Source organism: Stegodyphus dumicola, chromosome 8 (assembly GCF_044657685.1).
Source record: "Stegodyphus dumicola isolate Sdum_Otavi_A_Nest chromosome 8, ASM4465768v1".
NCBI classification, from domain to species: domain Eukaryota; kingdom Metazoa; phylum Arthropoda; class Arachnida; order Araneae; family Eresidae; genus Stegodyphus; species Stegodyphus dumicola.
The window spans coordinates 110,829,848-110,974,026 of record NC_140775.1 but is presented as its reverse complement, the minus strand read 5'-3'; the positions used below and the strand labels follow the sequence as shown (position 1 = coordinate 110,974,026).

General features: G+C 33.9%; 1 protein-coding gene across 2 annotated transcripts; it reads right to left on the bottom strand.

Moving 5' to 3' along the window:
- Positions 1–35,449: 35,449 nt before the first annotated feature.
- cm (AP-3 complex subunit carmine) lies at positions 35,450–129,295 on the bottom strand. 2 transcript variants are annotated; one of them, XM_085822274.1, is made up of 12 exons: positions 129,156–129,295; positions 127,845–128,029; positions 119,862–119,974; positions 91,487–91,608; positions 81,574–81,733; positions 72,889–73,002; positions 71,075–71,148; positions 70,770–70,875; positions 65,873–66,031; positions 55,225–55,275; positions 42,196–42,264; positions 35,450–35,681 (listed from the first exon to the last, which is right to left on the bottom strand). In XM_085822274.1, exons 1-12 carry the CDS (start codon positions 129,188–129,190, stop codon positions 35,616–35,618), a joined length of 1,254 nt encoding a protein of 417 aa, XP_085678400.1. In that variant the 5' UTR covers positions 129,191–129,295; the 3' UTR covers positions 35,450–35,615. The 2 variants fall into 2 exon arrangements, with proteins under 2 accessions (XP_085678400.1, XP_085678401.1); XM_085822275.1 differs by lacking the exons at positions 119,862–119,974; positions 127,845–128,029; positions 129,156–129,295 and adding an exon at positions 111,455–112,343.
- Between the last annotated feature and the right edge of the window lie 14,884 nt (positions 129,296–144,179).

Here is a 144,179-nt window from a genome sequence, read left to right as displayed (position 1 = left end):
AACGACCTTGTTGAAAACTTTTAGCTCTAGAATCTAACGCGAGGCCAATCTTTTACAAACATTTCTCACTAGAAACTAGAAATTAAAAAAAAAATTGTTTTTACATTATCAGCTCCATGGGCAATTACTTTTCATCTGTACTGCATCTAAACAGGAGCTTTTAGTTGAAATCTGGTTCCTTCCAGAGATCTGGAAGGAAAACTAGTTTAATGAAATGTTACACAATTAAATGGCAAGTCACATGAATATTTATATTTCTCCTAACATTCTTATTTCATTCATGACTTTTATTTAATTATCTCTCCCCGTGCTCTCTGACATGTGTTGTAAAAGAAAACACCGAACACGAATGTGTTTGTGTACCAGTGTTCAACACTGCCGCCTGCAATCAAAACACTAACGTGTTAAAATTCAACATAACAAGACCTCGTAACACACCCTATCTTCATCTATTCTGAAAGTGGCTAACTCTGAAGTGTAGCGTCAGAGAGCCTAACTACATTCATTCAACCTTTAACACATATTCACAATACTTCTCTCTCTCTCTCTCTCTTTTTTTTTTTTTTTTTTTTTCAGTCACACGAATAAGTTTAAAATTTTTGGCATTACTTTCACTTTTACCATATCACAGTATTTCTTAACATTTAAAATAACAGTTCACATTGTATATAAGGATATATTAACATGCCGTTAATTTTACGCAATTTAAAACATACATTAGTAGTACATTGTTAACTTCTATTCTTTTCCAAGCAAGTGCCAATTCTTCTACATTGAAATATTACATTTCAAAAATCTTTCAGACTAAAACTTCTTTCTTGCCAGAAAGTTTTAAATAAAATTTATACAATAACTTTTACAATATTCAAGTATTTACACATTCCTATTATACATCAACTTTAGTTTTACTCGCGAGTAATTGAAAAACATAATTCCAAAATAGGTAACAACTCATTTCTCGCCTTTTTGGCGATAAAGATAGACCTCACATGAAGTAAAACGTCTTGAATTCTGCCACTTGCAGTAAGAATGAAAGATTAACTTAAGTTTGCAAAGTAACATAAAATTTTACTTATCTTTGTGATATTCGGACATTCTTTTCTCTGCCCAGTCCTGGAAGGTAGCGAAGATTCTAGTTTGATTTATCTTCCTTCTTGTGCGGGCTCGCCCTTCAGGCCTTCCTCTATAAGCTTTCTTTTTTTTCCAGTTCGGTCACCCTTGAATACCTTCTTTTTCGCCTCTGCCTGTGGTCTTGGCCGTTTGATGGCAGCTGGTCTTGGCGGAACCGGGAAACTTCTTTCGTGTTCCTGCTTGGACCTCGTTGCTAACAGTTCATATTTTCCTTGTATCTTTTCCTCCGCCGCTGGTGGTCCTTCCGTAATTCGGCGACATTTGCTGCGTAGAGTCCTGTCCGATGAGTAGATTTTCCGTTTGGGACCCGGGTTATATTTGCCGTTATTTCTCCTGGCTCTCTTTGCATTCGTCGTACTTCTCCCTTCTTCATTCTGGGGGTGGTCGTGCGCTCTCTTTTGTGGTCGATGGAACGGCTTCTTTTTCTTGTTATCTTCAATTTTCCAACGGGGAAACTTTCTTTTCAATTGCTCCTGCCTCCTAATGGCTTGTCCTTGTGCTTGTCGTTGTTCCACCTCTGGAGCTTGTGCCTGCAGTGCCTGCCGTGCCGGATCCTGCAAAAGATCTTTAAATATTTGCATTTTATTACGGTCGTAGTATGGTTTTATTTGATCAGTGTTTGCGGAGCATGTTTCACCATTCCTGGCTTTTAACACCACTACAGCGTGAGTTATTTTTTCTATGACATATGGTACTTCAAATCGTGGAAAAAAATTTGGCGGTTTTATCTTCTGGTGCTGAAGAAAGTGAATGCTTAATTTTAAATACTTCATCTCCTACTTTATAAGTTACTCCCCGTCGTTTCATATCATAATAGAGCTTCTGTTTTCTTTGTGCTACTTCAGTGTTCTTTTTTGCTTCTTTAATTAGTTTTTCTATATCACCCATTTTAAAGTCTGGGGCTCTTTGTTGCACATAAAATAATTTATCTAACGGCGTTATAATCTTTCTGCCTAAAAATAACTCAGCAGGACTTTTGCCCGTTGTATCATGTTTTGCGGTCCTAAGGGCGAAAGCAAATTCATTGACATAGTTATCCCAGCTTTTATGAAAATTTTTAACATAACTACGGATAATTTTCACTATATTTCTATTGACCCGTTCCGCTATATTTGATTGCGGCCGATACGGGACCATTTTTAAATGACGTATGCCCAGTTTTTGGCACATGTCTTCGAATATATTACTTACAAATTGAGGACCATTATCCGATATAACTTTTAGGGGGGCCCCGTATTTTAAAATATATTTATTTAAATTAGAATCAGTAACTAATTTCGCGGAGGCTCGTTTTAAGGGAACAATTTCGGTCCACTTACTAAAATGATCAACCATAACAAGGAGATACCGACTTTTATTTAACTGACTTTTTGGGAAAGGGCCCAATAAATCTGCAGCGGCAGCGCCAAACAGGCGATACGGACTTAAAAACTGTACAGAAAAGCGCCAATTGGCGAAACAGTAAACCCGTTTGGTAAACCTACAGGCTGACGGAGAGAGAAGTTTTTTCCCCGGCAGTCAAGTGGAACTACTTCAACAAAAGTGTGCGTCTCTGTTTTCGCCGAGATATGTAAACTGGTGTACTCGCATCTGTACTGTGCTCTGAATTTCTTAAGCCGTTATAATGTACCCGGCAACTGTTACTTTTCCTTATTAAATTTGATTATTAATTGTAACATGTCTATCTTAACTAAGATTTCGGCTTTCCTAGTTAATATTAGGGATATTTTCGTATGCACGTGTTACCCACACGTACATCATTGGTGACCCTGTCCTTCGCTCCTTCTGTTTCGATCCCTAATGACTATCTGTCTCAATCTTTGTTAAAAAACTAAAAATATGCCTTAATTTGATGCCAATGCTCTTCCTTATGACTGATAAAGGCTCAACCCTATTTATTTCCTCCTCATTTTATCGTACGGATTACACGTGGTTTATCACACTTAAGGAGGATTTACAGGTATGTGGTCAAATTTTTTTAATTATCTGTGATTGGTCTTAATTATATTTTTGTGATATGTTTTGCTCTAAAATTATAGTTTTAATTTAATTATTGATTGTTTAAAATTGATCTTTGGGTAATATTCGTGCTCACACTTTTATTGAGATATTGAATGTCTTCATTATTTTATTCTAAATTGATACTGTTTTGATAAGGTATAGTGCAAAACATTAAGTTTACGATTTACGATATATTTATAATTGGCAACCATGCCAGGATCGGAAGGCCAAACCAACGAGGAATCGAATATGGCGGTTCAGGAGCCACAAATCTCACACGTGGCAGTTAAAATTCCCCCTTTATGGAAAAAAAATGTTAAACTTTGGTTTATTCAAGTTGAAAGTAACTTTGCTTTAGCGAAGATTAGTAGTGATAGTACAAAATACAACCACGTGGTTTCTTCGATAGACCCTGAAACTCTTTCCGCAGTATCAGATATTTTATTTAATCCCCCAGCGACGGCTAAATATGATGCCCTTAAAGCTAGGTTAATAGTAGAATTCTCAGATTCGGAAAGCGAGCAAATACGCAGACTTATTTCTGAATTGCATTTAGGGGACGACAAACCATCTCACTTATTGAGAAAAATGAGAGAATTAGGTGGAAACTGTATAACTGACGAATTTTTAAAATCATTATGGCTGCAAAGGTTACCTTCCGAGGTGCATGCCATTTTATCAATAAGTTCGGAATCCTTAGACAATTTAGCAAAAATGGCTGATAAGATAGCTGAAGTGCGCACGCCAACGAACAACAGCGTGTTCGCGGTCCAGGCAGCTTCGGCGAGTTCCCCCAGAAACCCTAACGATTCTGGTGCCCCCCTCGAGGAGCTTACTGCCTTAAGGAGTGAAATCTCTGCCCTAAGTAAACAAGTCGAGCGACTCTCCCGCGGAAAAACGAGGAATAATTTCCCCCGGGATCAACATAACACAGCACGTAGTTTTTCGCGTGGGCATTCCCGAGAGCGTGTGAACAATTATTGTTATTTTCATTCGCGATTCGGTAATAATGCACGAAAATGTCGAGCACCTTGTTCCTTTTCTCAGAACACTACGGCCCAGGAAAACTAGCAGTAGCGGCTGTCGATCGAAATTCATCGGCAGTCGCGCATCCATGTCGTTTACATGTATACGATAACAGACTAAATTTAAACTTTTTGATTGATTCGGGCTCGGATGTTTCATGTGTGACACCGACTTCTAAGTTTAAGAAAATGCATCCTGATTCGCTTCAATTATTTGCCGCGAATAATTCCAGAATTTCTACGTATGGAACGAAATTGTTAACTGTGAATTTAGGACTTAGACGAAACTTTTCGTGGAAGTTTTTAATCGCCGATGTACCAGTGCCTATAATAGGAGCCGACTTTTTAAGGCATTTTGATTTTTTAATCGATTTAAAACGAGGTAGGCTTATCGATAATACTACGAAACTAACTCGTATTGGTTCTCTTTCCGATTCTAAAAATTATTTTTCGGTAAAGTTAATATCTGGTGATTCACCATATCACAGAATCTTGAAAGATTTTCCGGAAGTACTGAAGTTAAAATCCGATTCGGGTAGAGTAAAGCATAGTACGGTTCATTACATCGAAACAAACGGTCCTCCTGTGCACAGTAAACCGCGTAGGTTAAGCCCTAAGTTATACGAAGCAGTAAAAAAAGAATTTCAATTTATGATAGATCAAGGTATTTGTAGACCATCAAAATCAGCATGGTCATCACCTCTTCATGTAGTTTCTAAAAGTTCGGGCGACATACGGCCAGTAGGAGACTACCGAAAACTAAACGCGTGCACCGAACCCGACAGATACCCTATCCCGCATTTACAAGACTTTAATAATACGCTTAGCGGAAAGACAATTTTTTCAAAAATTGATATCGTTCGGGCATATCATCATATACCAGTCCATCCAGATCATATACCGAAAACTGCAGTTTGCACCCCATTTGGTCTTTTCGAATTTCCGTTTTTAAATTTCGGACTGTGCGGAGCAGCTCAAACCTTTCAAAGGTTTATGAACGAAATTCTTGGAGATCTAAAATTCGCCTACGTCTACTTAGATGATATTTTGATATTTAGTGATACGGAAGATGAGCATAAATCTCACCTACGTACTGTTTTTGAAAGATTAACTTCATATGGATTGACAATTAACGCTTCGAAATGTGTTTTCGGCGTTCCGGAAATATCTTTTTTAGGCCATATAATCAATAAAGATGGTACCAAGCCTCTGACGAACAAAGTGGAACCGATACTTAACTACCCACTTCCTAAAACGGTAAAAGATTTGCAGAGATTTTTAGGATTTTTAAATTTTTACCGTCGATTTTTACCCAACGTAGCCCAGAATCAAATACATTTAACTTCGTATTTAAAAGGGGCTAAGAAAAATGATAAGACAATCCTGAATTTGTCTGAGGAAGCGCGGAGTGAATTTCAAAAGTGCAAACAGCTAATCGCTAATGCTGTTCTTTTGGCACACCCGAAGAAAGATGCCCAGTTGGTTTTACAGGTTGATGCGTCAGACTTCGCAATCGGTGGAACGCTATCACAAATAGTTGATAGAAATTTACAGCCTCTCGCATTTTTCTCACGAAAGCTTTCGCAGGCGGAAAGGAACTATAGTGCGTATGATCGAGAGCTATTGGCAGCTTATGCTGCTATTAGGCATTTTAAGCATATGTTGGAAGCACGGAACTTTTCTTTAATCACCGATCACAAACCGCTCACGTATTCATTCCGACAGCGTTTGGATAAGTGTTCACCTCGTCAGGCTAGGCAGTTAGACTTTATCTCCCAATTCACCACTGAAATTCGCCATATAAAAGGTTCGGAGAATATCGCTGCCGACGTACTTTCGCGTATAGAAGCAATAAGCATGCCTAACGCTATCGACTATGAGGAAATCGCTAAAATGCAAGAAATCGACCCAGAATTACAAACATTGCTTAAAGAGTCAAAAGTTCTACATCTCAAAAAACTTACCTTACCGAATTGTAGCTTACCGATATATTGTGATGTGTCAACAGGTAACGCCCGCCCTTACATTCCTCCGGCATTCCGTGAGAAAGTTTTTGCCACCTTGCACAATTTGTCTCACCCCGGCATTCGCGCATCAACAAAGTTAGTATGTTCACGGTTTGTTTGGTCTTCCATCCGCAAAGATTGCGCGAAATGGGCACGGCAGTGCATACCGTGCCAGAAAGCAAAAGTAAGCAGGCATACTAGAACCCCGTTAATGAAGTTTCCAGACCAATCACAGAGGTTTGATCACGTCCACCTTGACCTTGTTGGTCCCCTACCTCCTTCTCAAAATAATTATTACTGTGTAACTATGATAGATAGATTTACTAGATGGCCCGAAGCAGTACCCATACCAGACATAACAGCACGCACAGTAGCACAGGCTTTCTATGACCACTGGATTACTCGATTTGGTTGTCCGACTGTTATTACTACCGACCAAGGGCGACAGTTTGAAAGCGGCTTATTTCGAGCCCTTTCCCAATTATTGGGAATCAAGAGGATCAGGACGTCTCCGTACCACCCACAGGCGAATGGACTGATCGAGGAATTCCACCGTCCTTTGAAAGCTGCCTTAAAAGCGCACGATACCAGTGACTGGGTGGCTGCCCTTCCAACGCTGCTGATGGGTTTCCGGGCCGCTCTCAAAGAGGACATAGGAGCAACCACTTCTGAACTGGTGTATGGAAAGACTATCCGTCTCCCAGGAGAATTTTTCAATCCGACACCTCCGGATGCGTTCCCCAAACAGTTTGTGGAGGATTTAAAATCTCACTTTGCCAGTGTCCGCCCGACCACGACTTTTAGCCACGGCCAGCGAACATGTTTCATTCATCCACGCCTTCACAAGTCCACATATGTGTTTGTTCGACACGACGGAGTTAGAAAACCACTTCAAACTCCTTATGATGGACCATTTAAGGTGCTAGAAAGACGAGATAAAACGTTTGATCTCGAAATAAAAGGGACTAAGCAAACGATCTCCATAGATAGACTGAAACCCGCTTTTGTAACCATGGACTCTTCTCAAGTTGCTTCCAAGAGTGTGAAAAAAACTTCGGACAATTGTATCACCCGTTCTGGACGATTAATCCGACCCCCGCATCGGTATGTCACATTTCGTTGACACTGCGGAGGGAGTATGCAGCGGCAGCGCCAAACAGGCGATACGGACTTAAAAACTGTACAGAAAAGCGCCAATTGGCGAAACAGTAAACCCGTTTGGCAAACCTACAGGCTGACGGAGAGAGAAGTGTTTTCCCCGGCAGTCAAGTGGAACTACTTCAACAAAAGTGTGCGTCTCTGTTTTCGCCGAGATATGTAAACTGGTGTACTCGCATCTGTACTGTGCTCTGAATTTCTTAAGCCGTTATAATGTACCCGGCAACTGTTACTTTTCCTTATTAAATTTGATTATTAATTGTAACATGTCTATCTTAACTAAGATTTCGGCTTTCCTAGTTAATGTTAGGGATATTTTCGTATGCACGTGTTACCCACACGTACATCAAATCGATGCCAATTATTTCATTTGGAAATTCGGATTTAATACTATTTAGAAACCCGGCCGGGCGGAAATTAATATAATTAACTGCTTGACATGTTGTGCAGGACTGGACATACGCCCTTGTTAACTTTTGCAGTTCAGCAAAATAGACTGCCTTCACGTACGCGTTGGATAGTTTTTCGATACCAGCATGAGAAGCTAATGGGCTGTCGTGTAACTCCTGCAGGATATTTAATCTAAGGCTAGCTGGGATAACAGGTCGAAATTCGTTCTTGGAATTTGTAGTTTTTGTATAAAATAATAGACCATCTATTAGTTCGTAATGGGCCGCCCTATTTCTTATCGCCACAATATCTTGGTGGCTAAAATTTTCAGAAACTTTAAATACTCATAAATGTTTCCAAACTCAGGATCCTTACCCAGTTCGGTTATTACAGTTTCTCGGGAATTTATTGAACATGCTGTGAGCATTGCCACCTTTACAGTATTACCTTCTTCATCTATTTTTATTCTGGATAGGGCATCTGCTACGATATTTTCCTTTCCGGGGGTATGCTTGATTACCAGATTATATTCTTGTAGCTTCAGTGCCCATCTTATTAACCTTGGGGATAAGTTTTTCCCTGAGTACAATCTAGTTACCGCCGCATGATCAGAATACACTGTTATTGGCGCTCTTTCAAAATAGACTCGGAACTTTTGCACTGCTAACAGAACTGCAAGTGCCTCTCTCTCAGTCGCGGAATAATTTCTTTGTGTTTGATTTAAAGTTCGACTAAAAAATGCCACGGGCTGCTGATTTTGCGAAAGTACCGCTCCTACCGCATAATCCGAAGCATCCGCTGAAATTTCTAAATTATCATCCTTTTCAGGAAATCTCAACACAGGGGCTTGCGTTAATGCTTGTTTTAATTTTTCGAAAGCACTATTGGCTTCGGCCGTCCACGAGAATCTTGTCTTTTTCCTTTTTAATTTTAACAATGTTTCAGCAATAGCTGCAAAATCTTTTATAAAGGACCTATAATATGAACAAAGTCCTAGAAAAGAAGAGAGCTTCTTCGCCGTATTTGGCGGCGGATACTTTTCCACAGCGATTATTTTTTATTCGTCTGTCTCGATTCCTTTCTGAGATATTTTGTAACCTAAATATTTTAATTCAGGGGCTGCAAATTTGCACTTTTCGACATTAACTTTTAGACCGGCCTCATTTAATAATGAAAACACCTGTCTTAAATCCTGTACATGTTGGTCCAGATTATCACTAGTAATAATGATATCGTCTAAATAGATAAATGTGGACTTTCCAAGAACAGGCCTTAGCACAATGTCCATACATCGCTGAAATGTTGCCGATGTCCCTGAAAGGCCAAACAGCACACGCAGGAATGCATAAGTGCCAGACTTAGTTATAAAAGCAGTCTTAGACAAGTCCTCCGGTCTAACCCCTATTTGAAATTAACCAGTCGTTAAGTCAAAAGTCGTCATATATTTGGTAGACGTTATGTTCCTTAGAATTTCTTCAATAATAGGTAACGGATATACCGGATATTTAGTTATGGAGTTTAATTTACGATAGTCAATCGCGAAACGCCACCTTTTTGGATGTGCTAATGAATAGTCATTGTTTTTCTTACATAAAACCACCGTGCTAGCATAACTACTTGAGATGGGCGTTATGATCATTTTACGTAGCATATCGCTAATGTGCCATTCTATAATTTTTTCTTTATTCTTATCATACCGGTATGCTTTGTGGCGAATTGGCATTGAATCTCCGGTGTCAATACTAACTTGAGTAACTTGAGTTAACTTGAGTTAACTCAACTTGAGTTAGTAACTTGAGTAAAGCCTGGAATATCACTAAATAACGAAGCAAATTCACTTACCACTTGTCGGATTCTTTGTTGCTCTTCCTTAGGCAGGTGGTCAAGGTTTAACATTGGCGATTCCGTTTTTTCTTCTCGAACTGGTTTCATCGTCAGCTTAAGGGACGCTTCATTAAAATCCAGCGTTGCTTCTGCCTCTGAAAGAAAATATATCCCTAAGATAATATGTGCTTGCAGATTCTTTACTATAAAAAACATAACCGTTACTTGTTCGTCCTTGATACGGACGTATAGCGGTAATTTACCTATGCACTTGCATCTTTCTCCTTGCGCAGCTAACACTGTCGTATTATCCGAATTATATATGCGGTATTTCCGAAAATACTTCCTAAAAAAATCTTCTGCCACACAGGAACACTGCGCGCCTGTATCTAGGAGTGCGGTAGCTGGGATATTATTCACCAACACTTCAATCTTCGGAAGAGTCAAATTTTTCACCATTACTGTATTTAACTTGAAGGAAGAGGGGTTTTCTTGGCCTTCGGATTTCCGCACCCTCCCGTCAGCAGAAATCCGTGTTAGTTTAAATTATTTTTCATTTCCGTGCTTTCCTTCTTTTTCCACTGGCCTTGAGACTTTTGTCCTGGATTGCTATTGAACTGTCGACGTTCGCCGGCTGTTTTCGGATGCTCGGGTTTCCTTGCACACTGATTCGCTTTGCTTCCGTAGCCGTGTGCTTGACTTTGCTGTGGTCTTGGTTCACCAAATTGGTTTCGTTGTTGATATTGGCGTCTTCTTTCAATGTCCGCCGTTCTTCGACTTTCAAACTGGATTGCTAGCTCAAATAACTTTTCCAGTGTAGTCGGATTCCTTAATTCAATAAAGCCTTGTACTTGGGGCAGTAACCTCGGCAAAATCACTTGAATTATCTCAGGATCCGGACAGTTTCCATACAAGAGTTTGAAGACGTGAATTTTTCTTAAAATAAAGCTTGAGAGATTTTCGATTCTTTGTTGATATATACTAAAAAGTTCCTTTTCTAATTTCGCACGATCCCTTACAACAGGGAAGGCTTTTACTAGGGCAGTCTTGAAATTTTCGTAAGATTAGGTGGGACTTCTCGCTTGACCCAAGAGACTTCTGCCTATACATTTGAACCAATTAAGCGCTTGGCCCCTCAAAGCGCTGGTAGCTAAGGTAAATTTTTGAAATTCGTGCACGGGGTAGAGCATGAAGTGGTCATGCAATTTTTCCAAAAAACTGGTTACCGGTGAGTTTCCATTAAATGTTGCTTCTGGTTTCATCGCTGCGCGCATGGTCTGGACGATGTAACCAAATCCTTCAAGGGCGGCAGCTGGCATTTCTGGATTCTGAGCCGCTTCTGCAGGCAGCACAGGTTCTTCTTGAAACTCGGCCATGGTTATTCTTCTTCGTCGGGCGCCACTATTAGGTTCAGTGTTTCTCCTTACTTGCTTGGGGGAACATTCAAGAACCTGACTCGGAACAGGGAGCTTACTAAAGCTATGTTCAATAAATGTGGGAAGTAGACAAGACTTTGAAACCTTTGAAACCAAATCTAACTGCGAGAGAAAGAGCTACAATGCTCAAAATTCATTCTAACCCGGATATTATCATTTCAAAGGCCGACAAAGGTGGCCAGATAGTCGTCATGGATAAGAGCACTTACATCGATGGTGTCACTAAACTCTTAAACGAAGGACCATATAATCCGATCCCTAAAGATCCTTTCCCTTCGGACTTGTCAAAAATAAAAACTGCGATCAAATTTTCACAAATCATTTCAAGCAACTTAAAACATTCGCTTATCCCATATGTTGCGAATTTTGCCAGATTATATGCTCTTCCCAAAATTCATAAAAGTGGTATTCCTTTCCGCCCTATTGTATCAAATTTAGGTACTGCCTCGTATCGATTAGCTAAATATTTTGTTTCTAGATTTTCCACTCTATTAGACAATAACATTTACACCATAAAAAATTCAATAGAGTTTGTAAAAAAGGTTAAAAACATTTCTTCTAGTAATTTACTCATGGTTTCTTTTGATTTAAAATCATTATTCACCAATGTCCCAGTGGAGAGTGCATTAAGATGTCTGGAAACCAGACTTCGCGAATTTCATTTCTCTTGCATCGAAATTGATGAGCTAATTTCTCTCACTCAACTCTGTTTAAACAAACACATTTTGTTTTCCAAAATAAATATTACAAGCAAACTGGGGGATTAGCCATGGGAAGCCCCCTCAGTCTCATCCTGGCTGATATCTACATGCATTATTATGAATCAAAATTGTTTGAAACTTTAAACTTCCCGGCATGGTTCCGCTACGTAGACGATACTTTTATCCTGTTTGAAGGTAATAAAGATGATTTAAATAAAGTTCTTTCAACAATGAATTCTATACATCCTGCTATTCAATTCACTTTTGAACTTGAGACTTGCAATTTTCTTCCGTTTCTCGACATTCTGGTCACACGTAACATATCCAACTTCAATACTACGGGTTACCGTAAACCTTCATCGGTTTGCCTTCCAGCACACTTTAAATCATGTTATCCGACTAAACAAAAGTTAGCTTCCTTTTATTCCTATGTTTTCCGTGTTCTTCAAGTTTGCTCCTCCAAACTAGCTTTTGATGAAGAACTAAATTATTTAAAAGCAATAGCTGTTGACAGGGGCTTTTCACCCAACATTATTAATCAAGCAGTTAAAAAATTCTCATCTCAACACACTAAAAGGCACACTCTTGTTTTAGGAGATTATAAAAATTCTGTTGTCATTCCCTTCTTTCCATCAATTAGCTATAAAGTTGCACATATTTTGCAGAAATTTAACTTTTGGGTTGTTTATTCTTCAATCAATAAAATTCGGACTTCTATACTCAAGGACCCCATTCCGGATGTGAATTCCTGGGGTATTTATAGGATTCCTTGCCAGTGTGGTTTAATTTACATTGGCCAAACTAAGAGAGCCTTAAAATTTCGCGTCAAGGAACATGAGGCATATGTTAGAAAAAAGGAAACACAGAAGTCTTCTGTTGCTCAACATTGTTGGTCCGAAAATCACACTTTCAACTTTTCTGCTGCTAAAATTATTCAAAAAACATCTTCCATTGGAGAACTGGATTTTCTAGAGACATTTCACATTCATAAAAATCTTTCTGTTCTAGTTAACGCTCCTAATTCCAATCCAAATTTGCTTTCGGCTTTTAGAGAAATTATGTTTTAGTTCTGGTTTCGCCAACAGATGGCGCCACTTGCTTATTCTTGTCCAGGCTTTCTTATCTTATCTAATCATTATTTCCTATCTTGTTCATTTGCGGTTTTGCAGCTGAAGATGGTGGTTCGGTAAAACCATCGAAACTAGTCCTGTGAAAATTTTGTAAATATAACGCTGATTTTTGTTGTTTGACTTCTGAATTAGCTAATATAGTAGGTTAATTAGAATTAAAACTTACTATTTACTTGCTTTAAGTATTGTTTAAATATTTTTTATGTAGTATTTAAGTATTTTCTAGATATGAAATTATATTTTAAGTATATATTTGTTTTTTTTTAATTATGAATTAGTTCTTTTTCTTTTCTTATTGGTTTATATAAATTATGTCTAGTTCCTTTTTATTGATATGCATATTCGTGTCGGGGAGGTTTCTGTAGACAAGGGTTTCTAAAATGCATTGGTTTCTAAATTAATTTTTCTGAAAAATTAATTTTTTAAAAAAGTTTAATTTAATACTTGTCTTTACAGTGCTTATTTCTCAAAAAACTTCATTGGTATTTTCCTTTTAGAACTTTAATTTTTAATTGCTAATTTCTAAAGGTACCACTTTATTGATATTTCTTTTTGCACATTCTTTACTTTTTACTTCTGGTTTTGAATTTTACCCTTGCCTGCATGAATGAAGAAACATGAACTGAATGTTTGGAGAGTTAGGTTTGGAGGCAACTTTACCTTCATAAGTCTGTCTCCTGCCTGCTCAACAGTCGTTCACTTATGCATTAAAAAAAATTTTTTTTTTAGATTAATTTTAATTTGCTAAATTGGTGAATTTATTTTCATGGTTTGGTTTTGCACTTGATTTGCTTATGCTATCTGAATTTAAATGATATTGTAGATTAGTTCGAAAATTAAATCTTTTATATGTTTGCACATTTTTTAATTATTTTATCTTTAATTTTGCTTTTTTACGTATATACATGTTTGTTAAAATTTAAATTTGTTTAAATTTAAATTTCATTCCTTGCAGCAATGGCGCAAAGAAATTATTAATTTTGTATTTAAATTAAATTTATTTTAATTCAATTTATTCTTATATATAAAATACATTTTTATTTTATTTTATTTTTATTTATTTATTAGTCCAAAGGGATTTGAATCCCGAAGAACTATTAGTTTCGTTTTGGCATTTTGCGTCGGACGGATAAATGTCGGTTCACTTTTCAAACTGTTGCCATAAAATGTTAGAGTCCTGCATTATATTTGAAGAAATTAAATAATGAAAATCTGCGTAAATGTATGTATATTTCTCACATTGTCATAGAATAACGGTACATAGAGTCATCGAATTTTGAATAACGTAATCCTCCAACGAATATGAGCATGTGGAAGACCAAATTTGAAATTTGAAATTTGTTTTATGATCGACTTCCTATTTTTTAAAACTTTGACGAATTTTTGATTAACAAACTCAAGGATTTCAAAGCGAGCAATCCAGCGCGTGAGTCTCTGTATCGGAAATTCTAAAGATATGCTCGTTTTTAAACTATTTTGCGATATTATATTTTATGTTTTTTGAGTTGCTTTCATGTTACTTTTTTTTGCTTATTTCACTATTTGTAAGATATTGAAAAGTTCTGCATGATTTTTTTTCGTCAACGGAAAGTTGGTTAATTTTTTTATTAGGATAATTAATATTTGTATTAAGGGATATAGCTTATTTCATTGTAATTTTTTCTCTTGAAAATATAAGATAAAATATCATTAATTATACTTTGTTTTTCAGAATTTTTGTTTTTTTTTTAGTCCAAAGGGATTTGAATCCCGAAGGACTATTAGTTTCGTTTTGGCATTTTGCGTCGGACTCATAAATGTCGGTTCACTTTTCAAACTGTTGCCACAAAATGTTAGAGTCCTGCATTATATTTGAAGAAATTAAATAATGAAAAATCTGCATAAATGTATGTATATTTCTCGTATTGTGATAAAACAACGGTACATAGAGTCATCGAATTTTGAATAACGTAATCCTCCAACGAATATGAGCACGTGGAAGACCAAATTTGAAATTTGTTTTATGATCGATTTCCTATTTTTTAAAACTTTGACGAATTTTTGATTAACAAACTCAAGGATTTCAAAGCGAGCAATTGCAACGTTATGCAGAAAAAACATTTTTATCTCCTGCGCGTGAGTTTTTGTATCGGAAATTCTAAAGATATGCTCATTTTAAAACTATTTTGCGATATTCCTGTTGAATTGAATTTTATGGTTTAAATACGAAGAACATGATGTTTAACAAATAAAGATAACGCACAAAACGTTAAAAAAACGTAATTTAATTTGGACGTAATTTAAAATCTGAAACATTTGAGATTTTTTATTTATTTTATTTTATTTTATTTATTTATTTATTTATTTATTTTATTTATTTATTTATTTTATTCTTTTATGTTATTTTTTGCTCATTTCACTGTTTTTAAGATACTGAAAAGTTTTGAGTGATTTTTTTAGGAAACAAAGTTCTTAACCTCCTTTATACCATTTGAGTTCTTAAGATTTTGCGAAGGGAAGTTGGTTAATTTATTTATTAGGATAATTAATATTTTTAATATGGGATATTGCTTATTTCATTGTAATTTTGTTATACGTAATAACTTTTTTATGAAGTTGTTCTGCAGAGCAAAATTCTACGCAGTTTTTTAATTTAACGTTTGGTGTTTACTTCAGCCATTTTCCCGGTACATTTAAAAGCCAGACGATATAAAATAACTCACTATACCTAATATTTGAAGACTTTTTTAAAATTCGTTTTAGTTATACTTAATTTCAATGCATTCAATGAAGTGCTGATCTAATATATAATGAGATTATTAAAAAATATGAGCATAATTTGAACGCATTCTTTTTTATGATTAATTTCTATAAATTACTCCATGTAAATATCAGTTCAGCATTCAGGATTTTACGTATAATGGTTCAAAATTGGTAACTGAGGCAGTTTTAAAAATATCCTTAACGCTCTCTGAAAAAACATCGAATGATCTTTCCACGTTCTCGCATAATCCTTAGCTGAATATTTATTAATAGTATTAGTCAAATAATTAATCATTTGAATTATATTTAGCGGAGAGCCAAACACTGCTCTTAAGAAATTTTTCGTTGAATGCACTAACTCCTTATGGTTTCCAGACTCTGCAGATGGGTATTGAAAGCGTTCAACGTTTTGTTATCTTGATTGGCTAATGAAAGCTTTCAACGTTTTGTCCTCCTAAATTAGACTTAGACTCTATAATTGACCGAGCTATTGCGAAGAGCAATGTTGCCGGTTCCAAAATTAAAGCCCAAGCGCACTTGACATAAATAAATCCGGACGTGGAGAAAATCTCAGATGAGAAAACGGAGATAAGGGGAAGAAGAGAAGTACCAAAAGGAGCAAGACAATCCAATCGGACAAGTTCGCAAAAGGTGACGAGCGATCATAGCTTTCAAGGAGGACCCAAGACAATGGAAATCAATGACAAAAATACGAGAAGATACACTACAGCAATAGTTCCAATGACAAATTCAAATACAATTAAACAACATCAATCAGTAGTGCTAAATACAACACAATACAAAACAACTATACAACACAATTTAAATACAATTATTCAACGAAGCAACAGAAGAACTTAAATCAAAATCAGATGCATTGGAAGTGTAAATAGCTAACAATTGAGGATCTAAGTGAAAAAGTTGTCGTCTCCTCCCATGAAGGTGTGGGCTGCAAGTGGTCTGACGCTTCTATCTTCGAAGAGAATTTCATAATTAAAAACTTGGGAGTAATTAACAAAGTCACATTGCACAGCTTTGTTGAAGAATTTTTCATTAGATATTCTGATGTAATCTGGAATCGTCTCAAGTTTTAAGTCTCTGTGTAAAAGTTTATTGCGGATAAGATAGTGAGAATCAGTAATAATGCGCAGAAATTTATTTTGCACTACTTGTAATTGATGCAGTTGAGTTTGAGTGATCGTGTTCCAAGCAGGAGCAGCATAACAAAGTATCGGTCGAATGCAAGTGGTATATATATGTTTTTTGGTACGCAAGCTAAGATTTGAATATTTTCCAATGACCGGGAGAAATCTGCATATTATGCCCATGGCTTTGCTCTTGATACTATTAATGTGATTAGACCATGTGAGCCTTTGGTTCAAAATAATTCCTAAGTATTTGGCCTTTGTGACCAGAGGAACAGCTTCCTGAAAAAGGTAGAGGTCTTTAAAAGCAATGTTTTTCTTAGTTTTGCTAAGAATTAAAAGTTGTGACTTGCTAGCATTGATTTTTACTCGCCAATTTGTGCACCAGTCTTCTACGGCATAGAGGTAATTTTGCATTTTGTCTATTGCATGATTAGCTTGGATGGATTTAATTGCAATCGCTATATCGTCGGCATAACATGCTAACAGAGAGTAATTATCCAAACCAGGGTGAGGAAAATCTGATATGTAGAAAAGATATAGTACTGGACCGAGAATACTTCCTTGTGGGACGCTGGATCTTATAGGTCTTGAATTGGAATTTTCATTTCCTTGAGCGACGAAGAAAGTGCGGTTTTGCAAAAAGGAGAAGATCAGAAGAATGAACTCTCTAGGAAGTCCCAAGTTGATAAGCTTGAAGACGAGCCCCTCATGCCAGACGCGGTCAAAGGCTTTTGCCACGTCCAGCATAAGGAGCGCAACACTTTGCTTGTTATAGAATGCAGATCCCACAAATTCTACAATTCTTACTAGTTGTCGAGTAGTACTGAGGTTTTTTCTGAATCCGTACTGATCATTAGGTAGCAGGTGAAGAAAAGGTTCCAATCTAGTGAGAATAAGTCTTTCATAAATTTTACCAAGGCTGGATAACAAACTGATAGGACGATAGCCATCAGGCTTGGTCACATCTTTACACGGTTTGGGAAGAAGAAAGATCTTGGCTTGCTTCCAAGGATCAGGGAAATAGTTGAGAGCAAGACAAGCGTTGAGAATACTAGAAAATTTACTGATAAGTTTTCTAGGTAAGTTACGAAGCATTTTATTTGTAATTTGATCACTTCCAGGAGCTTTTTTGATGTTGAGATATTTAATAATATTAGTAATTTCCATAGGAGAAGTAAGCCTTGGGATGTTATGAGACGAAGAAGAATGAAGCCAGGAATACACATAGTTTTCGAGAACATCTTTAAAGGTCTGATTCATAGGCTCCGTATTAGGAGTAAACTGCTTTTCCAGGTATTCAGCGAAAATATCGACTTTATCTTTGAGTAGGCAATTTTAGTATCCGTATGAATAGGTCTATTATTAATACTACTTCTTTTAAGATTTTGAAGATACTTCCACAGAGAACCATCATTAATATTAAGTTTAGATATAAAATCTTCTCTTGTTTCCTTTTTAAAATCAGTGATAAGTTTCTTGATTCTTCTATTAAAAATATTGATTTCTCTTTTAAGGGCAGGGTCCCAGTTACGGTGCCAAAGCTTCAGCAATCGGTTTCTTTCTTTGATAATGTCTCTGATACTGCGAGGAAGTCGAATATTATTGTTAGTTAATTGAATGGTAACTGTAGCATCTCTGAAAGCTTTCAGTATACTGTCAGTGAAGATATGAATGGCAAGATCGATATCCTGTTTGGTAGAAAGTGAAGTGAAAATAGGAGGATGTTTGATTAAGATATTGTGAAAAGTAATCCAGTCAGTATTATTTCTGGTAATAGGAGGGTCTTCTTTAGAAACACCAAGAGAAGCAATGACAGGTACATGATCAGATGTAAGTTCTGCCTTGACTTCCAAGGAAATAGGGATAGAAGTATTTGTAAGGATAATATCCAAGATGTCCGAGAGATTTGGAGAGGCAGAACGATAAGTGGCTTCAGAAGGTACATGTAATGCGACAGGATGATTGCAGATAAAATTATGCATAATACGTCCATTGGTGTTAGAACGACGACATCCCCGTTCGAGGTGCTTAGCATTCATGTCTCCGGCAATAATAACTTGCTGATCTTCAGGAAGTAAGTTTTTTAACATATTTTCAGAAAGTCGGTTTCGTGGTGGATTATAAATAGCCGTAAAATGGATGGTACCAAATTGTGGGAGTATAACAGCAACAGTCACACTTTCGAATCCAGAAGCAGAGTTTGTCGAGACAAGACAGGATTGCAGAGAGTTTTTAACAAAAATTGCAGCTCCTCCTCTTCTTTGTGAAAGTCTATCACCTCTGTAGGTGCGATAATTAGCAATATACAGTCTATCGGCAGGAACAACATGCGTTTCAGAGATCATGCCAATATCTATGTTATATTCTATAAAAAAGTCCGAAAGTTCATCAATTTTGTTAACAATGCCAGCAGCATTCCAATAGCAAAGTTTAAGCGAATCTGACTTATTGAATATGCTGGTCAGAATTAGTTTCATCTGATACTGTATTAGTGGCATTTTGACGGATGTTTTGCGCAAGGAGTTGTATTCCTGAGTTTTTCAGGTAGGTGACTAGAGTATTAAGGTCATCAAATATCTTTTTTGCTTCTACAATAAGATTTGGAGAAGGATTGTTATTAGCTTTGATGGCTTCAGCAAAAGACTTATTGATAATAAACCTATCAGCATATGATTTGATTTGTTCTTTTTTAGCTTGCTTCGGAAACTTTTCACAACCTTTAAATGAAGCTGTGTGGTCTAGACCACAATTTGCACATTTAGCAGGTGCATTCTTGTCTTTTTGACAGGTTCTTGAGTCATGGTTATCACCACATTTAACACATCTAAAGTCATTGTGGCAAGCAGCTTGTGAATGGTGAAATCCTTGACATCGTAAGCACTGGACTGGGCCAGAGCGTCCTTTATATGGTTCGACTTTGATATGTAATCCACAAATTTTGGTTTCTTTAGAAATTTCTTTAGATTTTTCATTTTTCTTCAGAGTGATAAGAAAAAGTGGAAATTTTTTAACTTCTCCTTTAAATCTACGAGAGAGTTGACTGACACTTATAACTTCGTAATTTTTGCTTAAAAGTTCTTCTTTGATTTCATCAGGATCTGTGTCCATTGTAAGATGACGGAAGACCACTTTATGATTCTTCTCATCAGGCAAGAGAAAGGAGTGATATTTAATTTCCTTTTTGTTCAGAACACTTGTCATTTCTCTATGAATGTTGACATGTGAGACTTTAATTTTAAAGCCTTCTTTTTTAATGTAACCTGTGTAATCAGATTTGTCTGATAATTTATGTTCTGCAAATAACGCTTTTAGTTCTTTCCAATCAAATTTTTTATCATTTATATAAATGGCAGGTGGCGCTTTGCCTTTTTTGTTTTGATCGTTTTGTATTTCTTCATTTATTTGAGATTCATTTGGAACAACAGGACAAGTGTCCATTGATTCTTGACTATTAATGGAAGGAGTAACAACTGGTTTGAGCTGAGAAGGATTAATGGGACGAAAATGACCCTTTTTCCTTTTACCCACACTACGATCTCCTTTGGGTTTTTGTTCAGTTTCGTTACCTGAACTATCCGTTTCTTGTTCGAAAGGAATTTCAGTTGAATTGTCTTTATTTGGCTTATTAGGTGAGCCTTTCATACGTTTTCTTTTGACAATTTTCCATTCACTTTCTGTAGGTGTAGAAGGAGTTTCTTCTTGATGTTCTAATGACTCTTCAATTTCTTTGTGAGCAGTAATTAAGGCATCATACACTTTTTGAAGTAGATCAAATTCTTTGTCTTCTTTGATAGAAAGATTTCCATTTTGTTTCTTAACTCTCAGCTCCTCAACGGTAGCCGCAAAAACTTTCAAAAATGGTTCCATCATTCATAAGCAAATTAATGGAGTCCGGCGCTCCGGAACCAGACCCACACGAAGGTGTTCTGAATGAGCCGGCGGGACTTCACAAGGCCCTTGTCTTCAGCACTGATAGTCAAAGCTAAAGAGTAACAATCCAAAACAGTAAAAAATCGAAGGATCGAAATCCAACAATTCAGTGATGAACGATCAGTGGCACAAGATAAGCAACCACAAAGCGAAAACGCAGACGATCTCCAACACCGAGGCGGGAAAACACGTCATCCAAGTACGGGTAGAACACGCAGGTCCCTCCTAAATTGCTTTTTGCAGGGGGTTATATACATTTGAAACCTGTTCAACTCTGCAGATAATCTACAACACAGGCGTGAAAAAAATCGCCAAATTTCCTACTTGGCGAAAGATGCAATGACGTTACCGAAACCTTTAGGTATGTGCACATTTTGTGCTGTAGAAATAACATTTTGATGCATGAAACGTGTCACGGTGAATCTGTAAATATTACTTCGTTTCCTAAGATAAAAATATTAACCATTTTAATGCAGAAAAAAAATATTACGAATAGACAGACATTTGTCAACAAACCGCCTTGACGCGCAGTATCAACACCTTCTTAAACAAGAAGTTGTTGGCAGTATCATAGCTAGGGTAGGGCATCTGTCCCCAGGCGCAGCTTTCAGAGGGCGCCAAATTGATGTTACGAAATTTTAGAATGAAATGTTTTCCTTTTTTAGCACAGAGAAAGGGGCGCAAAATCTTCAGTTTTCCCCGGACGCTGAAAACCCTAGCTACGCCTCTGCCTTAAAGTACAGGCCAAAATGTTGATAAACTTGCGAAAGCTGATATTTCTTTTATTTTCCTTGTATTCTTTATACCTTTTCTTTTTTATAAATCATTAATATATAAAAATATAAGAATATTTTATGTTGCTTTCTGTAATATTTGGCAAAACTATTTCCTTTAAGATAAAGCTGATTTTTAGTTTAAAAAAAATATTAGCAAAATAAATTAGCAAAGACGATTGCGAGTAAAGTAATAGCCTACGGAGTAATATAACCTACTACTGCTAAGAATATATAGTGAATTAGAGTTTCAGAAAGCAATGCTTCCTTTTACTGAGCATCTGGGGAAGACCATAACACAGGCGTGAAGTAAAACAAAATGAGTAGTGTGGACAAAATAAGACGAAAATATTAAGTGCCACCATCAGTCGACGAATAAGGTGATCAAGGAAGTTAATTTACGGAGTGCACTAGGCTAGGCCTTTAACTCCACATCATTAAAGATAAAATAATTTATATCTAAAGAGGGGTTCATCAAATACGGTAAAAATTTTGAAAGCCGAAAATCAAGTAAAAGCTTTTCAGATAATGTCTTCCGCATGAGGAAAAAGGTAAAAACTCATGAAGGTCTTTAAATTAAATTTCGTGTCGAAAAATTAAAGGCTAGAAATCAACTTTGATAGGGGCAATCAACGTTAAAAAATTTTGAATAGAAATTAAAAGGTGCAAGAGATTTCCTTTATTCTTGATATCAACAATAAAATAAAATATCCTAAGCCACAAGCAGACCGGAAAAACGACGAATACGGTGAGTTTCTGTTAAAGATGGAGAATGACAGAAAGATATTTGTGTTTTTCTTTGGGAAATAGAGAACATCTAAGAGAGTTGATGCAGTTGTTAGGATGAGTGAGAACTGAATAGAAAAAATTTCTGGCAAGTTTTTTAATAAAATTTTGAATTATGTCTACTTTGAGATCACGGTGGATATACAAATTTGGAATGAACCATGGCGATCTGATTACCTCTCCCAATTGCTTTGTTTTGAATAACCTATTATTGGTTGGTTGAAGGTGAGTTTGGGAAAGGTGGCAAATACACATTTGAAAATTTCGGAACTCTGATAAAAGGCTGTCTTCGATTTGTCATTTAAATTATAAAATAAAGAGGGTGCACTTTAACTGTTTAAGAAATTATTTATAAGGCTAGAACACGGTGTATAAAGACCTCCGTAGGCTAGAATATTATATATTACAGAGCGCTGCAATACCAAAAGCTTAGAATTCTAACCTCCTTGTGCAATTAACATAGTTTTCTTTTTACGCGCGGGGAGGTCACGTGATCGTCACTTCATCCGTAAGCCGACGTCACAACGAAGCTCCGCCCAGCATCATCAACAACTTCGGTCGATGTAAACATGTTCCCTACTTTGATTCGGAAATCTGAAATAAGTCTTTGTGGATATCTGTGAATATGTATGTTTGAACGATTTCGAGCATTATACAACTGAATAGCTTGGTTATATTTCTCTGTATAAGAAAGTGAAAGAATAAATAGTGATAATTTTTTAGATTGGTCTTACATAGAAAATGTAGTGCACGTAAAAATATCTTCAACACGATATTCTAGTATCAGATATTTTTAATCTTATTTTTACATGATACGATTGCTTTGTCAAGTTCACTGATTAAGCCAAATTTAGTCTATAAATTTCTCTTTCAGAGAATATTTAGAATAAAACTGGGATTATGGTAACCTCACAGTATGATTAATAATTTAATTCAGAATGGAACTCTGTTTGAATAAAAAAAAATATAAACAGTGTTATCTGTTATTTTGTAATCAGAACTCAAAAATAGATTCTAAGTTTTTGAAAATGCCAATCAACTGCATTTCCATATACACTGATGTGCAAAACTTAAGCAACAGGTGCTCTTTTTGACATAAATCCACGAGATATCATCTGAGAGACATGAAATTCAGAAATGAGCAACAGCATTTTGTATTTAAACGATGACAAAAGCATAATTGCTCAAAAATGAATACAATGCATACAGTATGGAATTAAACAAAAACAGGCTTTATTGAACTCATAGTATCGTTACACATGATTGTCTGCATAAGAGAAAGAACAACAAGCAGATGTTCCTTAGTATGGGACATGCCCTCCCCTTACTGCAATGGTTGCTTCTCACCGTCTCCTCATAATCAGCACCAGATTGTTGGTCCAATTGCATCTCGGAACAGACGCATGTAGAGAAGGATCACCTCCTGACAATAGCGATCTCCGGTTACAGAACTTCTGTCGAAAAGGTGGAGCTCTGTCCGCCCGTTCAGCATAATGCCTCTCCAGACGAGATCTCCAGGACACCGTAATAGTCTCTTTCCTTGATGTTACTGAGATTAAACCGTGTCCTTACCTCTCTCCTAATAAGTTGGCGTTGACAATCGCTTAAGGCACTAAAACGACTCTCATCCGTAAGGAGGACACGACTCCATTGATGAGATGCCCAGTTTTTGCGCTCCTTGCACCACTCTAAACGGTGGCGCCGATGACCAACTTTCAAAGGGATGCAGCGTTCAGGACGGCAGGCGAATAGGCCATCTTTGTGAAGGTGTCTGGACACAGTAAACCACGACAATTGTCGCCGGTTGCTGAGCTGTGGAGCTTGCTGACTGGTTTTGGGCTCTTTTCGCCTGTAGGACGATATATCGGTTATCTGCTGCAGTTGTTGTCCTGGAACGGCCACCATCAACCTTTCTAATAGCTGTACCTATGACTATGTTGTTTGACTTCTAAATTAGCTGTACCTATGGTTTGGAAGGCTTCCAAGCCCGCGAAACGCCACTTTTGTTGACTTCGAAATCTTCAGCCACACTGGTCACACTACGCCCCTCCTCTAGCTTTCCGATCATTCTTTCACTCGTGAAGTCATCCAGATGATTTCTTCTAGCCATATTTCACGAAAGATTTCATCTGTACTTGCAGCGAATGTCTTTAATTGCGTCTTCGTCCTTCCTTTTATGGTAGTCTCGAGCGGAGCGCACGCGTTTTGCGTACGATCACGTAGTCTGTGACGTTTTTTTTTTTGGACATTTGCATATGCATGACTTTTCTACTGAATTGCGTGTTCATTGTACCGATAGCAAGAACCCCTCTTCTGCAACTGCATGGTTATCTGATTAAAATTTGCATTGTTGCTTAAGTTTTGCACACCAGTGTATTTGCTATTTTTTTCTCCTGTCATATCATTCTTCATCATGGGCAAACTTGTGAATAAAATTTATATAGTTGCTACTAAAACATCGGTGTGTTTTATTGGATTTATGATGCTTGCATAATAAAGATATTTGTTATGCCACCATTCATACTTGTGAATAAATATATCTCATATAACAGTTTATAATGATATCAACACAATTAGAAACTGAATTTCTTTGCTTCAGGCAAACTGAGATTTGTGTTTGCTCACTTTCAAAATCAATTTAGTTTTATCCAAAATCTAGGCTCCTATTTTTTTTTAACCTAATTTTAAATAGTTTCCTTGCCAAATCAATAAAGTGGGGAAAAATATATATATTTAAAAACTGTAAAAATTTACTCGTATATATAAATACGAGTATATACAGACAGTTCTCTCTCTATATATAGACAGTTTTTATTCTTTGACTTTGCAAATCTAATAGATACATAAATCAGAAATTACAGAAAAAATTACAGTTTTCTATTGCTAGCTGAAATTAGGTGCATTTGAGTAAAAGTTTTATTATATAATGCAATTAAAATATAAAATGAGCAAAATTTCAGGCACACATCTTGTAAATACTATTTGCATCATTATCATATTTTTCAAACAAGAAGCTCACATATGTTAAAAAAAATCATGCACAATGTTCTTATTAAAAATTTTATGCTCATTTTTTCTCTAATAAGTATGTTTTTAAAATGTTTGTGTACTTTTATCATGCATCTTAATACAAGTGAAACTGAAAAAAATGAATAAATATCAGATTTTATATGTGGCGCTCAACACACTTTTGTTCTGCAGTGTTGCCTCTGCGATAATTTTATGGAACACTGCATTTTTGAATGTTAAAAAAAAAAAAAAAATGGATATCAGTTGTATAGGCTGCATCTTTATGAAAGACAAATTAAATGCAGATTCTGCCAAATTGGGAAATAATAGGTAGCAGTACCAGGAATCCATTTTTTTCCTACACATATCAACCATTCAACTTACTTTCTGTGTTTTCAGCATTCATCTTAACCACCTGTAGTTCTGTCACTGAACTTGATTTAGTACTAAACTATTATTTAAATTCTCAGGTATGCATAGATGGAATTAGTTTCATTAGTTAGAAAGATTATTAGTAAGTAAGTTGCTTGCTTGCAATGGTATATTGCTAAAGATATATAAGCATGCAGGAAAAGAATTGTTTTAAAGGACATAAATTATATCTTAATAGACAACTCAACAAAATCAACAAACCAATCAATAATATAATTAGCTATTTCAGAATTTTCAGCAGCAATACATTTTCTTTTCTTTTTTTTTTTCTTTTTAATTTTTCAAAGCTACAAAACAGAAAATAAATACATGACTGTTTCAAAATTTAAATACTCAAAAAAAGTATAGAGAAAAAAAATATTATCTTAATAATGAATATTTATAAGGAATAACGTTTAACATTTATAAGAACTGTTCAAATAAACTATCACTAACAGCAACACATGCATCACAACCACAATGAGGTAACTGGCATATACTTTGAAAGATGGTTGGCACGCACTTCTACAGCAATGGTGCTAATTTGGTGCCAAGGTCGGACTAGGGTATCAAACATTTATAGATCTATCACAAATTCTGCAAAAACGTGCCTTGTGGTATATAAAAAATTTCTTCAAAGTTTGTACATGCCAGACAGGTATTATATTTCCTTTTCTGATCTAGTTTTGACTAGCCTATATCAAATAATATAACAAAACAGTTTGCATCATACAGGCAATCAGTCTCTTCAAAATTTGTTGCACTAGGCATGAACTATCTTCTCTGTAAATACTTCCGTTTGATAGTTCATAACTTAAAGTAAACTTGGAAAGATTTGTTACCAGATTTAAATTGATGACCCGGAAAAACCCTTAATCCAGAATCGCCGAAGTCCCGACGAGTCCAGATTATGGACTTTGTACTGTACAGATTTATGCATTCTCTACAAACCAATCATTACCTATGTATTTAACTTGCCGAAATGTTCTTTCATATGAAGCCTTCTAGGCTATAAAATTATTTGAATAAAATGCATGCTAATAAAAATTCCAGAGTTTTATCCCATTTTGAAGGGCTGGCAAAGAAATACTTCTGTACAACTAATAGACAAAGTAGTATATTACATTACCTAGTAACCTAGTAAATGGGAAGAGTGGTCAAAAAAGGTTGGAAAACTCTAATCTATATGAATTAATAATATATTTTTAGAAAAAAGAATTTTAGTTTATAAACAGATAAAATAATTCTATGATATAACAAAATTTAATTTTTTATTATGAGCTACTGTTGGAACTTTTTTCCCACCCAGTATACATTAATATTAATTTGCCCTCCTGCACAAGTTTTTATCAGATCCTAAATATCATTTCATGCTTGATTGAAAGATACATTAAGCATGTCATTTTCATTGAATATAAGTGGTATGGTTTATCTAGGTGTATTTTATATAGGGATGGTCAGTCTACTTAATAACAAAATTTAATTTTATTTAAGAGTAACATTAAGAAAACCATTATAGAAGCCATGGCTCTCAGGAATGTCAACTCACAGACAATAAAAATAAACTATTACATTTATAGGATAACACCATGTGATTTTCTTTTGGAATGTTACCAAGAAATTCAAGAAGAATATAATACCTAGTGTTTAATCCATACAGATTCGGCCATCCTACTGGCCTCGGGATTTCTTCACAATATTAAAAAATTTCTTAGTTTTCATCACATACTATACAAATTATAAATTCAATAATCACAATTAAACAAACAAACCAGAAAAATCAAATGAAACATTCTGATAAATATTAATTCAAAATATCTTGCAGAACATAGTAATGCAGTCAAAGTCCAAGATCTAGACTATCGGTGATTCCAGATGTGGGATTTTCCAAATATCAGATCATCAGATTAAATCTAATAAGATGACATGTAGAAATTATAAAATTAAAAATATGAAATAGTGATTTATGACATAATGGAGCATTTATGACCTCAAGGGAATTTTTTTTTTAAAAAAGGGATCAATATTTATTTATTTGCTCTATTTAACATTTCTTTCAATGTAAGTTGCTTATTTTTTTTTTTTTTTTTTTTTTTTGTGTGTGTGTGTGTGTGTGTGTGTGTTTGTGTGCTAATATAGCGCCTCTTTAATTCTACAGATAAACATAAATTTTTGTTTGGTTATAGAGTTACATTGTTCAAGTCTGTTATCAATTGCCATGTCAAGAATTATCACTAAATTGTTAATCAAGATTTTTTTTCCTTAACAACCTCACTTTCTTCACTATCAGCAGCAATATTTTCTGGATTTAGATACTACAAATACTACTACAAATTCTACTAGGATACTACAAATAATGCCTTCCTTTGATTGATTGGGACATTGTCATCATAATGAAAAATCATCTTCATTTATTACCATGTTTCCACATTTCTTCACAAATTCAAAAATTTCGCTTTTTGTTTGCAATATTTGAAGAGTTTCAAATTTTATTTCAAACTCACTTAGTTTATTTCTATTAAACTGAGTATCCGCTATACAATATTGACAGTATATCATGAAATTGGCGACTAAAGACATGTTAGTTTAGTCATATATTATACTAATACCTATTTCCAGCACATATTTAAGGTTTATCTCAGTCCCAATTAAATAAATCCCCACATATACTTAATGCTAACTAGGACCAGTGCAAGGCTTTTTGGGACCCGGTGAAGTCTCTGCAGTCCAAAATTCGGTTGTCAAGTGTCTCCTTAAATTATAAAGTTTTTTTACCTCTTAAGTTTTGCTCCTAATGCCTTACTTAAATTCTAAAGATTTTGCCATTTCTTAATTATGTTGCTCAATGCTTCTTTAAATTATAAAAATTTTGTCATCCCTAAATTCTGCCACCCGGTATGGCCACATGAGATCTGGCTCTTGTCTTGGACTTAATAACAAATCAGTTACTCTCAATTCAAATAGCATTAAATAGAACCCTTTGGTTTACGAGTATGATTTACAAAATTTATCTTTTGCCCTTTTTTTTTAACAGAAGAAAATTTCTGTTAAATTTTTCTTCAACACTTCACAGCAAAAAGTATGTTATTACCACCACGCATAATTTCAATATAAAATATTACCACGCTCTCTAGTATTGAATTACTAATATTCAAAATAAAAATTAAGTTTAGACATTATTGCATGAGTCATTTTTCAAGCTGCAATCTGTTGATTGTCATGCAATGATGAAAACCAAAAATAATAAATAATGATTCACTAGGCTGGCATCAGTGCCAAAGTGAAATCAATAATTGGGACTCTCCACATGTTTTTTACGAAAAAATATCAAATGTACAAGCGTAAAGCATAAAAAAGATTTCTAAAAAAAGTTGCTGATGATCCGGAGGTTCAGATTTCAGATCATTCCAGACACTGGATGCTCAGATTTCAGACTATGTACTACATCAGTTAAAAAACATTTTATAATGTTGTTTTGAAAAAGCATTTCATCTTGTCAGCAGAAGAAGCCATGGTAATAGATCTTAAATGCTTTTCTAACTTTGTATCTGTCTTTAGAAGTCTTTCATTATTTGGTTACTTGGTATGGTCCCAAAACTTAGGTATCAATTTCAAATTAGTACTTAACCAAATCCTTTGAATAGCCACAAGATCACTAACTTTGCATTGAGGTATTGTTTTTTTTTGGGGGGGGGGGTCATATGTCTTTTTATTTTTAGCTTAAAATTTCTAAATATTCTCCTTTGCATCTAGTCTAATTTTTTTTTGGCTCTTGAAACTCCTCCTACATTTTCTCAAACAGTAGATCATGGAGAGTAATATCCTCTTCCCTTTATCTCTCATTCTCACACCGATCAAAAACTCAAATACTGTCCACGCTGTACTTTGGTTCATTGTACTGATGAGAATTCTTTGTAGTCTATTAGTTGTACTAATACCTGGGTGATTTGCACATTTAGGAAGTTAGTCAATGACTTAGTCATCCTCAAAATGCAGATTTATCATGTGCTGTAGAACAGATTAATGTTTCTTTATATACAAATCCTATGTAAGCAAAGCCTTTAGAATGCCCAGTATATATACTGTAAAGCTGCGTTCACACTGGTCCGTTAAGGCGAAAAGCGGCAACGCGGGAAAAACGCTTTCTGTGTACATCAGTTCACACCAGCGTGGCAACTTTCGCTTTAAAAGTTGTCATATGCTCGGACTAGATGGCGCTTCATATCGGAAACTTAAGAGAAAACATGAAATTTTTGTGTGGTATTTTGACTCTTTACGATTACATTTAAAAATTAAAATAATTTAATTTCTGCTTGATTAAAACATATTTTATTTCTTGCTTTGTGTAAAAGAAGCAGAATGCAGTGGTTTATATTAATATGTGAGAGCTAACTGCAGCAAAGAGATGCAAATAATTTAATTGAAGAAATGCGCTTGAACGAAATGAAATTTCTTTTAATTACTTTCGCATAGCACCTCATCAATTCGATGAATTTCTAGCCCTCATTGAACTATTTATTCAAAGGCAGAACACTAGTTTTTGTCAGAATATCGCAGAAAAGAATCGTCTGGAGTATAGGAATAGGATACTCCAGAAAAGGATCGTTGTACACATCTAATGCTGTATATGTCTAATTTAATTTATTTATGAATTTTTTGAATGATAATTAAAAAATCTTAATTACATGATTCTATTTTGAAAAGTAAATTTTTCATGAGGGTAGAATACACTAAATGTTTTTGCATAATGAATGAACTTCCCTCAATTGGTTTAAATAATGCAATAAAAAGTATATTTTGTTTAAATATATGTAGGATTTACAGCATTACTAAATTAAATATCACACTTAAAAAGAAGCAGTTATTTTTAAGTTAATAAACAACAGCAATTAAAAAAAAATGTTTTAGTTTCTGCCTTATGTACATACATTTTACCTTAAACGTAACAGTAATTAATTCATATATTAATGAACAGTCACTATCTAAAGGTTTATTTTATAGGGTCACTTTTATCTAAAACTTACTGAAGTAACTGCATTTTATATAATACTTCTTTTTCAGCATTAAAAATTTAACTCCACAATTAGCAAGTTCTTTAAATTAATGAAAAATGATAATCAGGTTTAAATCTTTCGAAAAGTGGTCATGCATGTTAAGAAAAACAAACATGAAGCCATTAAAATGCATAGAAGTATTCCATAAAATCAGCTACATAATAGCAAGGTTCTTTTCTGTAAATAACAGTTTTCTTAATTTTTTTAAGAAAAAAATTTAAACTCGTTTAAAATTCAGAACTCAGTAAATATTTTAATTAGATGAAACAACAACCTTTATACTAATACCACTATCGCTTTTGCTAGTCTCATGTCAGCCGAATTAGAATCAGATCATAGTAGTCAGATGATCTTATGAATTAGACCAAAGGCTCGTTGTCAAAAGATATTGTCCCCCCCCCCCAATAAAAAAGGCATGGAACATTAAAAAAAAAAAAAAAAAAAAAAAAAAAAACCGTGCATTTGTTCCATCATCAGAGGTAGGAAAAAGCAAAGCCCGAATGCGCAATACCCCTAGTAAAAACCTGAAGTCAGCCCTAGTAAAACCTGAATTTCCTACTTGAGCATGTTACCTCCGTGCTAAGGTATCTTGTGAGTAAGCATGGTTTTCACACTTCACCTTCAGGAAACTGAAGAAGCATCTGGGCTACTCTGTAACTCGTGATAATATTTTCTGTAAATATTTTTTCAAAATACCAACTCCATTACAACACCACTCCTGGTGATGCTTGAATTCAAAATCTTTAACTGAAGAAGCCAATGTTTTATCCACTAGGCAATAAGAGCAACCTTAAATTGAAGTAAATATATTTTAAGAAAAATTTAAAATCTGGGATTTCAAAATCCATCACTATTTTCTTGCAACAACCTATTGCTTTAGATGATTATTCTGTAAAAATTATCAATTCCTTTAAATAATTTATGAAGTTATTTATTCTATTAACATATGTATTTTTTTTTTTATTATTATCTGAAACTTTTACTAAAATTAGTCCATTTGAATCTTTCTTTTTTCCATCAAGAAGAATTTTTAAAAGTGCAATCATTTAAAAACCATGGTATAAACTGGATACTTGAAACAGGATGCCTGAAACTGACGCGTCAAGCATAAAAAAGGTTGAAGTTAAAACTCGCGTCGTCTCCGGCCATCCGGCAAATGCCACTTCTGAACTCACTTCTGATTGGTTAACACTTTACGTGTGAATGCACCTTAACTCAATTTATTGATCCACAGCCATAAAAATGCTGCTTAAGTTCTTCAGCCATAGCAAAATAATCCACATTTCCTACATATATAGATTGGGAACCGATTCTTGGTCTTCATAATTTAAAGACAAAAGTCCAGCAGACTGAACAGTACCTTCCCTTTCAGATATTCTGTAATTTTCAGCAATCAAAGCAGTATTCCCATTTTCTCAGGATCCCTGTGAAAGATAAATTTTTACTGACTGATATCATTTATGCTAAAGTTAATTTGATTTATGATAAACCTGGTAACTATTGCAGTCCCTAAAATTACACTTAGCATTGAATGTATTATGTCATCTTCCTGCCATGTGAATAATCTTGGGGATTATGGTAGTTACTTCTGCTATAGTACTCATAACTGTTCTTAGAAGAATCACAATTTTTGGTTTTTTGATCATACATTATATGAATCTGCTCTGATCCCGTGCTATTTTTCATATCATCCAAAATAACATCTTTAAATTCAGCACAATTTTCTTCTGCAGTCTCCCAATTACAAAAGTCAAATCATATTTCCAAAAATTTAATGAAGCTCGGTGAAGAATATCAACCCTAATTGCTGCTTGATAGCTCAACTAAGCAGTGCTGTAACATTTCTCTTCACAAAGCAAATACAAATCCATCTATTTCCACTTCATGTTCAAACATCTCCAACATCTGACGATCCAATTCCAGATAAAAGCATTAGTTTCTCTGACAGCTTTGGCAAATCTAGTACAGTCAAAAGTCGTTAATTCGGACACCCATAATCCGGACCTCAAAGCTAAAAACTTTCTGCGCATGCGCCGCATTGACGCATGCGCATAGGCGTTTAAGCGTGTGCGTAAGACCTTTACGACTGCGCATTTGCATGTGCACAAGCGCAGAATATGTTTTCGCTGCGCGTTTAATGTATAACGGACGGTATAAGCTAAAATTATCTAATTGTCTATTTCAGTTAATGTTGATGATTGTGTTGTCCCTTAATCTTCGAATTGGATCCGGCTTATTATTTTTTGCAGACTGTAAGAGCAATTTTATAAAAGTAAGCTTGAAATTTCGATTATGTCAAATAGAATTTCTGATGCTGGAGCTCCCAAAGGATCTATGAAAACGAAAGTATGTTTCGATGTCCATCAAACAAAAAGTGGAATTTGCTCCAAAAAATGGATAAAGGCATATCCTTTGTTTATCTAACCGTTCCGAAATCTGTTTATAATTTTCACGCTGCTGACGTGGCGGCCCGCAATGAACTGGAAGTTGATCTGTCAACACTACCGTTATCTTCAGGGCAGATGTCTTATAATTCCTTATTAAATGTAGTATTTCATCTCGATGTACTTCGTCTTTGATAGGATTTAAATCAAATTCCTCGTCATTATAAATATCACGAATATAAATCAAATAGTTTTCTGGTTGCAATTTTCTAATGCATAATGTATGCTTTACGCATGCGTGTGTTGAAAGAAATGTTTAATAAAGTAAACAAATAAATATTAAGCTTTTTTTTTTTTTTTTTTTTTTTTTTTTTTTTTTTTTTTTTTTGTAAATTTTGATACCTTTTAGATCATAATTGCTCATTATTTTATAAATTACGGTTTCATATTTTTAATTTTATAATTTCTGCATGCCATCTTACCAGATTTAAACTGATGATCTATAATCCGGAATCATCGAAGTCCCGATGAGTCCGGATTAAAGACTTTTGACTGTATTTAACTGCATGCAGCTTCATACATGAGACATACTGAAATACCTGTGTCGACTATCACTAACACAACAATCAGACTGTTAAAAGTCGTGTCTTTGATTTGACACCAATGATTCTCTTCATTGGTGTTTACTGTGGGATCACCTCTCTTCCCAGTCAATCTGACGAAATAAGACTTGAAATGTGCACTCGCTCCACAGTCATAACATTTTAATAAACTTTAACTTTTCAATTTGTTGGTTTAAGGATTTCCATGGCCAACATCCATATTACTTATTTCTCTATTTCTATTCAGCTTATCTTGAAAATCTGAATAAAAAGATCTTGACATGATTTGGTGGACTTTTTTTCATTTTCAAAATCATCAAGCTTTTCAACCAGTTCTTTAAAGGAGAAATAGTACTGCTCCATTCATTCAGTCTCTGAAATTTTGGTTCAGTTCATTTTTAAATTTGATCTGTGATAATTAAATCTGTTAATTGATTGAACATTGTTAATTTTTAGTTCTCATGTCCATCTTTCAAGGTGTATGAGTAATTAAAATTCTGACTGGTGCCTTTTGGTGTGAGGCGTATATTAGCCAAAATCAGCTTTTTTTTCTTGTGGATTTATTTAACCTTTTTAACATACTCATAATTTTCAAGCTTATCCTTTGATTCATGAGTGGTTAGTTAATGTATTCATACGGAAGAAGTCTAAAACATGGATGACTCATTCTTTCTTTGGTTTTCTAGTATAGTCCATCCGAATTTCCCATTACATCTGGCTTCAATTCATTTCTTACATTCCAATTCAATTTTCAGTTTTTCAAGCTCCAGTTTCATTTCATCTTTTCTTCTGCTTTTTGATTGCAATTGCTTCTTCCTGTTTTTTTTTCTTCGATTGCTTCTTTTCTTACACTGATAATTGTGTTTAAATGTTCTCTGCAAAATTCTTAATCATAACATTTGCTATCAAAATTAGCATTCCTGAAATCTACAACTTTGAAATCTAGTTGCATATCTAAAATCATCAGCTTAAGTTTTTTAATGATTCTTAAGACCTTTTGCTAAATACGATATTTCAGACTAAAGTTATTTTACATAAATTAACTTTCATATCAGAAACCAGATTTAAATTAACTAGCTATCAGGAAAGAACATAATATAAAAATCATCTGAATAGCTTATTTTCATTTCATATTCTAACATAAGATTCAAAACATCTGAATAGCTTACTTTTGTTTTCTATTTTATATTCAGCTGAACACCCAAAAATATATGTGGTATGGTGTTTTTAGGGGTATTTAAACAGTCATGAATCAGTCTTCTTAATAACAACAGTTATTTTTACACAAGAGAAATATAATTTTAACATAGTCTTACAGAAGAAAACACATTTACCAGAGACATGATAAAAACAAACCAACTGTATGTCTAGAACTACACCATGATTTTGTTTTGGAACACTGCTAAGAAATTCAAGAGGAATATGAAAGCTAGTGTTTAAACCCTACATACATTTCAAGTTAAAGAAAATTGCAGTTATGTTCAGGGCTGAATTAACAGTTAAGCAATATACATACATGCTTAACCCATCAAGGTAAAGGGGCACCACAAGAAGGTCCTTAGGAAAGGGAATACCAAAAAATTTTACATTCCCGATTTTACCATGGAATGCATGCAGCTAAACCTAAACCAAAAACAAAGGGAGAGAAGGAATGAAAGAAAAGCTTGCGTAAATATATGTGAGGGCAGCAAAATCTTTTAGGTGCTTAGGGCCTGTAAGAGTCTTAATCCGGCCATGGTTTTGTTATATACAGCTACAATTTAGGAAATCTGAACTATGCAAGGTAATATATACTTTGAATAAAATGATTATTCTTTAATATAAAAATAATTTATTGCTTTTCTTATAATAAACAAAATTCTTTGAACAAATATGAGTCATGATTATAAGCATATATATACAGAAATCAATAAAAGTATGCAAAATTAACAGTTAATCCTTTAGTTAATGTAATAAGAAATCTCTTTAGCAGTTTCATATCCTAACTTGGAATCTTCCAGCTTTGGTAACATATTTTACACCTTTGAAAGGTTTATATTTCTACAGAAGAGGAAGAAAAGCATTTCATTAGAACCATATCCCATGAATAAAATACTTTAATTTTCATCAAAATACTTTCATAGCATAATAAAAAAATAACTTAAATATATTTCCTTGATATTGTAATATCTTGTTATTTAATAAATAAGTATAATTATTGTTGAAGTGGCAATGACATATTTGTATCAAACCGTTACTCAGCAACGAGAGATATTGTTTTAAAAAGATTTAGTATTCTGAAGATTTTACAGCTAGGAGTAGTATTAAAATTTTGCCACTTAAGAATTGTATAAAATTTGTCTATCACCGAGAACTAGAAATAAAATTTATGTTCTACTAAGAAGATTGTCTGTTTTGTAAATTACTGCAAAATACATTACAGTCTTAATAAACTGGAGGTTCCACCGAGATCCTGGAAATTAGGAGTGCAATTATCAATTTCGGTGGTGCTGGTCTCCTAATCTCAGAAATTTACTGAACTTTTTAGAACAAGTTTGCTAATACCAATTGCCAAGTTTGTTTATTTCAAGGAGAAATGGATGTAAGAAGTCTGCCGTTTTAAAGCCAGACTTGAAGCGGATCATTTTTGAATGATAAAAGATAACCTTTGGGTTATCTTTTGTGCTTCTATAACTTGCGTCCGAGCAAAAATCTGTCAAAACAGGATACTGCTGATCTCTGAAGATAAGATTAACTTTTGGTTTTCTTAAAAAAGCTTTTATTGAATTTTAATACTTTTACTTTGTTTCAGAATTATACTTTATCGTGTAAGATTTTGTTTAAAATAACTGACACTAAAAATATTCAGCTTAAATTTATAATTGATATTTGTGGTAAAGAAGTATTTTAAAATTATTATTTATGCTTTACTTTTATTTGTATTGAATTTTTATGTTGATAATTGATATGTGTAAGCTATCCCGGCGTTTATAAAAAAAAAAAAAAAAAAAAAAAAAAAAAACTGCTAGCTGAATTTTGAATTTGTTGCCAAGCAGGTGCGTGAAAAATAAGTAGCAACGTCAAACTGACGTAGTGTGATTTGATTATACTGCAGAATTGGCAAGAGTTTTTTTTCTTAGTTCTCGCCATCCAGGCGTGTGGTAGATAGTAACGTTATCCCAACGTATTACAGATTGTATATTCTAAAAGTTGAATTGCCAAACTGGCAAAAATTGTTTTTGTTATCGCCAACCAGGCGTGGAGATAGATAGTAAAGTCATCAAACTGACGTGGCTAAAATTCCATTGTATTGCCTAACTGGCAAAAGTGTTTATATAGTTATAGATAACGAAGCTCGTGAATAGTGAGTTAAAACGTCAACCCGACGTAGTATTATAGTATTTTGTGCCAACCTGGCAAAGTTGTTTAAATAATTCTCTCCAGTTGGTTGGTGTGAATTTCGTATTTGAGAAATTAAGTCTCTCCAAAAATTATATATTTTTAATACAAGTACGAGCTTTTAGATTGTATTTCAAAAGGAAGCTTATTTAAGGTAACTTGTGTCAACATGTCATTCTTAGCTAGGAGTAAAAAACAGGATTTAAAAGTACTAGCAGAAGAGTTAGGTTTAACCGTGAAACCTGAATTTAAGATTGCTCAATTGCATAAACTGATTACTGAAAGTCCCGATTATGATGAGGAATTTACTCGAGAACTACTGGCTGCAATTAGAGAAGAAAGGGAAAGAAAAGAAGAACACGAAAGAGAAGAAAGAGAAAAAGAACGCGAAAGAGAAGAAAGAGAAAGAAGAGAAGAACACGAAAGGGAAGAGAGACAAAAAGAATGCGAAAGACAAGAAAGAGAAAGGGAACGCGAAAGAGAAGAAAGAAAAGAGCGAATTAGAGCCTTTGAGCTACAGAAACTTCAGCTGGAAGCAATGGCTGCCACAGCACAGCCGGTAGAAACTACGCAGTTACCTGAGCAGCCTTTAAAAATCAGAATTCACGATGTCATGCCACGTTTCAACCCTAAAGAAGATGAAATAAGTTTATTCCTGGTGAATTGAGCGTCAAGCTAAAATAATGAATATACCTGCTGAAAATCAAGTGACTCAACTTATTTCATTGCTACCTCCTGACATTGTTCAGCTTATTGCTAGAGAACCAGAAGCGGACGCGAAAAAGTATGAATATGTAAAATCTTTACTGTTACAACGATTTAAATTAAGTGCGGAAAAATTTCGACAACTATTTAATAAACTCCAAAAATCTACTGAAAGTACTTGGTATGATTTCTACTATGAATTAAAAAATTATTTAGAAGGATGGCTTAACGGATTAAACATTAAAACTTTTGAACAGCTAAAAGATCTCCAGCTGGTTGATCAAATAAAAAAGCGTACTTCTCCTGATTTCAAAGAACATTTTATGGATCAATGGACAACCATCATTTCACCTACTGAAATGGTTAAGAAAATTGAAGATTTTGAAGATGTGAGAAAAACAATAAAACCGAAATTTTCTGCCAATCAGACTGAGAAAATTAACAAAGGATCATTTAAACCGCGTTATAATAATTTTATGAAAAAAATAGAGCATCCGCCTCATTTTAAGCATTCTGATAGATGGGATGATTCAAAATACAAGAAAAGATCATCAGCAAAGGAATCAGTTCCAAAACAAAAACCAAGAAAATTTATATGACAAAAGGTATCGACCACGTTGTTTCGAGTGTGGATCATACGAACATTTTAAGCCTCAGTGTCCTTGCTTAAAACCAAATGAAAAGATAAATTGCGTATCTTCGAATGATGATTTGTTAGAGACATATACAATTAACGGTTTAGTTAATGGGCACGAAATGCCTATTCTTCGAGACACAGGAGCCACTGTTGATGTTATTTCTCGGAAATACATAGATAACGCAAAAATGACTGGAGAACATGTCTGGGTACAATATCTTTTAAATGACCATTTAGTGTGTCTACCGTTAGCGGAAGTTGAAATTAATTGCGAACTTGGTCATATAAAGACAAAGGCAGCTGTTGTTACAAATGATCTAGGCAGATATGTATTGGGTAACAAAACTGCCCAATTGTTCAAAAGTAAATCATTCTTAAATTTAGAAAAAATAAATGCAGTTTTGACACGATCTCAAGTAAAAAGATCTCATGAAGATGATCGAAGCAGAGAAATTGAAATGGAGAAACTAGAAGAACTGAAGTTTATTGAAACTGACGAAGATATTTTACCTCAAGCTGATGAGGAAGACAAGGAACTTAAGAAAGTGATTAATGTTAATTCAAAGGAATTAATTGAATCTCAGCATCAAAGCAGAGATCTAGCGTCATTGCTTAACGAAGCTAAAAATGAAAATTCCAGCAAGACTAATGGTTTCAAAGTAAAAGAAAATGGATTGTTGGTGAAAAGGAAAATAGATAAAAATGGAAATGAAAGGGAATTAATTGTTATTCCTGAAAAATATAGGGATCAAATAAAGTCATTATGTCATGATAGCACATCAGGACATTTAGGCGTCGTCAAAACTAAAGATAGATTAACAAGATACTTTTACTGGCCTAATTGCTATAAAGAAATAGAAGAGTATGTTAAAACTTGCGATCCATGTCAAAGAGTGGGAAAATCTAATGATAAAGCCAAAGCACCTTTGACTTTAGTACCAATTATTGCAGAAGTATTTTCAAAAATTAACTTTGACGCATGCGGTCCTTTACCAATAACACCGAATGGCAATAGATATTTAATTACAGCTATTTGTTTAGCTTCAAAATATCCGGATGCTGTACCTGTTCCTAATATTGGCACAACGTCAGTAACTGAAGCCATGTTACAAATATTTAGTAGAATGGGTTTCCCGAAAGAAATACAAACTGATCAAGGTACCTCCTTTATGAGCAATCTAGCCATAGAATTTGTAGAAAAATTTCGAATAAAAGTAACTAGAAGCTCAGTACACCATCCGCAGAGCAACCCTGTTGAAAGATTTCACCGAACAATCAAACGAATTTTAAAAGTTTTATGTATCGAAGTTATTTATCCCTGAGTTTATTTATCCCTGAGTGGGAGAAGCAAGTTCCCGCAGCTCTATTTGCTTTAAGAACAATAACGCATGAGAGTACGGGATTTACACCTGCAGAATTAGTATATGGTCGAAATCTTAGATCGCCTGTAACATTATTATATGAACAATGGATGAGTTCTGAAGACGAAGGAAATAATGTTGTTGAATACGTTTTTCAATTGATAAATCGGTTAAAAAGATGCAAAGAGCTGGCTACAGATAAAATGCTGGAAATGCAAACGAAAAGAAAGGTGTGGTACGATTGTAAAGCTATAAAAAGAGAATTCTCTGAAGGGGATTTAGTATTAGTTGTAACAACGAATAAACCAAACAGACTAGCAGTTGAATGGAAAGGTCCTGGGAAAATTGAGAAGAAATTATTCGAAACTAATTATGTTGTGAGTTTCGAAGAAAAAAATGACTTTAACCAAGTCTACCATGTTAACATGCTAAAACCCTATCATAGACGAGCAGAATCGGTTAACCTTATGATTACAGAAGATCAATCTGAAATTGATGATATGGAGGAAAATTTCCCAACAATTGACTCTAAACCAACATTGTTCGATTTTGAGGACATCAAAGAAAACAGCTCCTTAAGTGACAAGCTAAATGAACAACAGATTCAAGAATTGCATGATATGCTGTTGAAGTTTTCAAAAATCTTTTCTAATAAACATGGAAAAACTCATTTAATAATGCATGATATTCAATTAACAGAAAACACCCCAATCCACTGTAAACCATACAGAATGTCTCCTAGACAACGGATATATTAAAAACAGAAATCGATAAAATGCTTCAGCATAAAATAATTGAAATAGGAGATTCAGATTACACTTCTCCTATGATTTTAGTAGAAGTAGCAGGGAGGGATCCAAGACCTTGTATCGACTATAGAAAATTGAATAAATTGACTAAAACACAATTCTTCCCCTTGCCTAACATCGAACAACAAGTAGAAACGGTAGCAGGCGCAAAATATATAACTCTTTTGGATTTAACAAAGGGATACTGGCAAATACCTTTAACACCTAATGCTCAAAGATTAGCCACTTTTGTTACAAGTTTTGGCACATTTAGACCTCTACGGATGCCTTTCGGACTTAAAAATGCACCATTTTCATTTAGTAAAATGATGGCCGAAATCCTTCACGGTTGTGAAAACTTTGCTGTTCCATATTTAGATGACGTGGCAATCTTTTCAAACACCTGGGAAGAACATCTAAGTCACCTGAAAGCCGTTTTGTCCAAAATAAAGGACGCTGGTTTAACTATTAAACCAATAAAATGTAAATTTGCTCAAGATAGAGTAAAATATCTAGGACATATTGTAGGTCGTGGTATAAGAATGCCAAGTGAAGTGAAAGTAAAAGCTGTTCTTGATTTTCCAGTGCCATCCACAAAAAGTCAAGTCAGATCATTTTTAGGATTAGCGGGATATTATAATCATTACATTCCCATGTTCTCATCTATAGCAACACCTTTAAACCTTTAACAGAAATTTTGAAAATAAACTTAAAGAAACGGAAAATAAATTGGACAGAAGAGTGCACAAAAGCATTTGAAGAGCTAAAGGAGAAACTGTCTCAAAGGCCTATACTACATGCACCTGATTTCAATAAGGAGTTTATTTTGCAAACTGATGCTTCAAACTCTGGTATGGGTGCCATTTTAGCTCAAAAAGATAAACGAGACAATGAACATCCAGTATTAAACCTCAGTAAGAAGTTTACAGAAACTGAGAAAAAGTACTCTACCACAGAATAGGAATGCGCCGCCATAATATTTGCTGTAAAGAAACTTCGATGTTATTTAGACGGGAATGTTAAATTCCTCATCATGACCGATCATAATCCTTTAGTTTGGCTCAAAAATAATGTGAGTCTAAATCCACGACTTATGAGATGGGCACTGGTACTACAAGCCTACAATTACACGATCGTTCATCGAAGTGGTAAAAACCATAAAAATGTAGACGCATTAAGTCGTACTCCCTGGCCTGATTAAATAATTTGTTTCTCTATGTAGATAAAAAAAATATTTTGTTCCTTCCTCTCTTCCTCAGTGTATCTTATTATGTTATATCTTGTATTTCAATTCTGTGTTGTGCTGATATTATTGTTTTAAAAAGTGTAAACTTTAATTTATAAAAATATAAATTAAAGTTTATCTGGAGGGGGGAGAGGTTGTAATATCTTGTTATTTAATAAATAAGTATGATTATTGTTGAAGTGGCAACGACATATTTGTATCAAACCGTTACTCAGCAACGAGAGATATTGTTTTAAAAAGATTTAGTATTGTGAAGATTTTACAGCTAGGAGTAGTATTAAAATTTTGCCACTTAAGAATTGTATAAAATTTGTCTATCACCGAGAACTAGAAATAAAATTTATGTTCTACTAAGAAGATTGTCTGTTTTGTAAATTACTGCAAAATACATTACAATATTCAAAACTCAAAGAAATATTAAATTTATGAAAATTCTTACCTCTCCATACATATCTAGACGATTAACTTTCAAACCAGACACAGCAAGCTGATTAATTGTAAATTTAATCTGAAAGTTAAAAGAAAAATTTATGCATATACATAAAGAGTGCATGCACACACGTACACATGTATAGTGATTATTTTTGTTACATGCAAACAGTAACATATTCACCAAGCTAAAACATTAAGAAATTAAATTGACAGCCAAAGAATTAAATCAAAAAGCTTTGCTTTATAAAGGTTTATATCAGATTTTAATGAAAGTTTCCTACCACCGCAAATATTGTCTGCGTAAACAGTTTGCGTTGGTGTGTTTAATCATATTTTGTTAAATGATTTTTGACATTTGAAAGAAAAAGACTCGCTTTGGAATACTGTGTTGTGAAATTTGTTAAAAAAATATTATTAAATACAAGGTGTCTGAAATGGGACTACCATGCTTCCAGATTAGAACCATCATTTACTTCCAGTTCTGTTACAAAAAGTCAGCTACAGAATGTCACCAAATCATGTGTACATATTTAGGTACTAATGTTGCATCATATGATAATGTGAAGGTTTGGTACCAAAAGTTCAAAAACAAACGTATGGCACTCAAGTAGCAGAGTGCTCTGGCTCGCCTACTGATGTCGATGAGGTCTGCCTGTGAGAACTTGTATGTAACCAATTAAGAGTTTGCTAAGGAGTTAGACGTTAGTACCATGTCCATTAGTCATGCTATGCATGGTGTAAACTTGACGTACAAGTTCAATCCCTGGGTGCCATATAAGCTGTCTCAAGCAGATAAGGACAGACGTGTTCAGGCCTGCACTAATCTGCTTGAATATCGATGCAAGGCCAAAATTCTGGACTGGATCGTCACTTGTGATAAAAAGGAGATTTACTTCAACAACACAGGCCAAAAAGGGGGTTGGTCTATTCCCGGCAAGGCTGTTCGCAGCATTGGAAAGCACAATTTGACTAACAAAATGATCATGCTTTGTACCTAGTGGGATTGCTGTGGTATTATCCTCAAAGATTATCTGGATTGGGTGGTGATTACTACCTGCACTTAAAGTAGTGCTTTCACTTTTTTTTTAAACTTTATTAATAATACATTTTGGTGGGAAAACGTTCATTACAACTAGATATAAAGGTACAGAGAAATACAATACTAAAAGGGGGGGGGAAACAAGATGTAAAGACTAAGATCTCTAAAATGTTTCTACCAGCTTGACAAAACAACATTAATAATTTTCAAAGTAATAATATTAATAATTGATAATATGATATGTTCATTTGAAATTTTGCTGTTGGCCTATTAATTAGCAAATAAAATAGAGGTAGTAATATGCCTAATACTTTATAGATTCAGTGTGTGTTACATACACCAGTTACTGAATTTTATCAAACTATTGGTGCTTGTTGGAGAGAATGACAAATATCTTTATGAAAATACTTACAGGAATGGGTCTTAATAGAAATGGTACTTCCAACTTCCTAAGAAACAATATTTGACATGTTCACTCCATACCATCAGGAATTATTGGTTGCTTTTATTGTAAAAAGCAAAGATAGTTCAAATTCATTACTCAAATCTCTGAGAATTTAATATTTTAGAATCATTTCTGACATATGGCTCTTACACATTATTTAATTTACAATTAATTTTATTTTGAATAATTTTTTATTGCTCTCTATATATTATTTTAGTGACCGGTAAATCATAAGTTGTAAATTATTACAGAAAATGGAAGTTGCATATTTTATGCATGAAGTTAATAAGTGGAATAAAATTTAAAATCAGAAGGCGGCTTCATTTAGAAATGAGATCTCCTTTCCATTCATTTAAAGTACACGGAAATTTTTTCGTGTGTGGATGTACAGCTATTCTATATCATTTACATGGCAGATACATTCTAATGGTGGATGGGATTGTGTAAAAAACAATTCCTGATATCAAAAAATAAAATTTGTTATTATTTATTGTATCTTTTTAAATGACATTGCTTTCATCATTTGAGATATGCACAGGCCGTGTAATATTTTGTTTTACATTTTTGGGTTTACTGGATTTAAAAAAAAAAAAAATATTGATGGCAGTGACTTTTTTTTTGGGGGGGGGTGTATATGTGTTAGTTCCTTGTATAGGTCCTGGTAATGAGCCATGGAAACAGTCAAATCATGTTGAAATGGTAAAGCTCATTCTAAGTAATAATCTTGTGTTGTAAAATTGTTTCCAAGTCAAGCAAGCCTTCAAGGATTAAATCTGCTGTTATTGGACTTCCTTTCTCATCGTCATACTTTCTTTGAGGCTGGTGAGATCCTATAAAACAGTAATGAGCAGTTTTTGTTTAGTTTTGTTATTATTTTGTACTGTGTAACTCTGAAATCCTGTAAAAAGAAAATGCAGTGTAATTAACTTATTGTGTATAGTATTTTGCCTTTTAAATCATAAGAATAATTTCTAAATTATTCCAGACTAAAACATGATTTTTAATTTCTTCTAACTATTTATTCAACTTAATTACTATAGAAAAAAACAGCTATATATTTTACACTGAAAAAAATTCAGCTGGTCAATATTTTCCTTCTTAGTCTATAAAAAATGGACAATTACAAATGAGACTTAAATTTGTTTTTCAACAGAAAATATTAAAAAGATACATATCTTTGGTAACTATGCACAGTCCTGCACCACGATCACTTAATATTCTTCTCTGCAACCTCAAAAATGTTCATAATGAGTTATGAAAAGCACTTTCCTTAACTCTTTACAGAACTGAAAGGAAGTCTGCTTATGTAACTGTGAGATGTGGCCATCCAAGATGGATTAAGCCACAAAAATAAATTTGAGCTGTTAGACAGGTAACTGTAGCAGCTATAGGTCCTCAGAAATTACACGGTTAATGAAATATATGTGGCATGTTGGGAAACATCTATGTGCTATCTCCCCCCCCCAAAATAGCATAATTTCTCATTAATTCTAACAAAAATCACAATGATGAGATAGCAAAATAAACAAAACTATATTAAGATGTGCCTGATGGATGCAGTTTTCTAGCAAATTGTGTGATACACATTTAATTATGTGAAAAATTTACTTTACTCCACTACATTCAGGGCCAAGATTAGAAATTTTGACATCTAACTATGAATTCTAAAATAGCACCTTTCATGAGACCTATTAACGTGCACTTTTTCGGCTAGTTATAAAAGATTTTTTTTTTTTTAAATGAAAGGAAACCTTTATTTGAGACAAAATGATGAAATTTTCATTTTCTAAACTTAGATTTATAAGAGTAGTTTTTGAAAAATATTTAATTTGGTCTATACAAAATTTTCCTTTGTTCATCATATGTTATTGCAATTTGTTTATATGATAGGGATGACTCCCTTTTTATTTAAGTATACTGAATTAATTTTGATTTGAAAATAATTGTTTAATATCCACCTCACCATAAGGTAAAATCAATAACATTTTTAATGGAATTGATAAATTAGAAAATGTGAAGAAACACAGTCACTAAGAAAATGTCATAAGGACTTTTAGCTTTTTCCTTTACCATAGCAACAGATATTTCTATAAGCATATGTCTTGTCAAAGATTTTCATACGTTCACCTTTTGGGGAAGGGCAGCTTTGAACATGTTTTCAAATTGTAAAATTATATTTGTTCATATAATTTTCATATTTTGCTACATGCTGAAGAATTACTAGTTCTACACATGACATGTGCTATAGCTGCAGTTTTTTAAAATAAGAAAGAGAATTTCATGAAAATAGTTTCAGCACTTTAGGCCAAGGAATAATTAAATGGATAAACCAATTTTTATCTAGCTTCCATAATTGAAAAAATCAGTTAGCAAAAGTTTCTGTACTAGATGTATATTACATGGCATTTTAAAACATTTTAAAATTAATTATAATATACATTATATCAATTAAGTATATTCTTAAAAATAAAACAAGATTAAATTATTAAAAAGTACAGACATTCATAATCCGGACCTCAACGCTACAAAGCTTTCTGTGCATACGCATAATGCGTTTACGCATGCGCATTTAATGTATAATGGACGGTATAAGCTAAGCTAAAATTATCTAATTATCTATTTCAGTTAATGTTGCAGATTGCGTTGTTCCTTAATCTTCTAACTGAACCCGGCTTATTATTTTTTGCAGACTGTAAGAGCAATTTTATAAAAGTAAGCTTGAACTTTCGATTATGTCAAATAGAATTTCCGATGCTGGAGCTCCCAAAGGATCTAGAAAACGAAAGTATGTTTCGATGTCCATCAAACAAAAAGTGGAATTGCTACAAAAAATGGATAAAGGCATATCCTTTGTTTATCTAACCGTTCCGAAATCTGTTTATCAATTTCACGCTGCTCTGCGCGGGGGGGGGGGGACGTCGCGGCACGCAGTGAACTGGAAGTTGATCTGTCAGCACTATCGTTACCTTCAGGGCAGATGTTTTTATTTTATTCGGCTTATAATTCCCTACTAAATGTAGTATTTCATCTTGATGTACTCCGTCTTTGATATGATTTAAATCAAATTCCTCGTCAATATAAATATCACGAATACAAATCAAATAGTTTTCTTTCAATCAAATAGTTTCTAATTTCGACTATGCGTAATGTATGCTTTACACATGTGTGCATTTAAAGAAATTTTTAATAAAGTAAGCAAATAAATATTAAGCTTTTTTTTTTTTGTAAATTTTGATACGCTTTAGATCATAATTGCTCTTTATTTCAAGAATTACGGTTTCATATTTTAAATTTTATATTTTCTGCATGCCATCTTACCAGATTTAAACTGATGATCTATAATCTGGGAAAACCCCTAATCCGGAATCGCCAAAGTCCCGACGAGTTAAAGACTTTTGACTTTACATTTATTACTTTAAGGTTTAAGCTATCATAGTTATATTTATTTCAAAAGATAATTTAAAGATCTTACTGAATATCAAATGACGACAAAGCTCAACTCAATAGCAATAATGCTGATAATGTAATGCAGTGCCTCTAATACATACCCTGGCAGCATAACATAATGTTCATGTAATAGCCCACAAATTTAGAGACTTTAATTTCAAATTTATCTTCAGGTTTTGTGATGATTTGTCATGCTTTCTATCTAAAACTGTCTTATCTTTAGTCTTATCCTTGAATTTAAATTCAAGATTTATGTTTTGATTCCTTCTATTTTTTAAATGTTAATGCATATTTGTATTTTGCTTTAACCCTGTGCTCTAATAAAATATTTCAAACTTTTCTCTATAGATTAGAAAAGATGTTTCATTTATACTTTAGTAGAAAGCCCGGCGGCCATATGAAATGACCACTGTTCTAGATATTACAAATTGTAATTAAAATGATTTGTGCAAAGGTGTCTGCTAATTTAAACTGAATTACTCAGGGCAGGCAGCGAAGACGCCCCTTTGCTTACTGCCCCATGAGGTTTCCCCCTTCTATTTGCTTAATTGCTTAAAATAGAGTGCAACAAAGGAAACTACTGGCGGTACATTTCTTAAGAGCCACCGCTAGCTCAATAAATAAAGGTGATTTAAATAATAAAATGTTAATTCACATGTCAAAGATCTCTTTTTACACAACATTTCTTGTGTAGATAGATCTTTCCATCATTTTTAGGCTCGCCTTGCAGAGGACCCTCAATTATTTTTAATAATTTTATGTCCGTTCTTTCACGAACTCTTGAACAGGCAACATAAAGTTGACCGTGTCCAAATGCAGGTTCAGGTAAAAAAATGCCAACACGCTTAAGCGTTTGGCCCTGAGACTTATTGATGGTCATAGCAAAAGCAAATTTTACAGGAAATTGTCTACGTCTCAATTGAAATGGCAACCCTGTGCCGTCGCAACTTCACCCCATTGGCTAGTACAGTTACACAAGCAACTTATAAACTATTGGCGACAAACAGACACTTAAGCTGCATATATATATATGGGGTGAAGTAACATTATCTCCTTCGAAATGGCTGGCTCCCAGGTTTAGCGAAGCACACCGTTGGATTCTGCAGGTCCGTGGCACGCCATTTTGACCATTCGCGTCTTCGTAGGTCTATAATTAGCTAAGATATTAATTAAAAAATAATTTTCCCCTATGTTTTCTGTACATTTTCCGCTTTCTTTCTTTGGTTTTTCCTATTACAGGGGTTTTGCTATGTGCCAAATTCTTTTTTCTTGAATATCTACGGAATGGCGTCGAGTTGAAATTTGAGATGCGTATTTTCGGATTCAAAAAAATTCTCTGAATCCATCGATACCATTCTCATCTTCGTATGACTTTAATCAGCCGAGATATTACTTAAAAACTGCGGAAACGTTAATTATCGGGCTCATTTTTCCGAGTGGCAACTATAAACTATCGCCGACAAACACTTAAGCCGCTTATATATATAAAGATATTGAAGCTATTTGAAGACAATATTAATCCTGATAAAAAGCATCATGCCAAGCTGCAATTTTCTGTTAAAAAACAATTACAATTCATAATTTTGCACAATTTCTTTTTGCTAACATTATAAATGAACACGCTGCTTCAGTTTTTTTATTTGATTATTTAACCCTTCACGACGGGCACCTCTGTTATCATGGCATTCTCTTGGGACGACACATTAACTGGATGCGTCGTCCTGTGGGGATGGGCAATTTATGCCGCTAAGCCTAACTTTGGAAAAAAAATTCGTATAAATGAAATTTGTCATCCAATTTTTTCAATTTTGGGTACATTATGAGAAGAACATTCAGGTAGTTGTCAGAATTAATTTTAAGCCCTTATTATCATATTTTCCTTAAAAATTTTATAAAATACTCATTCTAGAATAATATAATTTTCCCCTTATACCACAAATAAATATATATGTAAAAATATCCAAACAATCGCAGATTTTATTTAACACAACACACAATTAAAATTAAAAAATATTCAAACTGTCTTTCATAAAAATTCAACGAGCAAACAACGAAAAGTAAGCAATGTTTCAAAATGGGACAGTTTGTGTGTGATATTCTTTGAAACATGGGTGTACACAAAGTCCAACGTTGCATTAGTCACAGAAATATAATATCTGCTGCTATTTTACTCAGCAAATTTGACTCATTTAGCATTTGTATATGTTCTAAAATCAGATAGTGCTTTCGTTTTGTCATAAAAAAAAAAAAAAAAAAAAAAAACTTTCGCTAAGCGATACAAAATACTCGTCTCAATTCCGGAAAACTCAAAGAGTAATAAAAAAGGTCTCTAATGATAGAACATCTACTCCACTATAACCGATAAAAAAATAAAATAAGAAAAATTAATAAATTAAATTAAAAGTATTCCAGAGCATCGAGAACATGTTCATTTGTTTATATAAAATGACCCAGTAAGAGCCATTACATTACTCAACACTAACGAATTAGGGATTGTGTATATTCTAGGTTTAGATACTGCTGTCGATTAAAAATATTCATCTTAAAGCACGAAAAATCTAAGAGCAATAAAAAAAAATCTCTTATGATAGAACGGCTATCCCATTATATCGCAAAAATAAAAATAAAAAGTACCTCAATGCAGCGAGAGCACGTGCATTTGTTTATATCAAATGATGCAGTTAAAGAGACATTACATTGCTCAACACCCATCCACAAATCTCACTCTCATTCCGAAACAAAATACCAAAAATAAAAATCATTGCATAGGAATGAAGGTAAACATACTAAACTTTCAATATATTTCCCCATAAGAGGCATACAGTTACATCTAGCGGCAACAAAAAATATTAATTAAAAGTTCTATCTAAAAAATCAAATGTGGTACGCCCGGCCGATAGAATGAATTACATGGCAATTCAAATATGACACACCCGGCCGTGAGGTAATGTTCGCTGCTGATGCACATATGACACGCCCGTACTGAACGGGTTAAGGAGTACCTAGTTTAAGGAGTAATAGCTGCTTCAGTATTAAATTGGATATATACTTCAAAAGAATTGTCTTATAAAGAAAAGAATAATACTGTCTGCATTGACTTTCAGTGTATTATAAAAGTGTGAGAAGTATGTGTCATGAAATTATCTCCGATTTGTAATTTAGTATGAACTTGTAGAGACAGTAGACATTTTTTTTTTTTTTTTGGAAGCAGGAGCGATGAAAAAATGCAACCCCTTCACCATGAATTGAACCGCGGACCTCTCAATTGCGCGCTGAGCATGCAGGTAGAGATATTAGTTATTTTATTTATTTATTTATTTATTTATTTGAAGCAGGAAAGATGAAAAAATGCAACGCCTTCGCCGGGAATCGAACCACGAACCTCTCAATTATGCACTGAGTGTGCAGACCAGCACACCAAGAAGGCAGGAGAAATACCTTATAAACTTCTGAAATTAATTTCCCCTATTTCACATTTTCTTAGCTACTGCATCTTTCACTGCTTATATAATGAGACAGAATGTCAGATTTTTTTTAAAACATTTTTTCAAGGAGAGAAACGTGATGATCAAAGGGTGCTATATCTGGGAAGTATGGTGGATGTGGCAGCATTTCCCAGCAATTTCTCTGCAATTTTTTGACGAGCTGCCAAAGCAGCATGTGGTCTGGCATTATCATGATCCAATATGATGTGCTTCCTATTGAACATCGCTGGTCTCTGCTTTTGTTTAAATCATCCATTTGCTGAGAATATTTTTCTGAATTGAGCTTTTTGTTAGGTTTCAACAGCTTGTGATGTATTGGCCTTTGGAAGATCCACCATATATACAGCATTCTCTTATTCAAGCTCAAGCTTTGTTTAGTGGTAGAAGAAGCAAGTTGTCTGGGCTCACAGTATGCTCTTTTCCCAATGGTGTTTTTATATAGGTAATCCACTTTTCATCACAAATTATCATCCAGTCCAAAAAAAGTTCATTTTAGTCCTGAGCAAGCAGAGGAGTGAACATGATGACTCAATCATCAAGGGCATATTAAGCCAGCTGAAGGCCTTGTGTGGTAAAATGTTTGAAGCCCCTAAGAAAATATTTGCTTACCTACATTACTGAAATACAGCCTGTCCTAAAATGTAATACATAATTAAATACACATACTTGATATTATACATATTTTAACAAAATTATTATTTAATATTTTTATTTTAATATTTCTATATTACTTCCTCAGCATATTAGGTTAAAAATTCATAAAAATTAAAATTATATCAAGAAATTAAATATTGTATAGGAAAAGAAAGTTAAACATAAAACTGCTAAATCATTTTATGGAAAATTTTAAAATTAAAATAAGTGATTATAAAATTAGATGGCTATCAAGTAGCAGGTTTAATAACTTTTTTCCTTTACATCTTTTCAGCAAATTCATCAACTATTTTAGATTTATAGATGTTGTTTAAGACTTTCTGTTCCATACACATCACAGACATACAGATTAATTGTTCCTCTGACATCATATTTTTATAAGCAGTTTTTTTACCCTTTTTATGACACAGAAAGATTTTTCTCCAAATGCATTGGAAACTGGAATAGTAAAAAAAGTTACTTAAATAATTTTTACATTACAAAAAGTTGATGACATTTCTCTTGGAATGTGATAGTGTGTCAGAAATAAATCTGTCTTCACTTTCTAAAAAACAATAAAAACTGTTCCACTTCATTATCAAAATAAAAAATATCTCCATAATTTTTAATAAATCTGTTTATCATTTTTACATGGACTTTTTTAAATTCAACTAATTTAAATTAAAGAATATTTTCAAGTTTTCAATATTGTTTTTATATGCAGCATGATTACAATTAAAGTTTCAAAATGCTGTAAAAAAGGAACCACTGATCAGAATGACGTCGAATTTGAACGGAATAATATTATCGAAGTAGGGAGAAAACATAATGGCAGAAGAAAAATAGATAGTTAAAAATTTTAGCAATACATGGCACTGAAAGCATCAGAATATGTAAATGAAAATACCTGTCATGCGCACAACTTATTTCAGTTGTTATAAAAGTGTCGGGCACATGGCTTTACCTCATTTCACTTCTAAGAAGTTCACCAAGACTATCTCAATAAAAGGTCGCGCTTTGCTTCTAAAGCTTTTTTATAAGAATGATGACTGTGCATCAGTAGCTCTGCAGAAGTTCCAGACACTCAAGGGTATGAAAAAGGTGGTCTGATGACGGCCATGGGTCTGGAGAAAATGATTCAGAAATCTGAAAAGACAGGTTCTTTTGATGTGCAATCTGGTAGAGGGAGGATAAAAATTGATTCGACGCCAGTTTAAGTAATGGCCATAGCAGTGTGGGAGGAGTCAAGCAGAGGTGTGAAACCATGCAGTGCACAGAGAATTGCCCGAACACTGTGCATGCCTCTGAGCATGGGGTGTAAAATTCTATGAAAAATCTTGCACTGCTATCTATACAAAATTACTCATGTACAGAAGTTGCTTCCTGTTGGCCTGCCAGCAAGAGAAACTTTTGCTCTACAATTCCTTGCTCACATAGATATGGTCAATGAATGGCTGTGTGGACAGACAAAGCCTATTTCTATCTCCAAGGCTTTGTCAATACAAAGTATTGTCGAATGTGGGCAAGAGAAAATCCATTTGCAAATCAACCAGTACCATTTCATTCTGCAAAGGTTAATGTGTGGTGTGGGTTTACTGCATCCTTTATCATACAGGCCATATTTTTTCGGTCCTGTTACCTGTACTGTCACTAGTAAGGGCTATGAGGATCTTTTGCGCTACCCCATCATTTCAACTCTTCGACAGAGGGGATGTGCTGATAAGATCATTTTTATGCAAGAGGGTGCTCCTTCACACATTACAAATCCAGCGAAGCAGCTGCTGAAATGGCATTTTGGAAATGCTAGGATTATCAGCCGTCATTTCCTTTAGCTTGGCTGCCCAATCACCTGATCTTAACCTGTGTGACTTTTGGCTGTGGAGCTATCCAAAAGATGTTGTGTTCAGTGCTCCAACTGCATACATAGCTAAATTGAAGGCATACACTGCACAACACATTCTGAATGTGACCCCGGAGACACTTCAATCAGTTGTGGAACATACCGTTTATCAATATCAACTTGCTGCAGAAAATGGTGGACAGCATATTGAACATGTTTTGCGCCAGTCTCATGAAAATTAAAAACCGATTTGGCTGCTGCTTTTTATGTGGTTTTCCCCAGGACAATTAAAAACTAATTTTTTCCATCTTATGTGATATGACTTTGCTGCGGTGGATGGGCTTATGTAACTAACAGTATCACACCTGTACAGCCATACACACTGAATAATACAGTTGGTTTAATGTGTAACCTACATCTTAGCCATTGCTTTACAATTCATCTGTTGTTTGCAGTCGAACCCTTTTAAGTTATGATGCTTACAGCTCCATCTATTGCTAGAATTTTGAACTATTTATTTTTCTTCTGCATACATTTCTTCCCGTTTTTGATAATATTTCATTCAAATTTGATGTTATTCTGATCAGTTTTTTTTTACAGTGTTTTGAAACTTAAACTTTAATTATAATCGCTCATCACTTCATTTCTATGAGCAAATTCTGATACTGTCACAAATATTAAAAGAATTAAAAGATAATTTTCATACCTTGAAAGCAATTTAGATCCTCCCCTAGTACAATCAAAATATTTTTTTGCTTTTTTTATGGCCCATGATTCTGTTCTTCAAATGTCATGAATACCACTGCAGTTGCTTCTTTTTCGATGTAAACAGTTCATAACAGAATCATGCTATAAAATTTTCTAAAGTTTCTAATAAATCAGATCTTTTAAATAGGGCATATTCAGCTGTTTGTAGGGATTTGCTAGTAATATTCATTCACATGTCAGGTAAGGCTTCTTCTATACGGCTGCACCAACTTTCAAAGTCAGTACAGCTTTTGCCAACTATCTAGTATCAGATAACTTTTTATTGTTTGTTGTTGTGAATTGTTTTCATTCTTTTTCAGCTTCCGGCTCAAAATCTGCCAGCGATGAAGGGGACAGGGAAAAAAGCAAATAACTTTTGCACAGGCAATAAAATATTGAATGTTTCTGCAACATAACCATGCATTAACTTTAAAGAATGATTGGCACAAGAGATGTATTTAGATTGCACTTGGACTAAATCCTAAGTATTTTCCAGATTGGTTTCCTACACTGTAATATGTTTACCCTCTACAAAGTTTTAATATCTATATCTAATTTTTCTAAAGATAACAATACCTGTTGTACCAAATATGGCACCACATGTTCTTCAATCAGAATAAGTCTTAGAAACTTTTCTTTTACATACATTATCATTTGACAATACTTACTTTATAACTAACAGAAATTACCAATGTATGAAATGTCAGGTGTAGAGATAAGGCTTTAGTAAGTTGATGATTTAAGTTCTGTTATATATGTTATTATATATTCGTTAATGATGCTGATGAATTCTCACAAATACAATGTGACAAATAACTTTATTTTCCTCATCTTCAATTACCATATTTTTAATTCAGTTTAAAAAAACTGTCATATTCACTGAGCTATTCCAAGCTTCCTTGCTCGAATTCAAATTTTCATCAAGATATCTAAATACTAACCCTACTCGAATTAATAACTTCATAAAGGTTGATATACTTATTTTCGACAGTTCTTTCTAAAATTTTTTTTTCACATTCTACCTGTTGCAAGGGAAGAATTGTGTTCATTCATAATTAATGTAACTTACTCATGTTATAAGTTCAGGAAATTTGGATATACTTGTTCAAAATCAATTCTTAACATAGCATTTGAAACAACAATCGCAGGTTTTGCTGCTATATTTCAAAGTAGTAAAAATAGAATTATAATGGTCAAAATGTTAATATGAATATGTGTCTTTTATTTCTTTACTTTACTCTTTTACTTTATTAAAAATTTATTTCCACATATACAGATAATCATAAAATAATGCTAGCTTTTTTATATTATTTAAACTAGCAGGAGACACTGAAAAAACATAAAAATATGCAGTTTTAATTTAATTTTCAATTCTTACCACAAGAAAAGTTAATACTTACAGCAATAGTGGGATTGCATTCTGGAGCACAAAATCCACTTTGTAAAGCTATCTGCAATTAAAATAATGTAATTAATTGCTATGATGCTCCAATTTTTAAATACTAGCTTATAAAATGTTATACAGTCAAAAGTCGTTAATCCGGACTCGTCGGGACTTCGGCGATTCCGGATTATCCATTTTTCCGGATTATAGATCATCAGTTTAAATCTGGTAAGATGGCATGCAGAAATTATAAAATTAAAAATATGAAACGTTAATTTATGAAATAAAGAACAATTATGATCTAAAGGGTATCAAAATTTACAAAAAGAAAAAGCTTAATATTTACTTGTTTACTTTATTAAACATTTCTTTTAATGTAAGTTGTTTAAGTTGCTTCCTTTCATGTGATAATACTTTCTCTTTAATTCTATTAAATAGATGTAATTTCTTGTTTAGTTACAAAGTTCCACTGTTCAAGTCCTATAACTGCTGTGTCGAGAAAACCGACTAATTTGCCAATCGAAATGTTTTCGTTTTCAATAACCTCTGTGTCACTTTCTTCACAATCGGAAGCGAATTATAATGATGAGGAACTTGATTTAAATCATATCAAAGACGGAGCACATCGAGATGAAATACTACATTTACTAAGGAATTATAAGCCAAATGAAATAAAAACATCTGCCCTGAAGATAAGGATAGTGCTAACAGATCGACTTCCCATTCATTGCGCGCCCATTCATTGCGAAATTACGGTAATTGTATCATTTGGGTATGTGACACCCAGGCCCTCATTTCCTTAGTTAGTCAGCATGGCATGCCATCTAAGTTATGATAAAGAAATGGTTGAGAAAGATGCATTTGCTCATTGACAAAAACATGATAGAAATGATAATTCAATGTACAAATATTTATTTTGATTCCATTCAGGAGTGGTTTGTACATGAACGTGATGCAAAGAAAATGGATGAATGTGAAATCAAAGCACTTTTGGGACTTATATACATATATATATGTATATCACAATTTCTCTCTTATCAGAAAGCCTACACTGTAGGTGAATATGTAGCAATTGCTGAAAAATTAGAACCATTAAGGGGACAATGTTCATTTAGGCAATACATGCCAAAAAAACTTTGCCCGCTAGTGGCATAAAAATATTTGCACTGATTGATTCCAGAGTGTTTTATACATGGAAAATGGAAATATATGTCGGCCAGCAGCCAAAGGGGCCATTCCAGTTTGACAAGAATGCAAGCACTATTATAAAGCATTTGATGGAATCATTGTACAAGTCTTGGATGGAATTTGACTGTAGATAATTGGTATATGGGATACCAGATATTTCAGGACCTACTAAGGAAGAAAATAACTATAGTCAGAACTGTGAGAAAGCATGAGAAAGGAATTCTGCCAGATTTTCTAATGAAGAAATGAGAAGCATATTCTTCAATTTTTGGTTTCCAGAAAGAAACAACGATTGTTTCTTATGCACCAAGGAAAAATAGAAGTGTTGTCCTACTATCAACTATGCACAACGATAATAAAATTGACGAAACCACTGCAGTACTGAAAAAGCCGGAGATTATTTCCCTTTATAATCTAGCCAAAAGAGCAGTAGATGTTGTAGATGAAATGGGAGCAGCATATTCTACAGCTAGAGTATCCAGGCAGGTGATACTATGGTGGCCTATGGTGATTTTTTTCTCGATTTTAAATGTTGCAGCAATTAATGCACGGATAATCTTATTTTCTACAAAAGAACCAACTCAGTTTAGAAACAGGCGTTCTTTTGTCAAATCATTGGATTGAAGTTAGTAGAAGATTACTAAAATTAATGGCGGCAGCAAATCATGCTCCCTTTGAAACTAATAATAATAATAATAATTTCAGGAGATTGCAACATAGAACCACCCTCTAAAAAGATGAAAAACATTTACAGAACATGTGCTGAGTGCTCTAAAAACAAGAACAGAAAGACACGGTTTTTGTGCGACAAATGTAATATCAATATTTGTATGAAGCATATGTGTTTAGTCTACCAGAGATGTGCAAAATAACTGTAAGTTAAGCACTTCATTTATTATATTCTTTAAAATATTCTAAAGTTCACGGTGTTTAAGTTAATCCATATTTATATCATTAATGCAATTTAAATCATGTTAATTGCTTTCGGGTATGACATACCATGCGCGTCTTCTCATGTTTGTAAATTTGCCACACATGCTCGCAGGTTAAAATCCATGCAAAAATTATAGCTCAAGATGATATCATAGTAGTAAGAACAGAATCTTTACTTCTCTGATCCATAAGTGAAAACAGAAAGTTCCATATGCCATAATGGAATATCCTAAGAATTGTAACAACTAGACTTGGCCCTCGTCAACCTATCAATGGCTATTACCCCAGGGAGAATTGCAAACATAAGTGATAAGACGAAAGTCATTAGGAAAGGCAAAGTGGTTGCAGCATGAACTCAAGTAACCTGCATTAAACGAACCAGTAGTCTTCAAAAGTGTGTGCCTTCAGAGAGTCTAACATTGTGATTATAGCAAAATGCACAACTAAAAGATGAACAGAGATATGCTGCAAAATATGTCATTCAATAATTTAAAGATGTTTTCTCCTGCTCATCTTCTGATAGGCCAAACCAGTTTGGCACAGCATAGAAATGATACCAGGGGCCATTCACTAGTAAAGCAACATCCGAGAAGTCTACCAACTGCTACACGGAAAGAGGTAGGAAAACTTCTAAAGGACATGCAAGAAAGTGAAGTTATTAAGCCTTCAACATGTCCTTGAGCCTTTCTCATTGTCCTGGTCAGAAAGAAAGATGGTTCAACTAAATTTCGCTTTGGATATTGCTGGTTGAATGCCATCATGAAGTAATACAGCTATCCACTTTCTAAAATTGATGACATTCTGGACACTCTTTCTGGAAGTAAGCAGTTTTCAATGCTTGGTTAAAACAGTTGATATTGGCAGGTAAAGATAAATCTTGATGACTGAGGAAGATGGTACTTACTACCGGACAAAGATTTTGGCAGTTCAAAGTGATACCATGTGGATTACAAAATGTACCAGCAACATTCAAATACCTCATGACATACTCATTACCAGCAAAAAATATATATCTGGATATGATATTTATTTGGATTACATAGTCATCGTCAGAAAAGTTTTCAAGAGCATTTAGAAAATCTTAGAAGGCTGCTTCAGAAATTATACAAAGCCAATTTAAAGTTAAGTCCTGCCACATGTAAATTGTTCAGAGAGAGAGTGACTTAACTTGGACATGTCATCTCTGCTGAAAGAGTATGTATAGATAGAGAAAAAATGTTGGCAGTTAACGCTTGGAGATGCCTTGAAAATGTCCATCAGCTAAGAAGTTTCCTGAGGATTTTTACCTTACTATAGGAGATTTGTGAAAGTCTTTTCTTCCATCACAAGACTCCTTCACAAACTGACAGAGTGCAAGCAAAAGTTCTTGCGAACAAAAGAATGTGAGGATGCATTTAACAAACTGATGGAGGCTTTAATATCTGCAAAAATCCTGACATATCCTCAGCTTGACAAACCATTTATTCTTGAAAAAGATGCAAGCAATGAGAGTGTCGGTGCTCTTTTGTCACAAGAAATAAATGGTCAACAACGTGTCACAGTGCACACGAGTAACAGTCTATTTAACTGAAGAAGGCTTCTGCAAGAATTCCATGTACACTCAGCTTGACAATCTATTTATTCTAGACAAAGACGCAAGCAATGAGAATGCCAATGCATTTTTATCACAAGAAATAAACTGCCAAGAACAAGTTGTAGTGTACTGGTGCAAGAGTGTATTTAAACCAAGAAGAATTACTGCATGATCAGAAAAGAGTTACTTACCATAGTTAAAGCTGTAGAACATTTCCATCATTACTTCTGCGTCAGAAAATTCTTGCTCTGCACAGCACTGACCCGATTATTGAATTTCAAAAATTCTAAAAACCAGAGAGTCAGATGGATACAGAGACTCCAAGAATATGATAAAACTATTCGTCGTATAAAAGATTGTAACATAAAAGTGCCCATGCCCTATTTAGAAGACGAGTAAGATGCCGATATTATTCCAGGGTTGAAACGAAATACCAGCCTTTTAATCTGTCAAACATTAAGTTACAACTTCAATCCAATCTGACCTAGACCCATGGAATGATGAAGAAGCCAAGAAAAAGAATTGGAAGACAGAGACATTAAACACACAACTGACTTAATAATACAGTCTTCAAAAAGGAAACCTATCTGACAGAACATTTCAATCTATAGTTCTATGACAAAACAATATTAGGCTCTCTGGGATTCCATACCTGAAGAGATGTCTTATTTCAGAAGTTTGAATCGGATGACAAAAAGGCATTCCGAAGGCAGATGATACTTCCAAGATATTGGCTACCAGATGTTCTCAAAGAACTACATAACAGTCCAACAGGAGGCCATTTTGGAATAACGAAGACGTTGCACAGAGTTTGAGAGCACTTCTACTGTACTAAGGACTGATGTACAAAAGTGGTGCCACTCTTTAAATTTCTTTGTGGGTTAGAATGGACCGAAGATATGCATTCAAGGTAAGTTACAATGTTAGAATGCAGAAACGCCTTTTGAATGCATTGCCATTGACATCATGAGATCTTTGCAATGAACTGCTGAAGGAAACAAATACATTCTGGTTATCATTGATTACTTTGCAAAATGGGCTGAAGCATATTCTATTCCTGATGAAGAGCAGAGGCAATAATACAGCAGTGAATTTCCAAGTTTGGAAAGCTTCTTCAGTTATGTTCTGACTACAGAATTTTATCTTGGCTGTAATTAAAGAACTCTATTAAGTACTCTGATAGACAAAACTCAAATAACATCTTTACATCCATAAGACGACATGGTAATGAGGATTAATTATACAATCATTAATAATCTTTTGCTGATAGTTTCTAGATCTCAACAAAATTGGAAACAGAAGTTACCTCTGTTCTTACTGGCATACCGCAGTGCCGTCCGCAAGACTACTGACTGTTTTCCATCACACATGCTCTTTAGTTGTGGCCTTCATCACCTTTGTGATGTGTTTTTTGGTCTCCTTCTGGATGTGCGTAAATCGCTTGAAAAGTACATTCAGGATCTCCAGGCATGGTTTGAATTGATGCACAATTTTGCTTGAGAGCGAGTTAACTCAGTGATGGATAAGACGAAGACCCGATAAGACATGAGAGCTACAGGACATTGCTTTAATGAAGGTAACTAACTACGTGTACTTATGAAATCGAATTTGACGGAAAAACCTTTTTTCCAGTCACCCTGGGATGGTCCTTACACAGTCCTAAGCAGGCTAAATGATATCATAGTTTGGATCAATAAGTCATTAAATTCTAAGCTCAAGTCATTCATTACGACAGACTAGCCGCTTATTTTGGCCATAGTACATAGTCCTCAGAGTGTTAATAACATAAACTGTTTTACTAAGACCATGGTTCTATGTGTATATAAATTTATAAATTCAAGAATTTATTCACTGATTTAATTTTTGATTTGCTGTATACTACTTATTGAAATTATTATTTTAGTACTGCATTGATTTTCCTTAGTTATGAGTATGGCTTCCAGGGATTTTATTGCCAGTGACATGTACTCCTTAGGGAAAGGTAATTTCCAGTAATTTTGAGAAATGGAAATAACTGGATATTTCTTGGTGGCCAGAAGAAAACTATATAAGACTGAAGAGAACATCAGTTCTCAGTTTTTCAGTTCATAGCAGACTTTGGAGTATTGAGAGATTTCCATATGAGCTTCATTCTTTAGATGTACTTTCTGTTGTTGTGTTTAACATTAGTAGTAACTTAGTAGTTTGAAGTGCTAATTGCTGATTGTGCTCTGTTTACATAGAGAAGAGCTGTATGAGTACTTTTGTGGAAAGTTCTTGAACTGTAATGTGTTTCTTTTGAGGAAAAAAAATTCTATCAAGTTATCAGGAGTTCTGTGCACATTTAACTCATTATGAACCTATACCTATGCCACAATATATTTATACATGTAAAATCCATTACAAACCCTCTTCTACCACTACAATATTCTCTCTACATTTTAGATTATGTCTTTAAATAGTCTTCATATGCAGATATTTGCATCTGCTCAAAATAGTTGAAATGATTAGCCAGAACATAAAGCATTTGGAAATGTTACCAATTATTACCATGTTCGAATTAGGTACCCAATGGCAGAATTTTCAAACCAATGTAAAGCTGTATACCTTTCTGCTAAGCATTTGTCAAAAGTATCAGCCTGCTATCACCTCCTAAAATCCACATCATGGATGGAATATAGCATAATCCTGTCTTTGATGCTTGTTGATCCCCAATATTAAATTCCAGTGAAGCAGTGTTTTTTACTTTTCACACAACATGATGCTTGCTAGCTGACACCAATCACATTTACTTAGAATCCTTTCAGAACCACATTTTTGTCATCAAGTTCAAAACCTTGTAGAAATTTTGTAGTCACAATACATTCTTGAAATGATTATATGTGAAAATACAGATTTTGCCTCTACTTCTGATATGTTATGACTTATCTTGTACGCTCTAAATATTAAAATGGAATGAAAATATCTTAAACCACAAAAATTTGCCATTCTGAGGATGGAAATAGCTCTAGAAACTTCAGCACATGTCTATAATTATACATATGCTCTGGTCATGGAAGAAACAAGATATATATAGGTGGCATTGCCATGTAATACATGGGTTTACTGAATAAGAACAAAGTATTCAGAATTTTACTAATTTTTCTGGCACTTCAGTTTATATAAGTAATTATGCATCAACTAACACACTAAGGAGATGAAGAATGAATTTCACAATTATGGCATATATCTTTCTTCTTCATACCTACTATAAGTAATGTTGGATGTCTGTTGTGAAAAAAAAGGAAAGGGACAGTTCTGTATCTCCTGTTCTACTGGGCCAATTGACGAAATTCAAATTGTGTTTTTCATGTCTCGAAAGTGCGGCTTAGGCAATCGGCAATTGACACAAAATCGGACTTTTTCTGAAATGATATGCCACTTTTATTCAATATTTCAATTCTACAACTCAAACAATGCCAAATTTTGTAAAAATTGTACGACTAGTTTTTAAAATATTAGCTCCTCAATGTTAACTGAATTTGATATATATTTATAAATATCACTTTATTAAACTTACTATATTCCTTCTTCCACAATTCGAAATTTAGGCTTAATCGAAATATAATTCGCACATTTTTATATGATTTACTTTTAAAATTTGTATTTTTAAATATTTTTATTAAATTCTTAGAAAAACTTTTTGTATTATAACCTAAAAAATTTTGCTTAGAGTAGATTGAAAGGTGCTCCTTAGAGTGCTGCCAAGTTGTTGTTTTATTTATCGCCAAGTTGTTATTTCATTTATTGCAAAGTTATTGTTTATGAAATGATATCCCAATTTGTTTTCCATATTTCGATTCCACGACTCAAATTATGCCTAAATATTAAATTTTGTAAAATTTCATGTGAAATTTATTGGTGATTTGGTGTGAAATAATTTTAACAAAGTGCTTAAGCTATATTTGGCGTTATTATTGCTAAAAAAAAAAAAGATGCCAAATTTCAAAATGCTCCAATATGTAAATTCTTGTATATCTTAGAAAATTATGAATAAAAAACTCTAATTTTTTGCTGGTGTGTCTAGAAATAAATCTACTTTAAGATGATGTTAAAAATTTTATAGATTATAATACAAAATATTTTTCAAAAAATTTATAAAAAAATTTAAAAATACAAATTTTAAAAATAAATCATAAAAATGTTCAAATTATATTTGGATTAAGCCTAAATGTCGAATTCTGGAAGAAGGAATCGGGTAAGTTTAATAAAAAAAAAAAAGAGATATTAATAAATATATATCAAATTCAATTAACACTGAGGAGCTAAAATTTTGAGAGCTAATTTTTTAAAAGCTACTCATATGATTTTTACAAAACTTGGCGGTTTGGTATAATTGGAGTCAGAGAATCAAAATTTGTAAAACAATTGGCATGTCATTTCAGAAAAACTCCAATTTTGTGTCAAAATACCATGTACTTAATTTGAAACAATGTTATATTTTTATTCCAAGTGTTTTGAAGGCATGTAGAGAAAATCCTGATATATTCGAGATTCCTTATTATTATTATTATTATTTATTTTATATGTATTTTAATGTAATGAAAATTTGTTTCTTTTTTTGGTTTTTGATCTCAAATGAACCAGGAGAACGAAACATGTTTTCGAAGTATATTAATCAACTTTTATGAAGCTTTAATTTATTTTCCGCTGATGAGGTCTGAATTGGAATTTCAGTAAAGGAAAATTCATTTTTAATTTTTTTTTTTTTTAATTTTTTTTATTTTGCATATATTTTTCCCCTTTTGCATTTTTAGTTTCTGAGTTTGTACTACTATGATCCTTTTTAAATTTTGAATTATTTAGACATTGTGTTAAACCTCTTCTTACAAGGATGCAATTATTAATACTGTTGAGGAATTGCCTTGCTTAGACTCCAATTTACTTTAAACTTTAGATGCTTTAAGTTTATTTTATTTCAGTCCTGCAGCTATAGCGCAGGACGGGTATCAAAATTTTGTTTTTTATTTTTGCCTCTTATTAAGTTTCTTTGCATATTTATATATTAGAACAATACTATATATAAATCTAATACATAGCCCAAGTTACGCTGAGGCATGAAAAATGCAAGTTGGATTTCGTCAATCAGCCCAGTAGAACGGGAGATACAGAACTGTCCCCCATTTTTTGCACAGTGTACATAAGTGATTCTTTTAATATGCAGATATAGTCACTTATCATTTTGAATATTTTTTGTAGAGCTGAAAAAAAGCCGTTAAAAACATATTATCAAGCATAAAAAAAAGTGATAACAGCCAGAAGCAGAAGAATGAAAGAGTGTATATGGCTAGTTAGGACTTTTTATCAACAGAAGGGGTTCCAGTAGCATTAATCACATTAGTTTTAAAATTAAGCACAGAAACATTTGATAGAGAATTGACATTTGATTTTTGTTATGTAATGTATGATATATGCTGTTCTCTTCATCAGCAGCATTATTATAAGTAACATGCTAAAAAGATTAATTAAAAAAATGACGTGTATATCAGAAACATTAATTATATGTATGTTCCTGATTTTAATAGTAGGAAGGAGAATTTAGTACAAAACAACTTTAGGAAAACTAAATTTAAAAATCAAATATGAAATTATATAAAAAGCATTATTAAAAATCCCAAATGATTTCATATCTAGCTACATAACATATACTGCCAGACACATCGTTTATTAATTATAATAAAGTTACAAATGTTCATAAAATGCATTGGATACATTATAAATTATTTGAATACATAGGGATACATTATATATTAAATATTTAATTATATTCCTAAATACAGGGTTTTTTAAAACTAGTGATACTCAGAGACCTCTGTAGCTTGAATTAACAGCCGCAAAGCCATGAAATTTTCTTACAGGGACTACTGACATGGGAAATAGGGGGAAAAAAAAATGTTCCAGACAGGGAAAAAATGTGGCACTTTATACTTTAAGACAACTAAAATTTTGCATAAAACAAGATGAAAAATTGCAAAATGTTAAGTCCCGAATATGTGGTTGACACCAATGCCAGTACTTTGAGTTATAAAAAAGAAGGGGGCATTGAAAATCATTTCAAGTATTAGTTGCTTTGCTTAGTCCAAGAAAATGGAGATCATATTGAAAATAGCCGATGTCTTCTCCAGGAAAACGATTCTAATGAATGAAAACAAAAGAACAAAGAATAAAAAGGAAGTCAAATAGAATGCTCTCTCTCTCTCACTTTTTTAAAATTTGTAACCATTTACAGAAATTATTTTTTAGAATAAAGCACATTTGTGGAGAAATTAATTTTTTGCTAGTCATTTATCTGTTTACTGTAAATTTTTAAAGTGGTCAGAAATTGTATTGTGCAGTTAAAATTCAGATCAAAAGCGCTATATTTCTTCCTATCGGCAACTTTTGGAACTAAATGCTTTTTTTTCGCTGATTCCTTTTTCCCATGTCATCAATAGTCCCCGTACAAAATTTCGTGGCTTTGCGACTGATATAGAGGTCTCTGAGTACTGTTGGTTTAAAAAAAACACCCTGTATATTAATAAAATAAAAATATGAATTACTCAGAAGGGCATTTACTGCTTTTAAATCTCTCAGTTCATTAAACATTTCTAACTAATCAAATTAAAAAAGAAAAGCAAAATTACTTTGCCAAATAGCAAATAGCCTTTTTAGTTAAATGCGAAGGAATAGAGAACATAAATTATAAACCTTATGTTTTGAGTAATGATAACACTTGCTAAGGCTAAGGAAAAAGAATAATATATGCACATTTTTGTAACATAACATAATTATCCAATATTGGCAATACACCAATAAAATCATGTCTAGCATTAAAAGGAATACTGTAGAAGAGGGCAGAACATTTTTAAACTACCACTGCCTGAAAAATAAAATCATACAAAATAGTTTTTGAAGACATAATAAAGATAACTGACAAAGGGATGAAGGTTTTTTTAGTTCATAATATACTTACGGAGCCTCTTATATTAGGCATTCTACCAGGTTCTATTCGTCCTATATCCCAAATCATCACTTTACTAACAGGATCAAAAGTGTATTTGCCTTGACTGGGATTTAAAGTCATATTCAAAACTGATTTTGGCATTGGTATTTCCACTATGACATTTTCTACCTAAAAAGCAAAATGAAAATTTAGGGGTTAAAGAAGGTAACAGAAATATCCTCAATTAAACACAGCAGATTGTGGTGGTGACAAGTTCTCTGCAGCTCTATACAATGAGCTTCAACAAGTGGAATTGGCCATCAAAATGCAATATGAATCTGCAGATTCATGATGATGTACAGAAAGCTCTGGGTGAGATTAAAAGTTTGACTACAAAGTATGTTGAGCATGTTAAATCTGTAAATTTTCGTAAAGCTTGTTTAAGAAAGCTTACTGAATTCGGTCACGCAAATGAAAACGTATGCTAATGCTGTGGCACCATCTGTTTGGATAAATCAGATTGATTCAGACTGCTGTGTTATTGTGAGTGCGATAAATTACATCTGATACAGTTATAAAGCTTCTTAAAGCTGAAATCGATCCTCGGAAACATAAAATTAAACAAAACATAAATTAGGTAATGCCAAGCTTGACTTGTGGAAAAATTTTCTCTCAACTATTAATGTTCACAATGTTTGGAAATCTATATATATTTATGAGATCAAGATCAATTTTGCGAAAAGGATCGAGATTTCGGGAATTAAACTCCCAGGTAGCAGTGTTACTTCGAGCTCAAGTGATATAACTGTTGCTATAATGACAAAGAATTTCCCAAGAAATAATGTGATGATGATAAAAATTCTCATAAAATTATGCGTACTGCATCTGAAGGATTTTATATTTCATTTACAGACTGTCAGTTCTCTACTTCAGATGTTAACAGTGTTATTAAATCACCTGGGCTAGACTCTCTTTCCAATGAAATTGTACATCACGTTCATGCGGTTGACAGCCCTTTTTTGCACAGACTTTTCAACCTTTGTTTACAATTAGGAATTTTTCCAGCACAATAGAAGAGGGCTCGGGTTGTTTTGATTTCTAAAACTTTAAATACAAGAGCTCCTTATCTTGATAATATTAGATGCATTAGTCTCTTGCCTACGTTGGGTAATCTGAGTATTGCTATGTCTTGAAACTCTCTACATTAAAAGAATAAATTGGTATTTAAGACAGAAATGTTTATATAATGATTCTCAGTTCAAGTTTACAGCTCGGAAGTCTGCTGAAGATGCCAACTTTCGTCTTTGCAATATCTTGCAGTATGGAAAGAAAATGAAATTAAAAAAAGTTCTTATTTTCCTGGATTTCAAAGGGGCTTTTGATAATGCTTGGTGGCCATCTATCTTAAAAATTCTAAAAGATGCTGGTATACTACATAATATCTATGACCTGCTTAAAAGCTTCTTGAACGGGAGGAGCGCTGAGCTTCAGCTTGGGACCAAAGCTAAGGTTTATTCTCTAGAAAAAGGCTATCCTCAAGGCTCTGTGTCTGGACCTACTCTTTGGAACATAATAATAAATAATTTTTTAAATCATCTCGACAGTTGTTTAAAAATTGCATTTACAGATGACTTACTTTTAAAGACTTTGAATAGCATTCTTTTGCGAGTACAAGAAATGCTAGTTTTTGTCTTCAATTGGGTTATTTTTCATAAACTCACTTTCAATCTCACAAAAAGTTATGATTGTTCCCAGAAAGTTTGATGAACAAAATATTGCTTCTTTGATATTCGATTCTCCGTTACAATTTGTAGAAAATGTTAAGTACCTTGGTGCCATTCTTGAAGAAAAATTACCGAATCGCCAAAATACTTTTGGAGTAAGCTACAATATTAACCGTTTGAGTCCGGCGCGCGCTTCACTTTTCGTATGCCAAAAATATGGCGCAACGCGATAGCGCTTCTCTTGTTTTGTATCGAGAATGCGAAGACACTGCTGTTGGTTAGTATACTTTAAAAAAAAAAAATTATTGAAATATTGAATTGGTTTCGCATTAGGAGGAGGGGCATGCTTTGGTCCAGGTACTTCAGAAAAAGTATTTGATTCGTTCAAAAAAATTGTATCCACGGGTAAAAACTCTTCAATAATATCGTCATCGGAGGTACTTGCAGTTACTTCATCATCATCACTGCCATCACTAATAACTCGTAATCTCTTAGAACGAATGATGATGTCATTTCTACTATCACTTTCAAGGTCATTACTATACTCTTCATTATCACTTTCAAATGAATCAGAACTTAACATGGGTTATTTCGTAATCATCAGTATAACACTTGGTAAAAAAATGAAAACAATTTCCAATTTCTATGAAACAACTGCTACTGATATCACTACAACTGCTCTCAATAATTGCGTAAAGTAACCAACAGCAGCATCTTCGCATTCTCGATACAAAACAAGAGAAGCGCTATATTGCTGAGCCGTAGTTTTGCCATACGACAAGTGAAGTGCGATAGCGCTTTGCCGGACTCAAACGGTTAAGAAACTGATGTATAAGCAGTGTATTATACCTTTCATTTCATACCGCTGTTGTGCTTAGGGACATATTCTTGCAAAGAAGGTTAACAAAAGGAATTTGAGAAATATTCAATGGAGTATTCTTTGTATTGTTAGTGGTTACGGAACCTTAAGCTATGAGGCTACTTTTGTTCTTGCAGGAGTTCCACCTATTGATTTTGAAATTGAATATGACAATAATATTTTCAAGTCACTGGCAACTGATACTTTGGAAGACTGCATAAATGCAATTATCCCCTTCCCTGATCTTCCTCAGGGAACTTTAGAGCCCATAAATTTCTGCGATTATAAACAGACTAGTGAAACGAGTTTTCATATGGTTTTCTTTGCAGATGATAGCAAGATGAACAAAAAGGTTGGCCTTGCCTTTGTTCTTTTTGAAGGCCATTCCGAGGTTTGTTATTTTAGACACCGTATGTGGAATGAATGGACAGTTTTTCAAGCAGAACTTCTGTCTATTTATCTTGCTGTTAAACGGATCAAGGATAATGGGACAGGCATCTTCAAGGTACCTTATTTGTTCTGACTCTCTTTCTTCGCTTCACTTTTTGAACAGTATTACCAGCTGTGACAAATTAGTTATTGAAACCCTATTAAGTGTCAGTTCCCTTAGAAATAGAGGAATTGATATCCGCTTTGCTTATGTGCATGCTCATCGTGTTTCTATGGAAATGAAACAGCTGATTTCTTAGTTAAGATGCTTAGAAAGATGCCTTAAATTTACCCATTGATATCAACATTAGCACTCTAAAGAGCTATTACAAGTCCTTTCATTATAAGAAGCTTTTAGCTAAGTAGAATAAGGAATATATATCATCTTGTAATGCTGAGTTCACCAAAAAGTTCTTTCCTTCTATTTACTATAGACTGCATTCTGAGTCTTTCCTCTCTATTAATTTTAAAGTTTCTCATTTTTTATCTGGTTACAATAAATTTGCAAGTTACCTGTTTTGTTTCAATCTAAGATGAAACAATTTATGCAAATGTTCAAAAAGAGTATCTCAGGATGTGAAACATTTGATTTTCTCATGCCCTATATTTAATGGGCCTAGATTATGCTTGCAGAACGATTTGAAAATGCTCGGAGTGACTTTGCCAGTGAACTTATCTGCTTTCGTGAGATCCACACTGCTGTTCTCTGCTTTTGTTCGTTTTATTTATGCATGCAACTTTTAATGTTTTAGTTAACTTACTTTTGTAAGCCTCATGTTATACATCTGAGGTACACAGGGAGTTTGAATGTTTCCAAATAAAAAAAATATATATATATATACATGAAATTCAGAATTTTTTATTAAGCATATTTACACAATTTCTAGTAGATCACTCTAATAGTCTTCCCTTTGGTCTGTTTAATTTTTAAAGAGTCTCACATTTCTCTATTTATTAGAGAGAGCCATCATGAATGAAAATTTCAATACCATATTGCTTAACTTCATTATTAAAGCAATCACATAATAAATCTAAGTATTAGCCTAACAATATTATTCCACAATTTTTGCACTTTATAAAAACAGAACTTAACATAAAAAAAAAATACTCAATATTTCAGAAAGAATCTGAAAACCATGTCTAAGTAAAGTAAACATTATGCATCAGTTATAAAACACACATCCCCCCTCATTAAATGTGCATTAGTAAAGAAACATGGTAATTGCTCCTTTAGATAAAAATATGGAATCTTAACCCAAGACAAACTTTACCAATTTTAATTAGCAACTCTGATATTCTTAAAAAAAAAAAAAAAAAAATCAACGTTGCTTTTTTACAACACTGTGATACGGGAAGGGCAGGTTATGAGCTGAAGGAAATACAAGTTTATGTATTTTTTAAGATGCAAAAAAATATTTCAAGCTAATAATGAATTACTTATACTAAAATAAAATAATAACAGTTTCTTATTTTAAAAGTGCAGTAAAATATTCATATTAATTTAATATTCAATGGAATTGGAACAATTGAGTTCACTAATAAAAATAAGAATACCAGATGAAGATAGAGAACAGAAATTTGCAAAACAGCTAATGTTAAACTACAGGTGTCATTTTAGAGACATTTATATGAAAAGGGGAAAACAGATTTACTAACCAAAGAAAAATGGCATATAATACTGGGATATATAAACTTTTGCTGATCACTTAATTACTAAAAGATAAGTATTTGTCTAAAAAGAAATGCTTTTGCTATCTTTTAAGGTAAATTGCTTGCTTTAACATGACAAAAATTCATGAAAACAAAATACATTTATACTTGCAAAATATGGATCTTTTTAAATTAAAAAAAAATTCATTCCTTGACAGTTCTCCTCCAAAAAATAATGGAAATTTTAAATAAATGTGTAACTCACCGTTTTCCCCATTGTTTGCTTAGGTCCAACAGTGATATCCATTCTTCCTCCACCAACTTCTTTAAATGAAACATGATGTCTTACATAGAGAGGTATGGCTACCATGCTAAAGCAATTTACAGGAAATAAAATTATTCTCATTTAAGAGTAATTTATACATATCAATAAACAAACAAAATTCAATTTTCCAGATAAAATGCAATTTTTAAAGTAAACTAAGTTCCATTTCAATAATTGTGAAGAATAGCAATGCATTGCTTTGTAAATAGATAAAAGCAAATAAAAATGCATTTAAAAATACTTACTTCTGTGATCCAATGTGGTAAGACATCAAACGAAAATTGCCATCTGGTGGAACGAATGACAAAATCCTTTCTGACTGAAACAAATTAATTTTATATTTCATTTCATTTTACAATAGAATAAAATATTTAATATTGATTTAGAAAAATTGATCAGAATTCAATTGCATACTGCTCTATTTTTAAATCTGCTTAGTAATGCAATAATACAGTACAAAGTCTGAAATCCTGATGTCCAGTATCCAGAATGATCTAAAATCTGGATCACCAGCAAGCTTAATAAAAATTAAAAAAAAAAAAAACTTTTTATGGTTTACACTTGCACATTTGAAATTTTTTCATAATAAAACATGAAGAGCATCCCAATTCTTAATTCTCTTCAGTAGTGATGCCAATTTAACTAATCATTATTTGTACTTTTTTACTTTCGTCCTGCATGGCTGTCAACACACTGAAGCTTTTGAGAACTGACTGATGAAGCAATGTCTAAACAATTTTATTTTTATTTTTAACATTAGTAACTGAATACCAAGGAGCATGATGTTAATATTATGCTTGGCGATGATTATAGATTTCAGCTAACTCTGCCGCAAAGTGTTGAGTGTGTTTACAAGGAGAAATTTAACAGAAATTTCTATGCAAAAAAAGTAGATTTTACAAGTGATCAGTATGATGATACTCACAGGCCAAAAGATTGCATTTAGTGTTGACTGAATTGAGAAAAACTGATTTGTTATTCATTTAAGACTAGGACTGGTGTCAGAGCTAGTGTGGCCACATTGGGTGGCAAAGTGCATAGAATTTAGAAAAGCATTGAACAACAAAGTTAATAGATGGCAAAATCTTCAGAATTTAGGATATGTTTTCCAATGACTGTCTGACAATATGAAACAAGCTCATGATGTGTAAAATGACACACAGATTTTACATAGCAAACTGGCATCTAATCTTCTAGCACATGAAATTAGTGACCTATCAAAGTAGATTTCAATTTTAAAAGTAGGGAGGCAGTTGCAATGCTTCAGGATATCCAAATTAGGTTTTCTACCAAAAAGCTACTGATGAGTTGCATCCTTTTGATACAAAAGTTGACCAACAAACACTTATACTGAATCGTTACTTTGTGTATAATAGTGACAAATCCCGACCTTGACAATACTTCATTTCAAGGTAATAACCCTGTATGCATTTTTTTTTATCAATTGTTATGACATGCTTCATACTATTTTCATCCGCATACTCCAGTTAACTCTGATTGATGACCCAAAGTTTGCTTTTATTCTTTTTAATAAAAACTGTTGCATCAACATGCAACATCTGCAGTTCTATGATTGAAATTGTATAACATGAAGATTCACTGAAACTAATTAATTTAACTATTTCACAGAGAGTGAAGAGACAATTTTCTTGAATCACAGCATACATTTTTTCATAGTGACTATCCTCCATTGGTAAGGGAAGCTGCCAAGATTGAGAGTATATTAATTAGAAGGATATTCAGTTCAAATGGAAATGGTGGCATCATTCTTCATATACACTAAAAATTCTCCCACTTCATTATGTTAACTTGTTTTTAATAAATTGATTTTAAAGTTCTTGATAAAGTTTTTTAACAGTTTCATACAGAACTCAATAAAAATATATTGTAACACATACATGTACATGTACTAACTGACCAGGAACAAATGGAAGGTTTAGAGCTGAAGATCCATGATTCACAACATCATTGCAGTCATTGACCTGAACACATTTCATATTTATAAACTCAGAAAAAGATACAGAATTAAGAAAAATACTAAAACATGTTTCATACTCACTTCCCAGCGACGAAATCTGACACAGGGATGAAAACTCACATCATCAAACACTCTAGGATTAACAAATGATAAACTAAGGTCTGGCATTCCACTCAATTTTATGCAACAGTCAATCTAGGAAACAGTAATATAAAACAGGTCTTTTTATGTGTTAAGAATATATCTTATATTCACAGATATTCATTTGTTTATTTAAAAAAAATCTAAGCTAATTTTAATTTATTTGTAAAATAATACAGTACAAAGTGCGAAATCCGGACTCGTCGAGACTTGGCGATTCTGGATTTGGGATCATCACTTTAAATCTACTAAGATGGCATGTCAAAATTATAAAATTAAAAATATGAAATCATGATTTATGAAATAATGAAGTATTTATGATCTAAAGGGTATCAAAATTTACAAAAAAAAAAAAAAAAAAAAAAAAAAAAAAAAACTTAATATTTATTTGTTTACCTTATTAAACATTTCTTTCAATGTAAGTTGTTTAAGATGCTTCGTTTTTTGTGCTAATACTTTCTCTTTAATTCTGTAGACAGACAAAATCTCTTGCTGAATTACATTGTTGAAGTCCTGTAACTGCTGTTTTGAGAATTCCGACTAACTTGTCAATAGAAATTTTCTCGTTTTCAGTAACTGCTCTATCACTTTCTTCACTATCGGTAGCGTTATTTTCTGGATCTAGAACCATTTTACAGATTTTGACATTCATTCATTGATTGATGATTAAGAAGCATTGTCATCAAAATGAAAAACTTCTTTTATATCATCTTCATTTATTACCACTTCTCTACATTTATATACAAAATCCGTTAATTGAAAAATTTCACCTTTTTTACGATATTCGAAAACCTTTAAAATTAGTGGCTATCATCATCAAATTTAGCTATCCTTCACTATACATATTTGGCTATGCATCATGAGCTTGGCAACTAACGACAAGTTGTTCCATTAAATTTTATCTTGCTTCTATCCTGCTCTGAGACAATTAAGCCTGAATTGTATTAGTTTAGTTATTTATTATAATTATGTATATTTCTTGCACATGCTTAAGGCTTATCAGAGTTTTGAATAAATAAATTTCCACATATACTTAAGCCTTACTAAAGGCCAATGCTCTAGATATCTTACCGCCTGATGCAGTCTCGGTGGGTCCTAAATTCTGTGACTTGGCATATAAGCCCTGGCGCTGGTTCTGGGTTTATGTGAATAACAAATCAATTATTCTTAATTCAAATAGCTGTAAATGTAATCTTTGGGTCTACGAGTATAATCAACAAAATCTATTTTTAGCATATGGAAAGAAATTTTTGGTAAATTTTTCCTCATCAACATTTTTAGCACATTTAACTTAAATCTGTAATCATCGCCAAGCATAATGTCAACATAAAAAGTTACTATACTTTTTTATCATTCAATTATTAACATAAAAAAATTTTTAGGCATCGCTACATGAGTCATTACTCAAGTTCTCATGTTTTGATAAACATGCGGAGATAAAAGGAAAGTATAATAAATAATGATTTGTCAGGTTTGCGTCAGATCAACGATGTACCTGTGTGGAATGTTTTGGTTTGAGATGCCAAATTACTGATCCTACAAATTTATGCTAAAGTAATTGTTCCTTCAATATCAAGGTATTTTATTTACTGTCGAAGTGAAATTAAGAATCGGGACTCTCCAGATGTTTTATTATGCGCAGAGTGGGGAATCAAATGTGCATGCATAAAGCCTAGGAGAAAAAAACGTTGTTGGTGGTTTTGAGGTCCGGATTTTGGACACTGTACTGTAATAGTAATAATAATAATAATGCAAAGTTCATCCAGAAAGGAAGTACTATTCAGGCATTAAAAAGATTAGCAATTTGTTTTGGCATATGTCATATCTTAGCAATAATTGCAATATAAATACTTGCTTCATAGAATTTGGTTGCCTACAGCCTGAATTAGTTTTCGACGTTTATCTTGATCTCATCATCATTTGCAAAGATCTGGCTGGCAAACTTCTTGAAATGAGAAAACAAATGGAAGTCAGATGGAGCTAGGTTTGGTCTATGAGGAAGGTGACATAATTGTTCCCAGCAAAATGAATCAAGTTGTGTCATTATAACACATGCGGTATGCAGTTCTGCATTGCCATGTATAAACACAATACCAGAAATCAGTAATCTGTGCCATTTATTCTGTACTGCAAATAGTAACTTCTACAATGTCTCACAGTAAGCAGTAACATTGGTTGTTGAGCCTTATTCCATCCAGTCTATTAAAATACTCCCTGACAGTCTAAAAACATGGTGCACATGATTTTTTCGGAAGAAAGAGGAGGCTTTGCTTTCTTGGGTTTCAAGGAACCAGTATGCCACCATTCCAGTGACTGTCATTTCATTTTAGGCATCTCTTAACAAATTTATGTTTCATTGCCAATGACAATCCTTTTCAAAAAATCATTTTCTTCTGTCGCATAATGCTGCAAAAACTCCATGGCTGCTCCTATGTGTTTCCACTTTTGAACATCTATTAGTATTTTAAGTACCCAGTACCTATCGTGAACACAGTTTTTTGTAATGTAAATGTTCAATCACAGGTTCATGTAATAAAGATCAAGAAATATTTTGAAATTGCACTGACAAATCCAAAATTCAGTTGCTTATTGGAACGAAATTTTTTGTCGATGCAGCACATTAATTCTTTGATGATCAATGACATACAAACAGCCATACGCTATGCTCCTCGTTGTTGATGTTTTTCCTTCCTTCCTTAAACATCCTAACCCACCTTTGTGCCATACCTTCACTCATCGCATTTTCTCCGTAATATCACAAGTTCGAACATTCCTTGAAATTCAAAAAGTTGATAACAGCTCTTATTTTACAGCTCTGAGGCAATCAATTGTTTTAAACATCATTATCAACAAACAATGACTTTAAACCTTAATATGAACAAACAAAATGACTACACTAATTCATTCTCGAGTTGAATGATACAACTATTCATGCACAACCTTTGTGTTGTCAGAGGCACAGCAAGTATGTGAAAAGTACTTACTTTCTGAATCAGCTTAGTAATAATGAAAGCATTTCTGAATTAATTGACATTTGAAAATGTTAAAAATACTATTTATGATTCAGCTAACGAGAGCAAGTTAGCTTGGATATGTTTTACGAAAACAGGCTTTTACAGTGAAATACAGCAGATGGCAGATTGGAGCAATGGAGTACTTAAGACACTTGGTCTAACTTCATTGAAATTGGTAAAACAGCTACAAATTTTTCACGTTACAAATGATTTGGAAATAAAGAAATAATTTCACTCACAGAGTTGACTAAAAGTTAATAAACTCTTCGTAACATTTAGTAGATGAGGAATAAGGACAGTGGTCCTAAAATAGCTGGTGAAGAATCTTGACAATCACAGTTCTCCCATGGTAAATGAGATTTCAGAAAAATTGCATAGATGTTCAAGTATGCATAAAATTCAGTAAAGTTCACATAAAACAGTTCCTAGCAAGTGAGGCAAAATCCGCAGCATGTACTCTATAAAAGCATAAAGTAACTGTAGCATACAGTAACAGAAATATAAGTGAAACAGAGGTTCTAGATCAAATTCGACTCACTCATATTCCAAAATGAGATGCATGGCCTGGAGGGTTTTACATAAATTTTAATTAAACTTAATATTTACATATACACAATGCAGGTTGAAATGCCTAAATTGAATATTAAGGCTCAAAAAGCAAGAACTGAATAGTTCCATCAAAGAATTGAAATCGAATTACCGTATTTGACGGCATATAAGACGCACTCTTATTTAGAAGGCCACACACAAGGAAAAAAGTTTCAATAGTCCGAAACAATCGTTGAATGCAATTACCAAACATACTTTTATTAAGGAAAATTAACAAACGGCAAGCTATTTTGAAGATGATATGTAAATTTCAATAATGAATAAATGAATGAACGGCAAGCAATCAAACATAATACAAAATAAAGCAGAAACATGCACTTTGGCATAGTTTAACACTCCTAGTTTATACTGAATTGTATAGCTTAATCTCTTGTTTCCTGTAGTCATATTTTCCAGGGTATTCTTTTAAAACAAATAGTTTTAAGCACCGATACCGACACATGTGTCGGCTGAGTCAAAGAAAGTCTATGTAAAGAAGGAAAGGCTCCATAGACATAATATGACCGTCGAACCTGTTCGAACTTCAACATCAGCTTTGGCGCTTTTTGGCGACAGATATTTCACGCATGTGCAAACTAATTATGGCAGATGTAGAAAAAGTTATGTATGTCTAGACCTTTATCTGGGCTAAAAATAGCATTCAGTATTAAAAGTTAACCTGTGTCCTTCACGTATAAGATGCAGGTAACTTTTGTGAGATCAAATTTAGGGAAAAAAGTGCGTCTTATATGACGTCAAATACGGTATATTGCATAGTGCATTGAATTCTACCTTCAAGAAGAATAAAATTTCAAGTCGTGTTCAGAAAGGAAAGGGTTAAGTCAGCCAATAGATGGACTTCTAACGCCATCTCTTGGCAATATCAAAAGAATATTCCTTAACAATAAGTAACTGTAGGAGCAGAATAATAATATGTAAGAGGAATTATAAAAAAAAAAAATACAAATATAATAAAAAATAATATATAAAAGCAAATGAATGATGGGAAAAAACAGGTAAACACATTTTGAAACATCATGATTAAAACTGCTTGCTAAGAATGGACAAAGGGCACTTTATGTGGATAGGTGTATTCATAAACAAGTATGGTATTATTGTTTATTTTGAATGGGCTCACATGAAAATTCTGAGCTAAGAGGTGGTAATAAGTGCATAATTGTATAATATTAAGTTCATCGTATATTTTATTGTTTCTAATGTGGTAGAGATTATTTGAAATCTACCTTAAAATACAATTTTATGCTGATGCAAGGCTTTTCTATTGGTAGAGCAGGAGTAAGCTCAAACAGAGCAGGCATAGCACAGCATGAACACAAGATGGTTTTGTAAATGAGGAACTTGTTGTCTATAAAGATAATGATGTTTAGTGGAACTAAGGAATAAAATCTTGCTTTACATACCCAAAACTTCTGATAACAGAATGTCCATGAAAGCTGATGATTGAGGATTAGCCCAAGATAGGTTAACTCCTCTAGCCCAGGGAAAAGGTCAAACAAATAAAGGTTTACAGTCCATTTTTTTTTTTTTTTTTTCCTTTCCAGTGAACAGAATAGCTGATGATTAGTCCATATTGATTTTAATATTGTATTTAAACAAACTATGCCTTAAGCGCTTGTAATGCTGGACAAAGAAAAGCATTACTGACAGGATCCTAGTGGCAGCAGCATAAAGTGCAAAAGTAATATTGGGTGTCTACGGAATGTTATTCACATAAATATTGAATAATGTAGTCTCTAGTAATGAGCATGTGACACAACAGGACAGGTTGCAGGCAGTAGTGTTTAAGACATGACCAACAAACGTTCCATCTGTTAGGGAGGATTTAATGGTGTTAGTAATATCTCCTGGGAAACCCAGGTTAAGTAAATCATAAGATTAAACTGTCCAGCCAGGCTCTGTCAAACGCTTTGCCTATATTTAGAAATAAACTGGAGGCGAATTTCTTGTACTTTCAAAATTATCTCTACTATCCTATAAAGTTTATTAATTGTAGACAGTTTTCTCCAGAATCTAAATAGGCGAGGAATCAAGACATTATTTCTTTCGATGAAGTCTATTATGAACAGTTGTTTTAGCAATTTTGAAAGACTCTTGAAAGCAGACCTATTGGCTTATAGTTTGCAAGAGAAGGCTATGATTAGTTTGGCTTCGGTAGTGGTGAAATGTTGTCTTTCACAATGAGGGAAAATATATATATATATGTAATGATTTTAAAAGCGTAGATGAAAGCAGTGGACCTCCCAACAGCTTACGATACTGCGGAGATGACCGAGAAGACCGTAGTGGTTTGAAGATGGCAGAGTGAAAAGCATGATGACGCAATTTAGCACAACATATCTTGAAAAATCACAATCTTTATTTTTTTCCATGCATATCAAATAATCCTTTTTCAGACAAGATATTTCTTAATAATATTTGAATAGAATAACTACCATTTTGAAGTACGACGTCATCTTAAGCAAGTAAGCGGCAGCAGCATGGATGAAAAGCGTCTTACCAGCAGGACAGGTAACACGGAAAAGGCAGAGTATCATAGAACTTTAGAGGAAGAAAGGTGGGAGTCGGAAAAGTTTCAGTTCACAGTTCTGGTTTACAATTAATTTGATTGGACAAGAGGCATCTGCATTAAAATGTTACATAAGATAGAAAAGTCTAGAACCTGTGAAGAGATGAATTTAGGGGCAGATTACCAAATTTAGAATGTTAATTTTGAGGTCATAAATTATTTTTTTGAAACAGCTATCATATTTTGTTATATCTTACATATTCCCCCCCTTCAAAAGAAAAGTTGGGTGAGCAGGATGGAAGAACAGGCATTAGAGCAGCAAAATGTGAAAGATATAATTTTGAAAATACAAACATATTAACTTTTAAACAAAAAATTATTGTCATAAAATTTTGACTGATATTTTGAATCAATTTTGACAATTTTGACATTAGACGTAATGTAAACCAGTTTGCTCTTAAAAATTCGCCAAAGAATTTGGTCACAGAGTCTTGCAGTGAGAATTTCCCCCTCCGCGATGTGTACAGGAAATTGAGGAACATGTGTTAAGATGAAATGTTTCGTGATAATTTAAAGTCAGATTTTTGTACTCTTTTTGCTCAAAATAACTAATCCATTAATTAATTTATTTACTTGTGCAAAAAAATATTTTCTTTTCCTTTGTTGACATAGACCTTTGACTTCAAATAAACCCATAAGAAGAAATCTAATGGTGTTAAATCACATGATTTAGGGGCCAATTCTGATCACCAAAACGAGAGATTACATGATAAGGAAATGTCTCATGCAGTAATTGAATTGTTTCATTGGCTGTATGGCATGTGGCACCATCTTGTTGAAACCAGATATTGGCCACATCAATATCATCCAATTTCAGCAGAAAGAACTGTGTTATCATGTCGCGATATCGAACACCATTAACAGCTGCTGCTTAACTAGCCTCATTCTAAAAACAGTATGGTCCGATGATGCCTCCTGCCCCAAATCCGCACCAAAGAGTGACACGTTGTGGGTGCATTTGTTTTTCGCTAATCACACGTGGGTTCCCCAAACATGGCAATTTTGGTGATTAACAAAGCCATCGAGGTGACAATTTGCTTTATCACTTAGGATTATTTTGCTCAAAAAACCAGCATCCACTTTTTCATGGTCATTAGGCTTCAATTGTTGTGTTAATTGAATTTTGTAAGCATGAAGACACAGATCTTTTGCGAGTATACGCTGTAGAGAGCTTCTTGAAGTTTGCAATTCTTGTCCACAACACTGAACTCATGTTCCTGAGTTTTCACCAACACTCTCATGCACTGCTTCAATATTGACATTTGAACGGCTTGTTTTTAGACGATTGGTGTGTTTAGCGTCTCCAACTGATCCAGTCTCCAAAATTTTTTCAATTAACCTTTTCACAGTTGACAAGGTTAAAACCCTATTTTTAACATATTTTGTATAAAATTTTTTAACTGCGGCCGCCAAATTTCCATTATTTAAAAAATATTGTTCAATAACGAAGACACGTTGTTGTATCATATAACGCTCCATTTTCACTAACCCTAAACTCTCGGCTTACAAACTGTTCTTTTTCACTTTTGCCAACAACTTAATGCAAAAATGGCGCCAAAATCAAATCTTGCTTTAATTTTGGGACACCTTTTATATACATGGCTAAAAAAAAAAAAAAATTGGCAGCGCTGCTAAGTTATTTGGTGACAGAAGATCAATACTGATGAGTAATCTCCAAATCTGACAAAGGTATCAGGCAACAATTATTATTTTCTAGAATACATAAAAATATGTTTATATTACATATACTACACTGTGGTGCACATATGCAAAAAGTCTTTCTCAGATAAAAATAAAAAAAAAAAAAAAAAAAAAAAAAAAAAAACAATATTGTTTAAAAAAATGATTATCAAATTTTACTTCGTATTATTTGTATGATCATAGAAATAACCTTTTTAAAATTTCCTTTAAGCATTCTGTATCTACAACTTAAACTAATTGTTTATGGTACGAGGCCTAGCATTTGACCTACATTTATTATATTTGAAACATGTCTTCATCATTGTTATTTGAAAAATGTCTTCATAATTATATCTGGTCTTAAATTAAAAGATAATCTAATGTTTTTGAATACCGAAATATTAAATAAAAATTCAAATGTGTGCATATATTTATTTTTATTAAAAATTTTAAGAAAACTCATATTTAATAAGCATAACATAATTAATGTTTGTGGGATGAAAACAATTGGGAAAATATTTTTAAGTTATTGCAATGAAAATGTAAAAACTTATGCAATATCTTTTCCTCTAAAATATTGAAATCTAGTAATATAACAAGGATTTAATCAAAATATGAACTTAAAATTACATACAAATTTGAGTTACATACAAATTATTTCAGATTGAGTGCACTATACACATCAAATTATATTCATACAAAAATGAAAATTTAAAATTGCTTCAGATATACCACTACAAATAAGAGCAAACTTACACAGCCTTGTATTTCAGCAGAAATTACAGAACCACTTTTATCAATTATTGCATCAACTTCTTCAATAATATCAAAATAAGCTTCATTATTTGTATATTTAACACCTGTTCTTCGCCAAGGTATGCTAGAAAGCTGTCCTGTTGGTAATGTATTGCTGATGCTGAAAAAATACTTCTATAAATATGATTCAATGTAAATTAAAATTTACATTAAAATGCATAAAATGCCAAAAGTTACAATCCATACTAATAATTGACAAGTAGTGGGTTTAAACATAATATGAAAAGATGAGCAAGGCAAAGTTATGAAATTATGGCCATATGCTTTATAAAGACAGATTACACATACAAGGTAACTTTTTATTTAACATAAATTCAGTATGTGCAATGATCAGTTAGTAACAATGAATGAAATGATACAACATTCTGCTTCAAGATACACTGGTCAATGCAACTTTCTGCCCCAATATACAGCATAAAATTGCTTTAAATTTAGTATTAAAATAGGTAAAAAATTATAGCTTTTGTACTGATCAAATAAACACTGGCTAGGTGTCAACAAAATAATTTTTAAAAAAAAGTTATTTTTATTTTTAAAAATACCTAGCTTATTACAAAATATAATTTTAGGTATTATTACAGAGTGATCATAAAAAACAATCTCTCATATATGAGTCCCTAGCAGCCAATGAAAATGAAATTTCAGATGTTATTTGAAAGCATGTACTTGAGAATGGGATGATTTAAAACAACAGAGCTTTCATGGTATGCTTACAGTGAAAACATTTTGAAAATTTCGAATGGCAATACCTACGTTTTTCCTGCGCATATTAATCAGTGTATTGAAAATCCATAAATGGGGTTAGAATGATACACATATAACAAAATTTGCAAAGAACAACATTGTAAATGAACAATGACAACACAGAGAGGAGGTGTATTGTCACATTATTCATGGGGATACACAGTTAAAGCACTACTTACAGAACACTGTAATGCAAAGCTTTGCTTGTGAAAGCCTTTAATAAGGAATGTGGGAAGACCATTTCTTCAATTTGAATATGCGAATAAGATGACACTTACTAGAACCAGGGTTCGTACACATTTCTGCACACAGAAATTAAGTACTTTTAAGGAGCATTAATGGAAAAAAAAAATAAGGACCTATGAGCAAATGGGAACTGAATAAATTCAGTTAAAAATATTATCTATGCCTGAACTTCACTTTTGTAATACCATCCTAAAAGTAAAATAGATAAGTGGGATGCATTATTATTAAACATAACATAATTATTAGTAAGTTTGAGAATAAAATAAACTTTTATCAAGTGGTTTTATGAAATTTATCAAGCAGCATTTAATATTTTACACTTATAATAGTTGGACATATTTGAAAGAAGATAAGTGACATATTTATGTTTTACTAACAGTTAGCTTTAATTTATGGCTGCTAGGGGCAACAGTAATATTTTTATGCCTAATTTTTGTCTTTCCCAGTTTGGAGGTTTAGTAAATAGCAGGTAGATTTTATGTCAAGCAGCATAGTTTAAAATGAGAAGTAAAATAACAATCAGCATGATTCATAACAAAAGACTGTCTGTTGTCACAAGTGCTGCTAGACAGAGAAACCTGCTGATCAGAACAAACCTAAAAGACCTGATGTAGGCATGGTTGGCAAGTTTTGAAAGTTACTTTTGAAAGGTTCCAATAACCCACTAAAGCAAAGTGGCTTTATTTTTACATTTCTGTGCTATATCTTGTGACCGTAAAGGTTAACGAAAGGCAATAACTCGCTTTAATATGCAGAGATAATTTTTAAGGGTAAGCAGTTAGTTATAGATAATTAAATTAGGTAGTTAAATAACCTTGGTCATTATGGATTTGCATGGCCACTATTAAGTTTTATTTATTTTTTAACAATACTTGTTAAAAGAGCCTTATTAATATCACAATCTAATAAAATTTCACAGTTTAAAATACATGTAATTTATAACATTGATTCTTAAATGATATTAGGATAATTACATATTAAAAGCAACAAAACATGACAAAATACGTATGCATCTTTTTAATTTAAGACTTGCCACATATTTTGGCTAATTTTATATCAATTTTCTTCTCTTTAAGCATCTTTACTAACCATTAAAAATTTGTCTCAATACGCAAATCAATGTTCTCACTAGTTTCTGCATGCTTTATTTCCTAACTTATCAATTTCTCCCCAATGTACCTATGAGAGTTTGCTTGATCTGGTTAAAGTAAAATAATGCACCCCCCAAACAGATGTGAAGCAAATTATCACTATGTGTGAAAGAGACTAAAAAAATCAATTACAGCTCATGGTGATGCAATTAAACAAGAAAAGTCAAATTCAAACTAAAAATGTAAACTAGTGGTCGAAGACTAAGCAATTTAATTTAAATTTAAGCTGACTCAGTAATTCTATCATCATAACAAATTCAAATATTGGCAGCAATAATGCAAAGACAAATGATTATAAAATATCAGAGCTGGCAGGAACTAATGCAGCGAGCAAGCGGAGGTCAGAAACACACTCTGTCTTACACTCCAAAAACCTCAGCTCAAAAACTGTCTAAGTGATTTGCATTCTGGTGAGAAAATGGAAATGGGAAATTATAGAGAAGGCTGAAATTATAAAGTGGGTAATTTACATAGTAATAACTGTACATATCTTACAAGAATAAATTTTCTTTTTCTTTATACATTCAGTTTCTTTTTCAACATGTTTCTTTTTAATCTTAGAATTTTTGGATCTATTATTCTAAAAAATACTAAATGCATTTAGAATGTATAGAAAAATTTATTTCTTTAGTAATATGAACATTAAGAAGAAATATGAAATATAGTATATGGTAAAAGGCCGGTTACAGAGCTGGTGTGGCAGAATTTTTAGAATTTAGTGACACACCGAGCAAGAAAATCTAAAAATGACAAAACATTTTAGAATTTGCAGCAGGCACTGGAAGCAGAATTTAGAAAGGCACTAAGCAGCAGGATTTAGGATCCACAGAGATTGTGTCAGGTGAGAAAATTCCTAGTGCCAGCCCTGTATATGATACATACATTAAGACACATTATATGAATCTTTTAAATTGTCAGTTTTCAATTTTTTTATTAATAAAAAAAAATTCCTTGCTATAATGCCTGTCCATATAAGATTAGAAGCATTTTTGATATTTTCCATTTAAAAAAAAAATTATAACTATTACCTAAAGATACAAATATTAAAAATAATCCAAAGTATGTACAAATATTATTTGGATTGGACCTAAATTTTGAATTCTGAAAGAAACTGTAACTTAATTTTAAAAAAAGGGATATTAAACATTGAGGAGCTAAAATTTTAAGACTGAATATTTTACAAACTACTTGGAAGATTTTTACAATTTATTTCTGCCATAATTTAAGGCGCAGGATTAAAATATGGAAAAAAATCATATGACCTTTCAGGAAAAGTACGAATTTGTATCAAATTATTTATGTTAGAACAATACTATATATCAATCCAATATGGATTTTATCTTGGTCTGAGGACTGTGATGTACGCAAATTTTTTAGCTCTTAAAAGGTTAAGTTTTAGATGCATAAAAAAAGTGTGTCGCACGTTTTACATAAAAAGAAAGCTTATTGCAAGAGAAATACAGTGGTTTGAAGTTTTCTGAAGGAATTATCAAAGAGACGAGATTGTAAATTTGACAGCTTGATTTGCACCAGTGCTACAATTATGGAAAGATAGTCAACGTAATGGTATGATTATAAAATTCAATATACTATAAAATTGGTGTACTGAAAAATAATAATTTTATAATAGACTTGTAGGAAAATTTTTTCTCTTTTTAGTCATGTAAGTTTTGTTAGAAAATATTTATAGTAACTAAAGTTATAATAATTTTTGTTAATTTTCATAGATAAATTTTCATTTAAAATATAATAGAAGCCATTGTTTACAAAGTGCATGATATAATTTCAACTTAAAAGCACATGCAGTAAATATTTACTTAGTCTAACAACAAAACATAGTGTTATCTTAAAAATAAATATATTTAATAATTACAAATTAAACTAGATAACAGAAGTGATCTGCAAATAAACTAATATTTAGTTAAATCCTTGATATCTCTATTAATATAATATGCTCGTTATCTTGCGAAATACTAGCACATAACAACATGGAACATTGTAATAATATGATGCCAAAGAGGGATGTATCCCCTGACAGCAAAAAAAGCAGTCAGCCATCCTTCACCAACAGAGCAGGTCATTTCACAAGTGCCAAATAAAGATATTCCGACAACAGATGACACTGTTAGTGTACAAGAAGTGCTAGATTATGTCACTGAACTTGACTGCTTATTAGCCACATACAAAATATCCTAAAAAAAGCAAGTAAAAAGATCAAAGATCACTTTCTGAAAGTTGTTAACCTTGTTACAGATAAAAACTGTAGAACAGCCAAATTAGAAGGTCAGCTTGGGCAGACCAATAACACTGAGGATTATGTATGAGGGATAGTAGCAATGGAAAAACCAACATATGGCAGCATAGCAAAAAGAGGACATTCTATTTCTAGAGCAAGAACTCAAAACAATAATAAACAGGAACAAGAACACATTACCATTGTATATCCCAATAAGGAACTAACATCTGGCGAAGTACAAGACAAAATAGTGAAATACATAGACCTTGCAAAAATCAAAGTAGGCGTCACAGCGGTTAAGAAAGGAGAGGTTTTACTACAAGTTGAAGAAAAAGAGGACTTATTAGAAGAAGCCATTCAGGAAAACAAACAGATAAAACCATAGTCGAGACCAAATGACCACTGAAAATAAACCCCAAGATAATTATATATAATGTTAATAAAGATCTAGACAAGGAGGAACTACAAGAAAAACTAGTTACCCAGAATAAAGATCTGGAAAACACAAATATTGAGATTCTCTTTTCAAAGAAAGGAAGATTTGGGAAACACTGGGTAGCCTCTACTGACCCCACTTCTTTCAAAACAGTAATGAGAAATAAGAAACTAAACGTCCAATGGACCAGAAATAATGTTAGAGAGTTCCTTCAAATTACACAATGTTACAAATGCCTAGAATATAACCACTACACCGAAAACTGTACAGAAAATGTGAAGTATACAGGCTGCAGATCTGAGGACCATCAGAAAAATGATTGCAAAAAGGAATCTCCAATTCATGTAAATTGTCACAAAACCAAAGTGAAATTTAATGCCGGGTTAAACACCCATCACAACAGAAAATGTGCATGACCAAAATACAAACAAAGAATAAATTATGAGTAAAATCCAAGTTCTCCAGATAAACCTACAGCACTCTCAATATGCAACTACATACTTAGGAGAAAATTTAGAACAAAATAAAGATATAAAAATGGTATGCATGCAGGAACCCTATGTAAGACACAATCATCTACAAGGATTCCGCACAAGATTAAAAAAATTCTATGCAAAACAAAACGCCAAAACAGCAATTATACTTACGGACCAAGCACTCCCTGCCTTAGAGTCCTTAGCACAGATAACATCACAGCAGTGTGAATTAAAAGAAACATCCTTTCCTGATTGTTTCTGTTTACTGCCCTCCATCGCAGATAATTGTGCCTACATTGGCCTCGCTAGAGAACTTAATCATAACAAATGATTCTATCTCAGTTATAATCAGCGGAGACTTCAACAGAAAACATCCAATTTGAAATCCCACCCAACCAGACCTAAGAGGTCTCAAGATCTGTGAACTACTAGCAGCCACAAGTTTAGCCATCATTAACAACCCAGATAGCCCTCCTACCTTCTCTCGTTTCAGGGACACCTTGTGGGTCGATCTCATTTTATTTCGGAAAGAAAATACAATCGAGATTTCAAATTTTAAGGTCCAGGAGGAAGCAAACCTCAGTGACCATAACCATGTCCAATATGGAATCAATAATGTAGACTTACAGAGCAAAAACACCAACAAAATGAAACTAAGTCATATAGACTGGATGACATTTAGGTAAAAACTGACAGAACAATATTCTGCAATTTCACTACCACATACTATCACGGAAATAATTAAGCACATAGAGATCACCACGAAACTCATCCATGAAAATTATGAGCATACTAAAAAAGTTGGTAATTCAAATAAGAACAACAAGCATTATAGAAGCAACCCATCATGGAATCAGGATCTCGTGATTACAAGAAAAAAATATACGAGCTCTACGGCGGCAGTACCATCACACCTCAGGAAACATGCACACTAAAAACAGAGTCAACTACAAAAGAGAACAAGCTTTTATAGACAAAAGATCTTTGAGACCAAAAAAGCCTCCTGGGACACATTTTGGGAAAATCTCCAGATCTCTTCCCCATTCAGGTCCTACTATGATAAAAGCAAAAGCCTAGGACCCCTACAACTAAGTTCAATACTCAAACGAGATGAGACAACCACAGCTTCAGTTGAAGACACTATTAGAGAAATTCTCAAACATAAATTTCCCTATGAAACTCAAGACGAAGACACCCAACATCACAGGGAGGTAAGGGGATCAGCAAGCAGGCCTCCAAACTTCCCAATTGATCCCCTTTTTACTACCACAGAAATTCGAAAGATCATAGAAACTACTAAAAGAAACAAAGCCCCAGGCTTGGACAAACTCAATATAGACTTCATCAAAGAGTTGAGAATCGCAAACGATTGCAAGACGAACTAACATATCTCTCTAATGCATGCCTTCAAAAAAGCTACTTTCCAGATGCCTGGAAGAATGCTTAGCTTGTTCTTTTCAAGAAAGAGGGCAAAGACAGTAAACATCCGAATGCATATAGACCTACCTGTCTTCTCTCTGCCTGGGGAAAAGTCCTAGACAAACTAATAACTAGATGTCACACTTTCAACCTGAAGAAAAACCACCTCATGAACAAAGTGCAATATAGCTTCATGAAGGGAAAGAGCACCATTGACGCTCTTCACAATCTGCAAGAGCAAATACACCATAACAAGCAGCGAAGTCTCCACACAAGTGTATCTCCTTAGACGTAGAGCAAATACACCGAGCAACGAAGTCTCCACAAGCAAACAAGCAGTGAAGTCTCCACACAAGTGTATCTCCTTAGACGTGGCCTCGGCCTTTAACCAACTCTGATGGCCAGCCCTCAGGGACTAATTCAAATATCTTTAGTGTCCTAAGAATCTCTTTCAGATCATAAGCAGTCACTTATCAGTGAGACGGGGTCAGTGTCATCCACGTCCAGTCAGTAGTCATCCAGTCAGTGTTCTACAAAGGCGCAGCATTGACCCAATACCGTGGAATTTCATTGCAAATACTGCACTAGATCTAGATTTGGAAAGAAACGCACAAATCCAGGCCTACACCGACAACTTTACCCTAATTATTCAAGGAGGTAATCGCACTGAAATAGAAGACAAAGCAAAAAGGGCATTAGATCTTATTGCTAACTGGAGCCTCAAACTCAAGCTTAAATTCAGCATCGATAAAACAAAAATTATCACCTTTCCAAAGGGTAATAAACTTACAAATAGTCCACCCTGTATAAAATGGCCGAGTCGAGCACTAAAAAATGAAGATACTTTAAAATATCAAGGATTCTTACTTGATAGAAAACTCACCTGGGTATCGCACTTAATGATGATACGAGATAAAACCTGCAATATTATTTACAGCTTAAATCACATCATCACAAACAAATGGAACCTAAAAGAGAAACTTTTGAAAAAACTCTATCTGTGGGGCATTGAAAGGATTATCCTTTATGGCTCTCCCATCTGGATGACTGGCACGGTAAGGGTTTGTCCAAAGCTACTCCAAATTCAACGCATCAGCCTTCTCAAGATCACTAAGTGCTTCACTACTACACCCACAGCAGTTCTTCAAATCCTAGCAGGGGTTCTCTTCCTAGATCTCAAAGCAGAAATTGAAGATTAATTCATTTTAAAGACTCCTTCCAGCTTGATGACTCCTCATTCATTAGACCAGCGCTCCTTAGAACCACAATGAAACTATACTTTCGGCCACCCAGCGCTCATGAAAGATCTAAAATGGCTTAAACATCTACCAAGGACAGGACTTAGAAATCTTTTCTGATGACTCTAGTTTCAGAAAGCAAGTAGGTGCAACCTATATTGCTTTACATAACAATACAGAAATTAACTCAGCGCGGTTCAGATTTAGCGACCACACCTCAGTTTTCCAGGCTGAGTCCCTCACTTTAAAGAAGGCATCTCTCTGGGCAGGCAACACCAATTTTCCATTCATCAGCCCTGAACAAGAACGGCATGCAAACTTTCCACATCTCCTCATTAAAGAAGTGCTTATTACCCTGTCTTCTTATTACTTGTCTTCTTCCAGACAAGTGACAAGTGTCTCTATGTTGGGTACGTAGTCATCAAGGTACCAAAGAGCCGACTCTTTAGCTAAAGAAGCCACAAGTCACCTTTTCATCAACTTAGAGACCCTACTCTCCATACTCGCTGCCAAACACAAGACCTTCTGCGCCTTCATGTCTATCTGGCAAGCTTGCTGGGACGACCCAGATACCAGTCAACATACCTATTCCATCTTCGGTCTTCACCAAGAGGCTCAAAAACAGACTTCTATCTACAACAAGCTTCATAAACCACGATAAATTTCCCACGTACCTCAGTAAGCTCTGCCATCCAAATATCAAATGCACCTGCGGTGCCTCAGTTTCTTTAGTAGACATCTCAGATTACATCCACAACTGCCCACCTCCCATCAGAGATCCCTTCCTCAGCTCCAGGGATCATATTGCCTCAAAGATCTTCAGGATTACTATGGACAGCGGGGTGTCAGAAACATCACAGAGTATGTCTATTCTAAGAGAAACAAAATCATAACAGATAACCAGGTCTAGGCACCTGACAAAATATAAAGGCAGCCAGCCTCCATTCATGTATATATGTAAATATCTCTAGACTAACCCTTTTTGCTAATTTTAACCAACATACTCAAAAAATTGTAGTTGGAGCACCGAACAAAAGTAATACACTAATGTTAAATCTTTTAATAATAAGGTTGAAAAGATGAACAACCAAAAAAGATTACTGGTGCAACGATCAAAATAACATGACTGACCTGTAGTGCCCATTTGCGAGGTGAAGCAGGCAGAATAATAATAAATAAATATCAATCCAATATATATCCTAAGTCGCATTCCTGAGATTCCCTGGTTAAGTTGAATTTTGTCAATCTGCCCAGCAGAATGGAAGATGTAGAACTACCCCCTTTTTTTTACTTGGTGTATGCTAACATTCAAAACCAAGTACAAATAGCTACTGTTTTATCAAAAAATTTCCCACTTTGCAAAAAATTTCAACTAGCTCAAACAGCCAAGAAATTAATTATGGTAAAGTGCAACAGGAATATCTGCTTATTGCTTTTTTGGAAAAACTTTTGAAACAGACAGCTAGATGTTAGCAAAATTTAAAATGCACTTTGCTTTCTTCTTAGAAGCTGCTAAAAGCATCAGTTTAAGTTGTATTTAAAAGCATTTCTACAAGAATTATGAAACATTACAGTAGATTAAAATTTAAGTGAAAGAAAAACAAGCTCAGAAATATTAAGATTTCGTAAAGAAAAATGAAGAAGGTGAAAAAGAAAAAGACATTATGGAAAACAACTACGGCGAGTAATGTACAAAATTCCAAGGTACAATGAAAGAAATAAGGTACAATGAAATAAATTAAGGTGTTTAAAAACTATTTTTTCATTACTTGTAATAACTAATAAGCTAAAAATTTATCTTAAAAGAGCTTCAGTATCAAAAACTGTCAATACAATTAAATGAAATACTGTGCTTTGATTTGTAAAGCTTGACAAATAAATTACTAGTAAATACATAAAATACAAACTTTGATCGTCCTGTCACTGTGTTGGCTATGGTACGTAGAATGTTTGGAGGCTTTATCATTTCTTTCAATATATTTGACTCTGTTGCCAATGGAAATCCATTGTCAAGCATTTCATCTAATAACTGAAAAACAGAGAATGGATGGTAAACTTTTATGAACTATTAAAATAGGAATAACGTAAGATGCAATTCATAAATAAGAAATTAATTTTTTTTAATAACATATTTATTGTGAATGGAAGAAACAAATAAATGGGTAAATTAAGGGCTAAAATATATTATTTCACAAATTGCACATAATTAAGTGAATAACAATTAATAATAATTTAAAGAACTTAATATTCTAAATTCAAGGAAAATGTAGTTTTATTCGATTTTATGATTTTAAAATGTTGTATTATTCTGAATTTAACTCTTTGAAGACCATATTGGCCCAGACGGCATTTCATTCAGACGACCACAATCACCTGTATGAGCAAACTGACATTTCGAAGGCTTAATATGCAGTTTAACAATTTTCATCTTCTCCAAAATAAGTTCTAAGTGCTTCAAATGTTCTTTCCAGGTTTGCGAGAATACTGCAACATTGTCATTATAGTTTACAGCAAAATCTTCACAGTTTCTTAATAATGCTCCCATCAAACAGCTAAAATCATATTGTGCATTTTTTAGCCTGAATGGTAACCTTAAGGATTTAAATGTTCCAAAACTTGTCACAAAAGCAGCGTAAAGCTGGGCTCTTCCCACGAGTAAGATCTAGAACAGTTATATATCTGGCAGATGACTTTTTCTACTAAATGTTCAATGTTTGGCAAGAGAACATATTGTGTCCTAGTTGCCTTGTTTAAGCGACGGTAATCAATACATGGTCTTGCCTCTTTTCCAGGAACTTCAACCAGTGTGAGTGAAGAGGTAAAATCGGTTCTATTATTTTGAATTTTATCATCTTTCCTACTTCAGTTTTTAAAATCTTGGTTTGTCTGGCAGACATTCGATACATACATATAGATCTTTCTGCTTCTAGTTCTATATCATCAGTAAGGTCAGTATATCCTGGTTCATTAGAGATAATATAGAAATACTTGTATATTAACTACTTTAAATAGTTTGTTGGTTTTCAGATAATAGTGAATTCAACTGGATACTACTTCAAGCTATAATTTAGAATCGGTATTTCATCTTCATAGTCATTTATCCTGTCTTCTAAACACAGCAAGTTTATATTTTCTGCTTGTTGAAAATACAGTTTCAGCATATTAATGTATATTGAACTATTTTTCGAGGACCTACCCATTTAATTGATAGTTTGTTTGGCTTGAAAGGAGCCACAACTAGAACTAAGTCTCCTTCTTGAAATTTATGTTCTATGGCTTTACGATCATACCAGAGTTTTTGCCTTTCTTTGGTTTCTTCCATATGCTGGACAATGCGTTCTTGACATCTTCTCATTCAATTCATTAGTTGAAAAATATAGTTCACTACAGTATTTTCTTCTTCTTTTTTACCAGTTAATGTTTCATACAATAGTATAATTGGAGTTCTTAAGTTTCTGCCATGAACTAATTCTGCGGGCGAGAAACCTGTACTGTCATGAATGGTGATTTGAAGGGCAAATAAAGCCTGAGGTAAGATTTTATCCCAGTCTGAACCAGATTCTAGACCAGTGGTCGCGAAACTTATGAAGCTTCTGAGCTAATGTGCTATTTTTGAATCCTTCTGTGAGCTACCAACCAAAAGAGCTACCAATTTTTTTAAAAAAACCTCACATTTGTTTATTGCCTATAAACTTGCATTTCTAGTAAATATAAAATCAATTTTAATTAAACTATATAGAACAAAACGAAACTGAAATTGAATTTTACTAAAAAAGAAAATGAAGTGTAGTTACTTATAAAATAACAAATGTAATGACAGTTTTTTTAATCAGACTTATTAACTTTAATCAGAAGGATGAAACTCTTTTTTGCCATCAACAAGTTTTTTAGTGTTGGGAGAGTAGGTAGTGGCTACCAGTCAAATACAGTTGTCCAAGTGTTCATCAGAGAGTCTGTTTCTGTACTTGTTTTTAATAAATTTCATACTAAAAAAAAAAATCTCACATAGATATCAATCAGTTCCAACTCTATTGCTGTATTATCTTCTTGAAAATCAAAATGGTCTATAACCTAAGGAGAAAAACTCTTCAGCATAAATCTTTATAAAAGACGATTTGACAAACAATTGAAATCCTTTTGGAATCTTGGAAGTTTTTTTTTAATTCACTACTTTCTTATGAACTGATACACTTGCATAGCACAGTAAACAGATCCAATTGTCCTTTACCTCGGTACAGAAGTAATCAGTTCCCCATTCTGAATGAAAGCAATAAGTTTTTCAATTTTTGCTTGAACATGCCATGATTAGAACAGACCTAGCTTGGTACCAATAAGTAAATCTTACTACACACTTAGCAAGTGTCTAATATATACACAAAAATCATAATGTGCACAACCTCATACATATACATTCAACTATGAGATGAGGCTGACAATGGCAGTTCCACGGGAGAAACAAGCAGTATTCGTCAGCATCAGCTCAGTGGAGGAAGCAAGGTTAGACAACCGCAGCATTAACACAATCTACCGAAAATGTCCCTATGAGCTACTAGTAGCTCGCGATCAACGGTTTGGCGATCACTGCTCCAAATGCAAGACTCAAATTCTTTTTAAAGTTCTATGCATCCTCTCTCCAGGATTGCTTTGTGGATGGTAAACAGAACTTCATACAACCTTAATTCCGAATTTTTCTAAGAAATTCAATGTCAGTGCACTCATAAATGATGTGGCTTGGTCGGTCTGCACCTCTTTTGGAAATCCCATTCGACTAAAAATTTGAAAGAAAACATCATATATCGTGGTTGAACAAAGATTTGCGACAGGAACTGTATCCAGATATTTTGAAGACATGCAGATTGAAGTTATAAGATACTCATTACCTAAAGGTAACACGGGCAGAGGCCCACAAGCATCAACATTTATTTTTGAAAATATTTCTGTGATAACAGAGACAATTTTTAATGTCGCTTCCTTTTTATCTTGCAGCTTTCCAATTCTTTGACATTTGTCGCAAGTTTTAATAAAATTCTCAACATCTTTGTAACAGTTTGGCCAATAAAATTTTTTGAATAATGCATCTTTGGTATTTGTTGCACCAAGATGGACTGCTGTTTCTTCATGACACATAGTCATCAACAGCTTTTGGTATTTCTCAGAAACAACAATCTATAATCTTTGTGTTCCATCAAGATCTTCTTTTTTGAAAAACAGCATTTGGCCTTTCAATATATATATACCTTGTGCATTTTAGCTTCTTCATAAAGTGGCTTCAATTCGACGCTCTCCTTTTGTTCTTGTATAAATATTTCTGAAGAGGCCTTTATCAGATTTAATTTAGAACATTCATATTTCACTGGAGGCAAGCTTTCATTTTCAGTCAGTGTGTCTTTGTCATTAAGTTCAATTTCAGAATTTAACTCATCTGTTGAGACAAGATTTTCCGCTTCTTTCAGACGTCGCTGTTGACCATGAGATCATACAGTGTTTATCATACCAATTTGAACTTCATCTTGTTTTGCTTCTTTAAATAATGCAGTGGCATTGTTACCTAGAACATACCTTCCTTGATCTAATGAATCTCTTAAGACTGCAGCTTTTGTTATATGACCAAGATCACATTCAAGCTCTACCTCAGCCAAATGTAAACACACCAGATGTTCTTCCAGGGGTGTTCGTATCCACACAGTTTCACCCGTATACATGGAAGGCTGTACATACTTTTGGAAAATTAAACCCAAAGTTGCACTAGTATTTCTAAGTATGGGCATCCTACAGCCATTTACTTTACCTAGGCTAGTATATAGAGCCAAAATATCCTTAAAACTATATTTGGAAAATTTATTTGAGGGTACAGTTTCATTTGATGCAACAGTTTTTTAAATTCTGAGTTTATCACACTGAGGGGAATGGGATCGAAATTCATAACAACAAGGTGTTGTCTTTGTTTCTCAAATTCCCTTTGATAAATTTTATTAGGACATTCTGTCTTAATTATAGGTTTAGGATTAATATCTTTCAAGATTTCTTTACGATTGTCTATGATAACTACTTTGCATTTTGTTACATTTTGATGACTTTCTTAAAGTTTAAAACCTTGTTTTCTAGGATTTTTCTTCTTAAAGCTCTGTTTAATATTCTCATACTTGTCTAATTTTTCTGCTAGCTCATACAGAGTTTTTAATTTCATCCGTTGGTTGAGAAAATAATCTTTTACCTCCATTGGAACCCTATATTTAATTTGCTTGGTAACTATTAAATCTTTCATATTCTCAAATGTCTTACTTTCTAAATCCGCAATCCAATTCGAAAAATAACTATAGTTCATGAGAATAATTTTTCCAAGATTTTTTAGGAATCATTTGATCTCAGCCTTTCACTGTTAAGTTTATATCTTCTTAAGATTAGATTTTTCACATATTTGTACTTAGTTGCATTTTCAGGTGGTTCTCTGGCTAACATATTAGAGATTTCGGTAGGTAAAACACCCGAAAGATAAGCCACCAAATCTTTCTTAGGAACCTGAGCCCTTTCAGCCCTTCTCTCAAAATTTATGAAATACAGTCCCATTTCATCCTTTTTTTCATCAAACTTTGGAGTAATTTGTGACAACTGGATTTTGTTGCTCGTTTCTACTATATCTGCTATTAACTCTCTATCTTGTATTACTTGATTTTTCAAATTCATATGCCCTTGTTTCTCGAGCCAGACATTCTTTTCTCGCTTCCTTAGCCAGGCATTCTTCTCTTGCTTCCTGAGCCAGGCGTTCTTCTCTCGCTTCCTGAGCCAGGCGTTATTCTCTCGCTTCCTGAGCCAGGTGTTCTTCTTTCGCTTCCTGAGACAGGTGGTGTTCTTTCGTTTCCTGAGCCAGGTGTTCAGCAATTAGTCGGTTTAGACTTTGTGCGTCTGCCGCACAGTTTTTTTTTTTTAACAAGCGTAAAGCAAAGAAAATAAAAATGTTCACAAAACTGAGCGAAATGTTAAATTTGCTAACATCGTGCTTATTTATAGCAAAAATATCCCAGGCCTTCTCGGAACCTTTCCCTCTGATGAGTAAGTGATTTCTTACTCATCCTTGCAGTGCCCACTCCACCACTCTCTCTCGTCTTAATCTTACTGACACATCCACTTCCTCCCACTCGCCATTGTTAGTTTAAGCCTGATAGTGTTTGCGAACTGGTCGGAGTTAATTTCTTACCTTTTATTGTGTTCAGTGCTTGTGCTTTTTGGTTTTGTGTTTTTCGTTACCAATTTAAAATGTCGGGAAAACAAAAGAAGGTTGTGTTGACGATTGCGCAAAAACTAGAATTAATTTTCAAAGTAGCAAACGGCGCTACAAGGCAGCAGATGGAATTGGATTACGGAATCGCGGAAACAACAGTGCGCGACATTCTAAAGCAAAAAGATAAACTGGTGAACTTTGCATCAATGTCGGACAGTGCTTCCGCAATGAAAACACGAAAAACTATGAAGGGTTCTACCTTTGATGAGCTAGACACGGCACTGACACAGTAGTTAGCTCAAGTTCGAAAAGAGGGTACTTCTGGAAATAGTCCTATCATTGGGGCAAAGGCAAAAACCTTTTTCGAGTTGTTAGGCCTGAAAGGAAATTTTCATGCGTCTTCTGGCTGGTTGACTCACTTTAAGCAGCGACATGGAGTTTGAGAAATGGAACTTCATAGGGAGAAACTTAGTAGTGACCAACAAGCAGCCGACGATTTCCACCATGAATTTGAAGAATTTGTTTTAAAAGAAGAGCTATCTTTTGAACAAATTTATACTGCCGACAAATCGGGACTTTTGTGGAAATGTCTTCCCACTCGCACTTTAACATTTGAAAGTGAAAGTAAAGCGGCGGGTCATAAAAGCAGCAAGGAAAGGATCACTATAATGTCTTGCAGTAACGGTACCGGTAGACATAAACTTAGACTTGTTGTCATTGGAAAGTCAAAATAACCGAGATCTTTCAAAGGTACAAGGATAGAAAATTTGCCCTTTGATTACTTTAACCGAAAAAAAGGATGGATAAACTGAAACATTTTTCAAGAATGGTTCAAAAAAATCTTTGTTCTTCAAGTGTGTAAACATCTTAAATCGAAAAACTTGCCTAAAAAAGCTGTGCTATTGATCGACAACGCACCTTCTCACCCAGCAACAGGCGTGCTAAAGTCTTCTGATGGACAAATTTTTGCAAAATTTCTCCTCCAAAGCGTTACTGCGCTAATCCAACCCATGAACCAAGGAGTCATTGCAACAATGAAGAGAACATACTGAACCAAGCTGGCTAATGATCAAAATTGAAGAAGGTTATGATCTGAAAGAGTTTTGGAAACCCTACACAATCTTGGACAGCATCTACGATATTGCATCTGCATAGGGCTCAGTGAAATCGTCAACCCTTATAAAATCATGGAGAAAACTCATGCCTAATGTTGAAGCCAACAACAACCTAACCCCTTTGAGTTGTGAAGAAGAGAATGAAGATGTAGACACACTTACGGTAACTCTTGCTGATATGGTGAAAACAGTTCCGGGTTTTGAGAACGTCGATGCTGAAAACATTAATGAGTGGTTGGAGTGTAACATCAACGAACCTGGCTTCGAACATTTGACAGATGACGAAATTGTGAAGAAAGCAAGGGGAGAGACCGAGAGTGAAGGATAGCAAAGTGAAGGCGAAGAAGAGCCCACTGTGCAGATGCGGAAGACTCAAGCGGCTTTGCAACAAGTCGACAGACTGCTGAGCTATTTAGAAGAACAAGACGACATGGAGTTGGCTGAGATACTTATGCTATGAAAAATGCAATTTCGAATCAAGAGAAAATGCTTCCAAAGCAAGAAGCTAACACAAATAACTGATTTCTTCAAAAAGGTGTAGTTTTACTTTTATGCTTTTGTAATTACATAATACATTACAGTACTAAAACAGTACATATATATTAATTTTTCTGTGTATCCTTGATGCCTCTCATAAGTACAAAGCACTTTTCTGTTTTCATTAACAAAATGCTTTTTAGGTTAGTTTTGAGTGATATACTAAAATATTAAGCGTTAATTAAACATTTCCTGCTGTTTATTTTATGTTTTATTGTACATAAAACAATTTTTCAAAGTTGGAATGACTGTTTTCTCTTTTGCTATACCCCTTTTTAGCTTTTTTCATATTATCCACGATTTTTATTATCCGCGGCGGCCGCGCCACCCAATTCCGTGGATAATCGGGAGTGTACTGTATAATGATACAGTAGCAGATGCTTTTTCAAGAATTTCAGAAATTTAATCACCTCAAGCTGTTGATTATGATGAAATGGCTCATCCTTTGGAAAAAGATAGCAAGCTGCATACCCTTTCTCAAATCTGATACTGGTCTTGTTTTAAGGCAATTAAATTTGTCTTTAATTTTCCTCTTAGTTATTGTGATATAGCTTCAAAAAAGTTTCGACCATATGCTCCTAAGAAGTTCAGATTTCAAGTTTTTTAAACATTACACAACCTATCTTAACCAGATTTAAAAGCAACTGCAAACCTACCAAAAAAAAAAAAAAAAAAAAAAACTCTATTTATATGGAAATCATTTCATAGTGATGTAAAGAATTGGCGCAAAAATTGTTTTTAATGCACCAAAAAACTAAGATTCATCGGCACACTAGAAGTCCTCTTGGTACATTTATGTCACCTGATTCCAAATCCAGTCATACACATATAGATGCCCACTTCCACTATCAAAAGACTACAGATACATTTTAACTTGCACAGATATATTCACTAGGTGGCTGGAAGCTTTACCAATAATTAACCAAACTGATGAAACTGTAGGTGAGACTTCTCACTCTGGATGGATTGCTAGATTTCGAGTATCTGATATCATAACGATTGATAGTGGTACAAACTTCGAAACTGAATTGTTTAGATCACTCACAAAATTCCCAGAAACTTACAAAACAAGAACTATTGCCTTTCATCCAATTTGTAACAGCATGGGAAAACACATGCACTGACAACTAAAAGCATCCATTAGAGCAGTGCTCCGCAACCTTTTCTCACCTGCGACGCACAAAAAATTTTTCTGGAATTTCGTGGCACACCAAAAGCTACTGTATACATGTATTGATTTATACACAAAATTTACAATAAATTTTTGTTTTTAATTTGAAAAATATACAATTATAAAACCATAACATATTTATTTATATGCAATCATAATAATTATCAATGTGATACCTGCGCTTAAAAAAAGTTATATATTTTTGAGTTCCGAGTTATCAAGGAAGTGCCGAAAAAATTCAAATGCTGACACACTTACAATCACACACACAACCACACAACAGTGAAATATATAAAAACATTTAAAATAGACATTATTAAGGGGGGGAAATTGTCATTGTGTATTAAATACATGATAAAAAATTGCAAAATGTCAAATACATGTATTTGATTGCGGCACACATATATCCTACTCATGGCACACCAGTGTGCCGCGTCACACCAGTTGCGGAGCACTGCATTAGAATACTGAATATTATGGCATTAAATATGATACTAAATCATCTCCATCTGAAATGGTCTATGGGACTCGCTTGAAACTTTCAGGAGAATTTCTTCACAATTCTCCTTCAAATGTGGTTTCTGCAAAAGACTTAGATTATAATCTTTGTCAACAATGCAACTTATTCGAATAGCACTCTTCGAGCAAAGTGTTCATTCATGATGATTTATTTACAAGTTCACATGTCTTAATCAAACAAGATACTGCATGGAAATTTTTAGAGCAAACATACCAGATTCAAAGTACAGTAGAGTCATGCAAACTCAACATTATGTACCGCACATATATAAATACACATATGCATAAATAATAATTATATGTGCTGTATGTAATATCTCTGTTTGACCTACAGATATCATAAAAAAGTTCCAAAAAAGTTGTCGAGTTATATGGCATGTCGCGACATTGGGAGTCAAGTTTGCGAAACTCTACTGTATTAGCTACATGATCTGTAGATCATTTAAAATTTTCATACATAGTAGCAGACTGTTGTCTAGACGGTATAGTGGTTAGAGGAGCCTAGTACGGTACCGAAGAGCCTCTGTTCGAATCCCTGAAAAGACATGAATGTTTGTAAATGTAGAGTGTCGGTGCAGCATGGAGGCACTCTAAATATGCGTTGAGTTGAAAATCCTCTCGTGCAGATTGGTGGAAGGGGAGAGGGGTGGAAGACACCAAGATCCCCCTGTGGTGATCTCCCTCAAAACGGGGTGGTAGAAAATAGAAGTCCAACCTCTCTTTGGAGTAGGCTTTGACAACCATTGTTCCATGTACAAAACAACAACAACAACATACTAAAAGCCTCTTACAAGGAAAATCATGTAAATAAAATCAAAGAGCCTGAAACTGAATCTAAGATTTAAAAAAAAAATCCCAATTTTCACAAAGTCTGATAGAAATGTTAAAATTATGCAACCAACCATACCAAGCTTCTTAGATCACACTCTGCACTGAAAGAGGACCACTTTGGCAATGATTAAACTTAATCGAAAGATTCCATAGTAATGATATGCCTAGAACAGCAAGAATTGTTTTATTTTTTACTTTTGAGATCACATCGTCATAATATGTTTCTCTTCCACAGATATTTTCAACTTGAAATTACATGAAAGTATTTCTAAATACTAATCAAGTCATAAATTGGAGAACTTACCACCCATTCCATAAACTAATACACTTCTACAAATGAACTGTTTTCTTTTTCAAATGGTATGATTTTACAATGAAAAATGCATATGGTTGAGGAGAGAAATAGAAGATACTAGTTTGAAAAATCATTCTGTAGAAAAATTTTTATTGTTAATGGCACAGATTTTCTATCCTAAGATAGAAAGTAGAATTTCAGAGCATGGTACAATAGCAGAATTTTTACACTACTGGATGCAATGTTAAGCACTGGTTATGGAATAATTTAACAGCATGTTTGGTTTCATTATCATTAATAGTAATGACATTTACCACCAAGTCACAGATTTCCATTCTGTTTCAGGAATCTTGTAACAAGCATCTCTCACCCTCAGTCACAATGCAACTTAAGAACTTATCCTCCTCCTTATGTTACTATGTCTAAGCTTCAATGCAAAGCACTTATGGCCAAGTTCATTATTTGCTGCCAGCATTTATAATAACTACCCACTAGACATAAAACTTGGAAAACTGCACTCAACAGATATAATGCTATGAGTCAGCGACCAGGAAATTTCTAGAAAAGAAACTGCAAGTTCTAAGAGTGGCTTGTTCTTTTAGCCTTTGCTTCCTCTGCAAGGATCAGGTATTCAGTCAGCTCAGACAGTCACCCACTGCATTTCTCACTGTGTATACTGTCCCACCCTCCATTAAACTGCAACACCTATCTCCACACAATTATAATTTATAATTTGTTCACTGCCATAGATCACAAATTAAAAAATGGAATTGGAGTTCACAAATTTAAAAATGTCAACTTGAGTATGGACTGCACTTTATATGTAGTAGATAAACTGATTTTCTTAGAATTTACCACCATCCACTACAAAGACTTTAAACCCTACAAATCTGTCTCCAGCTGGTACCTCTACTTTGAAAATTGACTGTAGCATTCAGGATGGAACCTCTTCTTTACAATTGCTGCAGCAGAATTCTAAGATGGAACTTATTTTCAGGATGTGTTTAATATTATTGGCTGATTTATGGTTTAAAAAGAGCATTGGATTAGAAAATAAGAGAATCTACAAATAAATATTTAAACAAGAATTTTAGATAGGAAGAGAAAAACACAAGATGAAAAACTATAACAATAAGCAGATATTCAATGTTATCAAAACTGTTTCACTTTAGGGCCAGTTACCTGAAGAAACATTCCTTACAAAAGAGGGAAATATGGTAGATGATTATAAAGGATCAAAACACTGAATCACAATTTTAATGAAATGAAATACTGAAGAGATTTTTAATGAAAATCAATGATTATAGTTCCATTTTACTCATTATGGAGTTGAAGATAAACTTCTGTTACTAAAATTCTTCAAATTAGGTTCAATATTACACTGCGGTATCATCAGATACAAATGCGGATAGGTATCATCAGTCACTGGTAAAGCTTTGTGCTGCCACTCTGCAAAGCGTAAGAAATATATGTTTCAAATTTAATCGGAAAAATTACCATAATAAAATAAATATGTTGCCACTCGCAAAATATCCGTCATTAGAATTTAATAAACACACTCAGGAATTTAACCCTCTGAGTGGCCCGGGTTTTGGGATCTGTCATGAAGATTTGTATTTAAACAGTATTTATTAGCTAGATTCATATTGTTACATATTTTAGTCCCTATTTTTACAAACTTACATTCATTAAGATGACATTTATATTATTATAGAAAATAAGAAAGCAAAATATCTTAAATTATAAGCTAATATAGACAAAAAATCTCATGATCGGATAAAGCCGGTCATGGCACTCAGAGAGTTAAAATGCTTTCATCTTCAATGTGACAGGGTTTTGTCATTCAGCAAAGCATTAATATATTTAATTTTTCTTTTTAAATTATTCTGTTATGAATTAACAAACTAATTGATTTAAAAGAATAAATGCAGATTCATTTCAGTTATTCTTAATTACTACCATGAAATTACACTAGTTAAGATTCATTAAAATCCTCTAAATATATAAAGAAGTGCCTGTTTGTATATTTGCATGTGTATAATTCATAAAAATCAGCAGCTTATTTCAATTTTGATGAAATTTTTCTTACTTGACCTTTAAAAACACTGTCTATATAACATTTCGAAAAACTATCCCACAGAGTTTATACAGAGTTGATATTTTTGCAGTTTCAACTTTGAAATCACATCACTCATCTTAAGTTCACATAGTTGTTCCTTTCTTCTCCCATCAGTTCAAAACCATGTTTGTTCACTTTTAAGAACATTGTAGAACCTTTAAAACAGAATTTTAAGTGCATTTTCTGTTATTTTTTTGCAAATATTTCAAAAATGGTGAAAACAATCAGCCAAAGGTGAAAGGTAATTTTCTGAAAAGTCATTTCGGAGGGAGGCGGGAAGGGGACATAACCAATAACAAAGCAAGTAGCATTTCTACTAAAACCATTACACAGCGGTAGTTTTACGTTCAGCTTTCCTTTTATTTCAGTTTGGTAAAATTTTGCAATATTCACCTTTAACCAAAATATGAGGAAAATCTCTGCAAACTTAAGATTAAAAAAAAAAAAAAAAAAAAAAACTATTCCCATTTCCTCAAGCTTCTTCAGTTTGGCTATGCCAGGCATTTCAGCTAAGGTGGCATATTATAATATATCAGGGAACATACACAGCCTCATTAGTGTAGGGTATTGCAAGTATGCGGGAGAATAGTGACTCAGTAGGAAGATGTGGTGGCAGACTGCACTCACGGAGGAACCAATTAATGCTCACCACCCAGGTGTAAGGACATGGTGGGTAATGTTCAAAGGGGGCAATCAGAAATGCCAGCATGGTTTGGAACTTTCACCGTTTAGGTTATGCCTTTTGCATTGGGAATAAGCTCTGAATGTTAAAAAAAAAAAAAAAATATGCTCGCTACCTGAGCACAGAACCTATATTTCAGCTAGTTACTGTCATACAAGCAGCAGTAAATTTACTGCTCTTGTCTATTTTCCCCCCTTCATTCTCATTTCTACTCAGCCATTCCAGAAGATGCAAATTTTAGCAGAGTATTTAAGTAAAGCACAAATGTTAGAAGTATCAGAATTGTCTGGCTGTGCCCGCTTAGTAGTCTCACTGCAACAATTTTGATGTTTTACCTCCTTAGTAGTAGTAAGTGTTAAGAAAAACAAAAAGTTAGCAAGCTCTTTTCAATAGCTTATTCACAAAATTAGTTTTAAATCTTGCTGATGGCACTTAAGATTTCAAGGAGCTCAGCTTTTCTTATGTAATACATTATGTTCAACTCTCTATTTTGTGATACATGTTAAATTTTGTTACACAAATACTCATGTAGTGCAACACACCAAAAACCCTTTATTTCCATTTTATTTAGTTTTTATCTTAATGTCAGAACATCTGTATTTAGTCTCACTTATCTATAAATTCAGTTGACTTACTTTTATTTTTATTCATTTTCTCTTCGAAAAAGTAAAATAGGTGACTGATTTAAAAAAAAAATACTTTCAATAAAAATATTTTAAACTTGAAATCCGGCCATTCAAAATCTGGAATGCTAATATCCAGACTTCAGGGGCTCCAGAAACTTTCTTTTTTACAAACTTCAGGTATGGAAAATACAACACTCTAGAAAAAGCAGGTGTGCTGTAAAAGCAAAAATTTTTTTCCAGATTAAGTGAAATGCTTATATGTCACTTTCAAACCCCTGCTGGCTAGAAGATCACACCATTGTCAATTACAATACAGTGGAACCTTGAGATACGAGCTCCTCTATACATGAGAAATTCGAGATAAGAGGAAATTATGAGCAAAAAATTTGTCTCTAAATACGAGCACTGACTCGAGTAACAAGCAATGAGCCAGGCTGTTGGTATGCATGGCGCATTTCCCGATCCGACTCGGGGAATACCTTCGTCAGATCACTCAGTATTCTTTGATCTACGAGTTTCTGCACTTCCGAGTTCATTGTTTTTTATGTTCATTCTCACATTGAGATAATTAACCAAATATGAAAATTCTCTTAAGTTTGAACATCAGTGTATATTGCAGCAAGTATATAGACAGGATTTATGACAAATTCTGGCAGAAATATTCTTCATACAGTCGAACCTCGAAATATGAGCACCTCTATATATGAGAAATTCGAGACACGAGGAAAGTACGAGTAAAAACTTTGTCTCTAAATATGAGCAATAGGCCCGGCTGTTGGTATGCATGGTGCCATTTCCTGATCCGGCTCGACTCGGGGAATCCTCTCGTCTGATCACTCAGTGTTCTTTGATCTACATGTTTGTGCGCTTGTGAGTTAACTGCTTTTTACATTTAACATGAAAATAATTATTTCACAATGCCTCCCAAGAAGACTGATGCCTCAGATAGTGCAGCAAAGAAAAAGGAGAAAGCCATGGCCATTGAAATTAAGAAAGGAATCATAGATAGAAAAACTGTTGTAGGTGTGGATTGACGAGAAGAAGTTAAAAGGCGTTTCGATGTCGGAAGCTATCATTTGCGCTAAATTAAGAATCTGTAATTGGAGACCTTCTCCAAAAAACACCAGATACGTTGACTGAAGATAAGATGGTAATGAGATTTTTTGAGGTGCGGAACGGACGAACTAGATTTCCATTATTTTCAGTAGGGAAGTTTGTTTCTAGATACGAGAAGTTCACTATACGAGCTCAATGCTGGAACAAATTAAACTCATATCTCGAGTTTCCACTGTATATTGATTTGCATTAGGCACAAAGACACTTTCAGTCTTTGAGTGGTTGTAAAGATGAGGGAGGCTAATACTTTTTTATCTGATCTAAACCAGGGGTGTTTGTGGGACCCCAAAAAATCCCCTGAAACTTTTACGGACATACTACCGACATTTTGGAGTTTCGAGAAGGGGGGGGGGAGAAATGAAAAATTACAATTATGAAGTATTGAATGACCTAATCATAAAAGTTCAATGAATTACTTTCTTTGCGAAATTAATGACCATAAATTTTCAAACATATAAACTACTACATTTTATGTAAATATTTTAAATTACCTGAATTAATTCTTTCAAAAAAATTATCTAATTTCTGCTGCTTTTTTTTTTTTTTTAATTTTCTGATGTTTGTGGGCTTGTCTTTCTTTTGTGGTGAACTTCATAATTGCAGGAAGGTTGACTTTTATTTTCCTCATTTACAGTTGAAGAAATTTCCGAGAACTGCACATGCAGAGGTAGAAGCAGTTTGCTTTTCTGCTAATGTAGAAGGTTTTTCAGAGACTTTTATAGGTGACTCATCTGAAATACATGTTTTTAAGTCCTCTTGATATGTTTTCCAACTTCTGTTCATATTCAGTAAGAGATCTTTGTGAATTGGATCAGTCATTGGATTTTTTGAGCCATATTTTTCACATGAGGTTTCTTTAGAAGCCATTAAATCATATTTAATAGTCTGCACTGCATCTAGGGAATCAATCTTAAGAGAGGTTCTATAGTCAGTGACAAGTGTATCCATTAAGTTGAATGCACTTTCCACTAATGGGCCATGGAAGCAGCTAAGGCAGGCTTTGACCAATTTAGCCAATGTAGGATACTTATAATCATTTGTGAAATCATCTTTTAAATTAAAAACTTTAGACCAATATTTATCAATTGTACACTTGACTTGATTTCCACTTTCATCAGATGTGTAGAGCATTTCTTTGGTGATATCAATATCACTCTGGTATAACCTTATTTCAGCTTCTCCTTTTGACTTTCCATTATCACTAAAAATATGGGACATAAAAATGATAATTTTTCAAAAGCTAATATTGTACTGGTTTTACCTCTTAGCTCTGGATCTAATGCTGTAAAACTAATTAGATATGAATTTTTAAGGGGTAATTTTTGTTTCATATGCTGTGTTGTATTAGTATAAGCTTTCATCAGTGAAATTTGGAATTCTTTTGCTATTGGATGATTTTTTGATAATTTCTTCAGAAGAGTGGAAGCTTCTGCACCAGTAAATATTACTTTGGTAGGTAGATGGAATTCTGGATTTGTGACATCAACCTTTAATAAATCATTATAAGATGTGCACTCTATATTTTCTGGCTTCATAAAAAAAGAGAAAAATTTTGCCATCAATTTATAAATACTGGAATGTATTAAATGAAGCATTGGTTTTTTTGTTTCAAATAATTTAATATATGTGTTGAACTCTGGTAATACTGCTGAATATAATGCCATATGCAATAAAGTTTTGTTTTGCATAACAAATAACCCATTTAGTATTCTTTTTTTCCGAGCTAAAGCATCCTTTGTGAGTTGTTGGGAATGCAAGCAAGAATACACCTCTTCAACAATTTTTTTTCTGAGCTGCAGAAATGTTTCTTTTATTGTATACAGTTTCAACATAAGAAAAATAATTCCCTTTATCAGTTTTATCCAAGTAGTGAAAATAAAATGCAATAAGAGCATCCCACAGATCTTTGATTCTTTCTAAAACACATAAAATGTACACCCACCTATGGTCTGGTCTCTTAAGGGCTTAAGTTTTTTAATGGCAAGGGATTCACAGATTTTTAAAAAAAATTTTCTCTTTTACTGCAGCTTTTCATATCAAAATAGATGTCAACAAACAAATCTTCTAAGTATCTATCAAAACATTAAGCAAATTTTTTTGCACAGTTATTAGCTGTGTAACATGTGTCACCATCAATATCTAATAAGTGGGGTGCTTCGTTTGATCGTAGTCTGGTTTCAACACCTTTTTTTTTTCCACGCATGGTGTTACATGAGTCCATTAATACACTAATTAAGTTTGCCCATGGAATATTATTATCTTCAATAGTATTAACAACTGCTTTAAAAACAGCTTCTGAATTGGAAGATTCCCTCTTTAGAGATGCAAAATGATGAACTACAACTTCATTTTGATTGTTGTCATAAAACTGCACCAATATTGCCAGTATACTTTCTTGAGCATTGCTAGTACTTTCATCCAAATTTAGAGAAAATGGAGTCTCCTTTAAAGTTTTAATGATATTTTCCTTAATAGTTTTTGCGAACCCATATTTCATCTTATAACATGCAGTAGTCCTGGACATTTCCAACAAGTTTAGTGCCGTCTGATCACGGCTCAACTGTTTGCAGAGTTCATTTAAATTGGGAGCTACATTGAAAGAAAGAGAATTCTCGGCGATAAATGAAGTTATTAATACCTTTTGGCGTGCTCTTCTTGTCACTATATCCAATGGCCGAGCATCAGTCTCCAGTAAGTCATCAGTATTTTTTGAATTAGCATAATTACTTAAAGTCATTGAATGTCTAATGCACTTTGAATATTTTGTGTGCGTCACAGTTTTAGAATGATTTGTGAAAGCCTTGAATCCTTCCCCACCATACTTCAGCAGTGAGTTACAAAAAACACAATATGCTTGTCCAGCCAACATTTATTTTCTTGCACCATGTGCCGATGGTATCCCCATTACCATTTCTCTGTTCAATCCAATTCCACCTAAATGCATTCCGGACACCTTCTTCTAATTGTATAATATCACTATTTATATCGAGAAATTTCATAGTGAAATTCTCTTGCATACATAAATAAAAAAATATTTCAATAAACGAAACGAAAAATTTACACGTGCATCAATAAATGAAACAAAAATTTTACACAGCGGAGAAAAAAAAGCTGAGAAGCAATCAATGACAAATAGCTAACACGGCGAAAATCCCCCTTCTCTACTTATTAGCGCCACGCCAGGAGAGATAAGACCTTTGAACCCAGAGTCACGTGATCGCACATCTGGTCGAACGAAGTCTCTCCCTTTTTTTTTCTGCCACGCCTACTTGCCGAAAAGAATCCAGAAGAGAATATCCGAGAACCGGGGAAATGAGTCATAACTTGCAATAAGGAAAGAACAAAAAAGAAGTTCTTTCTCCCTTTTCACGCATTATCACTGCCTTTGGAGAAAGAAAGGAAAAGTTTTCACCACACACACTGACCTTGCGTTTTCTGCTTTCAAAGCAAACAAAATTACCAAAATCAAAATAAATAATTCATTATTATTCCTACTTCCTTTTGAACGACGATCCCCGGAATTTCCGGGTATCAAAGTTCAAAATCCCCGGAGCACAAACACCCCTGCTAAACAATAAGTGAAGCTCCAGAACATATTTATATGGAGTGGTATGTTGCTAATACTGGTCTCTTTTGTTGACAAAACAGAAGGAAGACAGAAAGACTTAGCTTCAGAAAAAATTCATTTAACACAGCAAATTGCACTCTTCCTTAGCTAATTTGATCCTGCTTAGTTTCCTTTATTATTATAATTATATTATTTAAATAAGAGTTTCAATTATATCAAAAAGACTTTCTAATTCTGAAGAGGTAGCAGGATCTGGAAAGGAAAAAGAATATTTAGTTACTTGCTACTTATAGCAGCCTTAGCATGAAAATGTGGCATTAGCACAATTCGGGCTTGCAATTTCAAAATTAGGCACAAAAGCAACCTTATTTTGGCATAGATTTTATATATAAATATGGAGAAGTGATACTAAAGATGACATAAGAGAAGATTTCCATTGAAGTTCCCCCAAGAGTAATAAATTAATTGGCTGCGAAATCTGTAGGATGGTTTTAAATGCAGGAAATTCCCATAACAATAGTGATGAAAGTGACAAAGAGATGAAAAGATTTCAACTGAGAGTTTAGTGGAAATTTTCATCCCAACAGTTACCAGAATTGAAGAATGGAACTTTTAACTGAAACAAAAAGTATATCTGTCTGTAAAATTAAAAAGAAATCTTAAAGAAATAAGTAAAAGAAAGAAAACGGCTTTAACAACTTACATTGAAAGTAGGGTTTAATAAAACAAATAAACAAATACTGAGGGTTCCCCTCCCCCCTTTTTTTTCTTCTTCTTTTTCTTTGTAAATTTTCAAAGTGCCTCATTATTCCATAAACAACTTTTCATATTTTTAATTTTATGATTTCTTCATATCATCTTAATAGATTTCAACTAACGATCTAAAATCTGGAGATTTCCAAAATTGCCAAAATTCTTATAACTATTCAAACTGATGTGACCGCTGATCTGAATGAAGGAAAAATGTAACTGATCCAAGATCTTATCTAGGGTGAATAAGGCACACAGGTCTGTTCAAGGGAAGGAATATAATCCAAAAACGTTTGCAGAAAGTGGGCGGTCTTCAGTGAGGGGGCAGCACCAGTGATGCAAGCAATTTACAATGACATCTCATAGAATACTTTTCTAAGTGCACGTATGCGCTGCATTGTTAGAAACACCTCCCCTCTGAAAGTTTTCAACTCATAAATGCCAAGGCGTTTCTTCCTGAAATTATTCTTTTTACAGCAGAACCTTACTTAACAAGCATAACTGTTCCTGAATCTTACTTGTCATGTGAAACTCTTGTTAAACAAAACAATTTTTTCCATAGGAATCAATGTAAAATGGATGGTGTGTGCCATTTCAGGGGGGGGGAATACTCAAACAAATTTATAATAATATACTTTGCTATTTATAATACAACCTTTTATACAAGGAAGTTTTCTAAAGATATTTGGTTGTGCCCATGTTTCAAAACTTGAGGGGAATTAGACATAGCATTATCGTTAAATAAATCTGTAGTGCACATAGCTATTGCCTTAGTAGGTTGATGGTTCTCAAATTGCAATTTAACAATTTTCCATGCTTTCAGCAGCTCTTTTTTTTTTTTTTTTTTTTTTTTTTACAAGAAAGTTATTTCTTTGCTGAGGTTGCTTTTAACAATCTCCCCCACAACTCTATCCTCATCTCCTGACATAATCTCCTTTACAACTTCTTGCTGTGACACAGAATGCAGCTCCATAAGCTCTTCTGTGGTCAGCTCCTGGCTATGCTCTTTCACTAACTCATTGAAGCCATTGCTGCCCATCTCTAGCCCCATTAATTTAGCCAGAGATACAATCTTGTGGATTACAAACTCTACTGGCACTTGTTCAAACCCCTTGATGTAGCATTTGACAATGCTGTCCGGATGAAGTTTCTTCCATTCAGAAATAAGGATTCTCTTGGTGATCTCACATGCCTTGTCAATAATCTTGAGGCAGGCAACAATGTGAAAGCAATGTTTCAAAAACTCTAAGAGATGAGATTGATTCCTTCAGTTACCTCATTATTCTTGGAGAGCACTTAACATGGAATTTTTAAAATTGAAAATTACCTCCTGGTCCATAGTCCAGTAAAGAAAAGGTGTTGGGATGCACGAGTTGGATCTTGATAAAAATTCTTGAAGAAAGTCATCATCTAGGCTTGGAGGATGTGTAGAAGCATTGCCCATAGCAAATAAAGCATGGAGTGGCAAATTCATTTCAAGCAGACTTTATTTTACAGGTGGACCAAGCACTTCATTGATCCAATCTGTACAAAGCTCATGTGTCACCCAAACCCTGTTGTTGGACATCTACATGGCATCTGTTGTTCTGGATATACTTCTTCAAGGCTCATGGTTTGTCAGAATGCAAATAAGCAGCAATTTAATTTTCAAATTATCACTTGTGTTTACACAAAACAGCATCAGATCGTCTTTCAGTTGTTCATAGCTCAGCAATGCCATCTACTTTGCTATAATACAAGGTCATTTTAACACATATTTTTTCAAACGAGACCCATCTCAACACAACAAAAACTTGTTGTGACAGATAATTCTTGAGAACTACGCTTCTTGAATATGCCAATTAAGTTCATGGTTGCCTTTATGTCTGAGTTTAATGCTTCCTTGTGTCTTACAGCACTGTAGATGTTGGTTCTTCTTTTAAACTTTTCAAACCACTGCCAGTTTGCCTTGAATGTTTCTCCTCTGTATATTGATGATCCTAGCATCTTTTTACCAAGACTGGTAAAAATTAGTCTCACCTTCTCACAAAATTTGTTTCCATTAATATTGTCACCTTGCATTTACTTCTCATTGATGTATACAAGAAGCAACATTATAACATTGTTGAAAATACGTGACTGTAATGTAAAAACTCTTGTGACACCTTTTGAAGTATTAGTCTCCTTAATCTTAACCTTGTTTTTGAGGAGAGTGCAAACCATTGACATAAACCCATTATACGTGCATGCCAGATCCCCCACATTCTCGCTTCTCAGTAATTTGGCATTTGACTTCTATGGTGCTTTTTCTTCTCTTATCTGCCTTTTTACAGCATTTTCTTTGGGGACAAACATGTAAGCATGCTTAAAATTTGCTAAAAAATATACAATAATACATCTAAAAACAACTTTCACAAGTGATAGTAAGATGCTGGTTGAACAAGCACTATACAGAGAATGATAGCTGAGATGCACGCATGATCCTGCAAGTAATGTCACGTTTGCATACCATTCGTTCTGGGAAACACTGCTTGTTAAGGGAGTCAGTTTTTTTACATTTTGTTTAATTTGAATGTGAATCACTCATTACGAGAGGTGCCCATTAAGCAAGGTATGACTGTATATATACTGCTAAATTGTATAACTATCAATTTAGCTATATCACCAATTAAAATCATTAATTCTCAATTATCACTAATTCTATCAATCACTAATCATAAAAGTCACATATGGTTGAGCAATTTCAGTTTAGCCCTGCATCCACTGCACTGGTTACTGGTATGCCTGAAAATAAATAGGTAATGTATCATTCATTTTTTTCTAATTTTTCTTTCTGTACCACAGTAAAATATTGTACTTAATTACATAGCCTATACATAATTTTAATCAGAAACAAATGAATTCTAATCAGAACTGTATTTTATCTCATGAAATATCCATTTACATCTTTAATTCTTAAAATTTATCTTAAAATGTAAGAATAATCTTATTGAGTTATTAATATAATTTGTATATAGTTATTAATATAATCCAATATATTCTATCACATTGTGAAAGATTGTGGAAATCCCACATGTAATTTTTATAAAAATATTTTATTTCCTGCACTCAGTATTAAGCAGGGGTGACTGCAAACCCATTTAAAAAATTCTGAAAAATATTGTGCAGTAAAATTCAACAAAATTTCAAACAATTCAGAATATTGATATGAAATAAAATCATACTTGAAAATGTGTATACATATATATATACACACATATTTTCAAACTACCCCACTGGAGAAGCAAAAAGTATGCATATGTTTTTACTTTATTAAAATTAATTCATGTTTCACTACATTAGTTCACACAGCTGCCTAGTTATTTGGTTTCTCAGCATTTTTTAAAAATAATTGCTAAGTTGCTTTTCTTGGGGAGGAAGGAAGTTACTTTCTGAAAACTGCTGCATTTATATTTTTATTTGCTAAAAACTGGAAATTTAGTAGTATCTGCAGAAGATTTTGATGTAGAAAATGGCTTTACACTTAATCCTTTCAGTATTGGATTAGAACTTGTTGAATGCATATCTAAGGCTGGTTTACATGCAGCTGCAGTTGTGGGGGACTCAAGCTTGAAAGGAGCCCTGCCATACATAAATATTAAAAAATAGGCTGAACTTCGCACTTAACAATACTTTGAATTTTTGAAATTGTACATGCAAATAGTACTTTAAAGTGTTAGACTGTAATCTGAAGAATTCAGAATAAAAATTTTTTGTTATTATCTTCCCCCCCCTTCTTTTTTTTCCCCTTCACTATTTCTTATGAGGAATATACAGCTTTTAATTTTATTTAAAATATAATTCTTGAATAAACATTAATTGTTTTCTATATTAATTAATTCAGTTGTGATATTGCCGAGATACAGACATGCAGTTATGGATTAATTATTATTATTTGCATTTTTTGTTCATTTTGCAATACAAAAAATTTTATACTTATTATATTAGTAAAAATTTGTGTTTCATTTGTTTCACATCAAAGATTAATTCAGTCATAAGGATTCATAAAAATAAAGCATCTCTCATTTTTAATTACACTTTTTTTTTTTTTTTTTTATTTATTAAGAAAAGAATACATCCGAATTTCCTATTACCTACACCAGCAATGCATTACGAATCAGAATAACATTTAAAAAAATACAGCACAACAAATAAAAAAGAAGAGAGTATAGAAAAATTTCATACATGATTTGAATGTGAAATAAAAACACAAGAAAATTAAGCATTCATAAATAATTTACATGTTAAAAAATAATTCCATAGATATACTGAAAGTAGAACTATTGTAAATAATTTAAACTTGATCTTCAGGCAAATTTTGTATGCATATATACTTTTTATCACTAACTAACAATGCTGCATGAGTCTTTTGCACTATATTCAAGAATTCCAATTCTTTCAAATTTGTGTACAGCGAAAGCTCCATAGATGCAACAGGTTTTATGCTCTCCCTGAACTTGCACTCTACTAGTCTACTCATTCACTCCTGCTACCCCAATTATTTTTTTTGGGGGGGGGGTCTTTTTAGCTTTATTATTAAGAATAATTTCCTTCATACTTATGCCCATATGCAATTATACAGCAAAATCACAGCAGCATGTTTAGAATTCCCCATACAATGTTAAGCACTAAGCACTGGTATACATTTTTATATTTTTTCAGTCTTTTCTCAGTTCATCATATGAATATTCATTTTTTTTTTTTAGTAAGCTTTTTCCTATAAAACTTTTTTGTCTTTCTACCATTTTGTGTATTAACTTTATTTATCAAACATCACGTTCTTCGCACTACACCACATAAAATTCATTTCAACACCGAAACAAGATATTTTAAAAGAACATATCTTTAGAATTCTCAACAGTGTTAGAGGTTGTCATACATACTTTTACACTCTTTTGCAAAAAAAAAAAAAAAAAAATCGAAGCCCCCATCTGATGAAATTGAATATGTGTATAGCTCACACACACATAATAAAACGATTAAAAAATCAAGGTCATAAGTACCAGTTCATGGCTCACAATCACCCACTAAATGTTCAAATTTGTAGTTGGTTGAACCGCCTATGCATGCTTGAATTCCCCGAGGGAAGGCATGGTAGAGGTTCCTAATGTCATCCTGCGACACATTCTGTCAGGCATTCCTCAGTTGTCGCTCCAGATCTGGGATATTTTGCGGTGCCTGAATCTGCCAGCCTACTATGTCCCAGACATGCTCATTGGTGAAAGGTCTGGTGATACTGCTGGCTAAGGAAGAGTATCAACCACACAGAGACGTCCTGAGATATGCGAGTGGTATGAGGCCTGGCATTATCTTGTTGGAAAATAGACCCAGGATGACGTGCCATGAAGGGTAATGCAACCGTGCAACCGGCTGCAGGACAATTTCAACATATTGTTCAGCTGTTAAATATGTACGGAGGATGACTAAAGATAACTTGCTGTCATAAGAAATAGCACCCCACACCATCACACCAGGGTTTATGGCTGTATGCTTTTGTAAAAAAAAGGCTGATTGGGACCGCTGGCCCTGTCCTCTTCAGACACGAACACGGTGGTCATCTCTTTCAAGAATGAAGCGAGATTCATTGCTGAACACTATACGACGCCAGTCTGATGGCAGCCATGATGATCGCCTGCGACACCACTCCAGACGACTCTGCCGATGTTGTGAGGTCAAAGCCAAGGCCTCTGTGAGTGTAACCCCCGCCTCACACAAGCGCCGTAAAATGGTGGACAGTACCACGGGAGATATAGACGTGGCTGCAGTACATTGAATAGTCGACAATGATACTGTTGGGGGGGGGTTCGGGCCTGGTAAACAATCATCCTGTCTTGCCTCGCATTTGTGATCCTTGGTCTTCCAGAGCCTTCATTTCATTGGCAATTTTCTTGTAGCAACCTTGCTGCCCACATCTTTGCACAACAGTGTCTGTACGCTGCAGGTGGCGGCCTGTTGCTCAGTATGACCACCCAGCTTCACGCAACCCTACTATACAACCATGTTCAAAGTCGTTTAGTTGTCTGTAAGGTCTTCGATATCATTGTAATGGCATCTTTAGTTGCTTCTTTACGGAATTACAATGGCAGCAAGAAAAAAAGATAAATTTTCCGCCTCTGTTACTGGTTTTACACTTTGCGAATTGCACACTAGAAATGCGCACTATGATCACAATTCCTGTTCATTTGCCTTGAAACTTTGGTCATTTGCATGTTCGATCAAGATGTTTTTGCATGCCAAATTTCGCCACAATCGCAAAAGTCCTTTGATTTTTTTTGAAAAAGAGTATATATTCACTATATTATTTCTTTAAAATTTAGCTGCTTGTGTAGCCAAATGCCTAAAATAGTTACCATAAAAAAAAGTATATATAATGATTTCAATGACTCCAGCTAGTATCATTTCATAAAAATATTACTTCTTAATTAGACATCTCATGATCTTAATGCATCTGCATTTAAACAAATCACATTAAAAAGTAGAAAAAACATTAGTACTTACATATTAAAGTGAACATCTTGGTGCAACTGGTGATTTTCACCATTTTTTTAAAGATTGCCAAATTACCAATATTTATCATAACTGGGCAAACATTATCAGCATATCAAAAGAAAACAATGTTTAGCAAACTAAAATGCATATTTTAAATTGGATTTAACTATAATATAAGGATTACATGATAAATGAAAAAATAAAATAAATTTTTTTTTCAAAATTCTATAATTTTTTTCATTATTTTTCTCACCATGTACATATCAACCAGTTTCGCTTAAAAAAAATCAAAGAACTGCACACACTTGACATTTATGCACAGCGCATCCACCAAGCACATCTCATCATTGTTCCCTTCAGTGATTGTGCAGTGGAATACAGTACAAAGTCTTTAATCCAGACTCGTCAGGACTTCGGCGATTCCGGATTATCAATTTTTCCGAATTATAGATCATCAGTTTAAATCTGGTAAGATGGCATGCAGAAATTATAAAATTAAAAATATGAAACCATAATTTATGAAATAAAGAGCAATTATGATCTAAAGGGTATCAAAATTTACAAAAAAAAAAAAGCTTCATATTTATTTGTTTACTTTATTAAATACTTCTTTCAATGTAAGTTTAAGTTCCTTCATTTTATGAGCTAATACTTTAATTCTATAAACAGACATAATTTCTTGTTCAGTTACAAAGTTCCGCTGTTCAAGTCCTGTAACTGCTGTGCCGAGAATACCGACGAACTTGTCAATCAAAATTTTTTCATTTTCATTAACTTCTTTGTCACTTTCTTCATGCCTTTATCCATTTTTTGCAGCAATTCCACTTTTTGCTTGATGGACATTGAAACATGCTTTCGCTTTGTAGATCCTTTGGCAGCTCCAGAATCGGAAACTCTTTTTGACATAATCGAAAGTTCAAGCTTACTTTTTATAAAATTGCTCTAACAGTCTGCAAAAAATAATAAGCTGGATCCAATTAGATGATTAAAGAACAATGCAATCTGCAACATTAACTGAAATAGATTATTAGATAATTTTAGCCTAGCTTATATCGTCCGTTATACATTAAATGCACATGCGTAAATGCATATGCGCATACGTAAAGGTATTATGTGCATGCGTAAATGCATATGCACATACGTAAAGGTATTATGTGCGTACATAAAGGTATTATGTGCATGCGTAAATACATATGCGCATGTGTAAATGCTATGGATGCACAGAAAGTTTCTAGCTTTGAGGTCCGGATTACAGATCATTCCGGATTAAAGATTTTGAACTGTACTATATTCCTGAGAAATGGTACCTCTGTTTCTTCCACTACTGGTGAATTCCACAAGCACTTATTTTAAAATTGAATTTAAGTCAAAAGATATCAAGATTTGCTAATAAAAGTCATTGGAATACAACAAAAGGAATGCATATGAAAATGGCAATGTAACTTGACTGAAAATCTGTTATAAGCATGGTTGCTTGAAAAAAAATTATGTGCATAGTTGCCAGAGTTGGGCACATTTTGAAAATTTGGCCACTTCTACTGAGGTGGTCATAATAATGCAAAAGCACTAAAAAATTCTTAATTTATTGCTTTTAAATCACTTAATTTGTTCTTAATAACCATCCAGATTAAATCTGAAAGTAACTTGGGCTTGAAAAAATAGCAACATGCTGGTGTGTGAAAAATAAAAAGTATTTTATATCCAGCGACAGCAACATATTGTTCTCATACTACTGAGTTTGTTAATTAAAACCGAAAGATATAATTTTACATTTTTTTAAATAGCTACAGATTTATGTGCTGGAGATAAAAATGCTCTATTTTCAACAATGTGGCCACTGCTGGTTTTCAAATTGTTGAGCTTTTTATTGAAAAATTCATTAAAGGTTTCCAAAATATGAATTAAAAAATTATAAAACTAACCTGAAATTCGAAATTTGGGCTTCAAGGTGCACATGTTCAGGTGGAGGACTAGGTTATTCAAAATTTCATGGCTCTTGGTCTTGTAATTTTTTTTAACGATGCAATAAACAGACATACATGAAGATTCTTCACTATTTATTTTTTTAATTTCTTTAGTACAGGGTGAGAATATTTGGTGGCAACAATCTTAAAAGTGATACGTCATTTATGGTGAACCGATGCAAAATCCAATTTTGAGACTAATAACTCCTTTAGGGATGATAATTTTTAAGAATTATTATCAGATTTCTGAAAACTACTACAGTACAAAGTCTTTAATCCAGACGTCTATAATCCGGAATGATCTATAATCTGGACCTTAAAGCTACAAACTTTCTGCGCATGCGTACCTTTTACGCATGTGTAAACACATATGCGCATGCGTTTACACATGCGCATAATATGTTTACGCATACGCGTTTAATGTATAACAGACGATATAAGTTGGGCTAAAGTTATCTAATTCAGTTAATGTTGCAGATTGCATTGTTCTTTAATCTTCTAATTGGATCCGGCTTATTATTTTTTGCAGACTGTTAGAGCAATTTTATAACAGTAAGCTTGAACTTTCGATTATGTCAAAAAGAGTTTCCGATTCTGGAGCTGCTGAAGGATCTACAAAGCGAAAGCATATTTCGATGTCCATCAAACAAAAAGTGGAATTGCTGCAAAAAATGGATAAAGGCATGAAAAAAGTGACAGAGAGGTTAGTGAAAACAAAAAAATTTCGATTGACAAGTTAGTCGGTATTCTCGGCACAGCAATTACAGGACTTGAACAGCGGAACTTTGTAACTGAACAAGAAATTATGTCTGTTTATAGAATTAAAGTATTAGCTCATAAAATGAAGGAACTTAAACTTACATTGAAAGAAGTATTTAATAAAGTAAACAAATAAATATTAAGCTTTTTTTTTTTTTTGTAAATTTTGATACCCTTTAGATCATAATTGCTCTTTATTTCATAAATTATGGTTTCATATTTTTAATTTTATAATTTCTGCATGCCATCTTACCAGATTTAAATTGATGATCTATACTCTGGAAAAACCCCTAATCCGGAATCGCCGAAGTCCCGACGAGTCCGGATTAAAGACTTTGTACTGTACTATATTTATACGTAAAGGCTGTATGTCTAATGTTTATGAACATTATACATGCAAACATTATTAAAAAAAATTAAACGATTGGCTATACAATATGGAAATATTAAATAATACAAAAGTCCTAAATTGCATCACATCTTATTTAAATTTTACTACCTTACCTCATATACCATCACATAATGTTCCTTTATCAAAGATTCGGTACAGTCTCCAAAATAATCATCAAAGGTATCCACTACTCTGTGAAGAAATTCTATCACAAAAAGTGGAGATACTGAAAAATATTAATGCACTATAAAAGCTTCATACGAAACTGATTTTTTAAATATTTTTTTTTTCTTTTTTAATGCAGAATTTTTAAAAAATTATTGAAAATTAATTACATCAGCTTGATATTTAGTAAATTAATTAGATAAGACTGAGGACAGTATTTTAAGAAAATGAGTACCAATCTTCCCTTTTCCTTTAAAGATTACTAAAAAAAAAAAAAGCAGAGACTTTCAGCTATGGTTATCTCTACAAAATGCTACAGGCCAAACAATGACCAAACATTTTACTTTATATTTAATTTACCACAGGCTTAGTTCTAGACAGTTCAGTAGACTGTCTGTATAAGGTCTTTCTCTGTAGTAGTAATACTAATAAATTTTTTTTGCAAATATAGGTAAGAAGTCTCTCAGAATACTCTTTCAAAAGTCTTCCATAAAGATATCAATCCCTTTAGGTAAACAGTTTCCTTGTCATAAACAAAACCCAATCAAGTAGAAAAACTGCAAAACACAGAACTGCCTTAGATATTATTTCAAGTTAAATGTATTAATTTTGAAGTCTATTGTGAATAAGTTTTGTTACATACACAAAAAAATTGTGATCTTAAAAAAAAAAAACTTATTAAACTGCTTCCAGGCAAAATATCTTCAAATAATTCTGAAAATTTTCGGATAACCTTTTTTTTAAACACCAGATTCTATTCAATCTAGAATACAAGAAGTTAAAAGAAGGCTTGGGAAAGACATATTAATAATGCACAGCCAGTGAACATCCAATAATTACACTGAAAGGGCATTAAAGAAATGACATACCAAAACTGGTCATAGGAAAAGTTTGAAAATGCCAAGATTAATAGACTATAACCCTAAAACAAAATGCATTAAAAAATGTGAAGAATAAACATCATCACAGAACAGTCGGTTCTCTGCACAATAAAGGAAAACAAATTCTCCCACCCCTTATATATATATATATATTATATTATGATGCTAGTTTATAAAAATAACCATTTCAAAGAGGCAGGCCATTTTATGAAAGAAATTCAAATTATGTAGGATTTTCTATGTGAGCACATATCTATGCATCTAGGGCTACTACTTATTAAAAAAAAACTTAGTTTGCAACTTGAATAAATAAAAAAAAAAAACCTTAAAACCTTATCATAATATAGCAACCCAAATAAGATAAAACATAATACATATAAATGTCTTTTATTAAGCTGTTATCAGAATTTTCATTCCATTCAGCTCCCTCCATACTTTTTTAAGTTCTCTCATTTTTTTCAAATAATTTTCATATCTTTCATGACAGGTTCCTCGTTTCACCAATTTTAATTTAGGTTTACATATATAGTAATTTTGATTAGATCTATTTATTACACCATTAGCTTATAAGGTATTTCTCCTACCTTCCTAACATGCCTTCGTGGTGTAGTGGTCAGCACACTAAGCGGGTATTTCAGAGGTCCGTGGTTCGATTTCCGGCAAAGGCGATTAATAATTTTTCATCTTGCCTGCTTCCTAAAAATCCTGATGTCTCTACAAGCTGATCTTTCAGTTTCTGGTCTAAGTGAGTGTGGCTCTAGCTTTTATATGGTTGACTTGGAAGGTTATTCTTTCAGCGCTAGCTGAAGAATAGTCAGATTGGTCATAAAAATTAGATAAAACTTCTTATTTAGAATTATTTAATCTTTTATTATAAATCATCTAGAATATCAAGTCTTTGAATATCAAAATATCTAATATCAACAGCTAGAAATTGTAATATAGATATATGTGTACATCTATTATCATTGGAAATGTGTTGTTTTTGAACATGTGTGAAATGCATTCTTAACATGATAAACTACACTATCTTATATAAGGTAAGATACTTTAATTGCCTTCATCCAAGCTTGTTTTAAATATTGCTATCCTGAAAAGTTCTTTTTACATGCTTCTATAGATGATCACATTGCACAAATGGAATAATAAGGCAGCAATTGTTAGCTCAGATTTGCAACTTTTTCTTTCTCCACAGGTTTACTTTTGAACAGAACGTGTCGAACACAGAACTTGTCTTAATATTTGCACTATTTTTATGTTTAACTGTAGTTTTTTTAGATTAGTAAAACTAATTTATGGTTAAGTCTATATTTTAGGGTACGCCTTGGATTATCGGCAAATTGTTTTTCATTTATGGTAACCTGAGTAGTTGAATGTTATGGAAACACTATTATGATGTGTTTGGCTGTGTGACTGCGGTGAATTTGAGGCTTCTTTCTGCATTGGGTGTCAGTTAGGAAGCATGTTGCTTATTTTGTGCCATACACCATAAAATGGCTGATGAGACTAATGTGAAGTTTCTGCAGAATCTGGAACAAAAAGGAAAAAAAGCATTAATTGACTGTTGTGTAAATGAAGGTTTACTTAGCAGTCATTATAAGTGTCCTGTTTGTACAAAGGAAATGCGTATGCCAAATGTAAAAATCATTCACATGGTTTTGACGAAAGAAAGGTTCATGCAGAAATGCTACCGATAGTCCGGAACTATGGAGGATATTTTTTACTCTTATTTTTGTAAATTTATGTAGTGACAGCAGTATGCATATTCTAGTTCAGAACATTTTTTTAAAATTTTTGGATGCTGTTAAGGAATTTTGTGTGCCACAGAAATTTCTAAATATGGTACATCGATATATCCTTTTTGTGGTGTGCATATGCGATAAGATAAGATGTACAGTACAAAGTCCGAAATCTGGACTCGTCGGGACTTCGGTGATTATGGATTTGGAATTCTTCCAGATATTAGATCATCAATTTAAATCTAGTAAGATGGCATGTAGAAATCATAAAATTAAAAATATGAAATCATGATTTATGAAATAATGAAGTATTTATGATCTAAAGGGTATCAAAATTTACAAAAAAAAAGCTTAATATTTATTTGTTTACCTTATTAAACATTTCTTTCAAGTCATTACTCAAGTTGTCATGTGTTGATAAACATGCGGAGATGAAAGGAAAATATAACAAATAATAATTCGCCAGATTGGTGTCAGATCAACGATGTATCTATGTGGAATGTTTTAGTTAGAGATGTGTGCCAAGCAGATATGCAGCAACGGAGCCAAATTACTGATCGTACAAATGATTGTTTCTTCAATAACAAGGTATTTTATTTAGTGTTGAAAAGAAATTAAGAATCAGGTCTCTAGATGTTTTATTATGCACGGAGGGGGGAATCAAATGCACATGCATAAAGCCTACGAGAAAAACATCATTGGTGGTTTTGAGTTCTGGATTTTAGATCATTCCAGATAATGGACGTCTGGATTTAGGATTTTGTATATTATTTAATTTTTTTTATGCTGTTTCATTGTGTGATTTAAAATGTAGTTTATTGAGCTTTGATTGGCTACAAATTTTGTTCAAATTTGGTGATGAGTAACTTTGTTTTAACATTATATAACGTCATCATTCTCCTGATTTTTTTAAAGTGAAAATAGGTTAATGTGTACATAGACAAAGGTCAAGGGAATGTGCAATGCCGAGTTTGTGTAATTCTCTGATGTTTTTTCAAGTGAAAATAGATCGACACTGAGTTTGTGCAATTCTTAAAAACGCATTATTTTGGTTTTGTATAGATCTTGAAATTGTGCCTTGCTGGCCAATTTCCAATTTTCCCCAAGGGTCACCTTAAATATATTTTAACCTTTTTTTTTTTCATTCCCATTCTATAATTTTAGTTCATAATAATTATAGTGCAATGCACTTTTACCATTACTGTCTTTTTCAATCAATTTTTTAAATTCCAGATCTTCTAACCTTTTATGTCTAAACTTTTAAGTATACTCCCATTTACTCATTTTTCTTTGTAAGGAACACATTTAAGACATTGTTTGTATGGCTAGTTAGTAGTTATCTTATTTTAAAACTGTCTATGAAATAATAAAAAAAAAAAAAAAAAGTACTAATCCATTAACATAAAATAGATAGTCAAAACATACTCACTATAATTTAAAATTATTATATCACATCAAATACCTGCTATTTCATACTGAATGGGACAAAAAGAATAGCACACTAGAAATTCTGCAACTGATACAGTAAGCTAAAACAATTTTCAAAGTGCAATTATAGAAGTTTTATCTGGCAACAGCGAAAAATCTTCCAGTTATGAAATCAATACTAGAGATATAGTTAACAAAATAGTACCATCCATGCAAGAGAAAGCATACTATGTTTTTGAATATACCAAAACAGCATCGTTTATCTTTGCTCAAAGATATTATTGTATGAAATTTGGTAAAATGCCACTGCATCATCACAACATTGAATGGTGGATACAGCAGTTTCAGGACACGAGCTGCTTGTGTCAGAAAACCAGCCAAGGAAGAGCAGCAGCCAAAACAAAGTAGTGGAAAAAATTCGTGAAACATTTTTGCAGAGTCCCATAAAATCAATGTGTCTGCAATTTCTGAACTCAGTGTGTCTCATGTAATGGTGTGGCATGTGTTACAGAAACACCTACAATTCTGGACATACATTTTTCAGATATTGAAAAGTTCCAATAAACCGCTGCGTAAACCTTTCTTTTAGAATCTGCAAGATAAGCTGGAGGTAGGTGGTTTCGCAAACAGATTTGTGTATACAAATGAAGCCACTTTCCCATTTCTGGCGAAGTAAATTGCCATACTTTATGATTTTGGAGAAAGAAAAATCCACACAGTATAATGAAACATCAGGATGATTCTACAAAGATGAATATTTTCTGTGCTATTTCCAACAGTCATGTTTTTGGTCTTTTCTTCTTTGAGGAAAAATCAGTTAATGGGTGCATTTACCAAGATATGCTATCTAAGTGGTTATTCCCTCAGTTCTAGAAAGTGGTACTACTCTTATATACGCCCTCAGAAGTAGAGCGTCGCCAAATGTGGCGATATGTGTTCTGCGCTGGTTTTTAACGTGATTGTGATGGTTTTTGGCAGGATGTTATTTGTATGGCAATCCTTTTGATGTTGAAATTTTATTTTGCTGGAGTGGCTGGTATGGTGTGTGTTTTGAAATGGCTTATATTGCAATGAAAGAAATGGTGGCAAAATTTCAGTTGTGTATTTTGGATTGTGTACTAGGTAAATTTGGTATTAAAAGTTACAATGTTAGAGTTGTTAAACAGTGTTTTGTTCACGGGTGTCTTTATGCAGATTTTTGTATGCTGGACTTCGCATACTCTGTGTCTCAGGAGATAGGGTGGAAGGATAAAGTGGTGAAATTGATGAGTTTTGCTAACGTTTGAAATTGATATTTCTGCTGTTTGAAGAAGCATTCACCAACGGTAAGTGCATTTTATTTTTCTATGAATTTCTCTCGTTATTGTTGTATTTTGAACTGTTTGTAATTTATTTTAGCTATTTTAGTTTATTTTGTTGATTTGTGCGCAATGACGAAACTGTGTGCGATGCCTAAATTGTGCAATTCTCCGATTTTTTTTTAAAGTTAAAACGGAATGCTGTGTACATGGTATTATTTGAAATTTATTGTTGTTATGTTAATTTATTTTAGCGAGGTGTGCATAATTCCTACGCTGCATAAATTGTGCAATTCTCTGATTTTTTTGTTATTTAAACAGATCGCTGTGTACATGGATTCTTGTCAAATATTTTTGGTTAGAAACTTTACGTTTTTGCTATCTAAATTTTTTGTTTTTGTTTCAGATTTTTGGCATAAATTGTGTGTTAAAAATGTGGTTTTTGCAAACATTTTAGGCTTAAAGTTAGAAATGTAGACAAAAAATTTAGATAATGATGTGGTGCCGTGGAGTTTTCCGCCAACCGAAGGCGTGTATAAGAGTAGTTCTGAGAAAGCATTTACTGGATGAATTCTGCAGCAAGAACAGGCATAAAATGTACACCTGTACCATTGACTTAAAATGTACACCATTGGCATAAAACGTACACCTGTACTTAAACAATAGTCTACCACATCACTGGATTGGCCGTGCTGGACTGAACAATATGCCGCAGCAGTATTAGCCACCAAAATCACTAGATCTTGCCCCTTGTGGCTTTTTTTTTCCTATGGGGTTTTCTTAAACTGTTTGTGCTTCCATGCAGTGGCATAGCTAGGGTGGGGCAAGGAGGGACAGCTGTCCCAGGGGACGCCAAATTGATGTTATGAAATTTTAGAATGAAATGTTTTCCACTCTTAGCATACAGAAAGGGATGCAAAATCTTCAGTTGACCCCGGGCGCTGAAAACTCTAGCTACGCTTCTGCTTCCATGTCCCCAAAACTTATAGTAACTGAAGCAGCAGATGGATAACTGAAGTGCTCACATCATATATATTATATAAAGGATATTTCATCATGAGTGTGGCAGGAACTGGATTATGTCAAAAATATTTGCCATGTCACCAAAGGGGCTCACATATAACATCTACAGAAATTTGAATAACTATAGTTTCACTGTAAATTTGATTTATCAAAATTAAGTAATTACAACATTCACAGATTTGCTTCCTTTTTATCCTTTTCAGTATGAAACACCCTGTAACACAATAATCCTATGAACGATCACAAAAGACTGCTTTCCGACTGCTTAATATGCCACACATGTAACATGTTAATAATACGAACAAAACTATAGTGTAGAAACTAGCCAAAAGTTGGAAATCTTTTCACATATGTAGTATTTTGTACAACAGTACCTACAGTACAGTAGTATTTATAGCACATCTATTTTCTGCAGTAATAGCTATAGTACGTCTACTTTGTACAATATTATCTATAGTATTTTGTGCATGAAACATTACAAATTATGATCAGTATTGATAGAATATACAATTAAAATTGTAAACTGTTATTGAATGCATTAAGTTTTGTTGAATTTACATGAAAAAAAAAAATTAATTTGACTTAAATTACCAAAAAAAAAAACCCCAAGCCATGAGATGTTTTTGTGAAGAAAACCTATCAAACCAGATATGGCAAGAAAAACCCAGGCATGGGAAGCCTGGTTTAATTGCCTACAAAAGCATCAAAATTGTAATTATAACATTGAAAAATACATTTCAGAATTTAAAAATACAACGAAAGTTTAGATATCAGATTTCGTGAATTTGAAAAATTTAGTTATGCTATAGTATGTCTTTTCCTTTAAAAGAGATTTTAAAGGTAAAAGGTACAGCCGCTAAAATTTCTAAACATTTAAAAGTGAAAAAAAGTATTAGAAAATTAAATTATTACTCTAAAAACTGAAGTCAATTGATCAAAAAGGTATCCTGAAATCACCAATCGTAGCAAATATACCTACTCTTGTTTGGAATCTTCCCACTCAGATGAATTGGATTTTTCATAAAGTTCACAAAGATCTAGATCTAGAAAAGATCTCCACCTATTTACTAATTCCGATACTGAAGATTCATTATATTATCTTCTCTGTATACATACCAAATTATAAACACTTGGCTGGACACAATCACACACCATTAATGAGAAGATAATAAAACAAATTTAATATCTATTTTTTCTGTGACTCCTTTTGAATTAATAAATATTATTAACAAAATATGCTGATTTAATACTCCCTTCACCAATGTCATTTATTGGTATTCATGACATATGTTTGATTATTCTAAAGGTAAGGATTTCAGCAGGTAAATTGCAATACATTTTTAAGAAAAAAAGTCAATCATATAAATGCAAATGTAAGCCACTCTAGCTATGTAAATAACATTGAAAAATATATTTCGGAATTTAAAAATATGATTGAAAGCTTTGATATCAGATTTCATGAATTTGAAAAACTAGTTGTATGTATATTTTTTTTAGAAAATAATAAAAATGCATCTATATATTTTAGGAAGGAGAAATTATAATTCAGTTTTCAGTATTACCTTCCGAAGTAGTTACAGCAACAAAGAATAAATTTCGCCTATATATACTGATGAGGTAATGATGTGGAGTGGCTATGATGGGTTGGATATCATCTGGAGATGAAGCTTTTCTCTGTGCATCAAAGAAATAATCACACACAGATCGATGAATAACACTTTTCCAATGCTTTTCCATAAAGACATCGCTAAATTAAAGCAAATAGTTATGACATTTTGCATAATTTTTTTAAACATGAAAATATATTACTATTGAATTAGTAAAAAATAATCAAAAGCTATGATTTGATTAATGCCAGATTCAAAAATTAAACTATGCAAAAGATATATTACAAGATTATAAAAGTTCATTAAGAAAACTATAATTGAGATATTTATTGTAAAGGTTAATTATCAATAGTAAAGGTATTCCTAAGTAAAAATAAAACACAAAATATTTTAATACACATAATAGTTTTGAATACCTAATACGGTTAAAGTGCAGAATCACCCACTTATTTGTCTGGCGTTTGTTTGGCACTTTTTACAAGAGTAAGAAGAATTGGATTTTTGTCAATTTTCTTTGAATTTTTTAAGTGAAAATAGGTCGATGTGTATGTACATGGATACCGAGTACGTGCAATTCTTAAAAACGCGCCAAGCAGTGGGCGATTCTGCACTTTCTCCCCTAATACTCTTCTATAAAACTTCATATCCTATTCATGAGTAATTTTAGAAATATTAGTTTCCTCAGCATTTGTTATCAGATGAATGATATTGGAAGAATTTGCAAAACGGATCAAGATACACGAAAAACTGTAACGATTAAATAATAATGGTGCAATTTATAAAACTATGGTATTTATCGGCAATTTTCGAATTTTAAACTAGATTTAAGAAATTGAACAAAACAAACTCATGATTCATATATTCATTTATGAGATTCAATTTATTTAAGCATTTAACTCAAAATTGTTTTCTTTTTTTTTTCCTGTTCTAATGTAAATTTCATTATTTCAGCATACCAGTATCAAATACCTGAAATAAATAAAATAAGACACATTTCTGATATTAACTTAGAAGAAAGTGTTACAACTGGATGGTTAGCGCTAATATTTTCCCTATTTTGCATATTTATAGAATAAGTCATCGTTTAAAATTTATTTACTTAAATTGAAATCAGACTGAATGATGTAAATTTCCCATTTATTGGCTGAAAAAGGCAGATTTCAAGTAGTACCAAAATACATAAGAAAATTACACTGGTTATTTGATTTGGACAAATGGATCAGAGTATATATCATACTTTCAAATATCTTATATCTGTGAACTTACCCCGAAGGATTTATAATAAACAAACTATGTATCATTGTCAAAAGAATTAAAAAGGAAAAACAGCAGTATTGGCATTTAATCGCCAGCAGTTAGGTAGACAAAACGAAGACAACTGTCTTACTTTGCATCGATTAAATCTTTCTGCCTTCCAGGCAAAGAATCTCTAAGGAGAGCCTGTCACTATAGTGTACTAGAAGATATCGTCTAGTACACTATACTGCCACTGTGATATCACAATTGAAATATTTTTAGTCACTAAAAAGACAGGCAGAAAAAGTTTTTAACCATGTAAGTTCTATCATCATGATTTGAAGTTTATTATGATTGTTCCTTTCACACATGGGTATCTAGTGTACGAAGCACGTGCTTAAAAAACATTTACACTGCATAAGTGTAGTAATTTAGGTATCAATGAGGGCATACAAGAAAATGCTAATAGATTACTTGAGATGCACATAAATAAATCCTAAAGTATAAACCATGTTTGAACATCAATGAGTACAGAGAAGCATAACAAAGTAAATGAAAACAGAAAATTATTTCCTGACAATTTTCTGTCTATAAGGGTTGTATTTTGCAGTACTTGAAGTTTATGGATATTTGTTTTGCATGCATAATTCCAAACAGGACAACCATAATTACCCTTGAATAAGGCTCAGATTTCATAAATTTACGAGTTTTAGAGAAAAAACTCAATCGGGATGCTGAGGTTTTAATTTTTGAATTTAATTGTTAAAAATAATTTGCTTCTTTGCGTACCACCTATTTTTCTCTTGCGAAACACCGACTCAGAACCTCCGGGCTAGATGAAGCTCTAAAAGCTAAACTGATAGATCCAGAAGAAATTAATGAAGAAAATTACAAAATTAGAAGCTATTGATCGTGATATTATAGATCTTTTATCATTTAAGATCCGAAAACGGATCAAAATACGTTTGATCAAGAAAATGAAAAGATAAATTCTTATTCTGACGTATCTTTGGCAAAGGCGTAGCTAGGGTGGGGCAAGGGGGGACATCTGTCTCCAGGCGCAGCATCGAGAGGGTGCCAAATTGTAATTAAGAAATTTTAAAATGAAATGTTTTCCATTCCTGGCATGCAGAAGGGGGTGCAAAATCTTCACTTGTCCCCGGGCGCTGAAAACCCTAGCTACGCCCATGATCTTTGGAAACTAAAGTGGAACGATTTCGAAATGAATTGTGTAATAAAATACTTATATTATTAATGATTCTTCTGTTGAAGTGGTAAATATAAGAAGTACAGTCGGTCACAAAAGTATTCGAACACCGGTACCCTATCATAAAATGACAAGATGGCGTTTTTTTTTTCTCTTTCTCTCTGTGTGTCGTGTTATTCCATCCTAGGTTTTCTTCTCCCCCCCATCTTGGAAAAAACTGGAAAAAATTGGTTACGATCTCTTTTTGAATGGGGAGATGCCATTTTGAAAAAAAGCTGACGACCCTAACTTGGAGAATGAACATGACCGCTCTACACACCCTTTCACTCTCTCTCTCTCTTTGAATTGGGAAGCCATTTTGGGAAAAAAAGCAGACGACCCTATCTTGGAGAAAGGAAATGAACGCCTCTCCCTCTCTCTTTGAAATGGAAAGCCATTTTGGGACCCTCTATTGTTGGGGAGGGAGAAAACTGAAGTCTGCACTTCGCTGTCTCTGAATGCGGAAAGCCATTTTGGGAAAAGCGGACCCTCTTCTTCTGATCTTGGAGAACTGGAAATGAACGCTCTACACGATCTCTCTTTGAATTCAGACGGTATTTTGGGACCTTCTAATGTTGGAAAACTGAAATGGACGCTCTACGCTTTCTCTCTCTCTCTCTCTCTTTGAGATGAGTAGCCATTTTGGAGGATTCTCCACCACCATCCTAACCTTGGAAAACTGAAATGAACGCTCTACACCTTCTCTCTCTCTCTCTCTCTGAAATGGGTAGTCATTTGAAAACTCTCTAACTTTGGAAAAAAAACAGAAATGAACGCTCTACACCATCTCTCTTTGAAAATGGGGGGGTGTCATTTTGAGACCTCCCTCCCCTAAACTTGGAAAAAAACTGAAATGAACGCTCTACACTTTCTCTCTTTGGACATGGGTAGCCCTTTGGGGACCCTCTCCTCTTGGAAAAAAAAATTAAAGTGAAGGCTCTACACAATCTCTCTTGGAATGGGATCCATATTTCGGGAAACGTGGATCACCTCATGCTGGAAAACTGAAGTGAACCACCAAGATTGGACTCTATATAATATTTTTTTAAATTGACATCATGACCCTCCTCCAATTTGTTATTAAAAAAGTTTTTTTTTTGTTTTGGTTTTTATCCCATTTCCGATGTGATTTCAGAAATGCAATTCCATAACAGTTCAATTTCATTCGAGGTTAAATGATCTAAACAGTCTTTGACCCACCCATTCGTATGATTATTTTCTTCTCCTTCCTGTTGCACCAAATTTTGTAAGTCCATATAATCATTCCATACGGGAAGGGCTGCATCCTCACAAGGCTGTCTTGAAACACTTGGAGTCTCTTCGGGATGAGTGGAGGGATCTAGGATGTCTGGACCCGGCTGCGATTCTACCTCCATGATTTCTGGACCCGTTGGAACTTGTTTACCCGGCTGTGATTCTGCCTCTACGATTTCTGGACCCGTTGGAACATGTGAACCCGGCTGTGATTCTGCCTCCATGATTTCTGGACCCGTTGGAACTTGTGGACCCGTCTGACATTCTACCTCTACGATGTCGGGACAGGTTGGAGGAGAAGAAGAAGAGGATACTGGAAGAGGTTCTGTCTGTGAGGAGTCCAAAAGAGGTTGCCTGTTTGAACAAGTCGGGGAAGAAGAAGAAGAAGTTTCTGGGTTCTGAAGCGGATCTTGCACGCCAGGTAGGTTCCGGTAAGTCGACCGTTTTTTAAGAGGTAATTTTTTTTCTTCCTCCTCATCTTCAATTGTGATGACTTCAATTTCATTCAGTTGCCGGGTCGATTTTGTTTCGGGCCATGACGGTTTGGTCCAGCTCCTCTTATCATCTAAGGAAGGGATGGGTAAAGGTGGCGGAGGGTTTTCTTCTTTTTCTTGAAACATCATCGGCGACTGGAAAGAAATCTCCTCTTTCAATTGTTTCCAAAGAGAGTACGAGCACCGATCGACGAGAAAGAGACTCTTCTGGGTTGTGACGATGAGATATTGCGTTTTCGGGGGAACGACATAGTTTTGAAAAGGTCTTAGAATATATTTCTTATATTTCATCCTGTCGCTGACTTTAAAACTTCTTTCCTTCAGATTGGGGGACGATGATTCATAATAGGCGAGAGGAGCGGCTGTGGTTTGAACAATATGAACTTCGTCCTCAGCCGTCGTTCTCACTCCAAACGTAAAATACCGTTTCGTGAGAAATATATTCTTCCACCGAAAACTCGTGCGCGGATCCGTATATCGCCGGTCTGTTTGAATGGGCCGTCTCAAAGCTCGATCCATCCGATTCCAAGAGAAGGGAGATTCCTCTTTCGTTTGTTGCGATTCGAATAAATTTCTGTATATATTCTGAACGAGCAGGTTGGAGGATTCGACATCTTGGTTGAAAGAAACGATCGCTTGATGAGGTGGTAAATGCGGAATAAATGTCGCACAATGACACGCCAAAAAGATTTTCAAGTTGGAGATTTGCTTTAGCGTCTTCAAATCCTCCCCGTTCGAAATCCGTTGAGTTGGAAAAACGTCTAATAGCGACATGGCTCCCAATGGAAAAGAAATGATCTCGCCCAGTACTCTCGCCTTTATATATATATATATACACACACACAGACACACATAGAGGCTCTATGACGTCCGTTTTATTTGTTTTTTTTTTGTTTCTCTCTCTCTTCTTTCCAAGAAATCTTATCTCCATGACCTCTTTTTCTTTTCTTAAAAAGATGAATGTGTGTGGGAATGAGGAAGTGAAAGTAATAATTTAATAAACAAAAAATTATCCAACCATGACCTTCTTTTTTTCCAAAGTCACCCTTTCCAATCCAAGGACGTCCAGAGATAGAGGAAGCAGGGAGAGAGGAGGAGGGAAGGGAAGGTCACACTCTCTTTCTCTTTATAAATAAAAGGAGAGAGCCCCAAAGTCGTATTTTTGTCCAAGTGGATCATGAGGAGGCATCCCCAGCTCACTACGTGTATTCCTTTCAAATATAAATATGTTGATCTTTCCTTTTATATCATCCAAGGAGTCGTTTACCTGAAAGCCTCCGATTTTTCAAAATGTGCGGGTTATCATACCGTGGGGAGTTATCAAAAGATGCGGGACGAATTTTTATCCGACGAAAACGTGTTGATGGCTCGTGACATTCCACCTTTGGATGCACAAATTTTGTTAATGAAACGAGCCAAATATTTTTACACGTCCCACTTTCTAACCGTCTCGCAAATGAATAGGATTATGGATCGTCTTGAGAAGACAAAAGGGATTCTCGTTCATTTTAGTGAATGGTTGCACAAATGTTTGCACGAACCTCTCTCGATCGAGAAGACTGGGAAGAATACCTATTATATTCTTCTCGAGGACTCTCCTCCTTCGTCTCATCTTAAGGAGGCCACGACTTTTGAAAAAATCCTCGAGCAAGAAAAAATAGAATGGTGGAACAACTACCCCATCCCTCTCCCCGAGCATCAAGAGGAGCCTGTTCAGAAGAAAAAGAAAAAACCTTTCCAAAAGCCTATCCTCATCCTCCTCGATAATGATGGGGATGAGGAGAAGCCTGTTCAGATTCCTCTCAGTTTGTCAAAACCCATCGAGGATGAAAAACCTCTCCCTTTCTCAAAACCCCTTGAGGAAGAGAGACCCCCTCGAGAAGGAGAGATCTCTCCCATTGTCAAACCTCCTGGAAGATGAAAAACCTCTCCCTTTCCCAAGACCCCTCGAGAAGGAGGGACCTCTTCCTTTATCAAACCTCCTCGAAGATGAAAAACCTCTCCATTTATCAAGACCCCTCGAAAATGAGGGACCTCTCAATTTGTCAAGACCCCTCGAGAATAAGGGAACCGAAATCCTCTCCCTTTCTCAAGACTTCTCGAGGAGGAGGAGGAGGAGAGACCGCTCCATCTCTCTAGACAGGACCCCCCTCTATCTCTTGAGGATCCGAGGGAAACCATTCCTATTGAAAAACCATCTATCGCGATCCCCAGAAAAGGTCTTCGGAGGAGATTAGACTTCCATGTAGAAAACGAATCTCCCACAATCATCATCATCATCATAATAATAATAATATACCCCCCTCTCAACAACAGAATCCTACAACATTTGCAGATAAATGCATTCAAACCAATCCCTTTATAGTAACCCTTTTTATTGGAGAACCCGTGCATTAGCCTCCAAAAAAAATGAGATTCTAGACTGTTTCTATGACCAGAATGTTAAGCCAATAGATAGGTCTAGCTCAGAATTTTTCTTTTTAAAAGAAAATAAATAAATAAATAACCGAAAGACTATTCGTAAATATAAATGGTAAAGTCTCGAGTCGGCTGGAAAAAAAATTTCAGAGCTGAGAAAAATTCTCCAACTCAGGAAAAAAAAAAAAAAAAAGAAAAAAAACTTTTTCTTAATTTTTATCATGTCTTAGACATGATAAAAATTAACGACCCTCTTCCCTTTTCGTCTGGGAATGTTGTGTCACTTTTTTGAAAAACAAATCATGATTCATTCATGGAATGATTGCCATTAGAGAAAGGATGAGTTATGGTCTATATTTAGAAAGGGTGAGACATCCTTCCCAGACAAAAAGGGAGGGTCATTAATTTTTATCATGTCTAAGACATGATAAAAATTAACCAAAAGTTTTTTTTTTTTCATTAGAGAATTTTATCTCAGCTCTGAGAAATTTTTTTTCTCCCAGCCGATTCGAGACTTTACCATTTTATTAAGAATGATTTCTCCCTGATCTATTATTTCAAAATTCCAAGTTTCACTTCAGAACCATCTGTGCTGTTGAAGAAGTAACATGATATATGTATTTTTTTAATGAGTTCTGTCAAGATTGAATTGTGCAGGATCGACCTTGCGAATTTCTTCTCTGTGTCTTTAAATAATAATGATACCGAACCGCTTTTTGTAGAGCGCAATGGAAAAAATCTTTTGTATGGTTAGGACAATTCATGTGTTCGATCCCATTGTATTTGAGAATCTCTTGCGTCGATCCCGAAATGCAATAAATGGATCTTTGCAACCATTTCTCTAAAAACCGCCGTTTCATTTCTCCTCGCACCCAAATCATGGAAAAAGGTTCCGTCAACATCGTTAACACCCATGGAAAGTAACTGTACGGAATTTCTCCTTCGTACCACGACAAGCCGTGATAATAATCACTCGCCCACACAGCGGTTCGTTTTTCTTTCTCGGTGAGCATTTGCCATGAAAACGGGGATTTAAAAACAAATACCCCTCGAGAAGTACCGTCCAATGTGACGTAAGCCAATTCTTTCACAATAAAGGCTCCTTGAGAATCGTAGAGACCTTCAAAGTCGAGCACGAGTTCCATGTTTTTTATTTCTTTTTCTTTCCAAGGTGACCTTTATTATGATGATGGATGTGTATTGAGATACGCACGATATTATTCAAAAAACAAATATATATATACGAATGTGACCTTTCCCAGAATTCATACGACCTGTCACGTGCAACCTTCTCTCTCTATATATAAAAGAGGAGACGGCGAGAGAACGCTATCCATTTTTTCCTTCAGGACACACAGCGAGAGAGAGAGAGAGAATTTTGCTTTCTTTTTTTCCTCAATTGAAGAAGATGGACATTTTGAGTGCCAAACCTATCAAAGATTCCTACATTGTTCTGGACATGGAATACTTTCACTGTTATGATCCAAAGACGGGAGATATATGTTTCATCTTGAAAGAACTGGGCTACATCACTTGCGATTTAACCTTATGCGGATCCATGATTTTTCTCCCTCCTGTCCATTACGATGACTTATCGTCCCGCAATCAAGCTGTGGTCAACCAGACTACAAATAACCGACACGGCCTGCAATGGATCGAGGGTCGTCTTTCCTACGAGCATCTTCCTACGATCCTGAAAATACTGACCGAAAATGTGGAGACGATCTACGTCAATGGATACGATAAAGCCGAATTTTTCAGCAAGCTCTGCCAGCGATCCGTTTACGAGTTTTATATCACAGGGAAAACCGAGTGGCGGAACAAGTCGAAATGCACACGACACCAATATTTCCAAAAGATGATTCATTGTGCCGAGAACAAGGTGAGAAATTTTCGGTACCATTTGATGGAGGGTAGTTACGTTTTCCGGAAATTACATTGTTACCCCTCCGAGAGCGAAGCTGTCGAAGACGAAGAGGAAGCGGAAGAATCTCCCCAGGAGAACTCGTGCGACGATGAGGAGGAGGAGGATGAACTTTCTAATAATAATAATAATAAATGTCTAAGTTGGGATGCTTTAGAGACCCAAGAATATTGGTCTCAACCCTTATCTCACCTAGACCTGAAAGAGGATCCTCAAGTGTACTCTTTGTGGTCCTCTTCTAAAATTTGGTCTTGGAGAGAACCCTTGAATGTTCATGAATGAAATGGTATGTAAATCCCTAGAGAAAAAAATAAAAAAAAGTTCCTTTTTTTGTAATATGTTGATTTCTTTCTAATCCCATTTCTTTTCCATAACTCCAGCCCAATCGACGAGAAGAAGAATAATTTTCCAAGTTACACAAGACGAATCTTCCAAGTTACACAAGACGTAGAAAGATTTCACAAGGATTTATAAATTACACGCTCCCACATGATATATGTATAGAGAGAAAAAAACCCTCTGTTCTCTAGCCAATACGTCAAGACTTCCCTAAACTAAGAGAGATCATGAGTACCGAGGAAACCTTAGCACAGCAAGTGGAAAGACTTTCAAAGAGATTAGAAGAGTTAAGACGGGATAGATTTACAGTTCCGCCTACTAAAGAGGAAACTATCATCGATTTCAACAAATCGCTGTACTTTAATCCCCTACCCCAAAGAATGAGACGAGTGGACTCGCCGTTGAACAGTTCCAAAGAGAAACAAAATGTCACTTATTTGAATAGCCAATTTCAACACATGAATATTTCATAAGTATTTTTTTGTTTTTTTCCCTAAAGCGTAGGGAAATCGGATCAGTAGTTTTTCCCTTTTCATCGTCGAAAAAGATTGGGAGGAAAAATCTTTCTCAGCTCTCTCAGAAAAATTTTTCAGCCTTAAAAAAAAAAAAAAAAAAAAAAAAAAAACTTTTTGTTAATTTTTATCATGTCTTAGACATGATAAAAATTAACTCTACCCCCCTTTTGTCTGGGAATGTTGTCTCACACTTTCTAAAAGTAGACCATCACTCCTCCTTTCCTAAAGAATAGAATTCCAAGAATGGGATCTGGTCTATTTTTAGAAACGGTGAGACCCTATTCCCAGACAAAAGGCGGGTAGAGTTAATTTTTATCATGTCTAAAGTTCAGGGTCCATCCATTTTCTTATGTGAAACGGTGACCCTGACGAGATCGAGATAAACAAGTCCTGTGAGTTGTTTTGTAATCTTGACGCGATCCAAGAAAGACTTTTTATTTTTTTTTAAATAGGCGGGGGGTGGGGAGAGAAAATGTTCTCACGACCCTCAGATATCTTTTCATAAATATATTTTTTATCAAAGTGTTTCTTTCATTCCGATCCTTTTATGAGGTTGGAATGACCCTGACATTTAGATGGGGTCGCGATCCCGACAGATGTCGCGCGAGTATAAAAGTGTGTGTCCTCCGCAAAATTTCTTCAGAGAACAGAAGAAGACGTGAACTGAGCTGGTAAGTCCCTTTGGTCCTATGAATATGGTTATCTATAAAATCGATTTGATTCTTAGTTTTTTTTTAATAATCATAATAATCATAACTTCATTTAAAAAGAACTCTCTTCTTAACCCTTTGAAAAGAAAAATGTCTCTTTCAAGACGACGACTCTAAAACGTTTTATTGTTTTTTTTTCCTTTCTAGATCTTCCCTGTTATACATATATACCTTTTCGATTCTTTTTTTGCTCCTGTTTGTGGAAGACATCACCGTATTCATCGCCATGGCGTGTTCAGAAAACTTTATCGTGCTCGATCTAGAGGGTTTCCAGTCCTACAACCACAAGAAGGGTGAATTTACCTACGTTTTAAAAGAATTGGGCTATGCGACAAAAGATTTTTTGACCGTGGGATCGTTGACGTTTGCTCCTCCTCACCCCTTCCACCAACTGAGTGAAAAAAACCAAAAGACGAATGCCTGGCTGACGAGAAACCGGCACGGACTTCGTTGGAACGAGGGTCATATTCCCTACAACCATTTAGGACGCATTCTCCAATCGCTCACTCACAGCATCTCCACGATTTATGTGGTGGGATGCCAGAAAGCTAAATTCTTTGCTTAAGCCTTGGATTATCAAAAACCCGTGACGGAAATTTATGTGCCAGCTGGAATCATTTGGAAGTATCGGGGAAAATGTGCCCGACATCATCAAAGGAGGAAATATTTCCATTGTGCCGAAAACAAAGTGCGCAACTATCAATGGCATATTACGGAAGGAGATTTTCATATGAATCACGTCTATCCAGACGGAACGGAGAAAGAGGAGAGGATTCAGGAGGAAGCAGACAATCCTCTGCAAGCTCTTGATAAGGCCTACGATCAGTTAGAAAGGATCCGTCCCCAAAAGCGTACGATGACCTCATCCAGAAATGGGATAACCTGTCCTGTTTCCAAGTGATGGAACATCCGGATGAGCATACGCCTTTCCACTTGATGGGCTCTTCTACTTCTCCTTCTTTGTCGTCAACTTCCTCCAATAACTCAAGGAAGACGGAGGGTTGGGGAGACATACCTGAAAATATTCCCCATTACGATCCAGCAGCCTGTTGGGACGAACCTTCCAAAGAATCTCATGAGACCCCCAAAATATCTTCAGAGGATCCAAAGACAAAATCCACTGAGTGTTGGGACAATGAACGGACGACTCATGCTCCAAAATCCATTAAGACTATGTCCACTGAGTGTTCGGACAATGAACGGCGACTCATGCTCCAAAATCTACTGAGACTATGTCCACTGAGTGTTGGGACGATGAAACCGAAAAGACGACAGAGAATTGGGATGACCGTTCTCAAAAGTATTTGAATTGATATATACATAAACTCAGGAGAAAAAAAAAAGAAAAGATTTTTAGAAATAAGTAGGGAAATGTTCTCCGCTTTCCCTATATTTATGGAAATGGACTGAGAAGAGAGAGAGACGAATCAGGAGACCAAAAAAATGGGTCTTGGAAGGAATGAGTGCAAATGCATTCGATTCCTTCCGAGACCCATTTTTTTTGGGTCCCTCTCTCATCCAATCTTGGAAAAGAACTTTGTCCTATTTTTCTAGGTCCATTCAAAAAGAAATGAATCTATCCATAAATTTTCTTAAAAGAAAAAAAAAACAAAAAGATCGTTTATCTCTTGACGGTCCAAAGTCGAGAATCTTGGAAAAAGTCATCCACTCTCCATCCAGTCTTCTCTGTAGAAAATCTAGTAGGTGCATCTGCATTCTTGAACACCCGGCAGTTATTATTGGACGCGAAACGTCGAATGCTGAAATAGTTAACAGTGAGCCCATTCTTAAAGAAACGGGGATGTTTTATTCATCCAGTCGAGTGCGGAAAAATTTCTGAGAGCCGGAGAAAACTTTCTCTGGCTGGAAAAAAAAAAAAAAAAACTCCCTTTTAGTTTGAAAATTGATGTCTTCAATTTTTCAAAAATTGAAGACATCAATTTTCAAATTTTCAGACTAAAAAGGGGGGTAATTTATTTTTCAGAAAGTTTTCCCAGCCGACTCGATGTGAATAAAACTTTACTGTTTGTTAAGAATGTTATTTAATGGATCGATTTCAACCTATCGAGTTTCGCTTGAGTTCCGGCCGTGCTGTGGGCCCACCTGGATACAAGTTTTCCTCTTTTGGAATAGAATTTCCGTCAAGGTAGGCTACTTTTCCTCTTTTTGCATTTTTCATGTCATTTCATTTGTATTACAATATACTGAAAACGGGCGTTCGAACTGATTTCTAGGCTATTTCAATACAAATGGAGCTCGATCCAAGAAAGAAATGATGTCTTTTTTTTATTTTGTGGACTGCCAATTTGTATTGGAATATACTGAAAACGGGTGTTTGTGTCGGTTTTCAGTATATTTCAATACAAATAGAGCTCGATCCAAGAAAGAAATGATGTCTTTTTTTTATTTTGTGGACTGCCAATTTGTATTGGAATATACTGAAAACGGGTGTTTGAGTCGGTTTTCAGTATATTTCAATACAAATAGAGCTCGATCCAAGAAAGAAATGATGTCTTTTTTTTATTTTGTGGACTGCCAATTTGTATTGGAATATACTGAAAACGGGTGTTTGAGTCGGTTTTCAGTATATTTCAATACAAATAGAGCTCGATCCAAGAAAGAAATGATGTCTTTTTTTTATTTTGTGGACTGCCAATTTGTATTGGAATATATTGAAAACGGGTGTTTGAGTCGGTTTTCAGTATATTTCAATACAAATAGAGCTCGATCCAAGAAAGAAATGATGTCTTTTTTTTATTTTGTGGACTGCCAATTTGTATTGGAATACACTGAAAGCGGGCGTTCACGTCGGTTTTCAGTATATTTCAATACAAATCGAGCTCGATCCAAGAAAGAAATGATGTCTTTTTTTTATTTTGTGGACTGCCCTATTTGTATTGGAATATACTGAAAACGGGTGTTCACGTCGGTTTTCAGTATATTCCAATACAAGTGGAGCTCGATCAAAGAAAAAAATTATGTCTTTTTTTTATTTTGTGGACTGCCAATTTTGTATTGGAATATACTGAAAACGGGCGTTCACGTCGGTTTTCAGTATATTTCAATACAAATGGAGCTCGATCCAAGAAAGAAATGATGTCTTTTTTTTATTTTGTGGACTGCCCTATTTGTATTGGAATATACTGAAAACGGGTGTTCACGTCGGTTTTCAGTATATTCCAATACAAGTGGAGCTCGATCAAAGAAAAAAATTATGTCTTTTTTTTATTTTGTGGACTGCCAATTTTGTATTGGAATATACAGAAAACGGGCGTTCACGTCGGTTTTCAGTATATTCCAATACAAATGGAGCTCCATCCAAGAAAAAAATGATGTCTTTTTTTTATGTTGTGGACAGCCAATTTTGTATTGGAGTATACTGAAAACGGGCGTTCGTTGGAATATACTGAAAACGGGCGTTCACGTCGGTTTTCAGTATATTTCAATACAAGTGGAGCTCGATTCAAAGAAAAAATGATGTCTTTTTTTATTTTGTGGACTACCAATTTTGTATTGGAATATACTGAAAACGGGCGTTCACGTCGGTTTTCAGTATATTCCAATACAAATGGAGCTCGATCCAAGAAAAAAATGATGTCTTTTTTTTATGTTGTGGACAGCCAATTTTGTATTGGAGTATACTGAAAACGGGCGTTCGAGTCGGTTTTCAGTATATTCTAATACAAATGGAGGTCCATCCAAGAAAAAATGATGTCTTTTTTATGTTGTGGACTGCCCTATTTTGTATTGGAATATACTGAAAACGGGCGTTCGAGTCGGTTTTCAGTATATTCAAATACAAAAGGAGCTCTATCCAAGAAAAAAATGATGTCTTTTTTTATTTTGTGGACAATCAATTTTGTATTGGAATATACTGAAAACGGGCGTTCGAGTCGGTTTTCAGTATATTCAAATACAAATGGAGCTCTATCCAAGAAAAAAATGATGTCTTTTTTTATGTTGTGGACAATCAATTTTGTATTGGAATATACTGAAAACGGGCGTTCGAGTCCTTTTTCCGACTATTTCTATACACATTCCACTATATTAAAATGACGTCATCGTTGAGTCCAAACAGAGTCGTCCCCGGACAGAGTCGTCTCCGGACAACGTCGACCGCGGACAATTTTATACCGAATTTGTATAGAAATATACTTAAAATGGGCTTGGAGGGGGGGCGCTTTCTAGTATATTCCTATATACATTCGGTTGCATTCAGAAACAAAAATAATGTCTTTTTGAATGGACAGGATGACTATGGAAACCGGATCTCTCTCTCTCTCTCTCCCAAGATTGGATGAGAGAGTGCCTCCTATTTGTATTGTAATATACTGAAAACGGGCTTTCGAGTCAATTTCTAGACTATTTCTATACAAATGGAGCTCTATTTACGAAAAAATGATGTCTTTTTTTATTGTGTGGACAGCCCTATTTGTATTGCAATATACTGAAAACAGGCGTTCGAGTCGGTTTCTAAACTCTTCCTATACAAATTCCACCATCTATATAGAAATGATGTCATCGTTGAGTCCAAACAAAGTCGTCCCCGGACCATCTTGATGACCAGATATATTGCCTTTTCAACAGCCCACATTATTCTGAACAAAAACGTGGAATACTTTTATAGAAAAGAGAAGAATTGAAAGTGAAAGTCAAAAAGCAAAATGGGATCGGCTGGGAAAAATTTCTGAGAGCCGAGAAAAAATTCTGAGTCAGAAAAAAAAGAAAAAATATATAATATATATATTATATAATATATATTATATAATATATATTATAAATACTTTTTGTTAATTTTTATCATGTCTTCTAGACATGATAAAAATTAACTAATCCCTTTTGTCTAGGAATGTTGTCTCACCGTTTCTAAAAATAGACCATGACTTATCCTTTCTAAAGAATAGAATTCCAAGAAAAGAATGGGTTCTGGTCTATTTTTAGAAACGGTGACACAACATTCCCAGACAAAAGGGGGTACATTGAGTCTGTGCTGTAGACCCTGAACAACCTATCGGTCACCGGTAATATATCTGGAAGGACCCCAAAAAGCTATCCACTGTCGTTGGAATTGTGTTCACTGGAGGCTATTTCTTTTTTTGCAATCTCGCTTTTAGTTTTCTCTGAGATTCTTTAGAAATGGGTGAAGATGGGTAGTGTGAAGCGGGGGACACCTGGATCAAGATTCCCGATTAGGGTAGAGAGGGAGGCGTGTTGCCTTTTCAACAGCCCACAGTGTTCTGAACAGAAACGTGGAATGCTTTTATAGAAAAGAGAAGAGTTGAAAGTGAAAGTCGAAAAACGAAATGAGATCAGCTGGCAAAATATTTTCAGAGCTCAGAAAAAAATTCTGAGATGTAAAAAAAAAAAGAAAAGAAAAAAAAAAGAAAAGAACTTTTTGTTAATTTTTATCATGTCTTCTAGACATGATAAAAATTAACTCACCCCCTTTTGTCTGGGTATGTTGTCTCACCGTTTCTAAAAATAGACCAGAACCCAGTCTTTTCTTGGAATTCTATTCTTCAAAAGGATGAGTCATGGTCTATTTTTAGAAAGTGGGAGACAACATTCCCAGACAAAAGGGGGGTGAGTTAATTTTTATCATGTCTAAGACATGATAAAAATTAACGAAAAGTTTTTTTTTTTTTTTTTTTTTTTTACATCTCAGAATTTTTTTTCTGAGCTCTGAGAAATTTTTCCTAGCCGATCCCATTTCGTTTTTCGACTTTCACTTTCAACTCTTCACTTTCTATAAAAGCATTCCACGTTTCTGTTCAGAACAGTGTCTCTCTCTACCCAAATCTGGAACCCTAGTCACGAGAGAATATGAGACTAAAAAAATAGTTTAGCTTATTAATCTAAAAAAGGTCCCATGCTAGAACTCAGAATTATAATCAGAGCGGGGTTTTCCAGTATCCACTTCCAAGATTTTAGATTTGCCATGGGTGACATGTTCCCAAATTCATAAATTCTTCAATTATAGTCCCCTTCTTTGACAAATGGCTAAGAAATTCTTAAAGAATATCATGATAAAGATTTAGCTATCTATATATAACATTATGTTTTCTTTTCAAAAACAAAATCCAGTCTTGATCGAAATGGACTTTACGCACAATTTATTGTATCCCCCCCTTTCCAAGATTGGCTTGAAGAAGTG

Coding starts and splice junctions, on each gene's coding strand:
- cm (XM_085822274.1), bottom strand. CDS start 129,190: ATGATACATAGTTTGTTTATTATAAATCCTTCGGG. Junction 71,149..72,888: donor TCAGATTTCGTCGCTGGGAA/GTGAGTATGAAA, acceptor AATTTGTTTCAG/TCAGAAAGGATTTTGTCATT. Junction 70,876..71,074: donor TACCACATTGGATCACAGAA/GTAAGTATTTTT, acceptor AAATTGCTTTAG/CATGGTAGCCATACCTCTCT.